At 40.7% G+C, this 144,179-nt stretch overlaps 2 protein-coding genes across 2 annotated transcripts; both read right to left on the minus strand.

Moving 5' to 3' along the window:
• Positions 1-25,493: 25,493 nt before the first annotated feature.
• On the minus strand, positions 25,494-74,367 carry TNIP3 (TNFAIP3 interacting protein 3). Its single transcript, XM_086612293.1, has 12 exons — positions 74,345-74,367; positions 65,038-65,170; positions 56,441-56,527; positions 54,769-54,858; positions 53,596-53,661; positions 52,168-52,299; positions 48,140-48,268; positions 42,529-42,645; positions 39,459-39,584; positions 37,306-37,464; positions 33,896-33,956; positions 25,494-25,525 (listed from the first exon to the last, which is right to left on the minus strand). The coding sequence occupies exons 1-12, from the start codon at positions 74,350-74,352 to the stop codon at positions 25,494-25,496; spliced, it is 1,140 nt and encodes a 379-aa protein (XP_086468419.1). The 5' UTR covers positions 74,353-74,367.
• A 35,641-nt stretch (positions 74,368-110,008) lies between these two features.
• Positions 110,009-125,910, minus strand: QRFPR (pyroglutamylated RFamide peptide receptor). The gene is made up of 6 exons (XM_086612133.1): positions 125,571-125,910; positions 115,710-115,868; positions 115,033-115,094; positions 114,012-114,247; positions 112,377-112,474; positions 110,009-110,412 (listed from the first exon to the last, which is right to left on the minus strand). Exons 1-6 carry the CDS (start codon positions 125,908-125,910, stop codon positions 110,009-110,011), a joined length of 1,299 nt encoding a protein of 432 aa, XP_086468259.1.
• Between the last annotated feature and the right edge of the window lie 18,269 nt (positions 125,911-144,179).

Below are 144,179 nucleotides of genomic sequence, written 5' to 3' on the forward strand. Positions count from 1 at the left end.
GGAAGGACACAGCCCACTGAAAGATGCTCGGTGCAGGATTTGCCTGTAACCTTCTAGTAACTCAGGTGTATTTTTGTCTAACGAAGCAGTTGTGGACTGGGGGCTGAGATCTCCAACTGCTCGCATTGCTGATTACTCGAACGGCATTTAAAACCCACCCTGTAAAACATCTCCCAGAAGATGACCGTGGGTTTGGTGAAGTTATAATACCAGCTATCTCACCCACAAACTGAAAAAGACAATGCTTTGCTTGCTTCTGACGCGTCCCACGCGACCAACGCGCTCCCCAGGGTGCAATCACAGCCATCTACGCAGTCATGAGATTTCCAGTTGGTTCCTGTAACAGCTCTGTGTTAACACTGATATTTCTCCCATTCAGTGGGTGCCCTTGTATGTTGCAAATAAGAAAACTAATTCTGAAAGAACAAACTTCTTTTCAATATTTACTCGCTCTCTCCCTCTTAATTTATTTCCAGCTTTAAGCACGTTCTCCTGGAGTTATGATTTATTACCCTGACCTATTTCCCGATCTAAGGGCAAATACTTCCTCTCCTAATGACATCTTGTTAAAGTTTTCAAACATAACATCTCCTCAGCCTTCAAAGCTCCTTCCATCCATCCATAAGCATTAGCTTATTTGAGTTGTTTTCTCAGGCAGAAACTATCGCTGTTTGATCTAATGAAGATTTTTGTCGTAGAAGAAGCATGTTCTCAGTCGTAATGTAAAACAACGAGTGGGGAATGCAGCTCCCGGACTCTGCTTTTTCTCGAAGGCGATGCTCACTCACTGCACCGCTCGTTATTTAGCAGAGCTCAAGCAGTACTTGAGTACCTTCTCACTGGTCTTACCCAAGATATTCCTTTAACATAATTCTGATTTATTCTGCTTTTGCTCCTGCCCGTACAGTCAGTGACACCAAAATATAGAGCTCAGCAGCATTCAGTATCACACCAGCTTCTCTGTGAGCGAGGTAAACATTAATCTTATGGGCTGCAATACACTCTCCCCCAAGCCTCATATTCCAAACACATATTCCTTCATACATAATTAGCTGAGGTTATCGTCCTCGATGCTGGGCATCCCCACCAGTACATGCACCCTTTTGTAAGGGCTTGCAAACTTGTTTTCTTACATGAAGGAGGCGGCCCTTCCCTCCTTCAGTCAGGTCTACCCTTCTCTACATTTTCTAATCCAACAGAAAAAGAAAGCAAAACCTCTCCTGCTACTTTAACTCTCACGAGCGGTTGAACTGGTAGCCCAGAGCAGCTATATACTCTTCCACGTTAATAACATCAGCCCCTTTGAATGGAATGAAGGAGAAACGCGCAGTTTTCATTAGACTGCCCTTAATGCAGAAAACGTGCATGTTCAGCAAGGTCGAATGGAAACCGCCACCTCTGGTGCGTCCATCGGTACAAATCAGGCAACGTGCCTCCTGCGAAAGCAAGCCAGGGACTGAAAAGATAAATCCTCGCTTAGTAAAACGAAACAAAACCACCTCTAGAAAGACGCAAGACCTTGAAGGAGGACTGAAATAGCCCCTTGAAAATAGTGAAGTAATGGGCTTACAGTTTTATTATTCGTATAAAGTTTAGTGACTTCAAAACGAACGCAAAGCCAAACAAGACTTGTTATCCCACTAAAATCTGTGCTGTAACTGAAGCCAGTACCCAGATGTTCTGTGGTAAAATCTGCCGCTTCGCTGCATAAAAGCACCACATACTCTGACGTACGGTCCTGCCTTGCCTTTATCCATACCTACTTAGATTCTGGATTATTTTTCTAGCAATCTTTTAAACTGCCATGGGAAGCATAAAAGGTGGTCTCCTACAAAACCATTTGGTACCAGCTTGAAACGTAACCGTTTTCAGAAATAAATCAGGATTTCTTTTTAATAAACTGTTTATTACCAGCCTTTTGGAACATAAATTGTAGGAGAAAAAGCAGGGTCTGAGTTTAATAAACATCTCATCCTCATATATATATTAAGGCAGAAGACCCTGGCACGCTTCAGAGTGAAACGTCCAGTGAGCGGGCTCCATCCAGCTCTACCAAAGCTGCGGGACGGGGAGCAGAGGACATTTTCAGAGGACTTCTAAGGTGGACAAAACTTCTGAGGAGGACAAACGACTTGAAGATGCCATTTCTGCCCCTACATGCAGTTTTGGTGGAGGAGTCAGGACACTGAAGGGCAGCCCAGGCTCTCGCCAAGCCGGTCAGGAGCAGCACAGTGCCAAAGGAGGCCCAGGGTTCCAATGAGCGGGTTGTGGCGCAAGCGGAGCCGCGGCACCAACACTGCCTGCGTCGCCGTGTCCCCAGCCCAGCTCATGGAAGGAGGAGGAGAGGCGCGTCGGATGAATGCCGAGGACGCGGTGAAGGCATTCAAGCCGAACGGGGAAGGCAGCACAGGTGTGACATGATTTTGAACAGCTTGCTTGACAGTTTGCACCATATTGTATTTATAAACATTGGGAAAACCTAAATGCTTTTCCTTGGTGTTTCCAAAGGAGTCATCCACAACAAAACAGGCATACAGGACGATCCTACGCAGCTCTGCCTCACCTCTGTGACAACCTTCTTAAAATTAAAAAAAAGGGCCCATATGAATCTCTGTGGGACCAGCATCCCACACGGCATTCAAACTGCGCAGCTGATCACCAAACCCCAAACTCCCCCACGGGGCTGGGGTGTGAGGTAATCCGCTGGCCGATGATGCCAGCGGCACATCACGCATGTGCCACTGCCTGCCAGGTGTGGCTCATGCCAGGGAACAGCCAGCTCCTCTGGCAGGCACTGCGGAGCACAGCATGCCCTTGGGTGGGCACAGGACACATGGGCTGCAACTGTACTCCTCCCACAGCAGAAAAATCAATGGGTTTTCTGTCCGGGGCCATGCAGAAACAAGGACAGTGTGATGCACCCGCAGTCCCCATCACGGAAACATGACAAGGCTGAACGGATTTTTCAGACGTATTATAAAGCTCTTTCAAATTAAGAGAGGCCCGTTATCTGCTGACACAGAAAGTCCACAAGGAACAGGTATCGCTCCCTTCACAGCAGGATGAAACACGGCCACGGGATCCCAAATACAGTGCCCACACGTGATGCACTAACGCACGTTTCTGCTTCATCGCATTTTTAACAGTCAAACTAGAACATAAAAATCTCTCAGTGTTCTATAAAGTCCTCTCCTCCTTCCAATATTAACAAGTTCTAAATTCTAGACATTACTCTAAGTACTCACAGAGATGTTTAGTGGTACTAGAAAGCTGACCTCGGCAGCTCTCCTCTTGCAGGTATGCATTTTGGTACGAGGCAGGAGAGGGAGACCGGGAGGATGAGGCATTCCTGACAAGAAGCAATCCGAAATACCATTCCTAAAATAGCTAAGAATCAGCGAATTTTGAAGTAAGCTGAACAGAATCACAAAGTTTTTCTCCCTGCTCCCTTACAGCACAGCTAAGGGTGCGGATGATGTCTAGCACCCAAGTGGTATTTTCACGAAAACCAGGCTATGGCCCAGCCAGCAGTGTCTTGTCAGGATCACTAGTGTATAAATCACTCGTCGCCAACCACCCAGGGAGGAATTCACCCTCAAATCGCTCTCGTCTCTTCCAGTTTTACACAGATAGAACTCCACCAGCTCAAACAAGCATGAAATCAGTGCATCTAGGCTGGTAGCCCGTCCTAAAACGGTGCTGGATGGGGCTGCCAACGCAGCCTGACTGTGGGATGCTCCAATGGAGACGTGGTGCCACATTTGTGTCACCAAACGTCACTTGGTATCTGCTCACAAACAGCCAGCTGGGCCAGGGAGACCTGTGTATTTACGCTGGGGACCTCGCCTCCCCTCTGAGCTCGCCTCCTGCAGCTCAGTCAAGCCACAAGAACAGTGATACTGTTTAAGCGTTTTAATTAAAGATTGTAACTAGACGCTAACCAGATCCTTTGGTGGGGAAGGAAAGTCCAAGGGACGCTACAAGCTTCTCAACCCGCTCTCTGAAACCAGCCTCGCAGAGGCTGCCTCACTCACAGAGGTGCCCACCGGGATGATTTCCAGAGCAGCACGGTACAGGCAAGATCACGCTCATCCCTGGCATCAAGCTAACCGGCCTCAGGAATCAGGGCACGTTGCCACTCAAATGTTAAATACATCCAGAAGAAAACCGCTCAGAGAAGCACTTTAACTGTGAAGGTTTAAACACATAAAAGTTATCTCTGCAAGCAATTAACCAACGCTTTGCAGCCATTGTCTCTGTGCTGTCGAAATAAAAACACAACCCAAGCTGTACGTTGCATATCTCAGCACTCATATCCCACCGTTGAGTTTTCTGTCTACTTTTTTTGGTAGTCACTTTTCCCGCCCATCCCCCGAAAACAAAGTATGATGCTGGCGAAGACGGAGCCGCTGCCTGCCTGGCACACACCCGCTCAGCGGCAGCGCCCGGCCGCCGGCGGACGAGCCGGGGCTCCCGGTGGCAGCCCAGGCTGCGGAGCACCGGCCGCTGCGGGCTGAAAGGGCGAAAACGGGCGGAGGAGAAACAAACCTCCAAGGGGAAGCGGGGATCCGAGAAAGCGCCCAGGTCCTACCGGCAGCATCCCGCAAAAGGCGCGGCGGAGCGGCGGCGGGACGAGGGGCTCGGCGCTGCAGCTGGAGGGACCGCGCCGGGGTGGCCGCTCGGTGCGGCGCATCCCCCGCCCCGCTTTCGCCGAGGGGTCCCGCAGCCGGGTGGGGGCACCGCGCCCCCCCGCCCGCCCTGGCGGCGATCAGGGGTGGGCGAGGGGCTGCGCGGGCGGCCCCGTTCCCCCGCCCCGGTGCCGGTGGCTTACCTTGCGGCGTCCGGTCCCGTCCCGTCCTGTCCTTCCCGCAGGGAGGTGAAAGGAGGATTTTTTTTTTTTTTTTAGGGGGGCGGGTGTTTACCTAACCCCCCGCTCCAACAGAGACGGGCTGCTGCAAGGGGACTCTGTCACGCACGTCCCTTCGCGCTTTATAGCCCCTTCCCTTCCCCACCCCTCCCCGCGGGGAAAGGAAAAAAAAAAAAAAAAAAGAGGAAAAACAATAAAAACCAGAGAAAAGGAGCCGGGGGCCCCCCCGGGCACCCGCCGTCGCCCGGGGCGAGGGCACGGCCCCCGACTTCGCCTCCCGGGAGGAACCGCGGGGCGGTGGAGCGCCGGCAAAAGTTTGCAGGAGGGGCGCGGAGGGGCGCGCAGCGGCGGCGCGTCTCGCTGCTGCCGCCGGGGCGGGCGGCCAGGGGTGCCCCGCGGGCGCGGCCGCCCCGCCCCGCCACCGCGCCGCTCCGCGGAGGGGCGGGCCCGCGGGGGAACCCCGGGCCCGCGGCCCCGGGGGGGGCCGTCCGTCCCCCGGCAGGGCCGCGCAGGGCCCGCTGCGCTCGGCTCCGCTGCTGCTGCCTTGCGAGCAGCTCCTCAACATCCATCTTGGAAGTGTTATCCTGCCTGGAAGTCGGGCCGGGGTGACTCGGGGGGAGCGGATAGGGTACGCGGTGGGAGAAGAGGGGGCAGCGCTCCCGCTTCTCTTTTTCACGCAGCCGCTGCATGAAGGTGTTGGGGTTGCGGGGATGGTGCGGAAGATCCCAGCAGTTTTGGACGCGGGCGAGATGGTCAAGGACGCGCGCGAAATGGGATTTTTTTAAACCCTTCCGCAATTTAGCAAATAGGTCTGGAAGCTGCGTATGCAGCCTCTCACCTTCTCCCCCGTTACGTTTTGATCAGCTTTGACCCTCGGGGAGCGAGGGACATTTTTCTTACTATTACCTGGGAGCTGCAACGAAAAGGCGGAAAGTATCCTTTGCTATTTAAAAGCAATCCCCCCTCTCTTTTTCTTTTCTTTTTTTTTTTTTTTTTTTTTTGTGTATCAGTCATTAAAACGTCAAGTGCTACATAAGCATTAAACAAGTTACTACCAATAGCAGCTGATGGGTAATTTCCATCAGCTAAGCGATCCTTCCCTGCTACTTCAGCCGATTTGGGGAGCAAAAACAAAATAAAACCTCCTTTTTTTGCGAGGCTGCTGAGCAAACCTGACAGCAAAGCCTCAGCAGAGGGATGCAAATTGTCATGTTCTGAAAGGGTGATGATCAGCTTCACTCTGTGAAGACACAACCCCCAAAAGAGCTCATGTCTTCAGGGACGCGTAGCTGTCCAGACCTCTGCTAATTGCCATTAGTTACTGCCACTTACCTCCCACTCTGTCAACTCACAGAGTAGCAGGGTCACTCGCTGCACACCAGCGAGCGCTCTGACAAGGGTCTGCTCAAAAATGTAAATTCACCAAAAGAAACCCGGGATTAAGAAAGAGAGCCCCATGGGATCCCCCATCCAGTTATCCTTCTGTTTTTCTGTCTCTATTTTTACATATTTCACAACTATATTTATCATTTTCAAAAAGGTTCAAGGGTAGGAGTTTGGGGAAGGGAGGAAAGAAACAGAAGTTTAGAATTAATTTAAGCATGTTTAAGGAGAAACTAAAAATACCTGGTATTTGCACTCAGCATCCCGACTTCTTCCTTTCTAGAGGATTGCTTGCCTCCAACTGCAACACCTCAACAACAACAAAAAAAATCTCAGTAAACTACACGTGCTCCTCTTCTGCTGCAGAAGACACAGAGATTCAATCATCCAAAAAAGGAAGAATCTGACTAAATAAGAAAGCCAAAAATAAGTAAAGAAAACCCAGTGCAATCTCACTAGTTTTTCCCCAAGCCTTTGGAGCGTGCAGGAGCCAGGAGAGAGGGATGTGCTCAGGTGAAGGCAGGCAGCTACCTTCGGGTACAATTCATGGCACAACAGTATTCCGTAGAGCCTGCAAAAATGGCTGGCTCTGGTTTGAGGTCATTAGAGGTAAAATATTGCTACCCAGCCAAAGAGCTCTTGAGACTGTGCGCTTCACACACAAGCAAACCGATTATTTTTAACCCGAGGACAGTTTTAGTGCTATTGTTCTTAGAGGGTATTACTGTTTGTGATTTCAGGAGAAGCAAGATGACATCCCTGGGATATTATTTACTGAGGTATGTGAATACCGACTCCTCTGCGCATAGATAACTCTTTTTTCTTTTTTTGGATGCTTGCAGTTCCACCTCCATCGCGACTGTAAATCTCTGTCGTGATTTAAAGCATAGCACAGAGCAACTCCCAGCCAGAGGAACAGTTAAAACACTTTCAGGACAAGATTCGTCGTTCTCAAAATTTACAAGGTACAAAACCATTAAACACAGATATGGAAAGCGGATTTGGGATTTAAATGCTGAAAATTACATGAATGCCTGGGAGGTGCTAGGGCAGCCAGTTAAACAGAAACTGAACAATGAAAGCCCAAAATATGGAAAATTCTTGTGGGTAGGTGATTCCTTTTAAATCCATTTAACTGTCCCAGGTACTGTGGCAGCACCTAGGAAACTGGTATTGAAATGCTACCCCCTGAATCCAGAGGTGAGTCACGTTTGTACAATCTCTAGAGGAACAGGTCTCAGGCACGGCAGCGTACAACACTCAGGGCGAGAAGTCTTTGTAAAACACCATTCCTTACGCCAGCGTGGCAAAACTGAGAAACTAAAGGGGAAGATCATCAGCAAACTCTAAATGACTTGACTTTGGGCACTCATCTTCTCCTTCCACCCTCTCGAAGGCTTCCAGGGAACTGAGTTTTACCAGCAAAAACGAGCACAAGAATGAATTTCAAGAGGTGCACGCTAAATACTGATGAGAACCAAATTATTCATTTGCATGCAGTAACAATCTTTGGCTGTAGCTGTGCATTATTTACTTGAGGGCTGAAACTGTTTTGACTTCAGTGAGCAAATAAATATCCAAAATTTGGAACATCTGTAATTTGTTCACAAAGGCAACTGTAAACCGTCTGCATAGTGATTGAGCTCTTCACGGTTTCACCACACTGGGAGACCCTATTAGAGTGGATGGAAAGGTGCTACCAGAAAACAAGATGCATCCTATGTGTTATGGAGAAAAAGAAGAGGAAATGTTTAATAAGCTATCCAGTGCATAAATCCGAATAATAAATCTTTCCGAAACAAAAATGGAAATGGGCAATTGGATATCCTAGGAAAAGAGAAAGAGGGATAATTCATCATATAAATAATTCATTGCAAATTTTAGCACCCAGTGCTGCTGTGCATTTGATGTGGAGGACAGATGACACTGTGTGTACTTGCATGTGCGTGTTTAATTGCGTGTATATATAATTTTTTCATCCAATTATGTGGTTCTCATTGTGCTGCAGATCTGAAGATCTGTTATCAGTAATCCATTGACTAAAATTTGTTGCTAGGGAAAAGGTATCATTACCTAGTAACCTCAGAAATTGAGATGCCAAACCAGACTTATCAATCAATTATGCCTCATAGGCCATGATGGGTTTTAGTTATGCAGCATCACACAGTGCTCACGCTCTCAGAAGAGGAATGGGTTGGGCAGCAGGGCCCTCGAGAGGCATCTAGGAAGCATCTGGCTCTGTAGCTGCCGCTGCCTTCCCCAGCAGAGCAACGCATGAATGCCCAGGTGGAGACTGAGCAGCGACAGCGTGCAGGTAAGTGATAACACCAAAAGAATTTGCTGTAAGCCTAGAGACGATGCTCTTACTATCAGCAGAAACACTGCTGTTGCTTACTAGGTTTTGCTTGCCTGAGGCTGAGCCACAGGTTTCATCTGAGCAAGAGGCTGAGCTTTGCTTCTGCCCATTAGGAAGCAAGTGGGTGCTGCTTGAAGCAGAGTGACCTGTCCGTGAGAGGTGACGGTCTTTCAGGGCCAGGCAAAGCACAAGCCTCTGAGAATATCTTGCCCCACCGCGCTGCTGCTTCACCAAGCGCATCCTCGGCAGGCAGCCAGGCAAGGAGCAGTGTGCCCAGCACACTTGCACCAAAAACCCAGGAGCTACTGTGACCAGTGGTGAAAAAGTTAGCTCTGCTGGCTGCCTTTTGCCTCAATTGCGGTTTCTTGTTCTAATAAGAGACATTTTCGCTACCCTATCTTGAGAAAAATCAAAAGCACGTGCAGCCGTTGGCGTGCCGCTTGCCATTTAACTCAATACTTGTCCTGCATCACTTAAAAGTGCTGGCGGGAGAAGGATAAAACAAGACACCTCAACGGCAGAGCGTGGTTAATACAATTTCACAACACCCTGTTACGTGCCCTCTGGCTTTACCCAGCTGCGGTGTAAACTGACGCATTGCCGCTGACCCCAAGAAATTACACATTTGGGCCGCCCTTAACTCATTACTTGCCTATTTTATCCAATTATGGTTTATTTATTAAGCTAATCTTTAAAATCTCTTGGTGTTGACTGTTTTACACCTCCAGTGTGTTCTTTTTAATCCTACTGTTTTATGAACTGATTAACAAGAATTTTTGCTCCAACAGCACAAAAAACCCCCACAAATCTAAAATATGGTCCGAGTAGCCAGCACTGGCATTTCCCATATCGTCACTGGAAAACACCTGCTGTTAGACACTACTGTAGCACTTGTTTTTATTTTGCCAGATTTGAAATAATATTATAAAAGAAGATTAAAGAGGAATGATTTTACTGTAAAATCCAAAATCTGCATGTGAAAAATAATGACGAGCAGAGCTCTCATGCTCCAAGCTTTCTTAATCATAACTTTATTTTACTGAGAAAAGAAAAACGATGCTATTTCACACAATTCAAATAATCTAATTTACTTTCCAGATAAAATTGTTAACAAACCATTGATTTAATCTTGAGTGCCCAATAGACCTCTTAAACTCTGATGCAAAAATATCTATTCCTCTCATTAAAACAAACGAATTTAATAAAGGAGAATGGTATGATAATTAAAATATTATGAAGTATAGGATACTTTGATCTAGAACACTCACCCTTTAATTCTTATGTGACTAGGTGTTCCCACAGACACAGCTCAGACTTGAATTCTTCTTATATTCCTGTCTTCAAAGAATAATTGTTTTAGACATGTCACAGCAAAGTGTTTATTTGAAACACTATTTTTGATCACAGTATCACACACTCACACAATGGAGCAACAAATGATCTCCTTGGCAACAAGAATCAGCTGTTCAAAAATGGTACTTAAAACTAAGCACTAACTTTTTTCTTGCATTTAATGCTTCGTTTGTCCTAAACCTCAGCTGTACATACAGCTTCTGGATGAACATGGACAAACAGGACATTCTGCTCATCATAAAACTTCAGTGCAAAAGTAGTAATTGCAATTTTTAGGGAAAATTTGAGGACTCTAAGTACTTACCTGAAATAAGATTGCAACTTATGTGGCAGAAAACTAGAACCGATTTGAAGAACTGATTTTGGGTTAATCTGATGACACCTGATTGAGAAGGAGTTGCATTCACACAGGACAGACAAGGACAGTCTGTGGTGTCCTAATTCCTTCCAGGTCACTGAAAAATCCATGGCATGAACCTCCTCTTCTCCCTCCTTCCTCAAGGTGAAGACCAGCCTTCAATATCCTCAGCTCCCATTTCAAGACTGAGACTTCTTCCTTTCTGGTTAACCAATGACAAGAAGAAAAAAAATAAAATCACAAACTGTACTGAGCAGAAACTCTCAAATCACTCTCATGACAACGTTTTTCCCTTTGGACTTTCCTAGAAAATCTCAACATGAGTGTAACATGACAATGCTCAGAATTCTTAGCATGTTTGTACATCTACGGCACATAATGTTGCTGTGTGCAGTAGGCATGGTGCTCTCTTGATTGAATAGCCCTGAATAAGCATTGATCTATGTCACTGAGTGTACTTAAATCAGCAGACACCCAGGATTCCTAGGAAATAGGAATATGCAATTTACTTAATAGACAGAAAACACTGAGAAAGAAAGAGCAAAGGGAAATCGCCAGTCATTGACCAGATGACACCACTGCTGGGAGAATCTAACAGCGCTAAGATTTGATTCTCTGTAATTACTGATAAGGACCAAGGAGGAAACGAACTCTTAACTTTTCTCCTCTGGAGAGCCCCAGGTTTCAATTTTATCTATCTTCAAAGTCTGCACTATGGGCTGCAACAATACAAAAAGAGGTTAAATTAAGCATGGTGCAACATCTGGCTACTGTAAAGCTAGAACTACCCACCATACAGCACTTAAAGTATACATACAGCACTTAAAGTATACATCCAGCTACGTTAACTCACGCATGCTCCTTTTTTCATATCCAAATGTACCCAATAGCACCCAGCAACCAGCAGCAATGTCTCGTGTGCTGCCATTCACTTACATAGAGCGGAGCAGAGCTCCAGGTAACAACAGAGCAGGATGGCAAGCTATAAAATGGTTCTTCTAAAGGCATTATTGAAAGGAAGATTGCCCTACATGATTTAGAATAAAAGATCATCTGACTGTTTTTCCTCTCAGAAACCCAGAAATCCCATGGTATGAGGCAGTAGGCCTGCTTCATGCTGTCTGAAACTAGTGGCTGTTCAGTATGAACACATTTTTTGTTTGGTTGGTGGAGCTTAAAACAAATCCGACAGCAAGTGAGTCAAATTCAGCTTTACATTACCCTCAAGATATCCCTGGTGCCATCAGGATGGCTACGTTGCATTACGGAGAATGGAGGTGGGCTGCAATGACTTGACTATCTCACAGAAGGTGAAATTAGTGATATCCATTCATTTTCCTTTCCATGAAAAACGCGGCTTACTACTACCTCGCATTGCAGGGAGCATGGGCCAAATCTCACCATTGCTCGTACCACCCATGTTGAAGATAAGCATAATGTCCTCATAGCCAGAGTGTTTACATTGCTCTGTGATGTATTAGTGTAGTTGTTTGATTACATGGGTAACAAATGTGCTTCTAAAACTGTGTTTTTAAATGCTTTTGAGGCACAAATCTGAGAGGTGACGCGCATACTAAACTAGCATGGTCCCAGTGGCAATGGCGTGTAGCTGGATCTCTGAATTCACGGATTACATCTTTCAAAAAACTTCACAGACTACGACATGCTTAATTCTGATTTCTTTGCCACACTCCAAAGTTTTATTAGCTGTCCTTTAGGTAACCAAGTTTAAGGTTGAATACTTTTCCTTCTCACACCCAAATCATACTTTTTTTTCCTCTAAACCATTAAGTAAGTTTTCTGGCACTTTGATTTTGTAGGTTTAATAGCTAAGGGGTGTAATTATTATAATTAAATACAGGAAGCATACTAAGGGACAGAAAGATTTGAGGGAATGAGCGCTAAAACAGTTCTGCAAAACAAGTTGGCAACAAGAAAATGAAAACATTGATGGAAGCTTCAAGCACTTCTAGCTGAAAAAATTAATTTCCTTTTTCCGCATCTTTAGCATCGAACATTTCCCATTAAAAGCAAGCACTTGAGAGACCAGGCTTGCTCAATTCAGCCCCGTTACATGAAACAATCCAATAAAAACACAGCCTATGTCCTATTTTCTTAGGTTCTGCAGCAGCCTGTCAGAGCTTTATCCCTCAACCAAGAGCTCCATCTGGTGGAATTTCCCAAAACGTGGGAGCATCCATGCAGACCTCCCGGGGCCAAGTTCAGGTACCCCAACGACACATGGGAATTTCTGCCCTCACCTACTTCAGGGGATTGATTTTGGGTCAAACCCACACTTACGAACTCCTCCAACAAGAACCAACAGGGCTGGCCAGCCAGCGTCAGCACTTTGCCGCAGAGTCCATCCTGACTGTGTGTTCAAAGGACAACTAATCGAAAGCTCACCCCGCCTGGTTGTTCAGCTCTTGCAGAGGAAAGTCGTAAACAGATTTGTGTCAGAGAAATCTCTGACTTTCTGTGCTCTGAAAATAACCTATGGAGTTCTCTTAAATGCATTTTCCAGTGTCACTGTCCTTACAACATCCCTGGGCAACCAGTATCACTGTCTTTACAGATGGAGAAAACAAGACACAAGGAGACTAAAAGCCACTTGAGTTTTCTGAAGAGAGGTACCTAACACCTTCTGAGACATCTCTGAGGGTCCTGTTTGGCCATAGCTGCCTGTACTGAAGGACATAAGCCTCCCGTTACCCAGTACTGTATCTGCAGATGTTTTGGATACTCAGTGGCATTTCAGGTGGCACTAGGTGACTGTCTTCAGACAACAAACTGAGCCAGGTGTGACTGGTTTCTAGTCAAACAGCAAACCAGTGACAGGAGCCCTGATCCCTCAGCACCTTCTCCAGCTACCGCACCAGACTGCATTGATAGGAGATAGCACAGCTCAGGAACGACAAAGTTCCCACGTTTGCACTTTAAAATGTTACCATAGTTTTTAATCCTCTCTTATTAAACACCAGATCCTGTTAAAGATGTTCTGTTGAGTCTAAGTAGGACATCTATTTCAAAGATCTATAATTGCTTCCCACCTCAAGTGAATAGATGATAAAGACCAATGCAGAAGATTAAAAGTTAATTGTAATAAATTGCTTCGGCCAGGAAAGCAAAATTTAAAACCACACAAAATCAAAATGATACAGAACATAATTAGGCAAAGCTTAAAAAGCAACATCTTATATAACAGGAGAAATTTGTCTCTGATTAAAGAATGCAGCATGTGGGAACGCACGTAACTTGTTTGCTTTCAGAAGCACTCACGGCGTTGTCTCTTGTAGGAGCCTCCACGAACTGGGCAGGGTAGCGGGATTCACACGGCTCTGTGAACGGCGTGCACATAGCCTGGGGTGTGCGTGTGTAGTCAACAAGCCCAGTTTGTCTGTTTTTTCACAGTATTCATATGTTGTGAGGAGCAAAAGGCACAGCAGAGACGCTTTCTTTTTGCAATTTTCTTGTAGCTAAGCACATTAGAGCTATTCAGAAGAAGTTATTTGTGACTCTTGATAAGCCCAAGGACTGCTTGTTAGAAGATGGGCAATTAACAGAAAAATACAAGAAGAGAACTGCATGATTGTGTGTGGTCCTCAGGAAAGCCCATGGGAGAGCTTGCCTCGAGACATTAAGAAATCTGTGCAGATGAGCTTACTACCAAAGCCGAAAGGGCCAAGGAGGAATTGACGGGATACATTTATTTAATCTTTCCTCTCATTTTTATGACACCAGCCGGAGGAACACAAGTCAACTAAACCAGAAAGTCAGAGTGGAAAGAGCACCCCTGAATTAAGTGGCTGGAAACACATTTGAGGAATTACTGTTCCAAATGGAATTGTTTGCTTAAAGATAATTATTTTTCTCAGCACCAGCTTTAAGGTACAAGCCAATGAAATATTTTTCAACCCACTTCTCCCACCTCTCCACACAGAACCAGCATTTATTGTGCGTAAACGCCATGACTTGCGGTGTCAGAAGGCTCTGAGAAATGTTACTAAGATCACTGCTTAAAAAACTCTTACACTCAATACAAGAAACATGCAGGCAAAAATTTCACAAGCCCCAAGTTTCTTACTGGAATCTACTTTCTCCTGGGGCCCACGAGTAGCTCTTTTTTTTTTCTTCCTCTTTTGCTAAGGTTTCTGGGGATAACCAGAATCCAAACTTGGAAAAGGAGGTCCCTGTGGCAAACATGTACGTGCTGGGAGAGGAAAGCCCTCCATCACACTGTATATGTAGTGTTTGCACAATGCTAACCAGATAACACAGGCAGAGAGGGCAAAGTCATGTGATGCCTTCGTGCACAACCAACAGTTGATGTTACCAGTTGTCTCAAGGACACATCCTGAAAAATAAGGACATCCTCTACCTGGCAATATCCCCAGCCTTGCTGAGAGAACAGGTCTGTCAAGCATTTTAAAACCAAGCAGAAGCCAAATAGGAAATGTACAGCTTTGAAGCTACTCATTTTCCCCAGCACCATCATAATCTTTGAAAGCGGGATAAGATGCAGCACATTTGTTTTCAAATGATATTTTACTCCTGTTAAGAAAGAAACGGGATGATGGAGAACCAAACAGGGAGACAGCATTAGCACCAGCTACAGCTTAGCCACAGCAAGACGATGCCCCTTCAGTAAAGGTCTGGCACAACACAGACAAGCAGCATGCTCAGATGCTGCTTATTATATCTCACTTTTCCAGAGAAGACAGCGTGATTTCTCTGTGAAAGCTTCAAAATGATGATGACCATGTCATGGAAGTAACTCCACAAAAATCCCATTGCCAAATCAAGGCAAGACCAGCATCAAAGCTCTTCAGCTGCACCAACTTCATAACAACATTTCAATTTATTGTCTAGATTAGCTGCCAGCCCATCAACTCATTTATCATGCACTGATTTATAACATTCTCCTGCTTCATGGATAACATTACAGATTTCCTCTGAATTGGCCTAGATCTGGATTACAAATGTTCTACGTTTTACCTACTCATTCCTTCTAGAATCAGTAAAACTACTTCCCAGCGTTGTCACACATGTAGTTGTTTGCAGAATTTTACAATTTCCAAAGCCGAGATGAGTCTGTACAACAATGACTAGATTTTTATACCCTTATTCAAAGTTCCCACTAATGAAAACAGACGGGTTGGAGTCCATCTTCTGAACCCACAATGCATGTGGAATTACATTTCCTGGTCTGTTTTTTACGTATACATACATGAATGTGCAGATATATTACTGACATTTTATGTTCTTATTTTACTGTTCTACTGATGTATAATTTCATCAGTGAATGACTATCAAAAATACAAAAGCCTCAGTTCCCTAAATAGAGGAACGCATCAGGCTTAATTTTATACGTGAGGTTACACTATTTTGGTGTGCACTCCTCTTGTGATACATCTTCAGAGCGCTGAATAAAGACGGAGCTTTCTTTCATGGAAACACTAGTCAACTGAAAACACTGGAAAACCAACCTATCGTGTTACACGAGTGTAGCCTTACGTAACGCTGTCTTGTGTTATACGACTGTAATGGAAATAAAGATTGATCACTCTTACCCACCTATCTGCCTTTCATGGCTTTATCAGACAGGCTCTGAAAGACAACTGCTCCTATACAAAATGAAAAGTACGACACAAAATACTCTTACGAAAACAATACATACATCAGAAAAACGTGTGTAAGGTCTGCAGTATAACCATGCAAGCAGAAGCTGATTGCATGCCTAACTCTGCAAGATTCAGATCACGCCGACTGTAATATCAAGAAAAACATCACACTAATGCCATAATTATCTGAGTGTCCACAGCACATAATATACACATCACATGTTTATTCTTTATGGCCTGCCTTTCTTCTTCAGAAAAATCTCACCAGCTCTGCAACCTGCAGGACCAGGGCTGGGGATCAAACAGGCAGCATGGCCCTGGGTTGCTGAAGCTGGGTCTCCTGGGGACAGGTCTCACCTGGTTGAGGATTCTCTGATGTCTAATAAGCCTAGAGTTCACACTGAGATTTCCTTCAGGTAAGAGGTTTCCCTATCTTCTACCTGCCCACCTCTAGGAAGCTAACTAACCCTTGAGATCTCCTGGCTTTCTGTCAAATTTGACTGAAGCTGACAAACATGACATTTCATAGATGTTACAAAGTCACTGGGAGGACCTGGTGGACATGTGCATGCACTCTTAGGTACATGCATGAAGCCAGCACAGCTTCATGAACACTGCCTGTAGGAAACCAGGCAAAGAGCACGGACCTGTTCTGCCTGCACCCCTTCCCCTCCATGCAAAGGTAAGGTAGGGCTATACCTGTGTTTGGGAAATCCTAAAAATAATCCGCTCTCTGTAATGAAAAGCTTGTGACTTGCACAACGGAAACCAGCTCTGTGAGGCGAGGGAATGGCCTGGGAAGCCTTTAGGGAAGCCGGTTTCTATATTGTACTTTCTCACTACAAAGGAAAGATGTTTAAATTACCAGGAGTGGTTTTTCAGGCTTTGTAAAATCATGTAATTTCAGACAAATCCAGCCTTCCTATTGCCTGCAAGCACAGCTCTGCTGGAGAGGTACTGACCTTCTCCCTCCTGCTGAAACACCACACACCACTGGGCGAAGGAGGCTGAGATGAAAGGTATCCACTGCACATAGCCACTCCAGCAACACCCACAGAGGTGCATCACCAGCCTTTCCGCAGCCTGTGGGCAGAGAGGAGACAGTGGTTTAGCTCTGGAGGCCCCTCATCCCAAAAGGAAAAACAGAAGTGGAACAACAGAATGCTTTTGTGAGCGGGACAGACCGCTTTGGAGCCCAATTAAACTGTTCTAGTAAACTCAAAGTACTCCTATAAAAGAGTAAACAAAAATCAATGGAAACGCATTTTTCTCTCATCAGTGCATAACTAGAAAGCCGATGCTGAGAACGCCAGCACGGGGGCAGGGAGTGGACTCTGCCAGCCCTCAATACAACGCGTCATTAACACAGGCAAAGCTTCTCAGCCTGAGAAGACCTGAAAAATTAAAGCCTGGTGAAGCTTGAACTCCACATTAAAAAGAATCATTTTCTCTTACTACAACGTATGACATACTGACTCTTGTTATGTGGCCAGGTTAAAAGTTTTAGCAATCCTACTAGATTTCTTTCCTAGAGGAAAGAGCATGTATGTTTATACATTTCCCTCTTACACTCAAACCTTCATAACTGAACACTTATTTTCTGTGTGGATAATATAAATATGCAACTACGCACATGAACTAACTGGGATGTGTTCCCGTCTGCACAAATGTCATCACTTGCGTGTGCAATCCTTAAACACCTGGAATAACCTGAGTTATCCACATGCATTTTTCCTATAGAGCAAGGAAAATCCGTGCAGTTTAGCAAAGCCAGAATCAGCCTGGCTCTGCAGAGAGCCTCACCAGGTTTCTGGCGACTTCAGAGGCAGAAAGTCTGCAGAATTTCAGGAACAAATCTGTACAAGTTAAAAGTAGCCTGAAGAATTTAATGGAGATTTAGATACCTGCAACTGAAATGTAATATTTTTTAGGATGATTGACCAAGATGAATGGCATCTGCTTAGTAGTCATGAAACATCATGTCAGTGTTACGCCCGACTAGCATACATAAATCAAGGTGCAATGTCCGTATCATTTTCTTCTCAGATGAAGAAAGGTTTACAGTCTTCATAAGATTAAGTTGTTCTAAAAAAAAAAAAGAAATACTGCTCGTAAACAGTAGCGATATTTACATAAAGAAACTAAACAAAATTGGGTGGAATAGGCTGAATGAATCAGAACAAGAAACTCGTAAGGGATGTTCCTTTCTTATTAATATCGTCCCCCTCCCTGGTACTACTCAGAGGTTTTTTTGTTTGCCTTTCCCACGTCTCTTATCTGTGCTTTCAGATACAGAGAGCCACACATCATGCTACAGCTTGAATGTTTGCATTCAAAGTGAAAACGTCTATTAAGAAGAATTCAATTATTTGGAAAAGTTTCCCAGTGGTACAGCACCACCTTTCTAAGTTCACTTCCAATGGGAATTTTACTTCCCATAAATCTCATTTGACTCATAAAATACAAATAGATGGTTTGCTGTGGCTCCAAAGTAATGGACTTCAGAGGAACTGGCATGAAAAGTGGAGGCTGTCACAAGCATCTGTAGAACAGTAGGAAGTTATGGTAAACTTGTGAATAGTAGCACTGTCTAAGGCTCCCCATGGGAATACTATTAAATTAACAGCACATTCAGATTAATTGCCTTTTTTTTTCTTTTCTTTTCTTTTTTTTTTTTTCAGTTGCCCAACAGGTATCTTGTAATACAGAATTGTAGTTCACAGAGGTCATCCTGTAACACAGTGGGTTTGATTTGGTGGTGAGGTTTTCTGGTTTTGTATCTTTTTCTTAGCTGTGTTTCAAAGTCCTGAGTTACTAATTTATCAGGCAGAAATAAAAAAGCAGCTACAGCTCTCTGACTTCCCTGAGGATTTGGGTGTGGTTGGAAGTCAGATGTCTCTTCAGAAGTCATGAACAGTGAGATATCATCATACACATGCTTTGAATTTTAATTGTCACTATTAAGGATTAGGAACAATCCCTGTGAGCAACCAATTTTGCTGGCATCACTGAGCCAGATTCAAGCTTGCTTTTAGCTAACTGTAATGCAATATTCATGCCTCAAACCTGACTTTAGCTAGTTCCCTTACCTTCTAGAGCAAATATATCACTGGAGGCTCCAAGTCCTTTGTTTGGCATCCCTACCCTCACTAACTCTTGAACACAGGGGAATTATAAGAGGGAATAAAGTAATCTCTCTCTTGCTACTCCCAGTGTAAGACAACATTGTTACACCAGTTCATAAGTGATCAGCTTTTCTCCTGTATGGCCACAATATTCCTTACTAAAAGAAAGCTGAAAAAATATGGGGAGACTGACTGCCCCTCCAAAGCTGTTTTGGTGTCTGAACAGGTCGTTTATGTAGAAAGAATTTTATTTGAAATATCCTGCTCTTTGGTGTTGATGATCGTGTTTTTCTGGTATCATTGCTTCCATTCAGCACAACTAGAATTGTTTCTTCTGACACTTTATTTCTACAGATCCCATGCTGGGTCACCACTAGAAAGGACAGGTTGCAAATTTGGCACTGTGGAGAAAGAGGGAAAAAGAAGAGAAATTACAAAAAGATCAGCCCTTATTTTAATCTTTAAAAAAATGCATCTCTTTCCCAGCTTTTAGCATAGGGAAATAATCTGACTGGTGCTTTATGCTTAGCCTTAAGTACAACTGCTATATTTAGTCAGAGATGGCTGGTTTTGTGAATAACTTGCCAAGGAGCTATGCATGTGCCAGCTCTACAAGGTAATGCCACTGCCTTAAATGGATTAATTTAGGATTTACATGACTGAGAGCTGAGATACAGGATGCCTGAATGCAGGCACAAAATGAAAAGTTCCCAAGAAAATTAAAACATCTCCCTCTTTTCAAATAATTAAACAGAAGAAATCAACTTGATGAAAATACCAACAAAGGAGCTTTATCTTTCATCAAAGCTGTAACTTCTCTCTTAATCAGGTCATACAATACAAACATTAGCAGCACACATCCTGCTTTCACTCCGCAAGATTTCCCTTCTCCAAATCCTTTCCGTTGGCCATGGGAAGAGCCCCAGACCCCCCTTGGTGTGATACCTCCCATTAGACCAACAAACTTGCAATCTACAGTCTCAGTCTTGCAAGATCTTAACTCCTACAGCAATCAATAGATTGTATCAGGAATTGTGCCCCATCATGTACCCTACCTGCCTGCCCTCGTTGCCATCAGCCCTGCTCTCGCCACCACCAGCCCATTTCACAGTCGGAGGCCAGCATGGACCCTTGCTCTCGTGTAAGCAGCCCTCGAACAGGAAGCACCTGGGTGTTCCCCATTTATAGGGCAGGTGGAAGCAAGACTGTTGCTGCCATAAGTAAAAACACAGCATTAGCTAGCATCCTGGCTCCTGGTGGGAAAGTGTTTTATTAATCAAAAAAATACTTTCCACCCTGTGGTGTCTTGCAGACCTTTAAACTTGCATCTGCAAAAATCAGAAATTCTTTTGTCATTCTCACAACAAAGTTAAAATACAGAAACCATTTTTAAATCTTGAGGATTTGTTTTGTTTTGGTTTGGTTTTTTTTAACCAAGAGAGAGAACTTCAACCTGATTAGAAAAACTTTCTAAATTCAGCACAGGGTGGTATGGGCAAGGCATAATTTCCAGCTCATTAGGGTAAGGCTGCGGTCCCAGTCTATCATAGGGGGAAGGAATAGGGGGAGCTGGAGCAGCTGAGCTTTGGTTGACCAAAAGGTATTGTCATACATCAGCTTTTTCTCATTCTATTCTAGACTACAGAAAGGGAGAGGATGATGAAGACCGGAAATTTTGGGCATCTCACAATCCTGATTCCCCCAAAACATGTTGTAATGGAAAATGAAATGGTGATAGAGCAATGACTGGCAGGAGGCTGGGAGTATGATGTGGAGCTAATGAAGTGCAAGTCTTTTAGTGTGAGAAACCAGAGCCAAAGGCTCTAGTGCATTCTTTGATCCACAGCACTCACCCATGCATTTCTAGTTCTACTATTTATATAATTCATTTAATCTCAGAAGAAAATATTTTCATTGTTGATGTGTCCTTACTATAATTCATGAGATTATATATAATAATGTAACACTTTGCATTGCAGTGGATGACACATTAATCCCTCTTATGGGATTGCAGAATGGCATTCCTTGTCAGTGGATCTAGAAGACAAAGCCCTGACCTTCTCCTAGATATTATTAAAAGACATGGTATGCCAGAAGTTGAAAGGCCATTGCAAGTAAAGAACATTTAGAAATCAATTATACAGAGAAGCAGCTGGGAAGTGGGATTACAGGAGAGACTGGAAGGAAGATGGAAGTGTTCCAGTCAGACAGAAGCTGAAGACTCTGCGATAGCAACATCATCTTAGTGCTCTGGAAGGCAAGAGGAGAGATAAGAAACTGGGAGAGCCTGACAAAGTGAAATGTTGTATAGGAGATGAATGAGAGATGAAGGTCCATTATTTGGACGAGAAATCGAATATCGATGCAATAAAAGATAAAAGAAATAGTAAAAGGATTCGAGAAGGAAAGTAATGTGATCCAGGATTTTGCTTGTAACCTATCTAATCACCCCGAGCTGTGCTATCTAGCTTTCCCAGGATAGCGTAGGCATGTAGTTGGGGCACCCAATGTGCTTTGCCTACACAGCATTATCATGAATCCACTTCCTCTTGTATCCAGAGTTTCTGAGGCAATTAAAACAGTTCTCAGCTTTTATTAGCAATTTCAAAGTAACAATTTTTCCTTCCTAAAAAAAACCTAGCCTGAGACTAAGGAGGCATGCTACTTTATCACCAATGAAATCTTCATATCATGTCACATTTTATCTATGTGTAAGAGTAGAAAAAAAACAACATAGAAATAGAATGGAATAAGCATTGGCATGACTGTTACCAATAGCAATCCAGGCCTTCAGAAAAAAAAGACAATTGTAAACCAACATACATTTTTGACAAGGCACAGAGCTTAAAATACCTGGGAAGTAAATTAGCAGTGAATCAAAACAAAATATTCAAGCCAGCAAAATGCTGGTGTTGCATCTGCTAGCTCCACCAAAAAAAAAAAAAAAACACAGAGAAAAAAGGATGGGACAAAAAATCCCTAAAGACCGCAAGCTTTTAAGTACCTCATTTGTGTTAATGACTCCATGAGTTCAAATGTGCTCCTACTTTAATGTTGGATAATTACAGTTATGGTAATCAAAACATCATTTAGTGAATCCAGCATATTGTGTTGAAAATAATGTAAAATAATATTGTAAGCAGATAATTTAACTTGACATATGAAGACTTGTGCTCATTCATAGAAACAAAAATTTCTCCACAACATGTAGTATATAACACTGCAACTAAATGGAAAAAGTTCAGTTTAGAAGAAAAGTCTACAGAAATCCATGCCAAAACATACATAAAGTGCTCTCTAGAATCTGTTATTGAATAAAATTTCACGTGTCTATTAGATGTCATAACTTGCCGTTCAGAATCTGTACAAAAATCTGTCAACACACGTGCTCCTACCAGAAATAAGGCTTTCCAAGGGCTGAATACAACCTACACCTGGACACTCACCATCATTTTAACACACTGAGTGATCAGCTTCATTATGGGTCAGTTCCTTATTGCATATCCTAATGTTTGTCACCTTATAAGCACTTTTTATACAGCAGCTGAGTCCTTATAACAGTCACACAGGGGTATGAGTCAAGCCCTCCAGATACATCTCACCTGGTGCACAGACTAGCCAGCATCAATGTAGGACAAATTGGTCTTTCTGATAGACAAGTGGAAACATCCCCTTAAACTGCTGAAAGGTTTTGACAGAATATCACTTTATGCATGTCTTGTTTCCCCAAGCCACTGTGAAAGAGGAAATCAGGGGGCACAAACCACAGGTGTAACTCAGTGCTGCTATTACAGGTTTGGGTATTCAAATAAGTGCCTGGTCTGATATGAAAAGGTACTCTCTGTGCAATGTGTATAGTAATTCCAATATTCCCAAACCCTGAGCAGTTCATATAAGAAAAGAAAGAAAAAAAGAAAATGCCTTTCACAAACACATTAGTCCTTACTGTGAAATTGGTCCACTCACCACTGATAAACAAAGATATCGGAGAAAGCTAAATAGAAAGAATCAGATGAAAAATTTGGCAGGTGTTTGGAAACTAAAACATGCAATGAAGATTGGGAAATGCCAGACAGTTCTTTAAAAGGCCAAGGGAAGAACTGGGAGTGCTAATACCCAGTTTTGGCAAAGCTCGTGGAAAGAAAAATGCCCGTTATGAGTACTATGGTTGATTTTAACTAAATAACTCACCCCCTCAAACTTGTCTGGGTCACTGCAGAAAGCACATCCTTTGGGGGTGTTTAAGTCTGACAATGCTAATTCAAATAGATGACAGCACCTGCATTTGGGAAACATACATCACTACAAGAAAATCAAGAGGAAAACCAACTGTACAGGCATTTTATATGCATTTTAAAATATACAAATTCTCTGTCACTTAATAGAAGGAATACCCCACAATTAGCATCATTAGGATCTGCGCGAGTCAAGGTTTAGTCTTGTGCCCAAGCCAGCCAAACATTAAAACCCTGTGACTAAACAGAGAAGAAAAAAAAAAAAAAAGCCCTGCAAACTCTATTTTCTTACTGTGAATGGCTTGTGTTGAATCATCCGCTTGGGCCAGATAACGCTTGCACAAGTTGTCAGATAATGAGTTAAGCGCCACAAATGGAAGGCGTAAACCTTGGTGGTTAGTTGGGGAAAACAGTGGAAATGAATGAAACGGGGGTTTGTTGCCTCCCACACTAACCACACAGAAGCTTGTCTGTTCTGAGGATTCACGACATCTTTGAGTGCAGCGTGCTCTGCCCACAGCACTGGTCACCTGCTGAGAGCTCGCATTGAATTAGGTTACATTATAATTGGATTTTTCCGAGGGCACTGCATTAGCATTTTCCATGATCTCACCCTTATTAGCCAAATCACTAATCAGGAGTTGTGCTGTTACATTGCTTGCTGGTTAAACTATCTGCTGCAATAGTGTCTGTAAGCCAGCTCCAAACTCGTGCAGAGATAAAAACTCCTCTCTCTTTAACAGACTCGGGAGTTTATTCTGTAGCTAATGTTGCAGTCGAAGTTCAATTTTCAACAGTTCATGAAAAAAACCAACTTCTCTCCAGTGGCCAGTTCGCCCAGTGCTTTGCTCGTGTTCTTCCTGAGTCCATACTGTAAATCAGGAGCATCGTTTCTTTGGTCAGTGTAGGCAAAATCAGCATCACTGTAAAATATAACAGCAGAAAGATCCTTTCCCATGGACTGTTCCCCATTGTGTCCAAAATCAAATGCTGAACATGTTTAAGCCTGTAAGGCTGTTATTTTAATGCACAGGCCTTTGTATATTGATGGGAATGGAAATACCTGTACGAAAGGCAGAAACGACACATGCAGGCAACCTCCTAACTGATGGCTCTGTCTTCGCACAGCTCAAAAAGCTGTTTGTGTGGGAACTTCAACTCATATTAACTACTTCTGAGCTATAAGGAAAGCACACAGGACATCTCATGCGGTCTTATGCTGCAAAAATCTCAATTCCTTCTTTCAGGTGGGATCCCAGCAGGTTTGGGCACCTGTCTCCCAACAACTGCCCTCTTAAAAGTCTGAAGGGAATAGACAATCTTGCAAGTAGATTATCAAGTAATGTTTGCTGAACATCCATTCACCACAGTTTTCTGAAGAAATTTCATGATCTAAATACAATTTTATTTAAAAAGCCAGGTTTTATTCTCAGGTTAGAGGTTACACAATGATGTTCAGATTCATTACAAGAATAATTGGGAAATATAAAGCCATTTTCACTGAGAAGTTAAACTCATTAAATATTTCTACTAAAATTCTTCTAATACAAATAAGTATACACATAAAAAACTGTGATTACGTTTTTCATGTAATTCTGGAGCCAAAACAAAAGGAGAGCTGGCCTTGGCTCAAAAAGGGGAGTAGGCACCTTCTACCTGACCTGGCATCAGCAGTACCCTGCTTATAACAACACAAATGTGTTAAAACTAGCCAAGTAGATTTCCTTTTTACCAAACAACCAACAAAAAGACTACAGAATTCAAGATGGTATATCAACAAATCATTCCCTAGAATCAAATAAAGAAACTATAATTCTCAAACAAACAAAAATATCACAACACTATTGGGCTTATAAGCTCTTATATTCAAACCAGATGTGATTGTCTCTCAATCTCCAGCAATAGCTGCATTTTTTTTTATAAGACTTTTTAACAGATTCTCATAGGCAGCACAAACGGCATCTTCAGAACAAAGGGCAATAACGCTTCCCAGCAGAGTTTAACTGGATCCTGAGGATAACTAGCCCGTATGATCTGCTTTTCTATTGTCCTCACAGGGATTTCACTAGGCATAAATAACATGCACTGAAGAGATAAGGAGCTAGGGGCAAAAAAAAACCCAGAATGAAACAGAATAATAAAGTTGCAAAATTAGCTTGCAGCTTTTAGTCTACACTTCTCCAGGTCACAGGCTGTCAGCGATGGGCTCCCTTCTCTGAGGATGAATCTGCAAAAGTAAATCAGTACAAATTATTTTGACATTGAAAAATACAACTCACTTATGATCAATATTCCTCTATTTTATAACACATACACCCCCGGAGCCAATACTGTACATCATTACAAGTCTGTATTCAATCCAACACAAATGGCAGTTAAGTGTGAAGAAGCAGAAGAGAGAAGGGATATCATGCAGTGCACTGTCTCTCTCTCTCAACTTTTATCTAGTCCTGATTGTCGATACAGAGCAAACAGTAGGGGCTAATGACCTAAAGCCTCCAAGTAAAAATCTTTCTATACCTCTAAAAAGAACAGCTGACATTCAGCAGTGCTCATAGCTGTACATCAGCATCAGGTGCACCCAAGAGAGTAGGTAAGTATGACAGAGGGAAGAATTAGGTAGTAGTACCTACAGCTAAGTAGGTGTCTGTGGTTTGAAGATGTGTTTGGTAGTAACTCACTCCAGCTAGGAAAACAAAATAAAATTGAAGAAATATACTATTGCCAGTGTAACACATACTTCCTTCCTGAAGTTTCAAAAGATTCTGGAAATGCTGTAACATATCACTAGTAGCACACACACAAGTGCACAGAGTATTTTACTTACAAGAGAAACGTTAGGAGTGAAATATTTCCAGCAGGGTTTTGAATTTGCCTAGGAAAATTGCTCTGCAGCTGCTACACAGCAACCCCACCGTTCACTTCAAACATACAGCGCTGACATCCAAATGTATATGAAACAAAACTTGATCCAAAAGGTCCACATTTTTAGCAAGCAGCACTAGCACGAATCATTGATTTTGGTGACACCTTTTCCTTACAGGTAGTCTCAGAGATAAAATTCACGTTATTTGTTCACGAAACCCAGGGAAAGTGACAATTAGCAGACTGGTTCTTTGTGCAAGAAAGATAAATATAGGTATTTGTGTGTTCATTTCATTTTATGAAGGTAGACCCCTGGTAACAGCAAAGAGGGTGGAATAAAACTTTTCTAACAAGAAATATGATTCCAAGTTTCACATCTAACATCAGCATTCATGTAGCAATATAACGTGAAAGAAAAGAAGAAAAATGAGAGGACTTGGACATTCAGACACCGCAGGCAGCTAGACAGTGCGATGTCCTTCAATTATTTTTGTTCCTTCCCAGTCCTGAGTCCCACTGGAACACACTGAGATCACCCTGCTTGCACCAAGATGCTTTTAGATCCTAAATTTCTTGCCTAGCTGGTGCAAACCAGCAGATACCACAGCACTGCAGGCACGGTGTGCCAGAGAAGAAAGGCAAACGATATAACATGTAGTTCCCAAAAACAAAGAGTGTCTCTCACCTGGGATGGCATTAACCATTCACAAAACCTTCCAGATATTTTGCAGTACAAGCAGGCTTCAGAGCCCAGCACAGAGTACTTCTACTCTTAAAACACATTCAACAGGCGAAGGAAGGTGGACCCCATATAACAAGGGTAGGTAGCACTTGGTGCTCCTTTAACAAGCAAATGCCATGGAATGAATTTTTACATCACTTCCTTAGATGATCAATGGAGAACTAAGGATACTTCCAGGTAGCAGAGAGATGGTTCATCTAGTCACCGAGAAAGAGAATGATTTAATGAAAATAACCATGTCACCTATCACCAGAAGATCACCTTTTGACATCCCCTTTCAGGCAAGTTCCCTTAAATTCCTTGACTCTTCCCTATGTTTCATTCTCAAAGGGAAAAAAATGTCAGCGTGTGTGAAGCCCTTTAAAATCTAACTGGTACTGAACAATAAATCCTGACACATTGCTTCATAGAAGTAAAATTATCAAATCATGCAGCTGTTGAAATTACATACCCTGTTCCTCTTCACATGAGACTTTTCTGCCTGATACTCCGAAAAACTACAACATGCTCTGTGATTTTTAGCTCACGTTGACTTTGAAAAGCAACACCTTTCTAAAAAAGGCCATTTCCCCTGTTCTGGAGTTAGAAATTTAAAGTGTGCTAATGGCTTTTTTTGTTACATTGCAGTAGCAGAAATCAAGTTGTATCAATAAAAATCCTGAAAATAATGACATTTTCATTCCCAGTGAGGGTGGCAAGCCACTAATTAAATGTCTTGACTAGTTGGGAGCACTGATAATTTCTAATGTAATGTACGCACTAAGGACAAGCTAATACCAAAAATGTTTAGAGTCTAGGATTTTTTCCTAGGAAAATTAAAATGTCAGTTAATTAATTTTTTTTCTGTCTACTTTTCATCGAAGACTTTCACAAATCCAATTTTCACTTTTTCATTTCCCCCCCCCTACAGATATCATCATTTTCAGTGGAAAACCCCACACTTCTCCCTCCTCTTCTTCCAAACAGCTGTAATTATAACATTAGCAGCAAAGTAGGTACCTTGAGGGCAAAAATCTGGAAAGCAGCACAGTGCGGAAGGGAACAAGAGATGACATTATAATGAAAGTAAGTGGACATATCATGCTTCTTGGTTAGGGTTTTGTAGGTTGATTTCTGCTTTCCCTAGGCATGGCCATGACGAGGTAGTCATTAGCTGCTCCTGCCTCTCCTGTAAGCCTCCAGAGCTACCCCTTGAACTGAGAGGCAGGTGAAGGGCTACATTTTGGTTTCTCCCTGTGCCTGGCATAACTGGATCCAAAATAAAAATGTACAGTTTATGTCAAAGAAATACGGTAGTTGTATCTGATGTTCTGAACGAGTAAGAGGGTTTCTTAAATACATGTACCAAGAATCTTTCTGCCAAGAAAACAAATACAGTAAGATTAATTTTGGAAGTGAAAAAGGCAATACATGCCAGCAGTTGTGGCATTCAAAAGGGTTCTTGCTCTGAGTAGGCTTTGAGCAATAAACCTCTTTTCCAGAGAATTTTTCATTAAAAAACTGGGTTCAGGGAAAATCTCCAATATCAATCTTTTTTTCAACTGTCTTTTCAGTTTTGCACAGTTGGATAAGGAAGGAAGTCAACATTATTTGCCAAATAAAGTGACATTAAGTACATTTGCTGGAAATCTTTCTGCCTTGCTCCTTAAAAAGAAAAAAACCCCCACAAAACCAAACCAAAACAACACCAAAAAAACCCAAACAAACAAACAAAAAAACCCACAACGAAGAATTAAAAGATCAGAAACTGGTTCCAGGAATGCTGGAGAGCACAGAGAGACTTAGGAGCTAATGTCCCTCCAAAGGCAGTGTTGCTGGTCAAACAAGGCTAAGCTGGAAGAATTTAAGCACAGTGTGGAACCAAGCTTTCCACATACCAAAGTACCTGGGAAGGGACCAGCCCAAGTGTGAGCAGGAAAAGTTATTCTCTTGGAAACACATTGCCAGTGCAGTGTGACATCTCATAATTTTCTCCTTAACCTCTACCTGCCTCCCATCACTTACCTTTCCACATTGCTCTTCTCTCTTTATTATAACCTCCAAGGAAACACCTTAGCTTTTCTGGAAGCCTGACAATTTCTCCTAATCCTGCTTTGCAGATAGGCAGTTGTCCTGTGAGGACTACCTGAGTGGTCTTTCCCTGGCAGCCTGATCTCCATTGTAGGCCACCTAGAGAGCATGGCTGGACACAAGACATTCCTATCAATCTCTGCCCTGCCCACTTTCAGCTGGAGTATTTCATGTTTGGGAAGATGTGGAGAAGAAACACTTATGTTCGCATACAAAGTGAACTCTGGTATGAGTTATCTGAGTTTTTAAGCAGTTTAACAAGAGGTGCGACATGAAACTTTCCAGATATAAATGGGAAGAAAACGCTAGTAAAATCAGACCAATAAACCTGAATAGAAGCCACATCCTCCTATTTGTAAACTGCCTGTTGAATATTTCTGGATTCAGTTTGGATCACAGTGGTGGCGTGGAAAACTAAACTCTTGATGAGATTGCAGCATGAAAGAGGAGGAGGAGAGGAACCAGGTTAAACCCTCACCTTCCTGCGGCCATGCAGACATACGAATGGCAGGCAACTGCATGGCAGTGCAGCCTGGCACGAAAGCCATCCCAAAACACTGGCATGCCTCGAGTACCTATTGCACTGCGAATATGCAAGGGTGTGGCATACATCAACTCGCTAAACGCATCATCAAGGACAACTGTTTTTTCCTATCCTTTTTGAAAAATTATATTTTACCTGGTTAGTAATCCTTCACTGTCCCATGCAAGCCCTGGCAGGTCAAAGTTGTCTCCATGCTTACCAATGGAGAGGCTGCAGTTTTTCACATATGAAGCCTACTAAAACCATTTCTAGAGTTCCAAGCCAGATGGGCCTAAACGGTTTCTTTGCTAACTTTCTCTCTAAAGCCAGAGACAGGCTTTTAAAAACAAGTTGAGTGGCTTTTTTCAGCCAGGGGTATCACCAGCTTCTGGTTAAAGGCAGCAATTCAACAACTCTGAGCAACTGTGGACAAATAAAAATTAAAAATAATGATAAAATAATTTAAATCTTGATTACCAAATCAAAAATATAAAGAAAGGCCAAGTTTTATCCACGGAACCTTTGTCCCTTCCTGCACAACAGAATGTCTACATACAGGCAGCGGTTTTTATTTTACTTATTTAGGCTTATAGAGAAGTAAAAACATTAAGTAAATTTAATCAAACACTCATACCAGGACTGTTAGTTATGTTTGGTCACTTCCACATATCCATACACACACATCCCTACCATCACATTTCCATGCCGTACATGAACCAAGGCAGGGATAAGATGCTCCAGCATGCTGTTGCATCATGCTCCGAACTCTGGTCAAGGGCATGCTGATGTGATTTCATGGCTGAGGACTTGTCTCTCCAAGCCACAGCAGCCAGCCTGTGGCAACTCGGGGAATAACTGTACCTCTCTATAGGACAACTTCAGCCTTAGGTACCAAAAGGGCTACAAGATCCTTCTCTTCATCCAGGTGCTTAACTGATCTGTAGATACTTAGCTGTAAATCAGAGGTAGATCACTAAAACCAACTCCCTATGCTCTTTCAGTAGGATTAAGTTCTTAAATGGTCCCTAGATAATCTAGTTGCAAAATACAGGCACACAGATTACTTAACCAACAAGAAGCATAGGGTAGCTCTGAGGTGTTTTAGTCACAGAACCAAGACTGCTCAGCACATTGCTGAACCTCACTTAACTGACAAATTTCTTGGGAAAGAGGGAGCTGATGCAGCCCTGATGAAGTAACAAGTGGTGTTCACTACTCCAAACTCTGAGCAAACACATAAGGTTTTTGCATAAAGTCATACTTCATAGCTGTAATCTTAGCAGCTCCTCTTAGCTTCACTGTCTTCATAAAGCTAAATCACAGGGATTTCATTCAGATAATTACCAGTGTCTTGCTACTGTGGAACATTTCTTATTCATTCTCATTTTGGAAAGAAAGGCTTAGTGGAAAAAAGAAGAGACAATTTTTTGAGTGATTTTTTTTTTTTCCCCTTCATTTTGCCTCCCTATTCCTCCATCCTTCTTGTATTCTGATGAAGTTATTTCCAGGCTAATTAGAAAGGGCACCAACCAAAAATCACCAGATCCAAAACATCACACTACCATGAAAGTTCAGTGCTGGAGGCAGCATTGCTCCTCAGACTTGTGCATAAGTGATCCTCTGCCAACTACCAAAACATAGATCTGTGGGGAAAATAACAGACTGGAGTAGAAACCTTGGAAAATAGGATCAAATAGGATTAATCAAATTTCTGTAACAGATTTTTTTTTTAATTTAAAAAATATTTTAGCGATTACTCTATTTCTGTAGATACAAGCGAAGAGGTGTTTCTTACAGAGAACAGAAAGACAAACTAGGCCTCACAGAGGCAGCAGTCCTTAAAGATAGCCGTCTTTGAACACAGTAGCAGCTAAGAAAAGTGATGCCAGTCAGAAGAAAAGTACAGATGTGGTTACATGAGAAGCAGAAAACGTGAGATCACAGCTGGTTACAGAAGGATCTGGAGAACCTAAGCCAAATACCAAAGCAAAAGAACTTCCTCCCTCACAAAGCAGGGGAGAGAGGGAGGAAAACACAATCTAGGTACATCTATACAAAACTGCAGAAAAAATTAATAATCCCTCCTTGGTGACAATATGTCTTTGCAGTCCCAATGACATTATAGCAAACTAGTTACAGTTGATGTAGAGACTCTCATAGATTTCAGATATCTTTAAAATAGGCTTTTTTGATAGTATATCATGAAAATATCACTTTCCCAATTCATTTCACTTCTGTTCAGCTCTAAAGTTACAACCTGTGACCTGTACTTTGTAATTCTTCAAGAAAAAATACCCAGTGTCAAAGGAAAATTTGTTCAGTTAAGGAAAACTTAAGGGTTTTCCCTAGAAACATCAATCTACTGAAATAGCATTCCTAAAGGAAACTGTCTCATGCCTAAAAGTTGCTGCACTGCTGTTTTGTTTTTCTAATGAAGCCCTATCTCAGAAGAGATAAGATTTATTGGTCAGTTTATCACCTAATGAGGAAATGGAAGATGAGAAATGAGACTCAGGACAGCTGCTAAGCATACTAGCTCATTTAAACCCACATTGTAATTAGTACAAAATAGAACAAAGAAATTGGAACATCGAGAATACTTTCATCATGTATTCTTGGCGTTTTTATCTTTGAAACCTTTCTCAAAACACTTAAGTGCAGATTTAATATAGGAGACTATATATTATACATAAACACAGGCTAATCCCTTTTAAATGATAATGCAAGTTGGACTTCTCTGTGATCAATGGCTAACAAAATAATCTTTGTTTTATCAGCAAAGATATAAAGAATAAGAGCCCTGAAGATGTTAAAGCAGACATCCTACACAGTGCTATGATGGGATTCATTGAGAATTCCTCTTCATGGAGATTGAAGAAAAAAGGTGAAGGAAAAAGTCTCCGAGTATCCTACTCACTGTCCCATTGAAAAGGAGGTACTTGGATGTTCTGGACAAGGAACAGTAAAAGAACAAGAGAGTAGGGATTTAAAACAAGGTTTTTCAAAAAGCCAGAAGTCAAGTCATATAATCAAGCAGGGTAAAAGAAGAATGCTCTTTCTTTACATCCCCGAAGTGTAACACCCTGGACCACAGCTGCAGTTGGTGGCTGGACTTGTTTCATTCACTGTTATAAACATCCTCCCTGTATTCTCTGGTGCAATAAATCACTTTAAGTGGGAGGAACTACAAAATTAATCTCCTGCCTCTCTTGCAGTTACAGCACTACTTTCCCTATGACCACATCAGAAGTCTCCTAACAGTCACCACGTAATTATGGGAAGCTCATCCCCCATTTCAGCAAGCTATGTTCCCACCCTATCCTCTCTTCTGTGCAAATGTGGGTGATAATGTAATAGTTCCTCTGTAGCCATCATCTTCTTCTAGATGTAACAAAACCAGCTTTTGGTCACGAGTCCCTGCCACCCCATATGGTACCCACTTGCACCATGAAATGGCAGACACATGAAGCACACACGCTCATGCAGTGCACACCAGCAAACTTTGCTGATCCCCCTGCAGCACAGCATGATGTATCATCCATCTGAGACAGTATCTCTACAAAGGGCCACGAGACATGAGAACAGCAAAACACACAACTTCAGGTGCTGAAGTTCTCAACCACTTTTGAGAGAAAAAGGGTGGTTTAGAAGAAGGAAAAGGAGAAGAAGAGAAGATGAAGGAGAAGATCCAGATGGGTGGGTTCCCACCCAGAACAATGTCCCTTCTTCCTTGTGCTCTCTGAAATCCATCTTTGAGTGATCTGAAACAAGTACTTCAAAACACCCAGGAACTTGGCATGATTTCAAATCCAGGTTACAAATATTAAATATCCTCCTGGTTTCCAAAATATAGTTTGTACTGAGACTTTGGCAACTACTTAACTTTGTCCATTGACATGGTTTTATTTTCAGACCTGGCACCTTGAACTATCGGAGCGGATCAAGAATAGCAATTGGCATTTTGCCATTAAGGTGAAACAACATTCTAAAGCCTGTGCTTTGTTACCAAGGGCTTTTAAAATCTGCCCCATCTTGGCCCTCAGGTTCGGCACATCATTAAATTTAGTCTTAGCTGGAGCAACAGAAGCTCTAAGGACAGCTCTGAGGATATCTTTTCTTTAGGACTGTTACTAGGTGTTTAACGAGGCAAATATGTGATCCTGTAATGTGTAATAGAGACATTTTTATGGATTGCAATGAAGCTGAAAGCCATAATGTAGATGGTATCACATTAGAAATCTCACCTGTGTTGCATACACACAATCTCGCCTCTCTGAGGCAAAGCTGTCACATAAGCACTCAACAGATAAACAGGAAAGTTTACTCTATATCCCTCAAAGGTCCCCATTTAAAAAAAAAGTACATTTAAAATATGCTCTGTACAGCTGTTGTCTTACCATTTGACTTGTGTTGCACATCTGGCGGAAACTGGTCGGGAACATACCGCTGATAGTCTGGCTGCACAGAACAATAAAACATTATTACAGAAATATGGACTTCACAGACACTTCAAACAAAAGAATAGTGACATGATAAAAAATGTAATTGTGCTGTGAAGTTTTTTATCGGTTATACAGAAGTAGCTAACAAAAAAAATCTTATCTTTAGCTTTATATTTCCACTGATCAAGTCTTTCAGCTTGCTTCCTTTTTTATGACATGTGGTTTAGATGCTGCACTCATTAGAAATATCGGTGTAAACCTTTCTAGATCCCACAAATCAAAAGAAACATTAACAGAAACAAATCAGATTTTAAAAGGGCCAAGCAATAAAGTGCACCAGAAGATACTAGCAGGCATCACGTTCTCTATACTTAAGAACCCTGGAGAAACCTGGTACACATCGACCTGATAGGTGAAGCTGTTCCCATTTGAATACATGTAACATCTGCAACATGTTTCAGTGTGACAGAAATAATCCATTTAATAAAGTTCTCTCCCCTCCTCCCTTCCCCACAGGTTAGCATTAGTGTTACTATCTTGAAAATACTGTGGGATGGGAAAAATTCCCATCTTTCTTACAAGAGGAAGTATTAGGAAGGTTATGCCTATGTAAACGTAGTTTTCTCCAGGGAAATCCTGGAAGAAAGAAATACTGCATTATACTTTATACCACACACCATGAACAAGTAGCAAATTACCACGAGAGAAAACCACTTTGGGACCAGACATGTCAGTTGAAGCTGTATTAAATTGTCTATCTGGTTTAAGTAGTACATGCAAGCTTGTCAAATTCCAGGTAATTACTGCTTCAAATTAGTTAAACTGGGAAAATGATGCTTGTTTAGCAGAAATTACTCTGACAAAATTCTGAGTGGTCCCAAGGAGACTCTTATCCATTTCAACTTGTAAGGAAGAAATTTCATAGACTTCTAAAGAAGTTTTGCCATCTAAATTAAGATGGCAGGATGAAACTGTAGATACAGAAAACAGATTTAACTTTTACATATGCTGTCATTCATAGTTACATAGCAGTAATCACTGTCATACACTGTCAGGAAAAGAGGAGCTATCTTATTTTCCTTTAAATTATCCCATCCACATGAATCATTAACTAATTCTGTGCTTGTGGGCAAACAAAACAGGCTTTGATACAAAGCAAGATGCTGTTTTGCTTTAAGGACAGGTAGTTTTTCCACTGATGGCTCAAAATGCACTTATTTGCGCTGCTTTTTTGAGTTTCTGTTGAATTCTCTGTTTTCTGATTTACTCTTCTCTGTCATACGTACTTACACTGCAAACTTGAATGAATTTCTGAAACAAGAGGTGCATTTCATGTCAGACTAAAAATGTTTCTACTAACAATGTAAAAGTAACAAAAAGGTGCAAGATATAAAAAGAACAAAAAAGCAAAAGTACAGACTAAACATGCAGGATTACGCACGTTAACTCAGGACACTCATTAAATTCTAACACCTTTCTTCATTGCTAAACAAATTGCTCAGGGAGGTATCAAAAGCTCAGAGCAGAAATGCTGCACTCACACAGAAAGAATTTCAAAGAAAACTCGGAATGAAACTGGGAGTTACAAAGCAATCAGTCAAACTGACCCCGGCACTCCGGCAGGAATGGCAAAGTTGTAAACCCAGTGATCCCTTGCAGAATTAGAAACCCAGATGATGAAAGTTCAGGGAGAAGAGCCAAAATAATGTGGGAGACTGTCCAAATTGCAGTGAAAAACATTCTGCAATACTTCCAACTCTGATAAATAGGCAGATAAGCACACTCCTGAAGCATAGAAATGACTTGTTTGACCACAGCTTGTCTGTTGGATTTCTACAGTCTGAAAGTCTTACATGCGTTTTGCAAAAATTTGGCTATAACTTCTCAAATAATGAGCATCTGTCTATACGTGACAGCTTTACAGCCAGAAACAGATATTGTGTATTTAAAATGACATTCACCAAGTTTAAATACATTCTCACAAGATTTGAATAAGTACAGCCCACTTAGATAACCCAAAGCACTTACAAAACATCATTCTTTGAAGCAGTGTTTTCCTTGCAATAGGTAACTGCCCCTCAAATAACCTGCCCTAGAGCAAAGCTATACTTCTTCATGCTGAGGAAGACAGGATCCTGTTGCATGCCATGAAAAAAAGGCATATTTCCCATTGTGTTAGCCACACTCAGATATAATTTCCACTTCTGCTGATTTTTTTTTTTTTCTGAAAATTGCATTCCTAAAGCATTCACAGCCAGAATGCCTCACCCTCAGTAGAACCTTACTCCTCACATAATTCCATTTTACAGCAGTGTACCAGAGGGAAGATTCTACTGAGTACAAGCAACAGTGTCTGGGATTTGGCCCTCACAGTTTAATAGCAGCATTGTGGATCCTGCCGATAGCCTGCCTGCCCCGGGAGGCGCACAGAGAACCTGGGATTGTGCAGTCTGGCTACAGCAGTATTGCCTGACAGCAGAACGGGTATTTTACCTATGAACACAAAAAGCTGTAAGTGAAGGAGGAAAGTCATTTTCCAAAGATAGAGCCAGAGAAAGAAACACCCAGTGTAAGACACAGAAATAAGACATATTAGTCAAGCTTTCTTAGATTGAATAGAGGGAAGAAACTAGAAAAAATGCTGACCACAGCTACGTTCTCATTTTCGTTACTATCATTTTTGTTGAAGACTCAGATCTGGGCTCCAGAGAACAGGTCCATATTTATGAACTTGGGTAACTGCATAGCTAGAGAAGGCTCTGAATGTGTGTCATAGAAGTGAATCAACCTAAGAGATCAGCAAGAGTCCAATGAACCAACCTTATTTCTTTAATTAAGGAATGACCATCAGTATCACTGAAAACAAATGTATAATAATCCTCTTTTTCTTCTTAGTGCTATTGTAGCTAAATAGTATTTGCCAAAGTAAACTTAAAATATATAAAAATATATACCTAAAGTATATCTCATAAACCACGTATTTAAATTGCTGCAATTTTTCTTCTTTGTGCACAGATTTCTGCTGTTTATGCTTTTATTTGCTCATGGCAGCACTCTGTGCAATTCAGTACCAAAGACACTGGAACAGCAAGGAAGAAAAGAACAGGACTATCAAGATAAAAATCAGCGTTTTGGGGCAGATAGTAAGGGAAGAGAGACTGTACAGAGATCAGGAAGGCTGTTCCAGATCTAGAGCTAGTTCTAAAACCAGTACAAAATCTTGATCTGGAAGCGACAACAAACTGGGAAACAACAGATTTAGTTACTGGTGAGGATAGCACTGTCCTAGCACATTATTCTCCTGGCATCACCATGCTGTGAGAAAACCAGTGCCCTTGTGAAACAGGAGACAGTGGGAACCTTACTGAGTGCTGTTGCTGCTCATGTGCCCTGCGAGATGCTGGATGTACTCGAGGATCTTGATAGTGAAGAACCAATCCACAATTTCCGTAATTAACACATGGTGAGAGGAAGAGGGGAGGTGGGTAGCTGGGCCTCTCAAACTGTACAGGAAGATCTTTTGTCTGTCAAAAAATAAGAAAAGCAAGAAGAAATGCATTAGTAGCAGGATACGGTGACCAACAGAATATTCATGTACAAACTCATCAGTAAAAAGCAAAGGGGAAGAAACCCTCCTCTCTCAGCATAGGTTGCAATGCTGCTCGTTTAGACCTTTCAGACTCTTCATGATTAAAAATACTATTTAAGAAAGCTGACTTGTGTCACAGTAGAGTCTTGACACTTTTTATGTCAGAAAATATTGGTTTCAAGATATGGCAAGTACATTTCTGGATGTTTTCTATATTCAAGAAACGTTTTCATTGCACACAGTAGCTTTCAATAGTTTGAGGCAGAACTACATGGACAAGAAAACTAAGTAATTTTAGTAAAGGACCAAAGTCAATGGCCTTAAGATCCCAGTCTGCCTTTTCTTAGGCCCTCTGTGTCCCGGCAGAGTGGACAGGAATTTGCCTAAGGACAGAGGAAGGAGGAGTAAAAGATGAGTCACAACTAAATAATTTGACTGAAGAAAACAAACTAATAAATATTCTATATGGTTCCTCTCATGTTTAAAATCCTTCATAAGCTCTGTTTAATCAAATCCCAAGGCAGAAAGAGACAAACAAGATGATCTCTAGTGTAAACCATCAATGCAATGCAGGGACAGTCAAGTTGTACGTACACATTACACAGCACTTCTACAGCCCTTTGGGTGTGTTGGACACCTGCAGTGCTGTTGGCATTTCTCCTGGTCCAGAGCAGCTAGGGGGTGAGCAGGAAAGGCCTTTTAGTCCCATCTGTAGTCCCCCTCTCACTGTCACTGCTGTGAGAGGTTCTCACAATGTCCATTGACTGGCTGGGGTTGTGCATGAAATCTAGTCTTTTACAGTCTCTAGACAATGCAAAAATATATAGGAAGAAAGTGTATTTGAGTATTCTCTTCTACAAAAAAAAAATTATTTACCTATTGAACCACCTAGGAGTAGGCTGGTGGGTGAGGGAAATACACCTGAAAATAACTGCATGCAATGCTAACAGATTTGTCCAAGGTCTTTATGCCTGGGATGCCCTGAGCGGCAAATCATGGCATTCCCTCTGGCACTGCTATTTTTACACTTGCATGAAATGCTTCCAAGTACCCATAAAAGTACTGACAAGTCTGGGGCCTCACTGCAGCAGTACCCAGCATCGGCCAGGATGCCCAGTCGGCTCTCCACTCCTGCTGAAGCCAAGGGGAGCGCGGGGTGCTCGACAGCACCTTGCCTCTGATACTCTTACCAGGCCCTACTAGTATTGATGCATGGGTTGGTTGAGAACAAGTCAATATTAAGTTTCTGTTTCACAACAATGTTGGTGAAGGCAATAAATCATCACAGAACATTTTGGTAACTGGCCATTCTTTTAAAACATTGCACAATTTCGTCAGGAAATCCCAAAATTTCATCATTTTTAAAGGGGATTGAGAAAGCTCAGAGTTTTGCATGCCATGATTTTACTATGGCTTCCTGAACATCTATGAACAGAACACTGACAATACTGTGAAGAGATAAAAGGATGTTGCAACAAAAAATTACTGCAGTGACTGCTCAGCTAATCTGGATGGAGACGTTTTTTATTCCCTCAGTGATATTAACATGACTTTTTAATTCCACTGCAGAAGTCAGAAGCTTTACAGAAGCTTTTTATTTCAAAAGTTGGTTTGATGTTACAACTCTTATATCAAATGCCAGTGAAATAATAATGATTTGTTTTTGGTTTCCCCCCTCTCCACTTTAAGATATGTTTGAAGAGTTTTTGCAATAAATACTCCCTTCATCTACTCAATTTGGAAGTCATCTCTAATCATTTCTCATCTTCTTACTGCATTACTTCAGAATGATTTCATCCCAGGTGGTGACCTCATACAAAATCCAATGTCAATTAATGGAAGCCAGAAAGCCTTAGGTTGTGTGGAAAGTGAGAAAATAAAAATAAAATACACATATGCTGGCAATGGTAACTTTATTTTGACTCATACCTGAGAGTTTAGTTTATTCAGTTGAGACTGTAATCTCTCGTTAATTTTCTGCAATGCTTCTTTCTCCTCATTAAGTCTTTCTCTGTCAGATCTCTCCTTTCTGAAGTCTTCTTCATATATTTGTACCTGCAATCATTACAACCAAGTATGCGAATTTCAGCAGAGCCACAATGGAAATTTTCACCCACTTTGTTGTTTGGTTGCTTTTTAAACACTGGCCAAGCAGCTGGGTGCATTCCAAAGGGAACTCTTCTTTCTACAATTGTGCAACCAAAAGTTTCCCTCGTCTTTTTTATGACCAATATGGAATGACAAACAATGGCTATTCTCCAAAGGTACTTGTCAATTGAAACAGTCTACAGCTTCAGTATTCGTACACCCTTGCAATTTGAAAGACTGACTGGTGGATATCATTTTTAAATATTATAAATAAGATAGCCAATACTACAGACACTGATATTTTTAAGGGATAAACAGTAGCAGGACAAATGTTTTTTCCAGTTTACTCTTCATTTATGAGTACTTTTAACTCCCCCTTGTATCTCACATGCAAGCAGTTAGCATCCTGGTGGAAATGGGAGGTGCTGGCATAGCACAAAAAACTGACTTCTAGCATGCAGTCTGATAGAACGTTATCACCTTATCCAACCTAACGATGAGCCACGATCATCAAATAATGTCCTGCCTTTTTATAGCCCACTGAAGACCACTGCCCTTGAGCCTGCTTTGCTTTGTGCCTTTTGGTAGTTGTCTGCAGCTTCACCTTACCCACTGCGCTAGCTGTCTAACCAAGGTATGGCCCAAAGGGCTAATCTGTGCAGAATAAGCGATAGTATTTAGAGCCGTGGTCACATTTTAATGGCCAGAAGACTTGGACTAATCAGGATTGTCAAGGAATTTAGATCTCGGCTGGAGCACTGTGGGAAAAAAAAACCACCAACCTGTAGGAGGCTATTGTACCCCTGATGTTAGAAACTATGTGGAAAAAAATAATTGGCCCGTGTATCTTTTGTCTAATTCATCCTCTCAAGCTGGAGCTCAAAGAACCTGCCCACCCTAGTGCAGAAGCAGAGGTGAATGTTACACACACAATTCAAAACAGAAATACAGAGATTTGACCCTGTTCCTAGAAGATGCCTTTAAAATACTGAAAGATGCAATGGCTTAGCTCTCTATGTCACCAGGAATCGCAGCGCTTCGTCCTGTTAAAAAATATCTGACCACCCCAGGCACAGGCAGTGAGCGCACAGTTTCAGAAGCAAAACAAAAGTCCGTAAATTAATTGGTGTTAAGCTGACTGGCTTAATTCTTCAGCTAACAGGCAGGCATCCACCTGGTAAGAAGCTGGAGGTTGGTGGCATTTCTACTGACAAATAACAGCAAAAGCACGTTAGGGTAGGAAGGAACCACCACCAGAACTTTCAGAAGTCCTTTCATGTCCTCCTGGTTGGTCACTAAAGCCCACTGACAGTCTATTTCCAAAGAACTTGCATGCTGTGGCTCATGCCTTGCCCGTCATACAGATCCAGTTTCCTTTTTGCTGGCAGCAGCACTACGACTTCACAGGAGGACTAAAGAAATGTTAATACCTCAGGGGAAGACAAAATTCAACACAAGGCTCTATAAATTATTTTCACGACTTGCTTGTTGCAGCTAATTTTTGCAAGTTTTTGTTTGGACCCCATGGTCCCCTACTAGATAACACACCCTTCCTGATTAACAGCGTGTGAAAGGAACAAAGGCTTTCTGTGTGGCCGTGTGGAGACTCGGCTCCACAGCCTGTGCCTGGACGAGGCATGCGTGTCCCTGACCCTCCAAAACAGAGGCAAAGCTGTCGCTTGCATAAATCTAGGTCTCTTGTATCCCTCTCCATCTACACACTTCTCAGTATTTCTTCGTTTCTTCTCTCCCTCTCTACTGCTCCCCAGCTGTACAAGCTGCTGAAGCTTCAAAGGATCCACTTTGCCATACGTTCTGTTGCCCTGAGAAAGAGTGGGACACCTCTCAAGGAATGAATGCCTTCATCTCTTCTGTCGTGGCCAGGGATGGGCTGATGACAGCCAAGCTCTAGTGAGACTCTGTCACGTTGCAGTTTGTCCCGAGAGTCCCTCCTCTGTACAGTTGGAGCCTTCTGCTCCATTTTGTGCAGAGGGAAGTCTGGACTCACTATACTGATTTATACAACTAGAAAGACATTCATAAAATGGATACCCCATGAGAATACAAAAAAAAAATTGGTTTACTCTATTTTATTGTGTAGAATGAAATAACTCATTACTGTACAATCAAGTGCAGGGTTTTATTCTCCAGCATGTGGCAAGCATTACATTAGAGAGTAAAATCTGGCTCTGCGTCAAACGTGACAGAAACAAGTATTTTATTCCCATTGAATAAAATTCCCATTCTGATCACATCCATTTGTGTGTCAATAATGTTAACCCTAACACTGTCCAGAATGACAGACCTAACATGTCAAATTATCTGAAAAGTATCATGTTTTTAAACAGATTGTTTCATATGGAAAGAAAAAGAGTGCACAAAGCACTTGAACTGCTCAGAATAAAGATTAAAAAAAAAAATACACTTCTCTATAGTGATTGGTATGCAGGCTACAGATGCAAATGTTTTGCCTCACACTTTGAAAAACTGCAATGCCAACGCTCTAGTTTTCCAAGACTGCGATTCTTAGATAATCCACTGAACTTTCAACTTCTAAGAAAAAAGGAGCAGAAGACACAATCAGTAATTCATGAAGTTTAGCATTCCCTCTGGATGAAATTCAGCCCCCAGCAGAGAGCTGGCAGGACACCTCCAAAAGTCAGGAGAGCCATTCTGCTGCTTTGAATCCTACACAAGTCCTTGCTCCAGTCCTTTGCAAGGACTCAGTTTCACTTTGTGGACACGGCTGTGATGACAGCATCTTAGGAAACACCATTTGAATGGGCTCCGACTAAACTGGTTCTTCCTTTCTAAACTTCTACACACCAAGTCTACCATGCCCAATTCTTGGGAGAGAAAGCAAAATTATGCTATATGAAATCCATCCAGGCTTAATTCCAGCTGTTCTTACCTGCTGCCTGAGAACTTCAAGTTGGGTTTTCATGTCCTCAAGGTTGTTCCTGTCACCCTTCTCTGAAGGAGTCACATGAACAGGTGACTGCTGCTTTTTCAACACATCCAGAAGGGCCTGCAATGTCAGACAGCAAAATTACTAAACAGAGGTTCACTAAATAAAAAAAAAAAAAACACACTTCTTTTAAATTACTAGAATGTTTGTTCTCTAAATAAACAGATTTGAGTGAGTCACAGACTTGCAGGGGTTTTCCCTTCACTTGCAGTTTCTTCAATGATATAGACTGGATATAAACCCATTGAACAACACATATGCATGACTAAGTCCAATTTTTCAAAGTGCCCACACTACATCTATGAATTTGAGACAGTGTCGTTTAGGGAACTGCATTTTTACAACTATAACCAACAACTACCTATGGAAATCACAGCTGCAAATCTCATTCATAAACACTTCCCTGGGCAAGTCAGAACTTGGGAAGACAAAGACAGGTGTCTAAACTCATCTGAGGCCAAAAACAAGCAAACAAAAAAAACCCCAAGAACATGACAGTAACATTCAAAGATGGCCTAAAAATGGGACTACAATGAAGTCCAACTGAAACATTTTTTGCACTAAGAGCACAAATTTCTTCAACTGGAACCAAAGTTAACCCTCTAGTTGAGAGGACGTTATGTAGTCTCTATGGCTTGTCACTAGAGGGAGTTACGAATACACACACTACACTCGTAATGCTCTTACTCTATTTTTCAGTCAAACTCTGCCATAGTTCTTTGCAGCTTCTGTTTATTTTTAACAGTATTACACAGTTCTCCCTTGGACTTGAATGATTTTTAAATCACTCTTACTCCTCTCTGTTTATAACTGCATACTAAATGTATATTTTCTAATTAATTTTTTTTACTCTATCACAAATACTCACCTTTCAGTACTTTTCAATGTCTCTCACCTAAGATATAGACTCAGCTAACTTCATCCATTTTAGAAAGTTCAATTCCTGCTAATGATTCCCAGCTCTCCCTTGTTAGCCACACTCCATTCATGCCATAAGGGAAGGAGGGAAGAAAATTTGGAGTGCGGAGAGGCAGAGGGGGAAGCAGCCAAGTAGGATAATCAGCATCTAAAGTAACCCAAGGATTAGTAGTAATTATCAAAAGGCCAATCAAAATAAACAAATAAAGAAATAAGCACTTTCCACGGAGAGCACATAAAATGAAGACTTTTTATCTGATGGCTACTGTCCCTAAGAATTGTGCAGAAGGGATATTGGTATAGTAGTGGCAAAGTCCGTGTGCCATGTCAATACATAAATAAGGTTGACCATGAACATGGGAGGACGAAGATACAGACACCTTACTGATTAATCCTCCTTTTGCCCCTTCGAGCCACTGCTAATCCCTTTTAGGCTATGACATTGCAGTGCTCTGCACAAACAGTAAAGCGAGTAATAAAAACAAGTTTCACATTGGCACTTGGATTGGGCATGGATCACCAGCAGTTGCCAGAGTCAGTGAAATTTGACAATATCGTGGTACCTATGATACATTCTCCCTGGCTGACTGCAACACAGATTCTTTTCCAGGAGTGTGGTTTGTTAAGCATATTGCTGAGGACAAAGACGTGTGAAACACTCTTTTCTTCCCCCTCAATCTTCCTGACAATCACAGAATCACGAGACTCATTTGAGTGGCAGGGGACCTCTGGAGGTTCAAGCCCTTGCTCAGAGCTGGGCCAGGGAGGTCAGGTTGCTCAAGGCCTGTCAACTGAGAATTAAGCACCTCCAAGGAGGGTGATTTCACAGCCTCTCCATGCAACCTCTTCTAATATTTGACTACCCTCAAAAGAAAGTGCTTCAGATGCCTTAATTCAAAGATAACCGAGTGTCCTGCTTCCTTCACAACATACCACTTTCCCAGTCATCTGCTGCACCCACTTTTTATATGGCTGTCTTCTGTTAAAACTCCTTCACTAGGATGTATCTTACTGATCGTGGCAATCCAGATGTTACCAAACGATAATGCACCTTTTTATTTGAGTGTATTCATAAGCTGTTGACATTTCTCCTAATTCTTGACCAAATGTCACTACTTTGACTATTTTTCTTGCAGCTCACTTCCTAGCATCGTATCATGATATAGAAGTATTAGGTATTTGGGCAATTCTTCAGGGTTTTTTGCTTATTTGTAGGGTTTTTTTTGAGGAGGTTCTACATCTCAGAATTACGGATAAAATAGAAAAATACAGGAAATTTGATCTTCAAAAGGTTAACAGTAGGAAAAACTTAGGAAAAACTAAGGGTTTTTTTAAACTGCATTTGGAAGCAATGCTGTGAGACTTCGTTTTATCATTTCAAATAAAATAAGAAACTGCAGAACAATTAAAGCTGAGTTAGTCTAGGGTCATATTAAACCCAGATCAAAACCTTTGAAGAAAGATTATAAGAGACATACTGACAAGTGCTAGGTACAGAGATAAAAAAGTAAAATTTTGTAATGTTGCTCAATAACAAATTATTGAGACTTATGTCATTATAGAATATTTGGGTTCCCAAGTATAAAATGGAGACCAAACACTACTAAAGGTAATACAGAAAGATATAACTGGAGCGTTTTTCTTTCAAAATTCCCACCATTCTGAACTGACAAAAGCTGGGGCTGTTTTAGAGTCATTTATGGAAGAAATAAAGATATCACCGTTCCACTGGTTTTAGAAAACAACTAAGAAGAAAATGATCATGAGACGCTTGAAATTAAAAGTAAACAAGCTATTTTAAATATGCAACTAGGATTTGTAATTTCAAATCAGTAAATTTGAGAAATGACCAAAAAACTTCTAGGCACATTCTGTAATTGGTCCTGTATGGAATTTTTTCAGATCATTAGGCTGTTTTTACTTTATTAAAACTCAAAGTACAAACAACCCCAACCAAACAAACCACTCCCCTACTCCCCAGAAAACCACATCTCAAGGAAGCTGAAAAAATTGTATGGGACAATGCTTGAGGGGCAGCTAGATTAACAACTTCAATAAGAAAAATTAACATGCCTTTAGGGACTGAAGAAAGGATTTCATCCCAAGAAAAACTACCACTTTTGCTAGCTTTTAGATGAAACTGCAGGGTAAGAGAGACAGTCACACTGAGCTGTATGTTGCAAAAGAAATTAAACTATAAAATATATACATATAAATATAAAATATATTTTTTTCCACTATAAAAATGAGTACAAGAACAAAGGCATTACACAGGAAAGCAAGAATAAAGACAGTATTTTCAATGAGGAGGATAACGTAGAGCACTGTGGCAGTGGCAGGATGTCTAACAGCAAGGACAATGTACCAATGAGAAAGAACTCACAGCTCACTGAGTTAAACTGAGCCTAACTTCATGTGGTTTTAAATAACATTCATTCAGAAGTACTGAGAACTGAAACCTGAAATGGCAAGACAAGCAGCACAGAGGTTTTCTGAAGATTTCAACATCAAAAATGGAACTGTATGACTGAAAAATAACTACCTTGGTTTCCAAAGCTACAAAAAGGATAAGTGGTCCATGCACCTCAAAGCCTCTTAATCTAACCTCAAGAGCATGTTAGGCTTGGGAAGAAATTTTGAAGAGAATTGCTTTACAGACATGAGAAATGGGATTTTAAGTAAAACACACTTTAACCTAATGTCTTTCATAAAAAAATAGATTTTCTTATCAGGGAAAATATATCAGAGCTCATAAGCCTATGTTTAAGTTAAAATTGAGATGGCGCTGCAGCAAAGTTATGAAATAAGTCAGAAATTTGACTTGTACTTGAACTATACGATGAACAAGGAAGCAGCCACAGGAAAGCAAATCATCTTGGGATATAGCATTACAAACTATTATGGCATTGCAACATCACTTTCATGCTGCAGATATCAAAGCAGGATCAGACCAGACTCTATACTTTGGGTACTCTGGATGATTGGATCAAAGTTGGATGAAGCCAAAAGCAAAAAGGTCAATGTACTTAAAGTAAAAAGATTAAGTACTTAGAGACACGTAGTAGTGTCTTCCATAAACTGAGAACTAAGCAGTTGAAAATGATTGAGGTGAAAAAACATGTATATTAGCAGGCGTAGGTGCATTTTAAAAGACTGAGAGGGCTGAGTCAGCTTAGCTAAACTGTACTCTAGTGAAAATACAACTTCTTCTGTAGCTACAGGGAAAGAGCAAGTGCCTCGGAGAGCAATTGTATTTTCACTAGAGGACAGTTCTGCTTCACAGAGAGGACAGATCTGCTCCACACAAGGAGCCAAGCAGATCTGTTCAACATTACTACCAGAAGAACAAATGAGTATCATCTGGCCAGAATAAATTCAGGTCAATCGGAACAGATGAAAGCATCTAATGAAAGAAGAATTCTACAGAAGCACAGTAGAAGGAGCTTCAGTATTTTCAAGGAGAAAGTTGTTTGATTTCAGAAAATTTGTAAGAACTTCAAGTCACTGAACCTGCAATAGCAGGGGACTAGACTTAAAAGGTTACAGAGTGTCCCTTCCAGTCTTACATGCATTTATGACATGAGATTTGAAGGACACGAATACACAGAAAATCAGTGAATTACTTGGGGGAAAGTGTGTTACATGAAAATGATGTTTCAATTAAAAGAACGGTCTATTTACCCACTCGTCTTAGTTCCAACCACACTGTAAGATAAGACAGCAAAAGAAGACATGGAAATAAGCTGTTTTACAAACAAGACCTTGAATGAAAGTTACACTGAGGCTTTGAGCAAGTCCTGTCCATGCATTTCAAAGAGAGTCATAGATCATATGATCTGTCAGATTTTTTAATACGGCAACATTACTTTTTTGCCTTGACTTCTGCACATCATGGCCCCTTGGCTTGTGTATCACTTGAAGTTATACAGCAATGGTTACTGCTGTGCATTTCCTCAGGAAGTGTTTGTGGTTCACCATAAAATACAAAATTGTTAGAAAACACCCACTGTTTTATGTGATCTTCTGATTAAACACAGTTAAATTCTTTACTTTCCCTCAGTTAAAAAAAAAAATCCCATTTAGCTATTTTATGACAATTTCCTCAATGAGATGTATATACACAACACTTACATGTATGAATATATACATACATATATGTATGTATATAAAAAGTAAGACAAGAGCATGTCTTGCAAAGAGAAACTATTATTCTCAAATACAATATATGAAAAACAATAGTTTTTAAACTGTCTGAATTTTTTTTTAATCACAGTGTTTCACTGGCTGCATATGAAAGTGTCTTTGTGACATTTCCCTTTTGTTCTGAGGAGGAAGAATGTAGAAAGAGCTTAGATATGACACACAAAAAGGTTTCACAGGAGAAGCAAAGATTCTCTTAACTTTCCTCTTTATAATGCGACTCTACTACCTGCCATGAACAGCACGCACAGGCGTTAGCTAAAGTAACTTCTTGCTCGTTTCCCCAGCTCCTGAAGGGTGATCATGACTTTGCTATCACGAAGAAGTCGTTCACCCAGGATTGAAAAGATGAGCGTCTGGTAGTGTCACTTCTTGACAACAGACACCCTAGAATTAAAGGAAGAGGTCCTGCTCAGTGGCTCACTCTTGTTCATACCTTATTGAGACGACTTATTTCACACTCATAGTGTTCTTTCTTTCTGACCATTGAGGCATTCTTCTGCTTCAGGAGCTTGTTCTCTTCCTTCATTTGATGGAGAGCTTCACTAAGGGCCTTTGTTTCTTTCTGAGATGTAAAAATACAGAAAGATGCTGCTGAAATACAGATGGAACCATTTTTCAATAAGAATTTTCAGAATATCTGCTGTCTGGCAGATGTGCTGCATTTTTGTTGTCCCCAAAACAGCTGGGAAGGGAGGCAATGGGAAGGCAGATGGTTAGTAACACTCAGATATGATAAAGTCTGTTGAAATTGTTTTGACCACTCATCATATGATGAGACAGAGACAACACACCAGACTAAATCCCAGCTCTCTACAGTCTGCAGTTGCACAAAGGCATGGAAAAGCTGGTAGGTCAAGCAGATCAGTACCGTACAGATGATTATCCCAAAACTGCATTGCTCTTATGTATTCATAGCACAAGGCCAGGGCTAAACACTGGTGGAGTCCCAGCTGTTCCCGGTGTCATACAACATGAAAGACAAAACCAGATCTCAGTATCACATAATCTGAGGGCTTTTTCCACTACACGGGAGATCGCGGCAGGTCTCAGTCCACTCAAGACTTACCAAGATATCAACCAAGGTTTAAAAATCCATTTTCTTTGACCCCACCACAGTTGCGTTGTTGACTTGAGCTCAACCCTTCCTGTTGCCAGGACTGTTCAGGACTGTTGAGCTCAACCCAACACTGTTGCCACCCCAGCAAACTACCAGGAAGATGTCTCTACTTGCAATAGGATTAACACATTAGTCTTTCTGGATGGTGTAACTGGTATTATTAGGACAGATTTGGCAAAGTTTGATTCACTTCTCCTACGGCTTTCAGCAGAGCTATTTTCAATTTACAGTGAAGGGAGCTAAGATCTGAATCAAACCTCGAAGTAAATGGCATTGTGCAAGCTTCTCTCACAGGGTGATGCATTCCTCACTAGTCCACTTTTGCAAGACTGTCTTAGACCAAAGCTGTTTAGACATATGAAACAAAATGGTCCATTCTACAAAAAAAAAAAAAAAAAAAAAAGTGTTTCAACTATTCTTCTGCAGCTGTTTTATGATTAAAAAAATGAGATCAAGCAACCACACGCACAGGACACCACATGAATGCTTTTTTTCCTGTGCAACAGGTATATCTCTGTGCAGCCAGCTACTAGGCATTTACAGTTCGGGCTCATGAGAGCCGTGGTAACTGTGCCACTGAAAAACACCCTTGAGAAACTGTTGCTTATGCATGAGGTAGCCCTATTTTCCTTTGTTCCTAAGTTACTTGGAACATTTCATTCTCTCTGAAAACTGGGAAAGATTAGCAGGCTATCTGTGCAATAAGTATAGGAACTCACTCAGGAGCTAGCTCGAGCTGGCACGTGCACGTATGTTTTAAGATATTAAAGAAAAACAAAACAAAACACTAAAATCCATACAGGCTTTTAGTTATGCTCTTCTCTTCACCTTTGCCATCTTCTTTTCCTAGCTCCTAGCACACATTCTCCTTCTTGGAGGCTGACACCTCCAGGCATACAGCCATTTATAACTAAAGATTTCCATTTTTTTTCAGGTTTTTGAACCATCTGAATTCTTATGTCTTATTGCTTCTCATCCGACACTGAATCTTAGGTGTTATGGCACCTAGACTTTCCAGGTTGGTCTTTGATTCCTGTCTCTGGGTACGGAGTCATGTCCAGGGAGAACAAAAAATAATTCCATCTCCAAAACAGTCAGTTTTTCTTTGTGGGCCATGGAGGACACGGAGACAGATAAAGCTCACATCATCATACTGTGAGAGCCATATTTCCAGGTGCATTGAAAACTAAATAAATTTTAGAAGAGCTCTGTAAGACAGCAGCAGCATGTAATCTTGTCTGAGGGTTGTTTGGTGCTGTTGTTTTTGATGGCTCAGCAGAGCATCCAGAGAACTGCCACTCTGAGTAAACAAATTTAAAATGTATTGTCAGGCTGCTGGACTGGATAAGCGAGTAGAGAACAAACAGCTTATTACTTTGCTCTGGCAATTGCCCTGTACAGCCCATCCCAGCTCTGTGACTACAGAAGGGTAAGCAAAACATTTTAAAAAGAAAGGGTTGTTACCTTTGAAGAAAAGAAATACAATAAATAACTAAATAAATGTATATATATTTACACACACACATAAAAAAACAAATGTAGGTATGAAGAATGTTAGTTGCTGCAGAAAAAAACCAAAACAAACACACACATAAAGCCCTGAAAAATCTTATCTTGGTAGATCTGTCAGCTTGGGCCTCTTCCGCATCTACTGAACTTTAAAGCAACAAGCCTGCTTATATGCTTTCAAGCTGAACTTATCTTTATGCATTTTTCTGATTCATCTCCTAGCACTTCTTTTTTTTGTTTGTTTGTTTTCATCTTGCCCCATGGGCAGCATAGCATAACTTGAGTTGGCACAGCTGCTGACATTGGTGTTACAATCCTTGTTGCTCATACGAAAATCTCTACTTTTAGCAGGTACCTCTGCAAAGGTGTAGCTCTCCTGCATCCCTGCACGACATCCAAAACCTGAAGAAATTCAGAGTAAATAGAAGCAACTACTGGTTGAGTATATAATTTGTAAAGAAACTGCTGATCTAAGGCTGAAGTTCCATGCAGGTTAACCTATCCCCATAAGAGACTTTTGGATTACATTGCCATTTACTCCATTATTCAGGTAAGTAGCAAAAAAAATGGGAGAGTGTACTGCTCATCCTTATCTTTTCAAAAAGGTAGCCAGCGCTATTTTTCACAGCTATCATATTAAAGAGCAGGCAGTAAAAACCTTAGTAAGATGAACTGGAAGATGGATTGTCTTGCATTGAATTCACGCTCGGAGCAAATCTAAGCAGTGATTCAGCAAGTACATAATGACATAATTTGCTTTAAAACATGTAAATGGTCCTATTGGTTGGAAATCAAGCACACATTTAGCTAAAACCATACCGTAATTGATAAGTAAGAAAGACGAATGTTCTGCTTATGAAGATGAAAGCTAAGGGCTTTGCATTTCTTTCCCTGCAGCAGCTAACTTAGATCTTGTCTAAGCCTGGAAGCAGTGCGACTGCCACTTGTTTTCAGCTTTGTTTCACGTCATCAAGTGAATAGAGAAGCCTGACTTCAGCCATCAGAGCACCATCCAGAAACCCTCACAAGAGGTTATGAAGCGTGTGACACCACAAAGCAGAGTGGGAATAGGAAGCACCACTCTATGGTGCTTGTAGAACAGAGCACAAAGTCTCGTGTATACATGGGGCATATATATGCCAGTCACTCAGGCTGGTGGTTTTACGGTGGTGGGAATGCAGCTTAGGGATCTAACTTTAGATGCAAACGCCTACAGGTGCCTAAGGAGTTCTAAGAGAGGTGCCCAACCACGCTCAGGGTGAGGTGAATGTCACTCTAGAGCAGCTGATCAGCCCAGGCACCTGCAGCTCCAATAACTGCACTGACTCCATTGCTAATATTTAGGGAGCAGTGAGATAGCTAGCACACATATAAAAGCCTATATTGTCAATACCAAAACATGGGTGTCTGGAGCTGAATTCATTCCTTCAATGATTTCTTGCCAAGCACTTTGTGTAACATCTGCAATGACGTTCCTATTCCATTTGAAATCACTGTAGCACTTCTGCTCACAAAGAAATTCACCTCGACCTGAACAGCGAGGAAGGAAATCTCTGCAGTATTCATATCAGCCTGCTCTTTACTCCCCCACACACCCCGATGCTGTGCTCTCTGCCAGTTTCTACTGAAATGACTCTCTCTCTCTCGATAGTTCTCTGATCAGACAGAAGATCAGCCACTGCCTTGGGTACAATATTGAAGAGCACTCGACACCACAATCTCATCTCATGGCTGTGCGACAACCCACGCCCTGCCACTTGCAAGACGAGAAAGAGGAAAGGCAAGAGAGCGTTCAACGCTGAGCACAAACGGGGTAACAGAGTGCACCCTCCTACCGTTTCCTGCAACGCCCTCTCTCTGCCCAGGGCCCGTAGCCTCTCATCTTCTGGATGCTGTCGATGTCTCTCTTCCTCCAGCTCACTGACTCTTCTCTCTGACGCATCCAGTTTTGCTTTCATTTCTGCCAGCTGAAAAGCAAGTGAGACCATCATGTGCTGACTGGAGATCCTGAATGGCACAGCACCTCGAAGGTGCCTTCAAATCCTTTCAGCTCTCAGCAGATCAGCGTAAAGGAGTGGATCTGGTTGCATGTAAAGTCCTCAGCCACTAACTTTCTCCTCCCCACCTCTAAGCTCCACTGCTCTGTGTGCAGTGGAGACTCTTAACGATCCTGGGAAAATTCTCTGTTGATGTTAACTCAGTTGGGTCTCGCACTGTTTTGCTGCCAAAGGACAGCTACCATGGGTCTGTCTCTCCTTTTTTTTTTTTTTTTTTTTCCTTTTGCAATTTGGACTCCCTTTGCAGTAGCGCACATCCAAATGATCTAGCCAGAGGCATACAACAGCCCCATATTAAACAAGGAAGAGCCATTTAAATGCCTACTCTCTTTGGGGAAAGACAAAAAAAAAGTCTCAGAAATGATCCAATCTCAGTAAAGCTTATTGGAAAATATTAGAGAGAAAATTTTCCTGATAAGCACACAAGGTCATTCTGCAAACTTCCTTTTCATAGAAGGAAACAGGAGATCAGAAGTGCCAGTCAATGAACCAACTTGGCTTTTGGAATACCAGGCAAAATTGGAAGCAGTCAGCTTCACTAGGCAGCTGATTATAATGCCTGCAGCAAAGATGCCATATAGCTGCAAAAAGGAATGAAAGTTATGCCAATGGGATCTTAACAAAAAAAGAAAATAAAAAGCATTTATTTACAATATTTTTTTTTTTAATTAAAAGCTTTCGTATAGAGCCATTTCTCAAAAGTAAAAAAGTTTCTCTGCTTATAGAAGGCAGCATTCATGGAGCATTTACCTGAGAGCTCCTCCACTGCAGGGAGCCCCAGTGAGCTTCCAGGCTTCACAAGCCAGCAACAAGAGCCGGGACAAAAATCAACAGATATGTGATGATGCGGATCAGTGGCTGGGCACACCAGGCACTGCAGCCTAATTTTCAGTTAATAGTGCTCTGAAGTACGAGCAATTTTTATTACCCTGGGGACACCATGAAGCTCTCTGCTGTCACGTCCACCCTGGTCCCTGCTATTTTAGAGACACTCTGCTTCTCTAGTTATTTTAGATAGATCATATATACATTAGCTTCACTTTCATGTGATGAAGCTTTTTTAATTTATGAGCTAAAGACAAAGCAAACATGATGCCTTTCCCTCCTAAGATACTTACTATAGCTATGGCTGGTTGATACTTAAGCACAGACTTAACTATCAGCAGCCAGCACACATATTCCAATAGTAGTAGTCAATATCATTACCTCTTTTTCATAAAGCTGTTTCATACTTCTAAATTGATTATCCCATTGCTTGTTCACCTCCAGAAGCTGTAATTATCAAGAAGTCATAGTAAATAACTTTTTTCTACATTGTCAATAAATAAAAAATAGACTGGCATTCTAATCCTCCAGCTATGAGTGTTCACAACCCCCTCATTATCTGGACAGCTCATTTCAGGAAAAAAGAGTTTAAGGTTTGGCAAACTTTACAGCCATCTGCCAGTGCTTTGGTATTTCAGTTAAAGCACATGAATGTTCAGGAAGTAACATTCAGGAAACATGCAAATACACAATAAGCTACAGGTGAATCATTTGGAACACTGTACAAATCCCAAGCTACAACGCCTAAATGGCCAAGGACTTTTGTGTTAGTTAAAGTTCCAACTAGAAGGTCTCTGACTTCAAACAAGTGAATTGAAGACTCCTATTTACCACAATTACTACTCAGTGGAAACCCTGCTTGCCTTTCTCAGTACCACTAAGCCAAGCAAGCATACACATGGAAGATGGGAAGATCAGCTAACACCACACATGTAAGTGGTAGGAGTGAAGTCAACATGTGCGCATTTTTATTGGAGAAAGCCAAATAGGTCCCTTTGAAGCATTTTGCTTTGTAGGATATAGGGTCGTTCAGCAAAAGAATAGCTTCCAGTTTGCTGCTACCTGTGACCAAGACACCACTGGTTACTACTCACACTGGTTCCTTGGCCTTTACAATAGTGATCATGAAGAAGGCTTGACCTTTGTACTGTATAAATCTCTGCTCTTCTAGGTTCATAGCCACGTTACAGTAAGTCATCATTTGTTTTTCGGAACAGTTCTCCAAATACCACTCTGTCTAGCTTGGTAGAGAGAAGTAGGACTACAGGAACTAGTTTAAACATAATATTAAGTGCTTGCACACTTCAGGCTGTGAAGAAATGCAAAGCAGAAAGTCTCCACATAGAAATTGCCTCACAAGAATGCAGGATGAGATTCCCACAGAAAAAACATAGGCCTTGCTGGTCTGGCAAGAAAAACCAACTGTAGCATAAACACAGTGTAAGTAACAGCGATAATACATGCAGTGATTTCCTGCCCTGGGCGTATTACTGACATTGTAATGTCTGTCTCAGAGGTTGTATCTGTAAAGGTTAAGAGTAAACTTAAGATTACCTCTCGTCTCTGTCTTTCCAATGAGAGGATCTGTTGTTCCAGAGAATGGGCTGATACAGTCTTCTTTTTGGTCAGTAATATGTGCCTTGACTGAAGAAAAAAAATGTTCAAAAAATTAATGCTTTGGCATCCTCTCTTCAAGTCAAGATTATTGTACAAAACTCCCATCCACCCTGCCATGTGCATGTAAAGAAACTGAAACAGCAACATTTTCTTACGTTGTATTTGTATTTCAGCACCTTTACACCTGCTGACAGCAGATTCTGAAGCATACATCTGATTTAACCCTGCTTGGTCTGTGTTTTAATTGAAGCATTACGTAAATGGACACTGAAATAAACAAACTATCTCTATTTGTACCATCTGAGACATAGAACACACAATAGGATTTTAATTATCTTACAGATGGTAACACAAACAACCAGTACAAACCACAAAAGTTGACCATAGGTTGAAGTGGGTTTAAGTAACTCCCTTCATTTACAAGAACTAGAATAATTAGTAGTATTGCCCCTGGTAAGTGCTTGCAGGCCCAAGGCAATAAACTTTAGCACAATGGGTTCATAATAAGCAATACAGAAAATGAATAAGCCATTCGGAGAAATTAGGAAATCAGTTGGCAATTGTTCTATTTTTTCAAGTGCAGAGTCTTGCCCATGAAGGACAATAGCAGCTAAACCCTCATTTTTATAACGTCAGTGTCAGAGATCATAATTTCCAAGAAGTTTCTATGGATTGTCATGAAATAAACATGCGATCTGTTAGAGAGAGAGATATACATAGATATATATCAAGAGAACTGTACTGGAAAAAAAGATACATGCTCATAAAAATAAAGTACGTTCGGATATCTGGTCAGGGATTTATTTTTTTTCTCCCTAATTTCTCAACCAATATGAGACACTAGAATAGATGTGTGAGCACTTCTGAGGTCTTAAATCTCCTGAAATAAATTTATTTTCTTCAGCTAGAGAATTTAATGCCAAATACCAATAAAGAAGATCAAAGAATAGTTGTTGTGTCTTTTCACAGGCAAAAATTCTGACCACATATTCGCCCCGTGGCCAGTCCCACTGAGCTTTAATGTGGAGCACTTGACTTGCATGCCAGAAAACAATCCCTCTTCCTGTAGAAGTTCATCCGCATGTTTAACTTAAAGTATTTGAAGCAATTATCTGGCAGTCAATGGAGTTATTCACATGCCAAATTGGTTTCAGAATCTGGACCTTAGGCATATATTTAAGTGCATATATGAGTCCAATTAAAGTGAATAGTACAACTCTCTAATCTAACAGCTATATATACACTTGGCACCAACCGGCCCGAATACTGCTCACAGAAGTTGTCAGGTCACTAAAATGAACCACTTCCTACCCTTTGTATAACAACAAATTAAAATGACCACATACTTTCAGGGGAGAAAAAAAAACAACAAACAAACAAAAACCAAACCCTAGGGAAGGCTTTCCTTCTAAGAATGCCATATCCAAAAACGCATCTAACATTTCCTTCTACTATTTAACAGTGTAAATCATTCAGACACATCTACTGGAACACAAAAACGAGCCCATAATTGTCAGACTACAAAGTGACATGCATGATACCTGCACCAGCTCAAGCCGTTCCTGTAAATCAGCCAGCACTTCAGAGGACAGCCAAAACAGTCACTTACTTCTAGTGGGTCTGCTGGGGCTTCCATGTCACTCACACCGGCCCGCGTGCATCCAAGACGGCCTTGAGCATTTGTTTCACTACAGGTCTTTGAAAGAAGAACAGCAATGCAACAGATATTTTATGTTGGCTAAAGGAGGGGGAGAATTGCATTAAGATCCAGAAGATCCACAAGTGCTGCCGAGGTTCAGAAATAAGTGGTGGAATTTTGATTTTAATCTTTTCCTCCTTCCTGGCTGGGGCTTCCCAGAAGGGTTTAAGCACACTGCCTATGACTAATATGCCGGGCAAGGCAGTACTCTGCTTATTGTGCATGTAAGTCGCAATCCACTGGCCAGTTCACCCCCAGAGAGGAAGTTGCATGTATAAGGGAAGGAACAGTATGTTTTTTCAGTAAATAAGAGGACAGGGTTTTCTATCCCTGCTTCCAGTTGTAAAAAATGACTTACGTAAGTATGACAAGTATTAAGTGACACTAAGGCAGTGTGAACTATCATGATACAAAAATTAGTGAGTCGTGCTTACGAAGGAGTAATAGTGAAGTCTGTTAATAGCTATGGGGAAGAGCACACCCATACAAACCCCAAGATGTTTAGGGGAAAATCAGAACTGGAAAATTGATTTACTTTCCCTGAAGAAAAGCTGCACAAAGATGAGGACTAACAGGTGTTATTATTCTTCTCGTAAGGACATCGTATTTGCAGTTCTAGTACTTACCTTACCTAAGCATGGATCTAGCTTCAAGCTACTCAAGTCTTTACTTAAGCATGCAAGGTATCCCACACTTCAAACTTGTGTCTCAGTTTCCCATTTGGAAAAAAAAGGTTAACATTAGCAAGTTACATTCACGGGAAAAATTAACAAAGAAAAGGCTTCCACAGACTTCACATACAAAGTCAGGACACACTAGAAAATTGCAAAGTATTGTCATCTCCAGCCTTGGAATTCTGAATAATGATGGATTTGAGAAGGAAGCATGAAAGAAAAATAATTCTCCTTATCACGGATAGATCCCTGAGTCTGAGTTTTTTTCAGTGAGGTTATAGGTTGTTTATTTGCTTTTCAAGGAATGGAATGAAAGCTAGCCTGTGAAATTTGACATAAAATAATATACATCTGTGGGAGTTCTTTCAATTTCCAAAACAGAATTTAGACAAAGTAAAGTAATCCTGTGAAATGCTCGAATTTAACCGACCCATTCCAGATCTGCGGTGCATAATGTGTGACTAAGCAACTCCTCTTTTGCAAGATACAAAACCCAATTTAGGAGCAAGCTACTATGTTATAATATTTGAATATGAAATATATCCTCCCTATCCTGATGATGTTCTTATTTTTGCCTGGTTTATGGAGCGGCTGAAAAACTCGTGGGGTATAAGGTGAGAAATTAAAAAAAAAAAAGTTATTTTAATAAAGACGTTTGAGATTCTACATAGAAACCATCTTACCCATCAAAAAAAAGAAAAGAATTTCATCTGCACCTATAGCAAAACTAGTCTTTGAGCATATCCCTCCCAGGTACGGCATTGGTTTAAAGAAGAAAGAACTACTCGTTAATAACAGCAATTTCCACAACTGCATTTCTTGACATTTCTGTAGTGATTAACATATTGTAAGAAATACGAGCCAATAACTGTCAGGCAATGAAACAAAGTAAAACTCTGTACTACCAAAGCAAGGTAGAGTGAAACAGGAAGGCCATCCTCTGGGAAACAGACATGCGAGAAGGCCAGCTTCTAAAATGAGTAAACACACTGTGGTACCCGAGTTAAACTGCAAAACCCTCATAGTGAAGAAGGAAAAGGAAGTACCATGCATTTTAAAAACAAGACCAAGTATTATAATATTATTAAAAGTTTATGTAAATCAAAGCTTCCATCTAACGACTTCGAAGCTCTTTGCAAAGGTGGGCAATAAGGTGGGACTTTTTACAAGGGCGTGTAGTGATAGGACAAGGGGCAATGGCTTACACTGAAAGAGGGCAGATTTAGATTAGAGATAAGGAAGAAATTTTTCACTCAGAGGGTGGTGAGGCACTGGAACAGGTTGCCCAGAGAAGTTGTAGATGCCCCATCCCTGGAAGTGTTCAAGGCCAGATTGGATGAGGCTTTGGGCAACCTGGTGCAGTGGAGGGTGTCCCTGCCCATGGCAGGGGGGTTGGAACGAGATGATCTTTGAGGTCCCTTCCAACCCAAACCATTCTATGATTCTAATAACCCTTTTATACACAGAGGGAAACAGACCAAATGAATGCTAAAGTATGAACAGGTCTGCACAAAACAGCAGGAAAGTAAATTTTGAAGGAAACCACTGTCTTAGCAGCGTTGTCCAAAGGCAAGGCAGTGTATTTTTTCTAGGCATTGCACTGTTTGGTAAATGTCTACAGAAAAGCAGAGAAGATACTTGAGGAGAAACTAAGCGTGCCTGTTCTGCACAGTGGGAATGATGTCAGCAGTGCTGAGAGGACATCCATGGGTGCTAACAAAGGTGAGCGCCCCCCAGGAGCTGCCTGAGCCACCCGTGCAGCCATGGACTGAAGTGGCACCTCAGACACGGGCAGCACCCCTGATTACGTAACGTACTGGACATTGCCATGCAAATCAGCATCATCTTTAACATTGCAGTAAAGGGCTTGTGGGGGAAGTCTAGTCACTCTCTTGTCATAGACAATTAAAAATCAGATTTCACTGTGGTGAAATCAGACCTACTTTAGCCACTAACATGCAAAATTAAGACTTGCTAAATGCGATGTAACAGCAGTGACAAACTGGTCAGCAAGTTTTATAAATCCCAATCTAATGCTTGCATGAACCTTAATTTCCCTGATTATTTCATCTCTTCCTCTCTAAATGAGCAAGTCAGTCTGTGTCATGACATTTACCAGTTACACTAAAAAAAAAAAAAAAATCACAAGAAAACAGACTGCAGGGAATAGTCTATGAGTGGAGAAACAGACTTGGCAACCTCTTACAGCAAAACTGCCTCCGACTTCTCCATAAACACATGTAAAACCACACATAGCCTGCAGCGGACGGAGTTGTGGTACTTTTTAAAGCCTCCCTGAAGTTCACAGACATACAGGCCTCTGTCTAGCTGGGGTCCATGGGTCTGCTCTTACAGAGCAAGAGCGTAAGTAACTGTTGTTGTCTTCTCATTCATTTCTCATACCTTACTTCTCCTTCCACTCTCTCTCCAGAAAGTAACTTCCTTCACACATTCCTTCTATCCATCCCAAATGAGGAAACAAAACGTCATTAATCCTGCTGCCGGGCTGTGATGTGTAATTGTAGCATCAACCACCACTGAATAAACTTTTCTGAGCATAGTTCAAGCAAGCATGGAAAACAAAGGAGAGAAATGGAGCCGAGTCTGCTCTCCAGACAGGCAACTGAAGTTCGATAGCTTAAGAAAATAAACTTAATACAACAAGAATGATCACTCTCTGTCTTTGGAGATCTGGTCGGACCTGGCTCCTCCCAGAAGAGTGGTTGATAATTTTTCTCCTATGTGTATTATAAATATGCTTCCTTAATGTCCACATGAGCCTTTCTGTTCCTTGGCTTCCACTGGTCTGTCTCTATTACAGTGACTGAAAAAGCATGATTAAATGTATTAAGAAAATATGATAGCGAGCAAACCCGCACCTGCAAATTTAACTAATAGTCTGAAACCTTCTATAATGTCTGTGAATCATAAAACATTTAAACATTCTGTAATGTCTGTGAATCATAAAACATTTAAACTCTTTTAATGCATGAATTCTTAGTAAGACCTTAATCCATCTTTCTTGTGCTCTTCACACTACTTTTTTCTCCCCATTCATACTCACATACTCAGCCTATGAAGCATTATCCATGGCATTTATGATTTTTGTCCACGCTATAGGCAATGATGACAGAAGAGAACCAGCCACGTATTTTTCTAAGTTTATCAGGCAGCTCCAATATCCTCTTTTATGGCAATCAGTTTGAGCACACTCAGGGAAGAAAGTTTCAGATACTTTGGAGTGTGGCTGCCAGGAACACCTGGCAGGGCGCTGGGAGTCAGAAGCTCCTGTAGAGAGATGCTGTGAGGAACACGAATAAGCCAGTCGGCTGCCAGAGATGGAAAAAGCTTTCCAGGAAATAAATGGGAGCAGGCAGGATTTGCTGCCCCTCAGAAATTCACCAAGTTAACTCACAAGTGGCAATGTGCAATCCTGCCTGCAAAGGCAAAGTGGGCTGAACTTCTTAGAAGCCTTTTATTAATTTCTATTCTACTTCTATTGACATTCTGCAATTTCTAATAGTAGCAGCTTTGAGGTTGGGGGTTTTTCCCCCGTTTAAAAATGAAAATTATTTTAGTTTGTATTGTAGGAAGACCTGACCTTTCTGAGCGTAAAAGCCTTTTAGTCATCTTTGGGGAGCTTGCAATGAGAGAAAAATCAAATCCTAGGAGCTGTGGCCAACACTGATTCCTCTCACAAGCATCAGTGTCACAAGAATACAAAAGTTCTCATTTTTCAGTGTTGGATATTTATTCTGGGAAAGGCTTCTGTTACAGTATTACAAAATCGGCACTCACAAATTAAGATAACAAAAGCCACTTGTCACTTCTGAAAATTCCATCTTTCCAGTAACTGCAGTGAAACCAAGAACCATTAAAGTGCTTGATTCAAGTAAATGGGGATGTTTCCTTGATGATGACAAAATGGTAAAGTAATCTTTTATTTTTCCTTCCTACCCAATCAGGTATCTCCTGTGAGGTTTGTTGGGGTTTGTTTGTTTGTTTATTTATTGTACTGTTCAGTTGCAGAATTGTAGAAGCTAGATTTACCCTGAGATTACTTGGGTTAAAATTTGGTGGCTTCTGGGGAATCTTCTGTTTGCTTACAATTTGGTTAAGCTTTGCTTTTGGCTTTATTCCTGAAGCTCTTATTATGCCAGCAGTGCTTGCTCCCATATCCACTGCAACCCCTTTTCCCACTCTGGTTCATGTGGTGAAATGGTAAAAACTGAGAGATTTTACTTGAAGAATAAAAATCAGCTCTTAAACCAGAAGAACAATCTACCTCTTCCTGTCTAAACCTGATCCATGTGCTATACCCAGAGGAATGTGCTAGAAAGGGATTTTCCCTTAAGTATGTCAGCCTCAACATTTTGGATCATTCAGTTAGGTACTCACTCTGACAGAAAAATATGTGCAGATGCAAACGTGTGCCTTTATATGTGGGAACCGGATACAATTAGAGCAAGATGTGGTTTCAGAGTAAGTAAAACACAGCACGGCCTTCTGTTTCAGGATTTCCTTTACCCACTGTTTTCCATCATCGCCAATGAGACTAACCATAAGGACATGGCTACTCAAGTACCTAAGCATTTGCAAACTCAGGCCTCATGAAGAAAATTCCAGTTTCATGGAACAATAATTGGAAGATGATTTGTAACTGTAGCAAACAAGCTATTTTGAGTTTTACAACATACTTGTTGCAAGTACAGATAGCGCTTAAATGAAAACCTCTTCTTTCTCACTTCACACCCAAAACATGTTAGGTGCTTGAAAGTTTATTAGGTATTTTTTTTTTAACCAATTGACCCCATAAAATAGATTACCTCTGTGAACTTTATACTAACATATCGCTGATTATTTTAGTTGCTGTTCTTCCCTTCCTATTTGATACTTTTATCCGCCTTCACCTCCCCCAGAAAACATCCTTCTTGTGTGTAACATCTTAATGAAGCTCTAAACATACCGAAAACGCTCTGCATGAGTACTTTTTAGTAATAGTTGTATTTTGATGCATAATATTCAGTCTAGCTTATTCCAGTTGAATGCAATCAGTTTTATACTTAAATTTGAAAAAGGAAGCTGCTTTTTTGTGGTAAGAAATATGTTTCTTTATTTCTTACATTAAAATAGCAAATTGCTTCATCCTTTTGGCCTTCAGTTTCCTCCTCTGTAGCAGACAGAACAAGGAACACTGTTCCTTTGAGGTATGTTTTGAGGACAGGCATTTTCAGAGATTATGGCCTCCACAGGACTGGAGCTTGCAACCATTCACATTCACACACACTCCTGCTGCACATCGCAGCAGTAAGTGATGTTAGAGAAGACAGGGGGAATAGATAAGTCAATGTGAGTTAGAAATTATCAATTGTTCTAATCAGTAAAAGACTTCATCATAAGTTTCCCTTTTTCGGTCAATGTCTCTAGCAAAAGTAAATACATTTCATTAAACTAAGAAGAGTTAAATCACTGTAAAATAACGATGCCACACTAAGGTCTCGCCTCTCATTTCAGCTTAACACTTAAAAAAACTCAGATGGTTTGCCCAACTAGACAAGCTACACGTAGGGACATAGGCACTCAAGTCCCTTATCTTACACCAACGAACCATACGTGGCTGTCAGGGACTCGAGTACACCAAAGAGGCTCTAATTACTGTTACCTGCCTGTAAGGATGTTTCTCTGTAATCTCCTCCCTCTTCTCCGTCTCCCAGAGCGGGGAACATAGCATCATAACAAGCTACAATGTAAGTACTACAGATAAAGGAATCACAGGCTGAAGGATGCACTGAGACTAGTCCATTCTGTAGACCTACATTTTCTCTCTCTCAAATATTTGCATTTAAAACCATAATAATAGTATGTATTTCTATGGAAAAGAAGTCCTGGTGAAAGACAGAATTTTTTAAACAGACATTTCCAGATAACAGTCTTGAAAGTGATTCAAGCTCAGAAGAAAATGGCATTTTGCAGTATGCAATTTACACTCTTCACTCCAGAAAAAAAAAGCCGCACAATAGAAATGACTTGCTGGATCTGCCAAATAATTTCCTGATGAATGACCAACACTATAGGGAAGGGTACACTTTTGTTTCATTATTAACTTTTTCCTAATACCTAAATATAGACTTTTCCCCTCATTCTCAGTCTAAATCAGCATTTCATTTCACAAACTGACACTTTCTGTTGTTTTGGGGTTTTTTTTTGTGTAGTTTTTTTGAATACTATTTTATAATCTTTGTAATTGAAAGTATACTAGGTTTGTTAAAAATATTACCTTGTTTTCCAAAACACACAATCCAATACATGTACTCTTAGAATCTTATACTGAGCTTGTTGAAGCTTATCATCACAACTGTCAAGCTGTCACTCACTTGAAGTCCAAGTCAATAACCAGCCAAGTGAAAAGTTGTTTGACTTAAAAAGTATAAATAAAAAACAGGCAGTATATTTCTAGTGCAGAAATATAATTAACTTTCCTCCTTTAACCTATGAAAATCACACACACACATATCTTTCATGGGCAAACAAGTGCTATGAATGCAAAAAGTGCAAAAGCACTACAGATGAAATACTGCCACGGAATTCAGTGAGAAGTGCTGAAGCACTCCATGGAAACAGCTGAGGTGAGCACATCCTTCTTTTTTCCTCCCCACATCCTCCAAATGCATTCCTACATCTCCTTCTGTTGGAGGGAGGCTAACATGGGGGACAAGGTGTTTCCACAGGCCATTTACAGCTTGCTCTTCTGCCCTGTAATTTCATAGCTCAATGCTACTTGATTCTGCACTGACTTCTGTTTCACTGTTGCTTATTCCTCCCCTGGGGCCGGGAATCCCCGTTCCTCCCTGTGGCTTCTCTCTCACTGTTTCTAATCCCACTAGTCTGACTCTGAGACATCTCCTTAGGTTCAGCTCAGCTTCATGCCCCGAGGTCATGAGTCATTTTGGAGATGGCGGTTTACATGTGAAAGGAGCTATGTGTAATTTCAGATTTCATAGAAGAGAGTCATCTCTCCTTTCCCTCCTCATCAATTTCCTGCATCGCACCTCCGGGCACAGCTTTCAGAGGTTTCCTTCCTCTCCACCCTGTAGTGGAGTCACACAGTCAGGTAAATATTGCATCCCTTGCAGGTGGATGGCATTCATGGCTTAATCACTCCTCCACACCTCTCACTCCCCCCTTTCCCAGTTTGCAAAAACCAGGAATTTCCTTTTGTCCTCCTACTGCAAAATAAAAAGCAGCCTGCAATTTCAAGGGAGAGGACGGAAACTGAGAGGGAAACCTAGAACAAGTTTCTGTCATGCTTGTTAACCACTGCTTTACTGCAAGCAAAGATGACCATCTTAGCAGGTGGTTTACAGTTTTCTGTTTTTAATATCACAGAAGTGTGGGTTTGAATCATCATTTTAATTCTTTCTTCCCATTTATCTAAAAGCCTTTCTGATACTCCCAAAGATCTTTGTCCCCCACACCACTGCTCATCCTCAGTTAAATCAGGACTACCAAATGCAACAACCTAAAGAAATGTCAGTGCTCTTGAGTACAAAGTTTTGTGGACGTGTGTTACCCAAAAGGCATAGCTGGCTACAGAGGGTGGCACTTTGGATAATCAGTGGGTTTAGCTGACCTTTCAAAGCACTATAAAACATATCTTCTCACTCAGTCTTCCTCATAACAGAAAATAGCTGCATCAGAACAAAAAAAAGTGTAGCAAGTTCATTGCATCATTTCAGAAATAAAAAAGTTTCATGCATAATCAAGTCACCCAAGGAACATCCCCTGAATGTTCCTTCCTGGCAGATATACATTGCAAAAGCAGACTGCATTTACCTTAAGGGAACATGAAGTTCTCTGAGGGTTTGGACTCTGTTGGGCAACAGGTTCAGGGTCCTCACACGACTGGTAAGTGTTATTCTTCTCTATCAGGTTCCTTATTTCAACATCAAGCTCTTTACTTTCACACCTGCTTAGAAAGAAATAGCAATGTTAAACCTTACACCAAAACATGGAAGTGCAGAGAAGGTACATTTGTGAGCTGTCTTCTGAACGTGACAACACAGACAGCAGAGCCAGTCGTGCACCAAGCTCCTGCTCCCTTCCTTCCTGGTACACAATCAGAGAGCATTAAAGCAGTGTCACGCAGGCAATGTCTAAGTGCTTTGTGGCAGAAATTAATTTAAAATATTTAAACAAGTTGTCTTTATGATTTTTACTACCTTATGTCTACAAAATCCAAGTAGCCCTTTTGGGGATTATATGAAGACTGTCATTGTCCTCAACCCTACCCATCCACCAGCAGTTTCAAGAATTTTATATTCGACTTTAACAAAATGCAATCAAAATGGTTAAACTGGTTCTGAACTCCAAAACTAGGTGCTCAGTTGACAAAGTGTTTTGATGGCACATTTTGTTTCTGAAATGCTTTGTAATAGATACCTGACATGCATTTTCAAATTTCTTTCCCTGAAAGTTCTTTTTAAAAACATTCGTATCCTGTAAAAATTGCTGTGTTGTGAACTCTATTGTGAACACTAAAATGATATCTGTTTGACCGGAGAATCCTTTTCCTTCAGTCTCTCTGCTAAGGACACACAGAACTTACGTGCACTTAAGGGCTTGCTCCACACTCACAGAACTAACCAGTAATTAGGGCTGATTGACTTGATACACCACAGTGATGGAATGTGACTTTCAGGGAATGGACCAAGGTATAAATAAAACAAACCTTAAAAAGCCTTAGACCCAACCTGAGTTTTCAACAAATACTCATGTCTTTTGCAAGCTCATACCTTCATTGGCTAATAAGCTTAAATCAACTCTAAATATCAGTAATGCATGGCCAGAAAGCAAACTGCAAGGTTCAAAAGTATTACCAACCTGTTATAGCAAGATTACTTCTTGATTTGGGCAGAAAATACGAAATTCTTCATTTGAACTACCAGAAAAACTGAAAGCAGTAAGAATTTATCAGTTATTGCAGTTTAGACAGGCAATCCACAGGGATCGCACCGCAGGTTCTGAGGAAATTCTTGAAGGGCAATTGATAAAACTATCCAATAAACAAACCCATCTATCCTAATCATAACGGTAAATAAGTGCAGTGAATTTCATGCTGATAGCATGAAATGATTAACTTACAGTATTTACAACACAGAGACTACAACAGAAAAGTATTTTCATCAAGCATGAATGCCAAATCATTTGCAAAGGTACTAAAATAAAATACCAACAGTAGAAAACACGGACAAGTAAAACTCAAGAGCTTTTTTTTGACTTGCTGCCTAGTAGTTGGACAAGCTGGAATTTAACAGCAGTTTCAAGAGCTGTCATGAAGGCTGCTTGCACCAAAAAAAAAGTTTCACAGCAGAAACAAGATATCTGAAGTGTTTCGAGAGCTAGACCTATGGCACAGAAAAACATAACTTTTACACAAAGAACCAAGACCAGGATTTTTAAAGCTGGAAGGTCCTGAAGCACTAGAACACATCACATGATTTTTCTTCTCTGCAGAAAGATATTTCTTCATATTAACATTTTGCTTTTTTTTTTTGTTTAATAACCAATATAGCAATTAGTGTGAATTCAAAGAAACAGAGTACCCAACGGTTTTGTCATCTCTTTTACCACTTTAACTGGCCATAATTCCCTCATAAGGACACGATGATTAAGAGAAAGACCTTTTCAACGTGTATTTTCGTGAACCTCACTGCGGTGCAGCAGGTTGCAGCTGCTCTGAATGCTCATGGCAGTTTTCAAAGCCTCAGCTGTGCGTGGGTGGCAGGTGAGCCCCAGCAGCACAGGCACTGCATAGCAGCTCACGAAGAAAACCCCAGAAGGAAAACAACCAAACTTGCAAAAGAAATCCAGCCCTTTTCTGCCTCGCTAAACATTGCAAAATCTCGGATAGACCAGTGCGAGTGGTAATTTTTATTTTTAAGCAATTCTGTGCTAAGGTTCCCAGACAATAAATTCCCAGGCAGCAGCATGACCGAGCACTCTGCTTATAGCCTTCATGTTTAATCAGCTACATAATGCAAACTTCGCAACGTAAGTGCCAACACCTCTTTTCTCTGAAGCGCACTTCCACGGAAAACAGTGTCTGCAGCTCATTTGGACTCCCGTGCCTGACTCAGCCTGAGACTGCCTTGTGCAACAGAATTGGATGTGTGCTGTGCAGAGCACCCAGTGCTTTTGAGGATGCTCAGAAGAAATGAAAAGCCACAGCAGGGAAGCAGTCATTCATGGCGCAGTTTTAGGAAAGGTGCGTCAAGTTATATTTACACAGTAAGGGAGAAATTATTCCTGCATCCTCCTTAGAGCCCCTAGAAATGTGGCAAAAGGAAAGGAGATGTTAAGTAAAGTGTGGTGAAACGTTACTGAGCAGTACTGAGGGATTTTGGACAGAGCTGCTAAAACCACAGGCCAATATTTTCAGACTGAGCTTTCCAATCTTCAGGTTTTATATCTGTGCTTAGGCAACCAAGCGAAGTAGGCTAGTTGCTCTCCTCTTTCCTTGTTCCACATGCCTCCTGTGTGAGATCAGTAGAGGAAAGAGCTTACCGTGTAGCTGAGAGAAAAAACTCTGGCCTACAAGTGGCTTACTGGTAAAGAAAGGGCATTTTGCTCGTTGCCCAGGGTTGCAGTCACACATCCTGCTCCAGCTGCAGCAAAGCCAGCCAGAGTTTAACTCCTCTACAGCCCCAGCCACTTTCCACCTTCTCTGCCTCTCTACTGCAAACTACCATCCCCAACTGCCAGCATAACCCACTCACCCGGCTCGGTCAAAGTAGTCACGGTTTCTTAAACTGTTTTAAGTCAAATAAAGCAGCTTAGGCTGAAACAACTGTTCAAAATAAAGGAACAATGTCTAGGTGCAGAGACAGATAGCAATCTCCAGCAAGAGCACAGCAGCAAGTATTTAGGCAGGCTGCACTCATCTCTGCTGCTGGTTCAGCCACAGTGAGAGGAGATGTGTGACCACAGCCTCCTCAGATCAGAGTGTGAATCAAGCTGGGAAATACCCCATAAAGATGGTGGGTTGGCTTTAAATACTTCTTTTCAGCCAGGACGTGTTCATTCCTCTGCTCAGTTCCCTGCAGTTTGTCTGACCCTGTGGCTGTAAATGATGTTCACCTCTGGCTGCTCCCACCCTGTCTCTCTGCATTCTCCTTTCTGGGCTTCGGAGTACCTGGGCAAGAGTAAGAACCAGCTGTGCAGGGGTAAAGAAAGGGAACTGCAAAAGACTCAAATCCCTTCAAATTGATTGCTGCGCTGTAATATCTGTGTGTTTTGACACCATCATAAAAGTCAGAATTACTTCATTGACTGGATTTCTCAGTGCATTTGGTTTTCCCTCAGTTTTTAGACTAAGGTGTTCTGACCAGAAACTATTATTTTGTTTATCTGTATTTTAATATCAGCTCCTTTGATAACTGGAAGGATATATTTATTGTGATGTAAAACATTGATCATCGCTCGTTTTTTAGTCCAGACAATCAGAGCACACGGATATGCTTGAATACATCTTCAAGACACTGGCTATCAGGAGCTACCCCAGAACAAGGAAGTTCTTGATGATTACCCGAGCTTCCCCTGGTGAGCTCTAGAGGGCATTTAGCTTCTGCAGAAAGCAATTTTTTCAAAGCTGCTTTTGGTTTTGTGAAGCTCAGAGGTACGTTTCAGCACCATTAATACCCTGACTGCTCTACGCTGTTGCCAACATTTTGTAAAATTAGGTATTTCAGTTTTTAATAATTGAGTTACGCGAACAGGCAATCTGTTCAGGGAAAAAAAAAAAACAACAAAAATAAAATCCATTCCAATTCAGGAGATATAGTTTTTTATGTTTTATAAAAATCTATATTAAAAGCATTTTCATGTGGTCAAATGAGACAGTATAGCCCTGCCACATGCAAAAGCTTTCTAAAGTATATAAAGATACAAAACCCACACAACTCAACCTACTTACACAGCATGCTTTGATTAATGTAGAAGCCAATAAAAGATTAGAATATTAACTCCATGTTTTAAACTTTGACCTAGTTGCTAAATTTTCTTTCTTTTTAGACATTTCACATGGAAGAACCACCTACAGATGTAAGGAAGGAAGCTGGTCTCCCTGCATAAGTTTTAGCAGCTTGCAGGAAAAGGAGAGAGACCAACCTTACTCATAATTTCCATGTCATACCTGAAAAGTAGTAGCCAATATCTTCCTAGCCATGTCCTCCAAGAATAAGAAATTAGGTCTGTTCTCTTGGTTTACAAGTTGCCATATCCATGCAGGACTTCACTGCTAGAGACTAACTGCACCACATACAAGATATTGTTACTTCTCCCATGTATGCACATAGCTGCCTTTAAAATGCTTTTCACTCTTTGCTCTATGGTACATCTTTGGATCGTTTCAATTTCTAGGCTCTATCAGCTTTTTGTAATTAATTATTTATAAATGGTTGCATACTTTTTACAGCAATTCAGTTTTTCAGCCGGGAGCCAGAACAAAAATCGTGCCCAGCACATGCTTTGTATGTTAATGAGACTCAAATTCCTACACAGATCAATGCCATCCAGCTAAATAAACCAGGATGGTCTGTCTGTCCTCACAGGGTTAAGTAATGAAGTGCTGGTTGTACATGCACAGGTGATTTTATTAAATTATGCATTTGCCGTAGCAAAACCTCTATTTGGCTCAAAACTATCACTAAAGACAGAATATGATGGCATCAAGGAGGAAGTGCGAGGTGTGACACCAGTGGCTTCCGATAGTGTCAAGGGTACTCCTGGCAGGTCAGCTTTTCCTGGTCAGGAGAAGAAATGGAAGACAGAACAACTCCCACTAATACACGCTTCCATAACGGAGTAGCAACCAGTTCAGCTCCTGATGGCCTGCCCCATGCTCTTTTGATAAGCCACATGATTTGGGCTTGTAGCAGCATGGATCGATGGCCAAGAAATACATGCTTATCAAATAGCCAGGTACAAGCCCCATGCAGAGTCCCAGCTCCGCAGCTGGTACCATTTGTGAGCTCTTGGCTCTCCCTGGTTTTCACTGGAATCTGGCATCATTACTTACTAATCGCAGTTATGTGGCAACAACGGACTTACCTACAACATGTCCCAAGGCATTTAATGTAAAATACTAATACTGAAAGCACATAACTCTATTTGAAATAATAATAATTTCAAGGCTGGTGTTCTGGGGTCATTCTCCTGTGATTGGTGAAAGCACAAACACACACCATAAACAATTGTGAAAAAAGGTTTTAAGCCAGGATTTACAGCCAGACGCCAACACCACGGAGTCATATTTTGACGGGAAATGAATCCAGAATCTAGAGGTTAAACACATGGTTCATCCTCTTGGGTGGGCATTTAGGACACAGGATTCTTGCTCGGCTAAGCCTAAGGAGTAGATCCATGGAAAGAAATAAATTTCTGTGTTTGAATTATGCAGGATGAACTGGTTCAGTAAAGTAAAAAATGTGGCAAATTGCGAGGCAAACCGTTTCAGCTAATATTTCCCCTGCTTATGAAAATGCACTTCATTTTAGAAAAAGCCTTTAGAATATGGGAGAGAATGAGACCTGGATTACAGAATATTTAATCTAATTCGTACTAGAAATAGATTTAAAATACCAATAAAATTAGGCATGTAATTCTTTAAAATTACAGTTTATCTGTAGAACTAGCCTATTCTTTTATGTTCCATATGCTTTTACAGTATTTTTGGTGTCTTTGAATTCAGTTTTGTAGAATTCTTAGATTTTTTTTCCATGTAAATACATTGGGATTTTTATATTAAAATCTTAACCAGTTAAGACTAAATGACAAAGACATTCTGGTCCAACAGCAATGGAAAGAACAAAATTTTGCCACGAAAAAAGACTTCTGTTACAGAAAAAAATTTTTGCAGCCTCATGAGCTCTTACAAGTTTAGTAGATTCTGAGCTGATAGGGAACAGTCACACTGTGGTGCAGCTCCCTAAGGATCAGTGGTGTTATTCCAGTACTCAACATCCAGCGAGTAAATCTCCACTCAGAGTTTAGGCTTGCGAATTTGAGTCAGATCTCTTAAATTGAGCTCCATTAGTTCTACATTCCACCTCACTTGTACTACTATAAAAAACAGTTTATTGGGCATAAGGCATACTGTGCTGGTACAAACACAAAAAGAACACCTGCCTCTCACAATTATGAGGATATACTTAAAAACAAAGTTTTCAAAAAAAGGCAACGCATCATTTCATATTATTTCAAACAATTTTTTAACTCAAGTTTCACCAAAAAAAAATTCACCCAGTATTTCAAAAGCATAGCTAGAAAGTCAGCCACCAGCAGCACCTGAGATCCACCTGGCAGAAGAACTGCATTGTCTTCGGAATGAGATGTCCTAGATGTGGCAAAAAAAGCGCTGGCACTGTTACTTGAGAGCTAAGTGTGAGATGAGAAACAATCTCACTCCAGTCCCAAGAAGAGAGCCCCATAAAGCAAGATGTATGATAGAGGTTAAAACATGTACGTGCTCCAACTACAGCAGAGAAACCACTTAAACTTTTGCTCAAATCTGATGTAGCCAAAACATCTGCCTATCACCCCATAAACGTCCCTACACTTCTGTTCCCTTTACGACAAAGGAATGGAGCTTTTAAGGCACATTTAATAGCCAGCAGCTGTTTGGCTGTCAAATGCCACATCTGGAGAAGCTGTGTGCTGTTAATGTGAACAGAAACAATTATTCTTTAATAGTTTTGCTTAATTTTAAGAATTACACAAATCACAACAACAAAAGAGGTGCATGTTCTTAATGGAAACACATCTGGTTTCTCTGAAAAGAAGCCAAAACAAAAAAGGCTCAGTGATTAGCTGAAGCTGCACCTCTAATCTGTCTCATCTCAGTGAAGAGAGAAGCGAAGCTACTGATCTACAGGCACTTAGTGTCTCCCAGACTTTGACTATTCCCCTCAACAAACATGCAAGAAGATGATGGCTAGCTGGCTCGTGTTAAACAACATGTTACTTATCACACAGCACTGTCTCCTCTGTGCCTTGAGGTTCCTGTCCTTTGGGACTGGGTTTCAATGTTGCCACCTCACTTCTGTACCCTATACAGCCTGTACATCAGGAAAATAGCATCATTCCCTTTTCACTTTAATCTTCTTTGTATCACCAAGAGCATGTTCCTGATAGACAGCATTTGGGCTGAGTTCAAACCTCTGGAAAGCCAACTGAATTATTTTCACTAACTTTCTTGAGCCATGAGTAACTTACAGATGACCGCCTCTCTGCAGAAGCAGTAATTGGAGCACTGTCACCCAGACTCCTCATCCAGGACTCCTGTAGCTGCTGTGTGGATCAGTAGTGGAAAAGGAATTGAAGTTTTGCCATGAAAATCAACCAAACGGAAAGCTCAGCCAAGCAGAACCACCAAGTAGCATGTGCTTTCTGAGTAGATGAATTACCCCACTGAAATGCACACATGCAGAAAGCTGGTGGGAGATGGCAGGAAAACGTTGAAAGAACTGAAACTTACGGGTTAAAAAACAAGAACTGAGACAAATCTAGATGTTTTCAAGTGCTTGCTCTTTTTCTGTGAAGACCAGTAGCTAGATTGCACCCCTTTTAAGACATTCTCCTAGGTTCAGTAGGTGCCCTTCTGAAACGGCCCTGTCTGGACTGACTGCTTGCCCCACAGATACAGCTTGACTGGCTGCTCACTCCACAGATACCTGTTTGAGCATCATGAGTCTATTTCAATCTCACATGCACTCACTTCTGTGGAAAGCTGTGATCCTGACACAATTACACAGTTGACGTTTTTAACTGATACTGTACACCACTATTCTTTCTTTTCCTGAATCAGGTATCACCACAAACAGAACAAGACCTACACGCAGCCCATTTTGCCTCCTAGTTCAGCCTTGGCCAGGGCATGGATGTGTCACCAACACCTTATTGACCTGGGCTTACAGTTGGGCTGCACCCTAGTCCGTGATTCATTTGGGTCAGTGTCTCCCACATAGACATGAGATGTTTTCAGTGATCTACTATCAGCACAAGCAGAACAAACAAATGAACACCATTTGGAAATGCAGGCAGGAAATTTGACATACAGCAGCTGATAAAGGACAGCCAGTTCTTTAAAGTCAAGCCAACTTCTTGTCTGTGGTAGCTGTTAGGCAGCCAAGTTGAAAGGCCGAGGAAGCTTGTTGCATGGCTGTCTGCATCACGAGTCCAGGGCTTGAACTGCCAGCGACTGACACACGGTTTCACCACGGATGCCATCACCAGACAGGAACCTGTTGCCTCCTTCCCTTCACAGAGACAAGTTGGAGTCAAACTACACTGACAGCAGCTCACAATGACTTGAATATTTGGGAAATCCCAGTCCACAAAGGATTTCAAATTCTGTTATTTCACAATAAACTAACCTGGGAAAAAAAATATTTCTAACCTACCTTTAATCATTCTCAGCTACCTCAAATTTTGTTGGTTTTTTTGGTTTGTTTGTTTGTTTGTTTTGCCAGGGGTTATCTTGCTGAATACAGCAATATTCACTTCAGTATTCAGCACTATTAATTTTCTCAAAGCTCCTTATTATTCACTGACAGTCTCAGAAAGGCATTGCCACCATCACAGCCTCATTAGCGGCTGTAGCCATAACGTGACCTCTTTATCTATATCCTGCAGTACAACCTCTTTTACTGCTGTTTGCAGCAGAACTAATATTAGATGGTGAAGAAGCAGGTGCCCAAAAAGGCTGTGAAATCTCCGTATTTGGAGATACTTGAAACTCACCTAGACAAGCCCTGAGTAACCTGACCTAACTAGCCTTGCTTTGAGCAGGGAGTGGGTCCAGATGGCCTCCAGAGGTCTCTTCCAACCTACGCTATTCTCTATGATTTTGGTCTTCTCAGTGCAGACAATTTCCATGTCTCACTTATTTAAACAGAAATGATACAGATCTCCACAGCACAGATTAAAACAGGAACAAAAATGCATTAACCTAGGTCTCTGGAAGATAAATTGATTGACATATGCACAAAACACTCAACTATGTATTTCCAACAATGTAATGTAAATCACTTTCTAAAAATAAAAACAAAATAAGTTTTCCACATAAAATTAAGACAGTTAATACCTTTCCATCTCAACACACTGATGAGGGCACAGTTCTAGACAATCCTCTGCATCTTTATTCTTCCTTTTGAGTTGCTCACAGTGAATCTATTAGAAACAGGAAAAAAAAATCAGACTTTTTGATGAAATAAAAAGATTAACAACCTAGAAAGAAAAAATTAACTACAGTTACAGTGAGAAGAGATAACCATGTCTTGGCCGCATTTCTGTTTTCATCTTCATATACCATAAGTGGTTGACAAGCAAGCCAGGAATCTGCTTCGTCATTCCCAGCACCATCCTCTCTTAAGTCTACCACTCTGTCAGGGATAGTTCGCAAGGGTAGGAACAGTAGCACTCTCTGGCTGTGGTGGCAAGAATCCACCCAAGATGCAACGCTGTCAACAGTCACAGGAACATCGGAAGCATTGCAAAAAGAGCTTTTATTACTCATCCTAAAAGAATCAACTATCTTAAATAGTCTAGAGTTCAAGCATGTTCTCATATTGACCAGAAAATTCCTATGCTTCATAGAAGCGTCCAGCAAAACTACTGCTCCAAATTTAAGAGAATTTGAGTAAAGAGTTTGATGTAGATCACCGGGAGAGAAAAGAAAAGGAGCTGTGTGTAAATTATTGTGCACAAGTGTGTTGTTCAAGAACTATACAAGCTCTTAACGAGCTTCCCTCTTGTCAGGGCCACTCACTGTCCAGCACTGCATTTCCAAAGAGAACGGAGAGAAGAAATAAAACCACCCATCCCAGAGAACAGGACACACATCGAGATAACAGTAAGCAGTCCACATTTAGCTATTCCCTTTTGGATTAAAACTCCAAACAGGGGAAAAAGCAAGCCATTTTAATTTTATGAGGTACCACCACCTCTCCATCACAAGTGGGAGAACAGATGGTACAAAGAGTGAGCCAACATCACCTCATCCAGAGGAGTCTTTCTGCTCCCGCGCTGCAGGCTGGTAACAGCCCCGGGTATGTTTCTACAGCTTATGTAGGACATCTCTAGTTCATCAGAAAACGAGTCCAGAAGTCTTATTCTTCTCTTTAGATCAAAATGACAAACAATAGCACAATAATAGTTGCTGGAATTAAAAAACTGGTATGTTTCGTAACACCTATCGTAAGGACAGCAACATGACCACCGAAATAAAGTGGGGAGCCATCAAAAGCAAAACCTGCTATTTATAAGTAAAGTAAGTTTTCAATTACAAGTCACCCTCTTTATTGTTAACATCGACTTAATGTTAAACCACAGCTGAACGTTTTATAGAAACTATGCTGCTTCATCTATGTGCGGAGCAGAAACTCAAAATGAAAAGCTGCCAGGAGAAGATCTGAGGTGTTTGGCATCCCTCCCCTCTTAAATTCCCATTCCTGCAGGCATTTCACACATTTTAAATGCATCTGGTAATCACTAATTACAAGGATCCTATTAAGAAAAAAATGTCAATTCAGTTTCATGTGAAATTTGATTCCAGCTTGTCTGAGTTGTATGAGTGTCTGTTTAATCATAACAAAAACATGTTGAAGTATGGGAGCTGTATTCATTAGATTTCAATGGGAGCTGTAGACACTGGGTACTAATGAGAATTAAGCCTTATTTTGGAGTGCCTAAACTTGGCTTTTAGGTGTCTAACTTAAAAATATAAAATTTGAAAAACGTTGACCTAGAATGAACACTCCCTATTGCCACCGAAACAACAAAAAATAAAACAAAATGACTACATGAAACCGGACCATACTTGCCTGAATTAAAACAAACAAACACAAACCCAAAAAACCAACCTAACACAATTCAGACTGCTACCCCATCTCTAATTCATCCCACTGGTCTTAGAATTTCAGCAGTCTCAGATGCATTTACCAAGTTGCACGCAGTATCACAGCCCATGTGCTGAAAAACAGGCCACGTTAAAGGGGTACAGGTTAGATGTTACTGGAAAGAAGATACCAATGTTGGTAAAATTCATGCAAGAAGCAAAGAAAGTTCTGAAAAAAATGAGAAGAAAAAAAGCAGTGAAGAACATAGAAAAAGGTATTTATTTATTAGACATGTCACTTCCTGGTTCTGCAACAACAGGATGACGAGCCAGATTCAGGGGCCTGGAGGGAAGGGGTGCTGCACACTCCCTGCTGGGGACTGCTCTGGGATCGCACAGTGGGTGCGTCGGGTTTTCCGTGGCCCTGCTCTGTCAAGCCAGGGAAAGGCACAGAAAGGAGCTGTTAAAGCTGAAAATTCCCAAATCACTGAGTGGCCCAGCTGTACACCCAGCCAGCATAAATAACCAAGTTCTCCAGAAGTCCTGCTGCTAACATCTGCTGGGGTGGGGGGGTCCCCTCCCTGGTGGCTCAAAAAGGTCCGTTGTACGTACCTCCTGACTCTTAGTCATATGCAGATTTTGCAGCCTGTGCCTCGGTGCTGGGCACCTTGATTTAATGCATGTCCATAGGAGCCAGCCCAGCTGTCAGAAGCCATTTTGTTATCACAGCATGGGAGTACATCCACCCTCTTCTATCCAGTCCAAGATATGGGAAAAAGTAGTAAAAAGTTATCTGCCATGATAGCTGGCACGATCCACCCAGCCGAGCACACCGAGCTAAGCGGAATTGCCACCTGCTTTGATTTGCCTCCACTGTTTCCCAAACTACTGACGTGCAAGGGTCAGTTGATGCAGAGTAACAGCTTTGCTATTCATTTTGTATGGGTTTTTTGGTAAAGCATGTCAGTTCTGAAAGGCTTTTTTTTATTTATTACTCTTAAAAACAAATTATCTTTTTTATTCTTCACAACAAAAATTTACCGCAATGAGTCTGACCCGTGTTGGCAGCACAAGTTGTGCTTCATCTAAATCTACAGTTATGAATCTGAAGGAGAGAGATGCAACTAGGTTATTGTACCATGTGCAAGTGTTTGCTATTAAAACAAACATAAGTTTTTACAACTATAATACGCAAGTTAATGCTGTAGGTTTTTATTAGATCAGACGAATTGAAACCAAGATGGATAAAATTGAGCTACTTCAAAGAATTAAGGCTCTGTAAAAAATAGGGGGTTATAATGGTCATATAAAGGATTGCTCAGAATTACATAAATTTTCTGCTTTCTGTCAAGGCTTTTAAGAACAGCAACACCCTGAAGTAAAACAAGATCAGTTTTGCTCACGGATTTATGAGGTTTCACAATAATTTAAAATGTTTGGTACAAAGCATGCAAAATTTCCTCGATGCTCACTCACCGAATTTATCAGTGCTCCAAGTCCTAAGTACTTCTTAGATATAACAAAATAGGCCAAAAAAGCACTTTTTGGTTGGAGTATTAATTTGCATTAAGAACAAGTTTTCCACATCCAAAACCCACATTGTTCAAGAATAGCAACAAGACTCATTACTTTTATTAAAATCTTAATTATAAAAGCGATCACAAGCATTAATCAAGCTGGAGTTTCAAAACGTTATCCAAAATGCATTTCACAAACATCTGGATTGTAAACGTTAAATCCTGCACTGCTCTTGCCCCATTCTTTCTTCTTTCAAGTCTAGTTCTAGCTTGAGGGCATCCTATTTTCCCAAGCCTTTGCTAATTTTCCCCAAACTCACTCTGTAACTCACTTGTTCTTCAGTTGTACCAAAACCGTATTTTGTGGGAATGCAATGTAAAATGAATGTCAGAAATGAGCCAGCCTAAAAAAAAGGCAAAGAAGGGAAAGGAGATTTTTGGTTTGTTTTTCCTGCCTCGACTGGCTCAGTGATTATATTTTACAGATCACCACCACAAACAGACATACTGTCACAGTGGAGGGAGCAGAACACAGATAAATCAAAGTACATATTAGCAAGTTATACATAAGGAATAAACCCATCAACAAGTTACAAAAATAGGTATCACTGAAAGGGTATTGTGAAATATCCAGAGCCTGTCACAGTCAGGCCCAGTCAACTTACCTCATTTAAGCATTACCCATATTGCAAAATAGCTCCGAAACAGAGTGGAACATATACAACCATAAATGCTGTTGATAAACAAGCCAGCAGGCTACACACTATCTGTGTGTGGCTGTTACGTAGGAGGAGTGGGAGGGAGAAATGGATTATTACTGTAAATGTGATCAAAATGGAAGAACAACTGAAGAAATAAAAAAGCATTTGACGAAAGAGATCCTAAGCAACACTCACTGAAACTGATCTAAAACAGTACTAAAGCTTTCAAAATTTTTTTTGAAAAAATTCTGTTTGACATCTCTGAAGATGTCAAACATAGTATTTCTGTGATCTCCTCCTACCTAGATATTCCCAGGTTGGGCACAGTGCACCCAGCCTTGAACATGCCATTGCATTACAGGTCCTTCTGCTTTTGCATCCAACACTCTGCTGAAAATGCAGCTTCAGTCATGTAAACACAGCACAAGAAAAAGTCACAGATAAACACACCATGATCTGCCAGTTCTCTCCTCCCCCTGTTATTTCCTGATAAAGTGCTGAAACTTCAATATTAGACAGTTTCTAACCAACATTTAAAATATGAAGCTTGATTTTGCCAAAAATAGAGTAGTTACGTTCATCAGTTCTGACTTGCCCGGTTTGGTTCAGACAAAATGAAACTGGTACCTGCCCCGTGTGATACAGGAAGATGTAATGCCAAATACTTAAAAGCTGATCTCATCATTGAGAGCAATTCTCCTTGGTTAGAGCAACAGTAGATTCAGAACAGCAATCATCCCAGAGAACTTCATTCACAGATGCCCTCCCACGAAGCTGTGATATCCACAACTTGATAAGCAGTCTATTTACGTTTCTTGAGACAATCTCAAACTATCCAACAACTGAAGTAAATTCAAACCCAAAACAACAGAAACCCCTTGAAGTGCACCAGATGAAGGAACAAGCCACTTAAAGGCTGAACACGCTGCTTCTACCCATAACTGAACGCTTGGCTTTTGGCATAGAGCAGATGGGTCTCCGGAGAGGCTCTGCGCTGTGGGTTCTTTGGCTCCAGTCCAGGAAAGGAAAACGTGCAGCGTAATCTCTGCATTTGCTTGTCGTACTGGATGTCACAGAGTGACTTTGCACAGACAGACAGTGCCTGCTGTGCAGCTCTTTGGTCCTACGAGCCCTGGCCCTTCACCACTGGGTGGGTACAAATGCTTCCATTGACACACACAAACTAGTTTAAGTGGTGGGTACAAAACACTGTTTTAAATAACATGACTTTTTAAAAAATCAATATAGCGCTTTTTTTTCTTAAATTAAAACAGAGAGAAAATCAAGTTTCCAGCATATTTCTCTCTTTGGAAATCAGTCCATTTAACAATTTCTAAACATCTTTGGATTGAAGATCTCAAGAACTACATTTGAAAGTGAGAAAATTATGCCCCAACAAGTATAAATCCCTTGTTCAAGTAGAAATCAGTGGCACAAACATTACCAAAAAGTATCCGCAGTCATGCCCAGGGCTCAGGTGACTGAGATTTCTGCATTTGAGCTTAACATGTAAGTCACTCCATCCAGGCACCTGCACAGATGAGTTTAAAGCACACAAACTAATTTGAAACGCTATGAAACCTAAGTTGAGTGTCAAAAACATCATGACTACACTTCCAACATGCAAAAGAGTCACATAAGAAGTGACCAGAGGAAGTAATAAATATCAAGCCATCAAAGCCACACAAAGCATACCTCAAAACACTCTCAGCAGTTGTCTGGATTGCTGTAGTCACCCTCTCTCTCTCCCATCATCGGAAGTCATAAAAAAAAAAAGAAAATACTAACCTCTAATTATTATAAGGTTATGAGCTCAGGAGCTGGGAGAATTTAAGCCTTTATGTTTTGGGGAGGTTTACAACATGTTAAGAAGTTGCTAGAAGATGTATGATGACAACCAAAGATGTCACCTAAAGAAAATCACAACATTTTCCTGTTTGGAAATGAGTTTTAACTTTCAAGTTATTTGAGCCCCTCTGATATTTAAACGTAGCTTGTAACCAATTTTCAGATATGGCACGTAGACTCCTCATTTTTGATGCATTTAGAAGAGTGTTAGGTTTCGCTGAAGCCAATTAGTGCACGCAGGTCTGGGGGCATAGCCAATGACACTGAACATACCTACTGCAATTTCTGTGAAAGCAAATTGTTGTAAATAGAATACAAATTAGTTCCAAAAAAGTAGAAATATTTTGATAAAATAAACCCCTCAACAACAAATACCTTTGTTTAAAATTAATTTATCAAGTAATCACAGATTTGTCAAATATACACAAGTCTGCCAATTATACAGATCTTCAGAAAAACACTTGCAAACTAGGCATATTTCATGGAATAGCACTGCATGAGCCTTTCCAGTGGTATTTTCTCATGATCCGTATCCAACTTCAATTAGCACAACAAATTATTTAGAGGTGGGCAAGATGGGAAGGAAATACTTAGGTATTTGTTAAATGTCAGCTTTAAATTATGCAGTAAAAAAAAAAAAAAAGGCTCTCTATTCTTATTATTCACTGCCAAAGTATGGCCAGGAAACTTTCCAAGAGACACAACACAGAAGTTAAAAGGAAAAATGCTGTAGGATAAGAGCAAGATTAGTAACTCTGATATTCATTGATAGTGCCCAAGATGGTTCTTCTGAACAATTTTTAATGGAGATCTCACTATAGGGAAACTGTGATGTTGTGATAGGAAAGATAAATGAGCAATTTTCTTGTGCAATCCAAGCCAAGAGAGAAAAGATTTAGGATCTACTAACTCCAATGACTTTGGAATAGAGTCTCTGCAGTATAAAGAGGTAGGACAGTAACAGAAAGGAGATCACTCCAAGTACAGGGCCCACGTGGCTGGGAAGGAAGCCAGGCTGTGAGAAAAGAATTCAAGATAGAGACAGATCTAGCTACTAAAAGTTGTGCAACTGCAAGAATAGAAGTTTAACAGTGAGAAGGTAAGAAGGATCTGAAGGGGGTCTACGAGAAAGCTGGAGAGGGACTTTTTACAAGGGTACATAGTGATAGGACAAGGGGCAATGGATTTAAACTGAAAGAGGATAGATTTCGATTAGAGATAAGGAAGAAATTTTTCACTCAGAGGGTGGTGAGGCACTGGAACAGGTTGCCCAGAGCAGCTGTGGCTGCCCCATCCCTGGAAGTGTTCAAGGCCAGGCTGGATGAGGCTTTGAGCAACCTGGTGTAGTGGAGGGTTTCCCTGCCCATGGCAGGGGGGTTGGAACAAGATTATCTTTGAGGTCCCTTCCAACCCAAACCATTCTATGATTCTATGATTTAGATGAGGAATGCAGCTCTGTTTTATCTAAATTTCATGCTCTCCAGCCAAGCTTCAAGTCTCAGGACAAAAAAGAGAAAGAAGAGCCCATAGAAAGGTATGAACAATCTAACAATCCAGTTGCAAAAAAACCTTGGCATTCCTTGGCTGGCAGGAACAGCAGTCCTAACCTAAGCAACTCAGAAATGCATGTTGCTTTCCACATGTTCTGCCCACACTTCTGGAAAGGCAGTATGGCTGCTGCTAGAAATTAGGACTCTGCCAGCAGCATATCGTGGTGTACTAAGCATCCAGAAGCAAGTCAAGGGAAGATGACCCTTTAAGCAGTTCTTAAAGAAGCTCGGGGCTTCTAAATGATTTGCTGAGAGCATTTTGTAATCCTCACAGGTGTACTGACAACTTTTGCTTCATTTTGAGATGGGGGAGATAGAGCGATCCAGAGTTCCTACAGCTACCCTAGCACAACGGGTACGTGTGCCCTCTGGCAGCAAACAAAGCTGGTTCTGAAAACACAAGGGTTGCTTCTCACTACGATGGATAGAAGTACTGCAGCTTATGTTTTTATCAGAGTAGTAATTAAAACGAGAGGAAAAGCACACGTTTGTTTTCTTCTCCCTGTACACAAACCTCATCTCACTAGTCCTCATAACTCACCTCATTTATACTTCATAATCTGAAATGTACCACTTGAAATCCATAATACTGTGGCACCAAGTATTCCTTACTCAGGGCTGGAATGCATCAAAACTTTTTCTGAGACACAGCATTAATGCCAATTTACAGAAACAAGGCAAGCAAAATACCACCTAGCCCAGAGTCCTAGCCTACCCTCAAACGCTACAAGGATTACAGAAAACAATTTGTAGCAGATGTAGATAAAGCCAAGGGAATCCTGTGATTGCTCCAGCCACAGTCAGTAGCACAAGGAAAATCTCAAACTCTACAGAGCAGGAAAAACTTCCAAAGGTCTTGGCAGAAGCATTATACAAGGAAGGAATGGGGTCCACACCAGTACAGGTGCACTGAATCTTTGTATCACTCGATTTACCCCAAAATAATTATCTGACATAGCTTTAGTGCTCTACATGGCAATAATCCTTCACTATTTCTGTATCTTTCATTGTCTTCTGAGCTTTGTGCAAGAAAAAAAAAGTAAAGGAGCTCTGCTACAGCTATTCTATATAAAAATTATGAAAAAAATTAAGAAGTCATTTAGGAGAGGAAAAAATTAAAATATCAGGGTTTGGATTTCAGGTCTCTTTGGTAGATGACAAGAGACAAGAGGCACATGACCTCATCCTGAGGCTAGGCAGAGACCCACTGAGAGAAGCTTCAAATTAACACAGAAGTTACTCACCATATTTAGGGCAGGTGTTCGTCGCCGTGCTGCTAGGTTAGGACATACTAGTCTCAATAAAGGCTCTCTGAATCAAATGAGAACTAAGTGGTTTGGAGGCAAAAATATATATCTCTCTCTCAAGGTTTAACTTACACTCCAGGGTTAGGGAAACCCCTTTCTTAAAGTCATTCTAACGTTGAGAGCATATTCATCTCTCTCAAACAAACACAGCCCACACAGATCTACTTGAAAGCACTGCTTGTAAGAGACCACAGAGGATTCCCTCTCGTTCTTCAGATTACCATGGAACAGTGACACAATGGTACGCCCACGCACCAGCAAAAGCTGCTCTGCAGGAAAAGCGGCGGTCAAGCATGGTGGAAAAGTTGCATCAACTCAAAAAGTATAGAACACAAATATTAATCTAGAAGTAGAATAATTTACTGTAAGGGGCAGATAGGTCAGGGACCCATTTCTAGGAATGTGTTTTGATAAGAATTTACTCTAAAGGTTTTCCTCCAGAACCAGCGCTTAGCTCAACTGGCTACAGTCTCCTCATCAGAAGTGACATTCAGCTCTGTCCTCAAACAGAAACGCTGCGTTACCGTATCTGATTTTCTCTCTGATGAAGAGGGCGTATAGAGGTGGAGACGGAAGAAACGTCTTCCCTTCACCCAGACAAGTGATGCAGCATTTTCAAGAGTATACTATTCATTTCAGGCTACAGTCCACTGCACACAGGAGTTGAATAATCAAGTTTCACAGATGATAAAAATTAACATTGTCACACTTATCTAGAAATGAAAGATTCATGACAGGTACGTTCAGAATTTGCCTCCAAGCCTGATTCTTGTAGCAGTTTCGGTTTTGATGACAACAAAACCTGTGTGTGCAGTTTTGCACCAAGGAGTAGAAACCATCCTGACATTTTTAGGATATTCCTGACGCCTTCTAGGTTGGAAATATTAGTGATGTAACTGCCCTGAGAGCATTTTCATCCTCCTAGCAGAAATACCACAGCTGCTCGTTAGAGCAAGGTGGACCTTTTTCTGTCAAACCATTTACACTCTGCTCTTCACATGCACACAGACAGTAATCATTTGTAAATTCATGTTCAATTCACTGCAGTTTTGTTGAAACAAAACTATCTGGAGGCATTTGCAACTATAGCAGAGGAAACAATAGGGCAGAGTCAGGATGTGAGAGACCAAGGTTCAGCTCTTTCCCTTGCCTTTCACTGGAGAGAGTTTAACTGTGTGTGTACCTCCTGGATAAATGTTTTAACCGCTGGAGTTGCAGGGTGATTTCTCCAGTCATTTGCAAAAATAGTCTTCCACTACATATGAAGTATTTACTGTTACTTCATTGGAGAAAATGTTAATGACTTTTGTTTGATGGTTCAGACATTTACTAACAGAGTTAAGATTTATTGTCTGCATGGTTAAAATAAAAATAAAATAATAATAATATACAACAGCACCAACATCTTCCACTTTTCAGAACAGCATCCTATTCACTCAGCTCCACATCAGTCACTCTCTTACCCTGATCTCTAGTTTAATTTTATATAAGCATTTATAAAAAGCAGAACAGCCTCCACAGGGAAGGTTTGAAAGCAACCCACCAGCAAACCTCAGTGGCAAACTACTAGAGCACTGTCTCAGGAGGTGAGTGGCATGTACTCAAACCCTTCCAAGCAGCAAAAGAAATCGAAGCCAAGAGATACACCTCTGAGGGGAAATGCTTTTTTCACTGGATGACTGAGTAACGAGGGACTAGCATTACTTCTTCCTCAGCAATGCATTCACACAGAGTATAGTGAGTTTAGCCTGTTATGTTTTTGGCTTTCACTGCACTCAAACACAGCTTTCGACTCTGGACTGACCAACGTGCTTCATCTCTATGGGACTGGAAATAGTTCGGAGGGCGGTGGTTGTCATTTTGTTATCATCTGTCAGCTCAGCAACAATGACGGGACTAAATTAAAACCTTCTGTGTGTGCTATTCCTGGGTTAAATATCTGTCACCTGTTCAACTGCACCACTGTGATTTCTGCCAGGGAGGCCAGGAATAATCAGATTTCTCCTCATTCAGGACCAGGCAAAGCCAGGACTGTTAAGCCTTTAAGGTCAGGTGCCTTCTTATCTGGAAGGTTGCATGCCATCCCATGAATTAAGTGACCAAAGATGGCAATTTATTCTGGGAAGCATTCCCTGAACAAAATGCAAAATGCTTACAAACATTTTAACTGGAGTCGTTCTGAGCCACACACATTTACTGTCGTGCTGGGCTCTCAACAGCCGTGTCCAAAGCACACGCGAGGAGGGATGTGCTGTTCTGCCCGCTGCAGCATCAGCCGCCTTCTGCAGAGACTAACAGGGAACAGCACCCTTGCTGCTTCCAGAGAAGAGGAGAGGAGAGGAAAACATGGACTCTTCCTTTCCTGTCAACACCAGCTTAACAATCATCTTGACTCAAACGATTATACTGTTTCATTTTTAACTCTTGTAAATGTTAGTGATATGAAAGTAATGACATTTTCATCACAGCAAAGCAGGCACAACAAAATGTTTTGTGGAGGCAGAAAAAAGGAGTGAATGGAAAAACTGAAGGGGGAACCCTTTCTTTTAACCTCCAATGGAAAATTGTGGGGGTACAGCAGAAATCACACATGCATCTTTTTACCTGACCTCCCCACTGTACCCATTCAAAAAAGGAAAACCCCTTTGGCTACACCATACATAACTGAATAATAAAAATTTCATTGCTTCTTATGCACACTCGAGCCACTTATCTAGAGAAAGTCCAGATTGGATGGCTGCCATTCAAATTATTTTATTGTCCACTGAAGAACTGTTTGCTTAGGGGCTTTCCATAGGGGGAAAATAAGGAAATGAGAGAAAATTTAATATAATGCAAAGACAGCAGCTTAAAGTACCAGATCCTAGGTGACTTGTAAAGGACTTAATTGCCATGCAAGTATTATTCAGGAGAGGAAAGACCACTACAAGGAAGAAAAGAGACTGGAAAAAAAGCAATTTTGAAAGTGCTCAAAACAGTCTGGGACTCCAGTATTCTGGACAGGAAGCTGAAGACAGATTTGCTGTCCAGGGAGCTGGAGATTTAGTTTTAAGTTTATACTTTGATACCACACTTAGGGCATTCGGAACTCATTCTGCCGAAACAAGGCAGCCTGCTGTTCTTGACGTGAGCATTACTCGTTGGCTGTTTACAGCTGTCCTCCTCTTTTTTTGGTGCAGGAATGAGAACTGCTCCCACGTCCTTATGTTTTTGTCAAGTTAAAACACTCTCTTCTGCTTCACTCAGCAACAGGGTGGCTGCTATCCTCTTTTTTATTTATATATTTCTTAGACAGGTTCACATGCCTCAGATCAAGAAATAGCAACATGAGATAGTCGGTCACAGCTGTCATGTTTTTGAGATAAACTAAACAGCTAATAGTGTGGGTACCTCTTAGCCACACTTCATACAGAACTGAAATGCTTTTTTATGCCCACAGAAGTGACTTTCCCAGGGAGGAAGATGCTGCTATACCGTTCTACCCTAAATGTCAGTGAACCGCTTTGATTTTAGTTTGCAGTCAAACAGTTTTTGCCTGATATGTACTAAAAGTCAAGGCACTTTCCACTCATTTTGTTCCTGCTCCCTGTGTGGCTTAGTGCTCAGCCACAAATGAAAGACCACCCACAACAAATTCTCCTTTCTTTATGGAAGTATTGGAAACATCACAGCTCCTTTATGAGGTCTTAGATGACAATACAATCAATTCTTTATCATTACTCAAATACATTCTTATGCTATTTCACTGGATTTTCTTGAAGATGTTCATGAAGTTGATACGATAACCAGCATGAAAACGGGCTTTACAGCAGGCCAGCAGCAAGTTCCAGCAGAACATCACTTTCAGCACATTTGTCAATTCCACAAACTTTAAAGACACAGCTTAGTGTCAAAGAAATTTGACTACAAACCTTTTTTCTGGCCAATAAGGCCATCTTGTTCTCCAGCTGGCTGTCCACCCACTGGTTTCTACCACTACTTTTTTCTACTGAAATATTGCAGTGTTTAAATTCTGGTTCAAACTGGAATTAAAACTAATTTTAGGCAATGTCTGAATCCTCCATGAAAGGGATTTCTTTTTCTGCATAAGCTTCAGAAAGATTTCTTTCCTATCCATACATAGTTTAACCTGCTTGCCAATTAACAAGGCAGAAAAGTCAGCCCTGAGGCCATACTAAGTTTCCTACTCTACATCAGTGAAATTTTACAGCCACATCTAGTAGTTTGACAGAAACATGACCTTTACCTCACGGAGAAAGGGTTTTTTTGGATGACGCAAAGTATTTTCACCCAGATTCAGGGACTCCCGAAAAATGCAAGTTGCAGACACTTCTCTGCCTTTGCTGTTTCTTGGTTGAGCTACAACAAGACCAGGCAAGGGGTCTGGAGGACTTACATACCTCATACTACTTAAAACAGTACAGAGAATTTTCTCAATGAGATAATCTACCACAAAACTAAGTTCCTGGTGCCTGATTTTCTTCAAAGCAGCAAGAGAGTACAGTGAGTTACTATGTTCACCTGGATACCTCCAAAGAAAGGGACAGGATAGACTGCAAGATGTTCAAAGCTAAGTTCAAAATCATGGAAAGAACGAAGGATTATCACAAACCCCACTGCTGCCCACCCTAAGTGTAAGGCACACACTCTTGACACTAACCTGTCTTCCTAAGATAGACCGTACAAAAATATGTGTTTCAAAATATGTCAAAAACTTTACAAAAACCGGTCACTCTCTCCACTACATCTGCTTGTTCCTCTCTACAGAGCTCTGTGGAATTCCAGCACAGCAGATGTTTTGGTCACATTAACTAAAGAACCATTGGAAATTGATGATTATGGTAGGGAAACGCTAGACTGCTACTGAATAAGGTAATACCCAATATAAAAGGGTATTGTACAGAAAAGCTGCTACCTTGAACGGTAAGCCTCGCCTGCCTTTGCCAGCCACCACCACTATTACGGGCTGTAAATTCTCAACTGATCACACGAGCTACAAGAGTCTGGGTTAAAAGTGAGAGCAAAAAGGAAGTAAGGCCTGATGCATCCAGTGAGAGCCAGTGTTTGCTGTCAGCACAGGTGGCTGGCTAGAGCAAGATGCCTTTGCCTGGGTTTGCAGCTGACCAAGGGCAAAGAGGGAAAGTGAAGGCATCTCATAGGAGGTATCCTGGTTGTTGCTGGACAAGAAGAAAGGCACTTGGGAGGAGAGGAGGGCGGTGAGGGGTGACACGTCTACCGCGTTTCAGATGAGAATTGTACTTTCTCAGCTTCCCTGGAGGATCTGATGACCTTTTCAGAACCGCTAATATTCATCATAACACCGAAGCAGAAGTTCCCCCTTCCTCCATAAAGCATATGAATCTATTTTTCCCTTTTTGTGAAATCAAGAATAATATCTGCTACAACTTTGCTATATGGTTGTGCAAGACATATGTGTGTGGTAAAGCTAATAAAAGCTAGTAACCACATTAGAGAGAGAGCTCTTTCGTTGTTAGAAGCCAGATCCAAGTATTTCTAATGCAGTTCTCCATCACATAAGCATGCAGACACACACACACAAAAATCTATAAAGGCAAACATTCCTATATATTGTCCTACAAGAAAACTGCCTTAGAGCTGTTTCCTGTTACCAAAAAAACAGACTATAAAAATGAAGAAAGATCTTGGGCTGCTATTTCTACCTCATATGACCTTAATTTTATGGAAACTGTACCCTTGTGTTATTCAGATTTTACTCATAAAACATAGACAGAGGCAGTGTATAGGCATAGGGGAACAATCAAGCAAAATGTAAAAATTCTTTGAACAGTAAAGAAAGATGTTGTTAAAATGATTAATTTTTATAAATGATGTAAGGAAAAGTCATTTGCTGTAGCAGAGATAAGGTCCGCTTTTTTTTCTTTCTTCTCAGCTTTTTTTCCTTAGGAGGAAAAAAAATAAAGAAAAAGACAAGTGCTTGGAGCACTAGGATGCTGTAGCAGACATAGTTCTACTTCCCTTATGTACTTTCCCAGCAATTACAACCTAGAAAAAAGGTTAAGTACTGAAGATTATTCTATAAAGTGGGGGATATATAAAGGGAGATATATCTACCTATTAATTATACCCTTACTCTAAACTTTTGCAGTACCTCTCTCTGCATCCTACTTTAAAGGAAGCCTTAAACCACAGCAGAGAGACAGTGAGTCTGATAAATATCCTATTGCTACCTGTGAGTCTTCCCAATGTTTACAAGCATTCAAGTTTAGTTCAATCTAATTGCTAAAAAAACATATTCAGCATTTGCAAACCACAGATGGACATTGAAAAGCAACTGAATATATGCGAGAGAATTATTCAGACAAGACATTTTACCACAAGAGAAAAATAGTAATGGTCATAGATGAGAAAAGAAAATATTTGACTATTAGTAGTTCACAGCCTAATCAATGCACCAAGGTGACCTTAATTGGCTATGTAGAGATCTCACTACATACACGGGGTGCTACTTTTGTATTTTCTAAAGAATAAGTGGAATCTTTTCCCTTTTCTGAAGTGACAAAAGCACTCAGGTCCAAATTTTCCAAACCAGCCAGACCCCATGCTACGCACCTGAACACCATATGGGACTCTCAAAAGTGCACTCAACTGGTCAGCTCCCAGCAACCACATTTTATCCAGGCTTGAGTCCGAGACAGACCACAAATGCAGATTTCTGACCCAGCTCCCATGAACAGCGAGCCTGGGCCACCACGCTTCCTGCTCACACAAACATCTGTTCTGCAGCCAGGCCTCTGGACCCTGGAGACATGGACAAATCACTCCATCCACACCTGGCTTTGACCCTCAGACCCATGTGGGTGTTGCACTGTGATGGGGCTTAACAGTTTCTGCTCAGCATTATGTGAGACAAGCCTGTGCTGCTGTACCCTGAGACACCCTCACTTGCATGGGGTAATGAGGGCCTGAGCAACCTGATCTAGTTGGAGATATCCCTGTTCCTTGCAGAGGGGTTGGACTAGATGACCTTTGAAGGTCCCTTCCAGCCCTAACCATTCTATGATTCTATGATTCTATGCGGAAGCCTCGCTTTACTCACCAGTGACCTTCACTGGAGATGCCTCACCTGCACTAGCCAAGCTGGTGTCAGCTTCCAGACCCAGAGTGTCTCCACAGAGACCCACCTGAATGTCTCTGAACCACACTGCCCCGTTCACAGTATAAGCTGTCCTTCAGGGCAGCCCAACTCCTTTGGTTCTGTCACCCTAAGAGGATGGCAACTAGGCAAAACAGGCATTTTAGGGCATCGCTATGAGATTCTGAGTCTTCAGCACATAAATACCTTTCAAGAAAGGTAAACCCAAAGGCATGTTGGGGGTTGAGGGACAGAGCTGTCTTTGCTCTCATTCATCAGCACAGACACTCCCCATGCTGTTAGGAAACGACTGCCTCCTGAGGTCACTGCTTCAGAGCAAAGCTCCTTAAAAGTATTCTTCCTAAGGAAATCCCCTCACCTTCAGTGAAGAGTATTTTTTTAAGTGTTCTTTCTCTTAAAGCATTAGTCAAAGGCTATGGGAAATTGTACATCTTTGTGGCTTTTATTAACTTATTTCCTTTACAGCAATATGCTGTAAAACCAGTAGTGAGACTTTCTTTAAACTCGACTGTTACTGTGGGGCCTTCAGGAACCTCATGGTCCTTTTCAGTGCTCAATAACCACCATATATCAACACATAACCACCACCTTCCATATCTTAATATTGAAGACATTGATACAATTTGCTTTTAAGTGGTGCTTTTTGTGGCATTTTTTTTGCTTGCCTAGAGTAAAACTGGAATTGCTGAGTTCTGTTTAAATGACAGATAAAACCACAAAGGGACAAGGAAAAAAAAATTACCAGGAGGACTTTCTGAGTCCAAAAGTAGCAGAGAACAAGTCATCTCACCTAGTGCTGAGCGCAGAGGTAGCCGTCACTGGCAGAATGGGGGAGTCTGGGTTACAGCCTGTAGAAGCTCTCAGGTAAACTCTGAAAATAAGGAAGAAAATCCAGAGCTGAAGGTGAAAGGTGGAGCAAAGTAAGTGTTCAGAGAATACACTCGGATTGTCTGTTTATCTCTGTGGACATGAGAAGGCAGGACCGAAGTCTGCAAACTGAAGTTTCCATCGCCTTTGCGCACATACAGGCACACACAGAGATTTGAAATGAGATCAAAATTTCAGCATGACAGAGTTGCAGCAGTTACTGCACATAAAAGAAAGCAATAGACAATGGTTTCAGAAGACTGCATGCAGCTTAAAGCAACGGGCTAAACCAACAGTAATATAGATATGAGGAGAGTCAGATTTATAATTAAAGAAGGAAATTCAAAGCAATCTTCCATGCCCGAAAGAAACTTTTTTAAAGCAATTCAATTTTGAACCCATAATGAACATACTTGCACACACACAAAAAGGCCAAACCAGACTGTGCTTCTTGCTGAACAAGTCTTAACATTCATTACTGGGGACACACAAACTATTATGGTTTGGGGTTGTTTGGTTTGGTTTTTTGTACAGGATTTCAGAGATATATAACTGCTGAACAATATTTTCAGTTTGAGATTCGTTTTGATCTATTAAATTCTAAGCTGCTCTCTTCTTACTGGAATTGCCATTAATCCCCAATTTAATAAACAATACTAGCAACAACATTGCTTGCTTACCCTACAACTCCCCCAAACCTTTCTCTGTTCTAAACTACAACCTACACAATGGAACAGGATTATATTTTAGCAATAATATGATTTTATAGTTGGAATCCCCTTCAGTTTGAAGCAAACAGCAGCAGTGACTCATTACAAGGCATTTAAAGAAGGGGATTTCCTACTGAAGTAAAACACCAATGAACATTACAGAAAACAAAAATCAGCTAAGACGACAGCGAAGAGGGAGCCCAAGGATCCACTAGGGAGGCAATACGATTACAGAATAAAAGCAATGGCTTTTATTTCAGCTAGAGATGCAGGATCCAAACTGGATTTGTTATTCTAAAACCGAAACTAGAAGACATGCTGAGATGTGAGCCTTCGCTCCGAAACCCAGCTGAGCCAACGCAAGGCTGCTTTCATCAGAGAGCAGCGGTTTCGTAGTTTTCACTTCATCCTAGATTCTGGCAGAGCCAGAACCATCATACACATCGCCTACAATATCAAGTCTGACACAGAACGAGGCTTCAGTTTAACTCTTGCACAAGACAATAGAGAAACATGTCATCAAGCAGCAAGCCATTACCCAGTACCTGGGCTCATTCCGTGAGTCAGAGCGGAGCAGTCGACTGCTTTCAGTAAGTATGAAGGTCATTTTTGCAATTACTGTTTCTAGTAAAGATAAACTCCCACGCACAGTGAAAGCAGGAGGATGGTTACAAACTACGTGGGATGTTTCATACGTAGGCTGTACAAACTGGGGACGCCTTCTGCCTTGAATACAAACGCCGGCAACTAGGATTTTTAGTAACTGGGTGACTGCCCAGTGTGTGAGGTTCTCACAGAGCACCGGTGCACCAGTACGTTTGCAGTGGCATGACGTTATTGGGGGAAGATCAGCAGGCAGAGGATAAAACCGAGGGTTGTTCTGCCACTGAACCACAGTGCTGCCTCACCAACTCACACCATCTCTCTACTTCCGTCCAGCAGGCACAAGAAAATTGCACAGCTTAATGTTCCTGCTGCACTCAGTCCTCCAACATAAAATACTATTGCTGACTGACTATAGTTGTGTTTAGGTATCATATTTGTACTGAGTTTAGCTACATGAGTTGCACTACTTCCCTACAGAGAGATGGAAACAGGAGGCAATACTAGGAAGTCAATCTGTCTTCGGCCTCTGCCATCTACCTATGCTGTTAGCACAAAAACAAAACACCGTGAAATCGAGCAACAATTCAAACGGCAGGCACAGAAAGTGAGAGGTGAGCTGACAGTGCGAATATATGTTCATTAAAAGGAAAGCAATATGAGGGGTATCAAACAGCTTCACTTCTCCACAGCAGCTGCTGTAGGAGAACTGGCCAACACTTCCATCAACTTACTTGTGAAATCTTCATGTAAGTTAGAAGAGGTCAAACTCACCCCTTTGTAAAACTGTTATTCTTTCATAGCAGAGTTTTGTGGATGGCTTTTTAACAGAATGTGTCCTCTGGGTTTACTACTAGATTCAGGTATTAGAGACCCCTTTTCATTTTTCTCAGGCTCAGATAGCCCAATGTTTGCATCTAGAGGAAAAACATGGAAACAAAGAAAACAATCAAGGGAATCAAGGGCATTGATTAAAGGACTAATCACACAGCTCCACAGAAGCAGAGAGGCCTGTTGTAGCTAAGGAAGGGAGGGAGAGAATGCCAGAGGCACAAGGCATGCAAGGGAGGGAAAGGCTGCGTGTTTGGACAAAGCGTAAAAAAAAAGAATCAGTACAGCTATGCTATGCTGGAAAAGAATCTACGGCATTTTCCTGAAGTCTCTGATTCTTCTTTCTCAGTCAGTAAAGCATCAAACTAAGTTTACATTCATTGTATTTATATGCAGGCAGATAAAATATTCTGCTAGGCAAGAAAGAAACAGTAAATCTTTTTCAAATCTCTTTTCATTCTTCTTTTCCAATCTCTCTTCTTCAAGCTATTTATCTTGCTACATCTCCGCCATTATAGTCTGCTCACCTGTAGGCCCAGCAATAAAGCTGATTGAAAATTTTCTAAAAACTGGTCTGTTTAAAAACGATAATTCATTAAAACCACAACCCCTCTGCAGAAACTCACTAATTACAACAGAAGTCTTATTAAGTGTAGAATTAATTTTCTGGTGAAGATGAAAAGGAGACAAAAACTGAGCCAAAGAGAAGGAGTAGGATATACAACCAGTGGCAATATAACCAGAAGCCATGAATTCCTACCCATGCCATTCATCAGGGTGTCTCTCAGCAAAAGCTGGTAATCAAACCAGAAAACTGAATTGACTGAATACCAGACATGCATTCACTAGAAGGAGCATGAGAGTGTGTTTCTGTTTAACATCTAAATATAAAATACACCATTTGCTATAGAATCAATATCATTGTACCCCTTGCATTTTTAGTTCAGTTACACTAATTACTCCAATGATGTCATATTGATTCAAGACTTTAAAAGGAATTCTGTTATTCTTCACTTCCTTTATTGTGCCATTTTTCTCATGTCCTCATTTAGCATCACCAGCAGGCATTTAAAAGACATTTTTTTGTGTACTTAGCATGTAAACAATTAACTGGAGGTATTTATCAGGTTGACATTTATGTTTTCAGGGTTTGCAGTGGTTTTCAGAGCTGTACTGAAGAAAACATCTAAGTTATCCTCAAAGCACCACAAGAAAATTCATTATGAAAGATACTTCCTTCACAGAAAATGTTAGCATTTATTAAGGAGGTAATATGTTAAAATAACCTCAGTGAGACCACTTCATGTCGGCCTTGAAGGAATCACATCACTATTTTTTGCATGATATCAACTATGAGCCAGACACTGAGTTTTCCATCAGCCAACTCAAACGCATTTTACATAATGAAGCTAAGTCTTGCTATGCCAAAGGAGAGGCCAACACAATGTGAAGAAAAAAGAATACCACAAAACTTAGTATCAAATTAGCCAGAAACAACAGCTTAGAGCAGAAAATACTCTCTATATAAAAGAAAAAGCATATGAAGCAGAAATTTGGAAGGCACGTTCAGTGAAACCACAGTATTTATCTTATTATTTTATTACTACAATTAATCTCATTCTTTACTAACAGTTTTTTATTTTAAAGTTAATTTTTGTTTTAAAGAAGAGCTTATAATAGATGTTTTCTTGTTGTATGCAGGTATGCCACATGCACACAGGATTCTGCTATTTCTGGGGTGCAACAGACCTGGCTCAGCAAAACATTTCTTTTCCCAAACATTAGCCTGCAAAAGAAGTAACAACTGGTTTTACCACTCATCTTGTTCTCTTCGCTGCCCAGGTTTGCCTCATCAGCTGTGTGCGCTTGGATTTTGAGGACCTTTGGGAATGATCTTCTCCAGCTCTCTTCTCCTACCCTGCGTCTGTCCTGCACCTCAGTTCAGTGCTTTCAGGACCACTCTGTAGAGGTCAAGTTCACTATGACCCTCACCGGAGCACAAATGAGCATCTAACTGCTATCTACCGTATCACTCATGCCCTGCAGAGGAAAAGGGCAACTTTCAACCTACGGCCCTCTTAGGGATTTAAGACTACTGCTAGTCCTCAAAATCTAGGAAGAACTTCAGTGGCACATAGCCAGTGAAGATGAAACTGTGATAGTCATGATTTTTAAAGCTGCTGAGCTACTAGATTTCATAGCTGAAGAAATGAAGTTACTCTTCCTTGTTGCAGTAGAAAACAAGGAAATAAAGTCGAAGCAGCATGCTAGAGCGCATTGAACAGTCAAATATGTCTTGATCTGCTTTTTTTTTTGAGTGCTGGTCTATATTGTGTTTAATGTTTCAAAGAAAAAAATAAGCTGCAGTGTCAGTTTTAAGTCCACAGGACCCACTTATTTCAGATTAATTACATCTGTTGCTCTTCACTGAGAATATCATTAGAAGATCAATCTAATTTGAAGTTCTGTTGAATTAGTAGCTGGGTCTGCACTGCAAAGTTGCATCAAATGACTTATTCCTTTCAACTTGGCAGGGGGAGGTGGGGAGAAGGGGGCAAGTCTCTGTCAAAAATCAAAAGCCAGGAGGCTGTTTAAGGAGTTTCCACTTTCACTGCTGTTTGTGAAAGATCTGTTAACGCTTTTGGTACTTTTTCAGTTCCAGCGAGCAGATCTGGGGGTTTGATTGTACAACCAAAGAATTCAGCAAGAACAGTAATTCTCTTTGGCTGTTCTATAAAGAGTACTGTAAATGCTATCAGTCTAAGACCCAGGGAAAGAGTTAATCTAATTAAAATCTTAGCAGCCTAACTAAAACACAAGTTATTATTATTAGTCCATTTACACTTGATGGTTGATAATACCGTTAAGATTTACATATACAAACTTCCAAGCACCTACTCTCTTTTTCCCCCAGCGTTATACTCTCTCTTTCAGTGTCCCTCTGGGTTCTGAAGGCAACAGTACCCATCATCTTCACGCCAAAACACCAAGGAGTTATGGCAGCTTACCACCAACATCCCAAGTTCTCCACTGGGAGGAGTTCATCACCCGTGTTAGAGGTCCCTCTGGGCAACGATTATGTTTTCTTGACACAGACTGCTCTCTCACACTCAGCTACCAGTTTTAAGTTTCAAATCCCAACACAGTCTACCCCAGCCCCAATTAACATAAAGGATTACTATTTCTGAAATGATTACATCTAGGTTCTCAGATATTTATATAAATAGATCTACAGAGCAAAACTGAAATAAGTCAGAAATAAACCATTTCCTAGTTATTAAGCAACATTCACAGGAAAAGCTAGCTAAAGGCCAGGCAAGCCCTGAGACCCTCTGTTGTCAGGCCCCAGTACAACGCCCAGAGCCTTCTACTAACAGCAGAAGTCCCCATTTACCAGACCACAGAGCCTCCATCCGATGCCTCTGTAGCAACAACAAAACACTGCTTACAAGGCAACGCACCCAGCATGCCCAGGGAGCATGCCAACCTGCCAAGCCTGTTGAAAGGCCCAAGTACAAGATCAGACAATTCAAGAGAGGAGCAAGTCACTAGATGCCACAGACACTGTCAGTGCATAAAGAATTGCACAATCCTGACTAGCACCTGAGGAAACTCAAATCCATTTCTGCACTTTAGGAATAAACAGGAACTTTTTGATCTAAGTAATATTATATGCTAAGGAAATGGAGAAATCACTTTGATGATGTTTATGGTAACGGAGAAATCATTTGACGATGTTTAAGGATGTCTTGAGGAGGTAGCATCAGTCTTTAAACTGAACTGGTTAAAAAATAAATAAGCAACATGCAAATATTTCAGCTTTGTTTTCATCCAAAGGCAAGTTTGTATGTCTGCCTCCTTCCAGCATTCTAATTTAAAAGGTAAAGTGAGACTTTATGCTGGAGTTAGAGCATAAATTATTCCAAGAGACAACAGTAGAGAACAACAATGAAATCTGTGAGATTAGGACAAACAGTCTAATAATTTTTGCTTGCAATGCATAAAGAAATGGTACTACTATAGCAATGAAAATTCTAAGAATTGCTAGATTTCTGTTTAGATCAGTTGTTGAACTCTTTATTAAAAGGAGTTAAAGTTTGCTTCACCCGTTCTGAAATCTCAATTTTAAACCTGAAGATTTGACTCAAAGTAGTAATTCCAGAAACTGCATTGAAGGAAAATCCAACAGTCACCATAAAATCTGACAATGAAAGTGTCATCTTTCAGTTCTCTGCTGTCCTTAGTTGCCAAATAGCATTTTTGATGGTGTATTTTCATCCTGTCTACTAACTACGAGTTACAAAAACAATCCTGAAACACTTTAGATGGGTACAGAACTTTAACTGTATCCCACATAGAGTATTTGGGCAACTTTTTGCCGAACAAGCCTTTCAGTTTCTTTCTTCCTCAAAAAGGGAGTTAAGATGATTCTGTGTAACATCCCACAAGGTGTCACTAGAGATACACCCACCAAAATCCCATCTTTGCTGCCCCTTCATATGAAGCGTGTTACAAGGCAGCTTTGAAAACATGAAAAAGGAGAGTAAAGTCTGGCTAGAGGCATGCTTATTTGTGCAGCGCTAACCTTTAATTCGTGGCTTAATGAGCACTAGGCAATAATTTGAACTATGAATGAACAAAGTACATAGACGATGGGAAACGCAAGTCAATTTTAGGCATCAATTTTTAATGAACTGGCTCAAAAAATTTGCAGCAGGTTTTACATTTTACACAGTGGGAGTCAGCCAAAGATGCACTGCCTGCCTTTTCAGACTCCTAATATAGAAAGAGGAACAAAAAAAAAAAAAAATCAACCATCAGTGCTGCCTCAGTTCCACACTAATATCAGGGAAAATATTTTGTCTCATTTTATTCTCATTGCTCAGTTTTATACCCATCTTTTCCCAATCGCTGAAAAGCTACACAGATGTTTTGCAAATAGCTGTTATCATCAGATATGATGCCATGATAGTGTCCTCATTAACAGTTATGGCTTAAGGCCCTTTCTGTTGAACACAGTAAAAACAAAGTAGGAATTCAAAACTACTGTGTTGGATAAAAAAATTATTCCTCCTTCCACCTGCCCCTATATCTCCCCCTTTCTTAGAAAAAAAAAAAAAAAGATAATCACATCTCACTTGAAATAAGGGTTAATTAACATCTGAAAAACATCTTTGACACAAAGCTTTCAAGTAGAAATTACATTTCAATGCCTGATTTTTCCTATCCTCTGGAAAATACAGACCATTTACAGCTTTAGTAGATGACATATTTACTCTCAGATGAGCAGTGTAGAGGCGTATCACTGACCTAGCACTCACCTGCTCCAAAAAGACTCAAGTATACCAGGCGTAGTGATTTACATTGCTTATTGCCTAGCAGCCTAACGCACTGTGCTTAATTGCTGCAGAAATTAGTCAGCTCACCCCACCCCTGTGCTACATGTCACCTTCCAAAGAACGGCTCGCACAATGCAAGCATCCAAGTCCTACGTGCCCATGCTGTGATCCATAGGATTGACTTGAGTTTTTTAGCTTTTAGGGACTGTTCCTTATTTCTTTGATAGAATCCCTTAAATGATCACTTCTCCTTTATCTCATTCTTCAAAAGAAGTAGGAAGGCAGAGACAATCCATCAAATCTTTGCGAAGCAATAGTAGGCAACATAACTCATAGCAAACCTTGTCCTCACTACACAATCCAGCCTGGACTAAGCGACTCAAACAAGAATGAAACCTCATAGGGGACTTTTGGCCATTTTGTCATCACAAAATCACATTAAACTGCACACCTAAAATAAGAATTAGGGCTGTGGATTCACACTTCAGGCTCAAGTCTAATAAAAAGTTGTATGCTGTCCTTACAGATCTTGAAATAAAAGACTGTGCAAGGAAAACATCTCTAAAGGATCATATCTGAACAGCCAATTTTGCCCTCTACTGGGACTCATACAGCTTATGGCAATGGTTCAGCAAGTATTTTGTGCAAGGAAGAGCTTGAAAAAACAGCAGAAGGTAAGGTCTTTGTGGCATGTCTAAATGCTTCTGGGTAGGAAACTTATCAAAGCTTCCCAGAAACATCATGCTCAACGATGAAGACTTGAGAGGGGCGTCCTGGGGAAAAGTGACTGAGCAGCTGTGTGGGTGAGTAGCTGCTGACCACCCACAAAAGGCTTCCAACCATATGATAGATCTAGAAGTGCTACATGCTGCCTTTATGCTTAGGACAATGACTGAATAAAAAATTGGGAGGAAAGCTCCTAGAGCTTCCCATGACTATTTTTGAGACTGAAGAGACTTTCCAAACAGGAGAAAAGAGTTCAGATTAGCCAAGAAAAAACTTCTGAGCACTCCTGCAGGGAGGCTGCTCTCTCTCTATGGGTGGTTCCAGTCAAAGAAACCACCATGCTGGCTGACACCCAGTCCCACGCACATGGTCAAAGATAAAAAAATTAAAAAAAAATAATAAATCTGCATTTATGCATAGCCTTTAATATCAAATGCCATTAGAAGTTTTACATAGAAAGGACTGCTGCTCATTATAATAGGGAGAAAAAAAATCAAATTTAAAACACGTCTACTTAAATTGGGACTATAGCTGTAACTAGCTTATATATGGGAAATATGAGGGCTTGGTGTGCCATCTTTCTTACAGGCCAAATACCAGCTTTATGGGATAAAAAAGTTTAGGATATATAATTTATACACACACAACAGAATAATATAGACACTATTAAATAAAAACTACAGCACACATATCATATTGGGTCCATTTACTCAGCATACAGTTCATTCAAAACATGACTATGGTCTCAGGTGGAGTTTAAGTGTTTTATCTGATTGATTTGTACATCATAGCAGTAGTAACAGCCTACAACACGTCCAAATAAAATCTCTAAGAGACAATTATTTTACATTTCCTAGAATAAACACCTAAGTTATTCTGCATGGATGAGTAAAAATGAGATTATTTAGCATAAGGCTTCATGTATTTCATGCAGAGGTAGCTTCTCAATAGCTCAGGGTCATCGGTCAGACATAAATGAACCAGATACCAACAACTGCAGCTGCAGCACAGCCTCTAGGGACACAAGCTCCAGGGACATTTGTGATCTCTAAAACATATGAAAAAACACGAAGTAGTAAGATGGCTACTGCAGAAGCAAGAACCTTGACTGGAACAAGCAACTGTGACAAACTGAAGTATCATTGCTTTCCAAGAGCATCCGACCCAAATTTGTACCAAGACAAACTAGTAGGACTATAGCTTCCTTTACTTCTGGGCGGTGTTTTGGATCCTCTTTATAGCTGATGAATGAATTAATGGCTTTCTTGATATTTTTCTCTTTAATCTCAAAACTGCCTAAGTTGACTTTGGAGAGGAAAATACTAAATGTTAAAAAAAGTAACATTTCTTTAATAAGTTCCTAAAAAAAACCCCACCAAAACAACAGCGTTTGCCTTGTTTTTCATGCCATTATCAACTATTTCCATTCAAAACAGCTGATTATTATAAACTCAGTAAGTTCCTTTGCCTCTTTAGGCTACTTCGCAAACAAAACAAAGTGCTTTTGTGGTTATGTCCTCCTGTGCTCCTCCCCTCTCATCAGTAAAGTGGTTTTATTTCACTTCAGACTTAATAAACATACATCAATGACTCTTTGAAGAACTTTGTCATTTCATGAGCATGGTGCAAATTATGACAAAGACTTCCTACTTTTTCTCATGGTTTGCATACTGTGGATAGCCAGGATTCTAATCTTCCATTTACACTCTTAACAGGTTCCAATAATAGTTTGTCCATTTGCCCGAGTATTTGCGGAGCTTTAACTTCTATCACTTTAGGCAAGACTTGAATTTTACAGCTGATCTTGACAAGCAGCTAAATTTGTTTCCCTACACAAGGGTATTTTTTGATTTTTAATTTTAATAGCAATGTTTCCCCACTCCCTTTGAGATTTTAGACGCTTTTTTGTGTAACATGTTTTAATGAATATCTATGGAAACTGTAACAAAAACAGATCACTTTTTGAGACTCTTTACATTTGTAAGTGCACCATTTCAGAACTAAGCTTTCTCCTCATTGCTAATAAATAACTCTTTATTCCCCCCCCTCCATTTCCCCTTTGGCTTCCCCTCACTATATCACAAGATTTAGGAAGCAGGACGTCTACAGCTATGGGCCTTTTGCTACACTCCAGGGAGTCTGGAAATGAGTTGTCTGAAGCATTTCAGAAAGCCTTGATCTCTATTTTTTTGTAGATCCATTCACTAATTTATGTTTCAAGTGCTCAATTTCAAAAACAAGACAAACATACCTAGGTATGGTATTTGTTGTTTTGGAAAACAGAAGTTTTCCAAAGCAAAGGGGATGACTTTCAGATGTTCCTCTCAGAAAGGAAAACTTAAAACATCTCAGGTAAGACTCAAAAAAAACCAATAAAATAAACTTCTGTTGGATTGTTTATACCCTTGATCCTTGGTCACTTATTAGCTCTAACTCCTTACCTCAGGTTTTTGCCCTCCCACTGTTTCAGGCCATGGCTAAGCCCACAGGACTTCATACTGCACTCTCCCTCATATTGGAGCAGACCCATCCCCTTAGCTGCAGTGACATCCTCTTTCCGCAGGGAAAAACATCATTTTAAAGTTCCAAGAGTGCTTTCAGATGTTGAAGCTTACAAAATCAGAAAAGTGTAGGCTTTGAAGTTCAGTATCCTCCAAAATACATCATGGCTACAGTGGCCTTGTTAGGAGTATCACAAAGTATCACAGAAACCCCAAAGATGAAAATAAAGAAATCCTTTAAGAAATTCCTTGTCGCATGCAGCTCTCACTGGGAACTGAAATAAGAGACCCAGTCTTTACTAGCACTGTCAGTGCAAAAGAGCTGCATAACCTATGTGTTTCAAAAGCACCATTGCACAAAGAAAAAAAAATTAAATCCAACACCTCTCTCCATGTTTCTTCCTAATACTAATTCCAGGGAGAGGGGTGATCTGTGAAATTCTTACCAAATCCTACCATTAAATACATCATTGCAAAAGCTTGCAGGATAACAGTTCTCTTAGGAGTAAGGAGACTGGAAAAGCAAGCCCAAGGCGGCTTTTCTTGTGCAGCAACGCTGCCATCTACAGCCGGAGCGAGGCTGCAACACAACCGTACTGAGTCGCAGTAGGCAAAAGAGATTTTTCAGATATTTTTGCCACAAATCTGCTCTTCAGAATTCAAACCTGACTGAGGACGAAGCTTTAATATGGTACTTCGTAGGCTATATTTTAATGCTTTACCCATGGAGATGCTACGTATTTTCTAGCTATTCGTTCTCAGATTGTGGGGTCTTTAAGACCCTTCAGCCAAGACCAAACCTAGTAACAGCTAAGGCGGGTGCTTAGCAGATGTGCCTATGGAAACCACGTTAGAGGCAAGAGGTGAGAAGCAGAAGAGCGTTCTGTTGTCACACACACAAGACACTACACAGAGCATATTTTACAAACTCCCAGAAGAAAGTTACTGGACCTTTTTATAAGCCATAGTTCAGCTGTCAACTGTACAATCAAGACGGACATCCACACTTGTTATTTGAAGAAGGAAGAATCAACTCCTAGTGCAGCTGGCACATCATGGAGAAGCCTTACTTCCTAGGAATTACAAACACGTGAAGCCAAAGAAACAGAACATGTAAAAAGAAATATGTCAATAAGTAGCATTAGAAATAGAATGTCAATAGAAATATATAAAGTCAAATTCAGAAATAACAATACAGATCACACACACGCTACCAGGAAGAGATCATTAATAAAAACCTACAAGCTTGAGCTGATGCAAGTTATGTTTTCTTCACATACTCAGTGAGCCAGATGGAAAGGCAGAAAACATCTCTAGTTTACACCAATGATGTCAAGCGGAGCTGATCTATTTTACCACAAAGGCCTTAACAACTCTACCAGTGCTGCCTGGCTCGGCCCACATCATGCATCACTGAACATCTCTCCACACTGCCCCATCTCCCCACCTTCACTGTCATGGCAGCTGCACCCAGGCCTGAGGCCAAGTGTCTGCCTGACAGCTGCACACATTCCTCTTAGCGGATTCTCCAGCTCCTCTAATACATGCAAACCTTCTGTTAGGTAAGTGCAGGTGATTCAATAATTGCAAGTTTTCTTAACACATGCAAGCCAAATGTAACCATTACAGAGGGCTTGTTTGGGCTTGTTTTCCCAAGGGTGCAGGCAGCCTGACGAAGGACTGGAAATGCAGTTCATACATGTGACAGTCAGCCTTGATGAAACACAAATTCTAGAACACAGGACTGTTACACTTCATCATCAAAATTCATTGCCTGTTTATTCTAATCTGTATAAAAGAGATAAGGGGGTCACAAGGAACTCAAGGAATTGCTTCAGGGAGAGCTATAGAGCTGGTGAAAAAAGGGTAGAGACTGAGTGAAAACGTAAAACAAACTGATGAGGTGAGAAAAGGAGTGAGGCAAAAGGCATAAGTTAAATCTCAACTTTCAGTGAACAAAGCTGATTGTTAGGAAAAAGTGATCTTTACCAATAGGTAACTGCAGAGTTCGGTGACTCTATGAAAGCACAAGGTTCCCAGGGATGTCACTGGAACAATTGTAGAGTACAGAAAGTAGCCCTCAGACAAATTGAGAAGTATAATTCAGCCTCTTCACTGAGCGAATCCAACACAGTGCAGTTCGCAGCTTTCTCGCCCTTCGCAGCAGAATCAGGACATAAGGGAAAGACACTAAAATGAAGATTAAGCAATCCATAAGCTTGTTAAAGCTGATTTGTAGAGCACATCTTTCATAGAACAACAGAGTTTATTTTGTTCTTGGTTTGTTTTTTTAATTTACTACCCAATTCTGTGTTATCTGCTCAGATATTTCATTATGGGTACATGTTCCCATGCAAAGAGACTACCTCCATCTCAATCTCAACTCAGTACGTATTCATTAGGACATTTATCTTATCGCCTCCTCCACCTACCTTGAAATAAAATCTGCTCCACAACAAAAAGCATATAAGCTCCAACCTGACCAGTAACCTTGACAGTATTCATACTGTCAGCTTTTCATCACACCTTTGTTGAATGCTTTCCTTCAGACTGTGCTGCAAATAGTAGTCATTCAGGTTTGGTTTAAGCTGGAGTTTCTGTTATTTGTAAACTCTACTTCTTGCTCTGAAATCAGCAGGAATTTTGGTCCTGACTTTGTCTGCCAGCAAGGGCTTAGTTGTCTGGATATTGGTAAGCAGAGGCATAAATTTGCAAAGTCTTTCTGTAAAAATTTAAGAAACTTTCAGGCTCCTGTCTCACTCTCTCAAACTTGACCTCTGAAGCAAACACTTTTTATGATAATCACTGCAATGAGGACTTAGATCAGTAAATTCTGGGAAATATGAGCAAAGTAAAAAATATCTTCAACATTCATAATGAAGAGTCTCACTGCAGTGTGACCAGGACCAACTTTGCTAGATGGACTTACAGCTTCAGGGAGTCCCTCAGAAAGAGTCCCAAATGAGTACAGTCTAAAAAGGTAATTAATAAGCAAGTTACATTAAAAAAAAAATAAATCTCTTGACCTTTTTCTTTTACAAACAGATTTATTTTCCCTAAAAATATTTGTATTGTAACTCTTCCCTATTTGTGAATATTCACAAATAGTGGTGTTTGTAGTAGTATTCTCAAGTAGTATTACTACTGTTGTAACTTCATCAGCTAATATCTGCCTGCAAAAAGACCGGCTTGCACAACATCAAGAAAGAAACCACTCAAACTCTTCTCCCCCTCCAGTGGGATGGATGCATAAGTCAATGCACTTCTGCTTTATTTACTCAGTCAAGAATTCATTCATCAGCACTGGAAAACACAGTTCAATCTTGTGGAATTTTTGCTTGAACACACTGTTGAACCAGGAAGTTAAATTAAAACAGTGCACCTGTGATACTACTGGAAAACTATGTCTGATTCTGCAACAGTTGTATGTACATACCTTAGAATGTTTATCAAGGTGGCGTAAATGCAAGTAGCAACCACAGCTATTCAGATGAGAAAATGACTTAAAAACCAGATACAACTGCACTGAAAAAGTCTGAAATCCTTTTCATATATTTCTAAGACATAACAAGAGAATTCTGGACACCTTGCCTTAAGTTTTAAATTACTTAATTAAGCCTTTGTTCAGGGATAGGGGAGAAAGATGTTCTAAATAAGAAACTGAATGTGATTAAAGCTCTAAGTTTAAGATGTAGGAAAAATAATCTCCAGTTTATCAAGAGGCATGAAAGTAAACCTTTACATTCACACATCCTCAATTCCGTACAAGGAGACAGTTGAGCATCCAAAGGCACTTGTATTCTGGCAGCTTTGACTCTTCCCAGACTTTCACCCTATGCATTTAGATGCTGTCCCATTCCCAAAACTGTTCTCTAGTTTCTAAACTTTCCCAGCTTTTGTAACACTCAGATCTTCCCTAATCTATATAAAAATATAGCTTGCCATGATTACCCTTCCTATCCCACCTCTCCCAAATCCTTTCATCTACTTACTCTTTTTTTTTTTTTCTTTCTGGGCAATAATAATCTAGTCCTCATCTTCAGAGCTCTTTCTGTTATTTCTCTTCTCTCTCAGGTGTCCCTTCCCCTCTACTGGATCACTTGTTTTAATAGCTTCTGCCATACTCAAAGACTCTGCAAGCAGTGAAAACAACCATTACATATTAGCTAATCATGTAATCAGCATATAGTCAGGACACTGCCAAGCTGAGAATTTATATACTTACCCCCTTGATGTAGGCACATCACACATCTCTGCTGGCTTGGCAATCCTGAGACACATGGAGCAAGGCTGCCTCTCATTATTCCTCAGAACGGGCTGATATTCAGTATTTTTTAATTGCTATCTTCTAACTCTCCAAAAAATATTTGCCCTCATGCCTCAATTTGAACTTTTCTCATCTCCATGAGTCGTCATTACTATCTTAGAAAAATAATAATAATAATAAAAAAAACTGTAATTGTTTTATTACCTGGCTTTATGACATGTACTCTCAGCTCAACAAGTTTTCCAGCAAAGTTAAGCAAGAGACTTGCATATGTGCTTCATAACTGAGCCTTGAACAGCTGAGCCCTGGACAAGGTTTATACCTATTTACGTGTGCTTTTCAACAGCCCATCCCTGCTTTGCTCGTGTCGTCAGCCTTCAAGGATTTGTGCACCTTTCCCTCCAACATCTCTTTAACATTCAGGGCATGCTCCCTTTCAAATCCTTACCACCACTACCATTCCCTCCAAAATAGACCACTTCTTGTGGGTAGATTGTTTAATGCCTGCATAGCATCGTGTTAGCCCACAATCGCATACAGTCTCCTCAGTAAAAGCATAGCTCCCTGTCTACTTGTCACAAAGTATTACAGCCTAGTAAGGCTTAAAACCATACCGACAAACGAATCCATCTGACGTCCTCTGAAACTAATTCTCCCTAAAATAATAATAGAATAATAATAATAATAGAAATCTCACTTAATATTTATCCTTTTTTTTATCCTCTCCCAAAGAATGTGAATTCTGTAGCAGATGAGCTGTTACAAACAGTTATGGAAAGGGTTCACTCTCCTACTCACTATTTTCCTTGTTTATATTCTCTGATTTCAGTTGAGCAAGATCACATTTGACACTTTTTCCTGGTCCATTCAAATTTCCAGAGTCTCTCTTCAGTTGAATGTGTCCTTTCAGGCTCCTGTCCTCATCCACATGCCAGTTCCTGCATCATCTCGTCGTAACTTTAAGGCTTAGCCTCTTACAGCTGAGAATAAAACAGATTTCTCTTTAATCTGATCAAAGTCAAAGAAATTTTAAGTGATTTGTACCTAAAATATTAGAAAAACTTTTTTGAGGAAGCATTTTTCCTCAAAGAACACAACAGTTTTGATAAATATTCTCAGTTTAAGGCAATGAGCATAGTTATCTTCTCTGTTCTCCAGTAAAATCATTAGCCAGAAATTTTTCTGATCAGATTCACTGTGTGCTGTGTTAACATAAGAAAGGAATAAGCAGGCAAGCTGGGCTGTTCTTTCCACAGCAGTGCTGGCTTTCCTGGGTTTGAAGTACTCAGTTCCGGCCTCACAGGCAGAAACACACGATATGAGCCACTGGAAGAGACAGGCTACTAGCCTGGACTGACAACTGACCCGATTCAAAAGAACAATTTGGTTTTGTTAAATCTAAGCTGAAGCTCTGACATAATAAAAAAAAAAAACACCACACAAAAAAAAACAAACCATGGGCAAAATCTTGGTTCTGCTTAAGTCAATAATGGCTTTTCTATTTCCTGCAGCTAGGACTTCTCACAAGATTATCTGGCTCTGAGAAAACTGTTACGTCAAAAATGCACAAATAGTATAGTTACTATTAAGGACGGTACAAGAACCATCTTTAGTGGTTTGGTTTATATTTAATCTAGCTGTAGCCACACATATCTGTGCTGAAATATTCAACACTTTTCTCCTACCAAGTGACTGGAAGTTTTTTCCCCTCTCTCACCTTATTCTGTGAAGTCCTTTAAATCACATCTCTCCAGATTACAGTAACAGCTGGGACCTGTAAAAGGACTGGAATTTAATCACTAAACCAGAACATATAAGCTTATACGAATCTTTAAACAAAGAGAGACTCAAAGAATGGAGTTTATAGCAGATGCTCCCAGTGCAAAACAGCACCAGCAATGCCAAAAAGGAATTTTAATGAAAAAAAAATACAATACTGTAACAGTTACTCATTAACATAACATTTTATGAGACAATAGAACAAACAGAAAAGACGAAACAAAAATAGAAAATATTTTGAAGATTTTGTTAAATACTTGATAAAATGTGTCATTGAAATTAGTGCAAATAAATAAAAAGCTTAAAATATTTTTTTTCAGTTATAGAATCTGTCAAAACACATAGTTCTCATCATCAGTCAGATAAACTTTACACCAGCTGAGGAAAACTATGATGATAAACCACCATTAGCCCCTACTCTCCAGGGCAGAAAACTTCGACTGAAAGACTCCTGTCTACAAAGACAAGCTAAGACAGAAGTGGTCTTCAAAGGAAGTCACAGTTGTGATTGCAGGCAAAAATTGTTGCTATTCCTTACAGCATTATTCAAAGCTAATGCACAGGGCCATGCCTGCATCACTGCCTAAAGCAGAACCTGACCTCACTCGTGCTGTTTTACCTAGACATAGCTCTCCAAAATTGTTATTTCATCTAATACATAAGCTTATTTAAATAGGAGTACTCTTAATTCCTGGCTGTCAGGAATCTTCCCCTGTTGTTGCATGGGAGTATAAAATACACACTATAAATAATATATATGTAAATAAAGAGCATGTCACAAACCAGCTTCAGAATGCCTTATCCAATGGAAATTTGTAAACATTACAGAAGGACCAGATTACTTCCTATACAAGGATAATTTTGAGTAAGTTTTCATTTACAATGAAATGTAAAGTAGCAATATAAAAAAATTTTACATTTACTGCCAGGGGAGTAAGTCCCATGGTCTCTTAGGTGAGGCAAGGGATGACAGAAGAAAGCATTGACATTTCACAGGCTATTAAAGGATACAACTTAACCTCAGCGGAGTTGCAAATTGTGTATTTCAAAGCCTCGTTTATGCGATCAGATCTCAGTGTGCCATTCTAGATCACATTCTTCCCCCTAGTCCCACACTTGTAAGCATTCTTTCACAATTTTTCAGTTTGACCCACTGAGACCATAAAGAATTTACATAGATTTCAGTCTCGGAATTTACTGTGAAGCCTAAAAATAACAGAATATTGGCCCTGTTCTTAGACAGTGATTAATGCACTTTTAAGATGAGGGAAGAGAGAAACACGTGTGTATGTCTTCAGAGAAGCGTCTGGTCAAAAGACCACAATAGTCAATTGAAAGTCTTCTGTAGAGTCCCAACAGGCTCTGGATCCAGCCCTTATATCCCTCCAGAAAATGGCAACACCACATAAGTCACATATCCAAGCATGACTGTGAGCTAAACTCAGTGTTCACTCTATAAATCTCACCTCCAGCATCTGCACTCTCTTGTACAGCACTTTTTCAACTTCTACATTTTTCAGCAGAGCAATGCAGTTTACAGGGCAGTACACTGCCATCTAAACGTGTAGCCAAGAATTAACCTGTAAAAACAGCACATTAATTATGCATGCATTGTTAATTTCTAACACGCTTCCTGTTAACAAAACCTGAACATGCATACAATGTTTGAATCTTAGTCTCTTCAGAGCCAAATTCTGGCTGGCTCTTTCACACACATTTTTTCCAAAATACAATTGCATCTCAGTCTGCATTTTTCCTGAACTCAGATCTGAAGCTCCTCTGTCCTTAGAGCTACAAAGAGCAGATCTTACAATGTTAGACCCATGTTAGATTTCTAAGTCGTCCAAAAAAAGTGTGCACTCTCTCCATAGTTCCTGTCTTCTGGCAGGTCCAGCAGGGTGCCAGCATCCAGACACAGAACAATCAGAGCAAGTAATAGTTGTTTGGTTTACTTAAAGCAGAGGGCAAACAAGCCCTAAATTAGCTTAGGAAGAAAAATGTTTTTTTTTTCCCCTCCCTGGAAATCATACAGTAATACTGTTTCCCAAAGTTTTATTCCTCATCCTTATAAAATATAGTACATTTTATGAACAATTATCTCAACATGATAATAATCCACAAAATATTCTTCCCCTCACTTCAGCATGCAAAGGAGAAAACTACTTTAAATGGCTTATTCAAAGTTACCATGTAAAGAGAATGCTTCTTCCATTCTCAAAACCTTTGTGATGCTACTGTCCATTTCCCCATGCAGAATGCACAGTAAGCTCAGAGCTGAATAAGGCGAGGTGCCTTTTCAAATGCCTTTTTGAAGCTGGCTGATCACAGAACTTGACTTCAATGTTGCCATCGCTGAATGCCTCCCTCCTGGCTTCGTCCGAGTCAGTGGGATCTCTTTGAGAAACATTTGCCTTTTGCTGCCTCATGGAAATCCCTGAGTTCCCAAGCTGCCTGGTCGGTGATGCGTTTTCTTTGACAACGCAGAAGCAGAGCGCAGACAAAAAGTTTTTCTTGAAGTTTTCATTCATGAAAGCATACACAATAGGGTTGCAAATAGAATTGAAGAATCCTATAATCTGGACGATTGCGAAGATCATTTTGACCGTCACATCATCATACTCCTTTTCAAAATTACCTGGAAAGGAAAGAGGAAATATGCTGTAAGCACCGAATAGCATAAATGCCTACTACTTAGCCTATTTATTATATCCAGTCTGGCATTAGAAGCTTTTATTTAAAAAAATCAACAAAATACCTTGCTGGAGGTTCTTAATATTAGCAATAGGGTTTCATCAGCAAGGAAAGATCAAGACCTACCTCATAGCCCTGCTTTGTGTATATGAAAATAAGGACAGAGTCATTCCAAAGAGGCAATTTATGAGCCAAAAAGCTCACCTAATGGCCGAGCAATAGAAAACATCCAGTCTGTTAAGTATAGGCCTTGTTTATTCAAGTTGTTCTTCTGGCTCTAAGTCTGTGTCCATATCAAATGTGTAAGTACTTTAACACCAGTCCCTGTCTTGTCACTGACCACACGCAGCTTCTTTCTCTGTGCTGACCCAGATCAGCTCATTGAGGCAAAAAAATGCATCTTCTTGGTCACATCTCTCACTTTTTAATCATTGTGATCACAGAGAACTCTGAATTCCTTGAACTCAAAAATACTCAGTGACCGAGCTCTGGATACGTACTACAAAGGTTTATATGGCAAGGAAAATAAAGTCTTAGCAGCACCTGAAATAATTCCAGAAATTAGCAACGAAAAGAGAGTAAACAGTTCATGGAGTGTTATGGGCAATCTTAATATGGGACAATCCAGACAATTTTAATAGTTACAGCTTCTGTGCTTCTGCTTCTCCCCAGGCATAAATATCATTTGGTTCAGCCAACTCGCTGCAGGACTACTGATTTATCTGCTACAATCTTATTTGTGATAGCAGACAAAGAAACAGTTGCTGCCTTTGGCAAGTAGAGGACAACTGCTACTGAAAAATTCCTCTTGTTCCTACATGTAGCCTGCTGTATAGTCCCATATACTATCGCAGTACCTATGCAGGAGATGGGAGATGAACAGACCCCAGAGAATAGGCCAAAGAGCAAAAAGCCAAGATAACAAGCATTGAGGACATTTCCAAGCCAGTATCCAGTCAAGACCACTGAAAAAGTTCAACTGGATTTGTTGGGTTTTATCACTATCATGTCCAGTATTTATATTTACACTATGCCTACCTAGTTAAAGCCAGGACAAGCAAAGGGATTAATATTTCATAACAGTTTAATTCAAAGCATAACGACAACTTAAGTGGATGCAAATAGAAGTCTTCACACATTAAATTAAAATTAAATTTGAATTAGAAAATTACTTGTTCAAGACATTTTTATACTTGGAGATAACTTTCACCTTCCAGCCAGGTACTTTTGACCTTTCAGCAAAATTGGGTAGCATGACAGACAGAGGAAAAAAAACAAGAAGCTACAGAGATATGCTCACCATTCCTAATAGTTGAGTCTTGCTTTTTCTTGAGTCTTGTAAGGCCTAACAAACCTTTTCAGGACTGGATTATGTGCTGTACAAATTCAGAAGCAATTATAATCTTATTTCTAAAGAGCTTATATTCTAAAAGAGCTGGTAGAGGGTTTGGGTTCTCTCCCACTCACCTTGCAACAACATTCAACAGGGTTTGCAGCAAGACACAAAAAATTATCTTTTTTATTTTTTTTTTACTTCACACTGCAGAGAAGTTGAGATGTGGCTGACACATGAGTTTCTCTCACATGTAAGATATCTCCTAACCACTACATTAAAGATCCTTTCCAACCTAAATGACTCTATGACAACAGATTTTTTGAAACATGCTCATTTTCCATAAGCACTGCAGATCTGTCTATCACTCATGGACTTCAGAGTAATTCATCTGTTGTTGGCTATATATCTCTATTACAAGACAGTGATCCAGGATTTATAAGAACAACATTAAGCACTGATAGCAGAAGGTGTTCTGTAGCTGAATGCTGCAGCAGTACCAGCTTTTCACAACCTGTAGTTTCATTATGAAAAAAAAAAGAAAGGCTTTATGGTATGACACACAACATACTCACTGTATTCTATCATCATGTGAATCACATGGAAAGGGGCCCAACAGACTGCAAAGAGAAACACCACTGTCACCATCATAACAATTGCTCGCTTCTTCTTCCTGAAATTGCATCAAGATATTCCATACTGAATCACTAAGAATTGACTGTAGGTAGATCAGTCTCTTCAAGTTAAATCTGTAAATGCGTTGTAATGGTTGCAGATGGAAATAAAACCCCGGAAGAATGCTCAGAAGTACACAACTCCCTTTGAAACGAAAAACGCAGCATCATATAAATGTAGTACATTAATTAATATCTTTCATTTCTCTCGTTTGGGAAAGCAATGCACTTTGCAGCAGCAAGCAGTGACATTAGCGTAGCTTGCACGGCATTTTCACTCTATTCAAGCAGATGCAATTCCAATAGGAAGAGATGGAGGGGAAAAAAAACTACATAAAATTCCATTAATAGCCAAAAAAAACCCCACGAGTCCCTTCCTAGATCTGGGAGCTGACCATACCTGCAGCATGTGATTACATAGAGAACTTGGCAGAGAGTAAGTGAAATTACACCCACAACATTCAAACTTTGCTGATAGATGAAGTGCTGGAATAAGAGCAAGAAACACACTCCCTGCCTCCACTGTAATATCTCCCAAACTCAAGATACATACAACTTTATCATCATCCCCAAATTGATATATAATTCATCTAACTACATTCATAGATCCCAAGATGGATCTTTCACTTAAGCTAAAGCAGCAGCACTTCGCTGGTAGCAGTTACAGGATCTTCTTCCCACTGTGTGAAAATAAGCTGAAGGGCAGCCCGAAGATTTCATGTCACTGCACGTCACCTTAAGTCCTGTGAGACAGCACCCCCTTTCAATTTTGATGTGCAAGGGTCCACTTCCTTAGGCACTTTGTTAGACAAGTATCTAAGGAATCGACTATCTTTAAGCTGCTTGTCTGTATTCTCACAGTCAATACTTAAGGTGATCCTCTCCTCAATGAGCAGAACTTAGAGGCTTCTAGCACATCAGGCAGCAGATCAATTCGCCAAATGAAAGGAAAAAAATGAGGAAATATTAAGCGTAGCCCATATTTAGTGCTAAGTGGCAAAGTTGATAATTATTGATTTTCATAACTTTTCAGATAGAGCATTACCATCTGGATAGTCTCACACAAACACATCTGAGAACACTCAAGTTAAACTGGTTTTAAATTTTTTCCCCCGTATGCTAATTTAACTTATAACAGGATCATAAAGCAGTGTTCAGAGTCTCAGAATTACATAAAGAACTTCCCACAGAACATATAGAAATAACATAGCAGCATTTGCCCCTAGTCATCTTCTAACTCATGGCCTACATCATTTAAAAACTAGCATTTCACAATGTATAATATGAGATTTATTGAAAGGGCTTTATTTCCCAGGTGTGGCTACACTATACTTTGAAAACTATCTGTTTAAGTTGCCTTAAATTGAGTATCTCGGTGTTAAATAACTAGCTAGCTTTAACAATCTGGTCCACACTTGCAGACTTCCCAATGGATAAGGAAAGATACTTTTTTTTTTTGCGTTGGTATTGAAAAACTGTCAGAGGAAAAAAAACTTTCTAGAAGTCAAAATTCCAACTGTATTTTACTTTACAAACCTTGATATTTTAGACATTTCACTCCCATGAATGGTTTGAAGAACTGAAGCGTCTCCCACTCGTTTCTTAATCCAGAGTTCATAGCCAATTTTAGTGTACAAAAAAAGCATCAACATCAGTGGAAGAAGGAAGAGTATAACAAGAATAAAGGTCGCATATATCTTCTCATAAATCGGACTGGCCCATTCTTCCAAGCAACAAACATACACTTTTTCATACAGAAAATCATATTTAACCTGTAACAAGCGTAAAGGAGATGAGTCACTACGGTGTTTACTCCAAGTGTAAAACCCAAGCACATTCAAATATTCCCCATTCTTAATACAACAACCAAAATTCAACAGAGAGATTTTTCAAAGTGACAAAATTCTTCCAAGCACTTTTCCACCATAAGTGTTGCGTTGATCCAAGTTGACCAAGAGAGGTCAGGGGTCTCCTCCTCAAAACTGTTTTGTTTTTTTTAAACAAGAATTTTCAAAGGAGACCTTGGCTATGCATTTTGCAAATAAAGATGGGTGTATAAAAACTTCACATGCTAGTCACTTAAAAAAAAAAAAAAGAAAGATTTGTTAACATTCAGACTCACAAGCAGCAGATTCTGTCAAGCCTTTTTCTTGCCCCCCTCCAAAAGCACACAGCAACTCCTTAAACTATTATGCACAGCTCTTCCAAATCTCAGGGAACGCTGTCATTCTGAAACAACAACCTAAGCCCTACACTGCTGTATGCCAGTGTATGCCTATAAACCAACAGGAAGCAGCAGTGGAAGTCATAGATATAATTACTGCTCTTTGACATAATTGGAGAGGGTAGACATGACTAGTCCCTGCTGGTAGTCCTCCTTCCAGTGCATGCAAGTCCCAATCCTTAGCCTTTCTCATGCTGGCACACAGAATAAAAGCTCCACTTCTCTTATCCCACTGTCGCTTGTTAGGAGTTGATTCAATTTTATTCCTAAAGATACAAAAAGATCCAGCAAGGACTACGTTTAAAATGTAAATTCTTATTTCGCCTAACATACCTCAAGCCGCTGCACATGCCACATAGGTGACCCAACAATAACTGCCAGCAACCAGACCATGCCTGTAAAATACATTTTTTAAAGTACATTAAAATACTTTTTTTTAAAATACTTTTTATAACAAGCAGCATAAGTTTTGGTATGAACAGTTTGACAGCTTCATATTTAAAAAGTCAGGCAGAGTAGACAATTTAAATAAAGAACAAAGTTTTCTATATGAGGCATACATCAGTCAACATTCATATCAATAACAGCATGCTCTTTTTTTAAATTAGTTCTCTTTCTCTCAAGCTACCTTCATTTATTGGTATTCAAGTATAAAGGCAACTTAATTTACATGAGCAGCCCTATGTATGTTCTCTTTGTGCTACAATGGAAGGATCGTTTACAGCTGTGACACTGCTTTAGTAATTGTACATTTTGAACCTTTATTAAAAAAAAAAAAGCCTTCCAAAGCTTCATCAGAGTCTTGTTTAAGTTCATTGTCAGGGTTATGGCTAGTAATTACCATACATATAGGCACTGTCCTTGAGCTATTTTATAAACATTACTAAGCTTACAATTAATCCTGCCTCTGAATCACTGGTGCCTTCTCTGTTCTGTCATGTCATCTACACCAGCTACCCTGAAGATTATTTCTCTATACACACGATTATTGGAGATGCCTAAAGTCTTACCAAGCATTGTGAAAGCTCTTTTATTGGTGTACTGCCATTTCATTTTTAGTGGATGCACAATTCCCTGGTGTCTTTCCACAGCAATGCAGGTCATGGTAAGAATCTCGGTTACAATAGCAGTGGATTGAACAAATGGTACCATCTTGCAAGCAAAGGCACCTGCAATAGTCAGAAAGTAAGATATGCAACTGTTGCAGTTCATGAAAAAGCTATTAATACTAGACTTCATCACTAAAGTGTTATTGTGCAAAAAGAACAGGCTAATATTCTTAGATTTATTTTAACAGCTAAACTGGTAAGTCTCCTATTTAAGCTATTCGTCAAATGTAGCTTTCAATAGTCTTTCTTCCGTTGTGCACACTACATCTGCAAAACCAAGACTTCCAAGGACATATTTGCTTGTTCTGTATCAGTCTGAGACTTACTACTTATTCCTATTTCAGTTTTGACCAAGTCTTTCCACATGTGTTTTCAAATGTGCCAAGTTACAGGGATATTTATTATCTTTTATCTTGGCAGATTACTCTCCAGTTTTATGAAGGTCTTGCTGTAACCTGTGTAAAAGTTTACCTTTTCTGCTGTTGCAAATACATTCCTTCTGCTCATTTAAATTCCACTCTATTTGTATACTTTGGCACTTAATACATCGTTCTGCCAAGCAATATATATAGGAATCCTCTAAGACGCATAACATAAGAGGATAAATTCAACCTCTTCCTCATCTTTCCATTCTCCAAGTCTCTGTCTTTCCTGATTAACACATTATATTAATTACACCATACGAATTAAATGCAATTTCCTGCCTGCATTTTCACAGCTGTGTAGGTTCCTGTTGTATTTATGCACAGCCAGCACAGCTCTTCAGATTTCATTGCTGCTATAGCTTCCCAAAAGCACATATTCTATTCTTCACATATTAGTCATTCTCCATGACTCACTCTCAAGCCCCAACCATCTTTACACCAGTTTCTAAGTATTCTTTCTCAAAAATCTTACATTAACACCTTTCCCAACTTACTTCCCTTTTACTCATTTTCTGACCATGAGGTAATTTTCTATGTCCACATTCTCACAGTTCTCTGACATTCTAACAGTTCAGTACCAGCTATTCATTTCAGCAACAGCTGCAGTTATTTCCCTTACTTGATCATTAATTATACTTTACCTAGATATAATCCATAAAAACTCAAAATAGCCAAAGGAATATCTGATCCAACTTGAAGTCAAGCTTTAAAATGCTACAGACACCTTAAGCAATAAAAGCATAGAAAACAAAGAAAACAAACAGGAAACTATCAAAACTTAATCCTGCCCTCCCTGAAGGGAACAAGGAACAGGGAAACTTCTGTCTGCTAGGCCAGGCTAAAAGCCACTGTAGCTTACAAGAAGGAACTGATTTGCTACTGGTCTTCTCAATTCTAGCTACTCAAAAGACTACTTTTTCTGTGGCTCCAGGAAGGAAAGGGGACGGCAAGGGTCAAAGGATGGAAGTCAAGTACCCTTCAAGTATATATTCAACACTAGCAACACCATCAATGTGCATGCAGATCCATCTTAAAACAGAATAAAAACACACTTTGAATAGTTCAAAGGAAATATTTCCTTTGAATATAGCTATTTAGAACACGGTTTGGAGATAACATCATTTAACAGCTAGTACTGTTCAAGTCTTCTTTCCATTCATTAACATGACTGCTAGATATTTTAGTTAATTTGTATCAGGTACTATTGTCCTTGTAATGATACACTCAGCTATAATAAATCAACACTGGATTAAGAATACAATGAAGTTCTGTATCTCCCAACCAGACTGAAAATAAGGATGGATTTGCTTTATGTATTCATGATAAAGGCACTTCAATGGCTTTATTTCATTATTTATTTCTTTGTACATATATTCTTCGAAATATCATTTCAGATCCTAGCTAAAGAGGACAATTAGTGAAAGAATAACACACAAAAGTGAAAAACAAAAGCCCACTCCAGTGAGTTTCAGTCAAGATTATTTAAATCTCACTCCTTATGGTGGTTTTGGAGCCATTAAGCTAATCAGCACTTAGATGAAGGAAGCATTTGCCAAAGAAATAAATCACTTCATTGTAATGGTGAAAGGAAGGGAATGTGAAGTGTTTCCTGGCTCTACACACACTGAAATAAAGCTGAAAAGCAAAGAGGGTTTAAGACAAATTTTTAGAAACCATGTTTAAAAGTTCTCTTGCGACAGACCAATCATCAACAGAAACCTACAGCTGCTGTCAAGAAAACAACCACCCAAATAGTAATAATCAGATTAGAAGAGCTGAGTAGCCTGTGATACGGAAGAAAACAATGAGAGGTATTTGTCTTTCAAAGGTGAGAATTAAAAAGCAGGGAAATACACACTCTTCTTCAAACCTACGAGTAAAAACGAGGTAAGAAAGGATGAGATCTACTTGCTTCAAATAAATCTGACTGACACGCCAAGTAGAACAGTACATTCACTGCCTACAGGTAACTGCTGAAAACAATGCTGTCCTCCGGCACTTCAGGTACACTGCAACTTCCATCCAACAAATTCATGCTAGTTGGTCAATGACAACCATATAATAAATTACATTAGAAAATACTGATTGATTAAGTTTCCCTAAGGGAAAAAACTTCATACATTCATACATTTAAAACACCTTCTTATTATCAAAAAGTAGTCTCCTACCTTGTAAAAGAATCATATTTCATTAAACAGACAGCTCACATTTTAATCATTAACTGGCAAAACGCAACCCCTTTCTAGAAAAATAGCTATGAAGCACAGATGCCAAACAACACTAAAATTTAAATAATGTTTCTTAGCTGGTGATTTAAATCATTAATTACTAAAGCCACCTTCAGTGTCAAGTGAAAGAATTTAAGAGAAGCTTGATCATTCACTTTTTTCCCCAAGCTGACCATCTTGTTCCGTTATTCACTAATTCTTTATCTTAAATTCCTACAGCCTTCAAATCACTGAAAACAAATCAAAATCATTATTTGCCTCTTCTTTCAATGAAGAGAAGTGCAATAAAAGCAGGAAATAAAGCAGGCAAGAAAAAAACAGTTCCAGAAGGATGTGACAGCTACAGTCCACCTGACACATCCTCGCACTCCCAGTCCTAGTCACTCACTCTCAGAAGACAAATCTTTCAGAACATAATTTTGCTTCAGTTCTTTTGCAAGTCATTAAGTAGTTTTGGGCATCTAATATGCCTAAATCAGAAAGAAGCTCATTAATATTTTTTGAATAACTTCTAAAGGCTGTTTTAAAATATTTTTTTCTTGGAAAAACTTGCTGAAAAAGTATTTCCTTTCTTGCCTGCTCATTTTCCACTTACACCCCCTCAATACAGAAATGTGTGACTTTCTGGAATATTTTCTAATACTTCTTCACCTAATATTTTAAATATATATCAAAACTTTTAACTTGTACAAGGTAAGGCTTTCAGTAAACACTTCCAATAGATTGTTAGTGAACACAGCGCTGTAACATTTAATACTGACCATTTCCAACTGGGAAAGAAAATCATTTGCAGAGGAATACTGTGAATGAAAACAACTAATTGCTGCTCCTTTTCAAGAAGCTAACAGGTTCCCAAGAGTACTCCTTATGCACTGCTAAAAACTACATAGATTATTCATGCAATGCTTAGTTTTCCCCAACGATGACAGGTTCAGAAGGCTGCAAATTTAAACCGCATTCCCTTAAATAATTCTTCAGGCCTTCATTATCAGATATTGTGCCTGTAACCATGATTTAGTCATTTCATCACCCATTTGAAAGATGAGTTTTATTTATCTTTTTATTATGGTAACAAAAGCTAAATCCTGAAACCATTCTCTGATAAAAGTTAAATTGTTCCTTCCTCTGCCAAAATGTTGTTGATCAAAAGCACTTGCACTAAAACCTCTATCAGGGCTTGCAAACCAGTTCTCACCAGCTCACTTGAGGCAAGCGACATAAGTTTTCTCATATTTCGTAGCTTCAGGGCAGGAAACAAGTCATTCATCATCATACAGATGATATCCTTAACCGTCTTTCATACCTGGGCAATGCAGTGTTTTATATGGCTTCTTGGGCACAGAGGCATTCTGCATCCTTACCAGTTTACCACCTGCAAAGCACAAGTCTCTCACATTACCTACAGAGGACAAAGAATATTATACATACACCTGCCCAGGAAAAGGCACGTGTAGCACTCGATGGTTAACCTGTGGCAGTTTTAGTCTGTTTACAGTCAGCTACAGCAGCCAAGATAAAACAGTATGGCATGAGCCCATGCGATCTGATCATGCACCTCGAATAGGAGAAGGTGCCTCTGCTCACGGCAGGGCAGTTGGAACTAGACCATCTTCAAGGTCCCTTCCAACCCAAACCATTCTATGATTCTATTACTAGCCTGTAGTTTATTTACCAATGCAATATGGAGTGCACACCATTCCCTCTATGCTGCAATTTGGAAGTGCGGACCATACACTTTGGGCTAGCTGACCAAGGTATTCGACACTCTCCACCCTCCTTCCCCCTCCCCTCCAAGGCTACGTGCATCTTCTCCGCCTGTGGGTTTACAAAGCCTCTGAAATGGGCACCACAGTCTTCAGGTAAACTTGGATCAGCAGCTTATTTCAAATTACAGCGACTGGTAAAACCAAATGCAAACATGCAGGTATGCAGGACAGCTGTGCAGCAAAGCACTGCTACTAGAACACAAAACAATGCACTCAACTACTGTCTGCAATCGTGGCACAAACAACAAGTAGTACAGGTGTGGGTTTTTTTTGGGCAGAGATACAGGTTAAAGATCCAGATGTCATCTCAAGAGAGAGACTTCCTAGCAGGGAGCAAAACAGGACATGGCAAACACATACCAGATTCACTCAATGTGAGGCAGAGAATCCCAGGTGCTTCTACCAAGAAAAAGGACATAAAAACCTGCACACTCACATGCAACACTAACCAATCTATCTGCATCCTAAAACTTGCTTTATTTCTTTGCCTGATTAATGCAACAGCAAGTATTTCACATCATTGTGTTTAATATTTACACTAATTAATGATATACACAACTTGCAATACAAAATTCCTCATGCTGAATATGAGTAGAATAAGTTTCCTTTAAGCAGCAGTTTGCTGCTTTTAAGCTAAACACCCTGCCAATATATTATACAGATAAAAAACCTAATCCTATTATTTCCTTTACTGAGGCATTCACTGTATAACCCTTTCTCAAACCATCTTCATACAGATTTTTTACTCCTGCCTCTACTCATAAGTAAATATCCCAAAAATACACAATAGCAGGGCATGAAGCATGAAGGATAATGCAAGATTTCAGCAATACAGATTGAACTACAAAAATCACCCTGCTCTTACTGGAAGCACATCAATCCAAGATATAACCTCTCACATTGCAGGAGGCAAACGAAGAGTGTTCTTGTGTCCTTGACCTGATTTACAGCAAGTCTAGACAACTTAAATTGGAAAGTTAGAAAAAAGCTTAACAACAGGAGATTCAAATAACCGTATCTCTCACATTCAGCTTTACTGTTTAGTATTAACCCTAATAGCGCATCAGCAGTTTTAGAGTATTTGGAAACTCTTCAGTATCAAAGAAAATTCCAGAAGCGAGTCAGAGTAATGTAGTTTGTAACATCTCACTGAAGAACTTCAAGGTATCTAAGAATATCAGCCACAAAAGGCTCAGTGATTTCTATTGCTAAGATTTAGTTTTAATCCCTCAGAAAGGAATGTTTACGCATTCTCATACAGGAAAGTTGTATATAAGATAACACGCTGCTTGACACAAGATATTTGGTAAAGAACAGAAAGCATCCCTAATACTCAACTGGGTAAAAGATGCCACTTGGTTTTCAACCAAGCCTTTAGAGAAGAGTAAACTGCCATGTCAAGGAGCATCAGATATGGCAGCAATGTTCAGAAGACCCATTCCTCTCTCAAGCAGCAGCTGGAGGCCAGACAAGATAGAGGAGGGCATCTCAAATGCTGCTGTGTACAGTAGTGCCCCAGATGACTCACTACTCTAAGTGACAGTAAAAGCCACTCTCTGACGCTTGTCTGGAGAACATAGAGTCTAACTGATAAGATGCAAAATTCACAAGAAAGATGTAGCAGAGTGCTAGGTCTACTGTAACCTCAGGTTTTGCCCTTATCTTTTGCCAGGGCTATTATATTACACAACATTAAAAGTAATTTTCCAGTGGCTCCAGGCACTTCTGCAAAGATAATGCTGTTAATCAGCTAACCAGGCAGGGTCAGAAAATAAAGTGACTCTTGTAATATCTGGCCCAGAGACAAAAGCCCAAACTTATCTTTAAGAGTGCTGCCATCAGTACCACAGTGAGACCGCTACTGTTGCCTCCCGCCGGCAATCACGAAAGCAAATCCTCAACTGTGTCAGTTTGCACCGAGACTACTTTTGCTGTATGCATCAACTTACCCCTTACTCAAGTTCCCATTTTATCTTCCTCTTAAAATGGATCGTATCAATACGATGCCAGTGATCATTTATGCCAATGCCTCAATTTTCATTTTCTTCCACAGTATATTCCACATTACAGAGGGATTAGCTCGCAGGATTTTTATTAGAAGTTCCCTTATTAAATTACAACCATTTTAGCTGCAAGTATAAATTCAGAAAATAAACCATATACTGTTGCTATTACAGTCTCGCACAGCTATACAGATTCTTAACAGATCAAAAGTGAGATCAGTTCACCTATTTTGGTCAATATGGTGCTGGTTCCAGTTGCTGCTTATGTAGAGCTAGCAGGTCTGTGTTAATGCTGCACAATCACCAGGAAAACCGAGACACCTATCAGTTTCCTGAAACTACAGTTGCTAAATTGTAGGTGAAGTTAAGATGTAATAAAGAATATACTGTGGGAAAAGTCATGCCAGTGTTTAAGGTTTTCCCATGTCTGTCAGAAGTTCTGGTAAGTGTACTGCAGTGAACCTGAGAAATCATCAGTTTCTAAAGAATTTCGACAAACACGATCTACTAGCGGAGCCACTTTACCATCCACAATTTGAATAACTTTACATCACCAGCTACCAACATTCTCCTTGGAGACTTATTGTAAACTATCCACATCTGGATACCTTTGGGCTGAAAGTGTTTCACCCTTCACTTTCGAAGGATCAAAATGGAAGTCAGTCCTTTCTGATAGCATCCCATAATGTCTTAAAAGATAGCAGCTACTCTGAAACTGTGGCTGTTCTTATGTTTGCATGTTCTGCCTCTGCAGCCTAGAGTGTTTGCAGTTTTCCCTTCACAAACACATACGTACAAGCATGGAAATAAAGAACCAGTTCTAAATCAAAGTCAAGTACAAAACATACCCTTCTCAGTTCACAACATCTAGTACGGATGCTCGTTTTAGGCGTGCAAGTGCAAATACATCAAGACAGAGAGTGACTAAATGCTCAGAAACCCAAAGATATTTCTAACATCAAGTGTTCCAGGATGCACCACTTTTCCCAGCAGGGATATATTACACAGTCAAATCACCTTTTGCTTAACAGATATGGAGCTTGCACTACTCAGAGATGTAGCATTAAGGTGGATGAGAATAAGCTTTTTCAGACTGCAAAATGAAAGGCAAAAGAAAAATTAAACCAGTAAAGCTAGTAAGAAAAGACTCCTCCCAGACTGGCAGGCTCTGATTTGATTACAGTACAACTGTAATCACCATTCATGCTTCTCAGTGTAAGCCTCAGGGAATCAGATACCCTTGGGACATCATCAGTTTACATCTGATTTGTTTCCCTGAATTTTACTTCACACCCTCTGTCCCCAAAACTGAAGAGTGACACCCATCAATTACGTTACTTATTATGTCCTCCCAACACAGTGTTAAAGCTAATTATCTTACCAGGGCCATAAAGGCTGCTATCAAAGTCAACGGGACCTATGGATCTACTTGTGCTGAAGATGCTCTAGCACAGCAAAGAGAGCAGACAAAAAGTACATTAAAACCCACAGAATAGTACGCTTTAAAGCAACTACGTTGTACGTTTTACACTCACTACTTGCAGATTTTTGTCAAGCATCCCAAGGAACAGAAGGCAGATGGAAACATACATACTTTCCCCATACTGTTCCACACGCCTGTGCCATATCTGCTGTAATTCACCTCAGGTGGAGGCTTCATCTGACCCAACTTTTAGTTGATTCTGGTCAGATGTGTGGTCAAGCTGACAGACCAGGGTCTTCCTAATGAGTGAGAAGAATCACACCTCTTATCTTTAGGAACAGCTATTCAATTCAGTCCTTCCCCCTTTATGAGAGACCTCTTGATGCCACCAGTAACTTTCTGCTGTATTCTTCTTTTGGGAAGGGGAACTGGAACTACAATTGTCAAAAGGAAGGCACAGCAGTATAGCTATCAATTTATTCCATTATTTTTGTTTACACATCCTTATTAGTTTTGGGGTTCAACATCTGTGCTGTCTTAAAATAGTAGATACCTGTACCCCCAAAGACAGCTCATAAAATAATAAAACAGTTGTCTGTACTATCACTGGCCCCAGAAATTGTCTATTTATCACTTCTCCCAGAAACTTCCTGTTTTTCAGACAAAAATAAAGCTATTTTTTCACTGGGTTAGGTATCTGTCTGCTTTTCGAGTATCCTCTCACTTGTCAATTTTTGGCCTGCATTGAAACATAACTGCATCAACTTTATGAACGTTTTTTCATATTGAAACATTCTGAAAAAATATGTCAATTTCTGGTTGTAGAAGATATTGTCTGCTACTTGCTGCAAAACCATCTCAAAATTTTATTTTTCCACTTTTAAAACTCTGGTTTAAGACCAAGAAAAAGAAGATAAACACCATTTGCGGTGTTACTTCACCTTTGTCTTTTTGTTACTTTACTTTGGAACCGGGAAGCACATTAAGAAAAACAAACTTCTTTCTAGGCATCAGGGAGGCCTTGCCCAAAGGTCCTTCATATCAATAGGAATATAACATAATTCCCAAGATAAAGTATATCTTGAAAACAGACCATCATTTCAACATAAATTCTGCATGTTCTCTCACTCCTCTGTTCCTCCAAGGACACTTTTTTTTTTCCTCACAAACGGTTAAGGAAGCCTGACTCTGAGCCGACAGCTGTCAGAGGCACTTAAGCTGAATAAAGACTGATGTTTCACTTGCCAGACAGATTTCACTACTTTGAGAAAAAAACAAAACAAAAAAAAAAAAAGAGAAAATACCGCAAGACTACCTCATCAGCACCACACAACATACAGTTCCTCACACACACCCCGCAACTTTTAACGAGTACAAGCACGGAAGCGCTTCACATAACCTGAGGGAGCGGTGTAGCCATGATTTAACCCTGCGGAAAAGCAGCCGACGGCAGCCCGAGGTTACCGAACCACACACCTGGAGACACCGCCCCGGTCCGGCCAGGAAAGACCCCGAACGCCTGACGGCGGCCCGCGGCTCCGGGGAGAGGCGGCGTTCCAAGTTTTCCCCGAAGAGCTCCAGCCCCGTGAGGGAGCACGAGCTCCGGGCGGTGCGCGGGAACGACGCTGCCCTCAGGGCGGACGGCAGCCCCCTCACGGCGGGCCGCCCGCGCGCCGCCACCTCAACCGCCGAGGCTGCGCGGGGCTCGCCGCAGGGACACCCCGCGCCCCTCGGGGTTCCTCACAGAGGGCGGGAGGGAGACGGATCTCTCGCCGACGGGAGGAGGGTTGTCTCAGCGGCGGCACTGCCTCACCGCTGCGCTTCATTGTCCCCCATACCCACACACCCCCCGCCTCCCTCCGGCGGCCGCCGAGCCCGTAACGGCTCGGGACTGCCCGCCCCGGCCCCGGCACCCACCGCCGAGCCAGTTGGAGGAGATGTTCTGCAGCATGGTGAAGGGGATGCAGAAGAAGGCGATGAGGAGGTCGCTGAGCGCCAGGGAGCAGATAAAGATGTTGGTGACGGTCCGCATGGCTTTGCTGCGAGTCACCACGTAGAGCACCAGGCAGTTACCGAAGAGTGCCAGGGCGAAAATGAGCACGCAGATGAGGACGAAGGCCACCTTGGTGCGCCCTGGCAGCTCCGGGACGTACACCAGCGGCTGCAGCCCGTACAGGGCGATGAACTGCTCCCGCGTCACGTTGTTGTCCCGCAGGAGCTGCGCGAACTGCTCCGGGGTGATGTTCAGGGACTGCATGGTGCCGGCCCCCCCCACTCCCTCCTCGGCCCCCTCAGCGCCCGCGCCCCGCCATCGCCGGTTCGCCGCCCCTCTGGCGCTCAACCGGGGAGACGCAGCCGTCGCTGGACCGAACACGGCACGCGGAAAAGCGGCCGGGGCGCGGAGGACGGGGCAGGCACAGCGTTACCCGCTCCGCCCGGCTGCAAACTTCGAGCTGGCGGCACCGCCCGCAGCCTCCGCCGTGGTGCCCGGGGCGGCGACCAATCAGCACGCGACGTGGGCCCACCCCGGTCCCGCCCTTGCGGAGCGGGACGGCGGAGGGCGCGCGCGCCGCCCCGCGCGGCCCTGCCCCGCCATGGCAGCCCCGCACAGCCCCACCGGAGCACCTCACCCAAGTGCCCAAGGTGGGAGCTGAAAGTACCAAACCAACATCCCCTCCCGTTTGGATCAGGCCGAGAGGGAAATTAAAGAGATGGCGTAGCAGGTACCTGGCCTTGTGCGTGAGGAGAGGCTCTGCCGCCCGAAGCAGGTCACGCTGCTGCTGGTCCGTGCCCAGCCCACACGAGGGAATATTATCCGCTCTTCCAGCCCTCTCTGCACCAGTGCCGCTGCAGGCCCTCGGCTGGTGATGAGCCAAAGCTGAAACTGAAAAGTAATTTTTCAAACTTTTGGCCATTGAGCTCACTGAGATCCCAGGAGATTCTCCTGAAGATTCCTTTCCCAGGCAGATGTTCACCAGCAGTACAACCACTCTTGCCGGAGGAGGCTCGATAGACTCCCCCCTCACTCCACCAAGCTGGCTAGGCTGCTTAGGTGAGGTTATGTGGGCTACTGAGGTGGGCTTAGCCAACTGGCTGCAACAGCAGCCAAGAGAATGCCACTGCAGTTTAAATGTGGATAATGGGAGTTACAGTGTAACAGAGGGGTGAAGTTGAAAATATCAGAATAAACAGTCTAGCAAAAGCTGTTTATTTATTAGATATTACATTGCTGGCTTGCCAAGGAAAATTGGAGAGGGAAGAGTTCACCACCAAGTCATTCTCAGCAAAAAGAATGCTCTCAACAAGACCAAAGATACTTTTGTCGTCTTCGAAAGAAAGTGTTTGTGTTAAGTGGAAGTCAATGGAGAGAAGTTCCCATGCCTGTGCTGTTATGTACATATTCCAATCTGCACAAGTCAGTCCTCTGAACACCGACAATCCTCTTCTAAGATACAGCTCCATGGCAAAGAATTTTCTTTATTATCCCATCGTGAAAGGGCTCCGTCACCCTTCCTTGGTGCATTATGGCCCTGCGTTTTCCTGTTGAGACCAATGTGATCAGGCTCCCTTTCTGACAGGCTTTCTAAAATTTGTTCTGGAAGGCAAATGCTCATCAGACTGACTTAGTTCCTGACACTGACAGCCTTTTTCACCTTTTCTTAGGCCTGCCTCATTGGCTAGAAAAGCTCACTCTTTTAGTCTTATAATGATGGAGCTGAGCTTATGCTCCATGGCACCAACAGACTCCTTTTGGGTTCAATTTTCCCAGCACCTTGCCTTGGACTTTACACTAACTATACCAGGCGTAGCCTAATGCCACCTTCATGTACTCTGTTCACACATCCTTTCCTATACCTCTTTTTCCTTTCCTTTTTCCTCTTCCCCCCCCTTGTGTTAATAACAGAAACCTCATTTAGAAACATTTCTATTAACAAACTAGATGCATTTCAGCAGATTTCATTCCTATTATAAATAAAGAAGGGCCAAACATGGAGAAGGCTGGTCTGTCTTTGTCATCGTGGACTGCAGTGTTGTGCTATTCATTGCAAAAGCATCCAAGCCTACCAGGAACTTAAACAAACAGGAATAAGCTCTCACCTAAGTACTGCAAATAATCAGGGTTTATGGTTAACATGGACATTTGTTTTGCATCTATCTTTATTTTATTACTGTGATTTCTCATTACAAGTAATGAAACAGCATTTAAAATGAAAAACGTCTTCACAGCTAATCTACATAATACAAACAAATCTTGAAGCTGTAGGCTGTGGAAGTGTGCCATGACATCTGCTGCAGATTTAGCTGGTTTTTGCACGCAAAGAAAGGCATGATGCAGGTGATTTTACAGATAACATTTGTCTCGAATATTTACCCACATGGAGAAGATAAATGTAGGATTTACAGAAACTTTTATTCTCTATGAGCGTTATCGATCCTCTTGGCTGAAGCAGTAACAGCATGGACATCACACAAGGGACAGGGCAAATCACTAGTAATCGTATTACCCAGCTCCTTGACCTGAATACAATTGTATTTGGAGTTAAAAGGGTTGAGTTACAAAAGGTGACTTCGTCTAAAACCTGCTGAAATTACTGAAATGACTTCTCTGCTTCCCTGGCTACAAATGATTGGTAGGTAAGGGAAAATGTTGCTTACTTTTCAGGGCAGGCAACTGTGTTCTGCCTTATCCTGCAGCTACCGCTGGCTCCTGCTGCTTCCTGCAGTCCGCAAAGCAAAGCACTATGGGGCTGCTCTGGCTCTCCCCGCTGTCATTCAGCTCTTCAGTAAAATGACCCATCTTGTAAATACATTTTCTCTAAACAGGAAAGAGGGTGTGATGTGTAGGAAGGCAGTCCTGTCTTCGTTCTTAACAGAAAAGGTATAAAACAGCCTTTTGAAACAAACAGGTTTCTTTTTCCTTAATTGACTTTCTTACTTCATAGATTTGAGCAACTTCACTGCCGCCTCACTTGCCAAAATATATATACACGTCTTGTATTCTCCTGCATTACTTTTTTTTCAATTTTTAATGATGATTTTCCATACCTTTTATCATCTACCTCCAAATACACCTCTGTCTCAGTTTATAGAGTTTTGATATTTACACATCCATGGGACATAGGTCATGCCGTTACATAATCTCTGTAATACCTAACAAAACAATCTCTCTTCTAAATTTGGGAAGCTGTAGTTTGCTGTAAAATAAACACTATTATTAGCCTGTACACATCTTTATAGATAATAATAAATTACAAGGCACTTCTCTGTTCCTCTAATTATTATTTGTGAAATTGATGTGTTTACAAATATAAAGCAAGGCTTGAAAAAACCAAAATATTCTAACAAATAATTGACTACAGAAACAGTGCATCTTTCCTTATTCTTAACTGAAAAAGTTAAGCCTCCTACTAATTAAATGGCTAGAAATATTTTACTTCTGTATCTAGAATCCCTTGCAACTTGAACACAGATCAAGTCTTGGGTTTGCCAGTAATTTTACTTGGACTTCAAAGAAATTGTATATTCTTTTGTCACAAACCTACAGACTGAAAAGTGGTGAAATGTGTGTTGTACCAGGACGCACTCTGTCAAAAACACTCATTTCTTCACGCCACTGTAGGCACATTTTTTTTGACCTAGATGATTTATCAATCAGTATGACACTTTCTTCTTTTTCAAAAAGGACAGTCAATTTCCTGCAGCCTGAAAAACACTGCCGATCAGTTTGTGCACAGGTGGTAGGTAACCTTTTCTCTTGCAAAGCCAAAAGAAGCTATAATTGCACTGTTAGTTTCCCTTTTAAGAGCAAGCAATACTATCTGTGTATGGCTGCTGTGAAAAAAAGCCAACCACAAAGAATGTGCACACAGTTTTGCACAGCTTTCGTAAACTGAGCGTGAAGTTCATCAAAACTGTGAACAGTGCACACTTTGAACACAGAAAAAACAAATACTTGTTCTGTAATCCTAAACCAGAAAATTTAAAACAAACTTTTTTCCTTCTAAATCTCAGCCCAGTACGCTGCTTTGGCAGATCTGTGGCTACTGGAATATTGTGATAGCAAAAAATGTCAATTTTTTTTATTACATTTAAGTAATGGTATACTTCTTAAAGTAAATACAGGTGTTCTCTGAAAACAGTGTACAGTTTCTGGGTAAGAGACTTAAAAAAAACCCAATAAACAGTTAAAATTATCAACTACATACCCAGTATTAGTTCCTGCCTTACTTAGGTCACCTGGATATTTACAACTCTAAAAATACAATAATTGGATCAGTGCATAGATTCCATTTATATAGGTTTGACACCTTCACTTCATTCAGGGCGATAAGCTGGGAACCTACAGCTTCCATATAAGATAAATTCCCACCATACTGACAGCATGTATGCAGCCCTTCCTATCCAGAAAATGTGCATGAATTACTAAAAACAATTGCAAGACTAAATATGACAGCAGCTTACGTTGCCAGAGATGCTCCTCAGAAACAGATCACCTTGAACACATCTTGCCAGAACTGGTTGGTCTCTGTGCAAGACCACCGGCCAAGGCAGCCAGACTTGTGCCAGTTTACACAAGCTGAAATTTGGCTTTCCTGTGACAGGATCCCTCCCTAGCTTCCTGAGCAGCACCAGCCACCAGCTTGCAAGCCTCAAGGGGCTGATCAGTGCTAAGCCTGCTGGTGTAGGTTGTAGGATCGATATGCTAATTGATCTGAAATGTTTCTCGTGACAGTTTGGCGTGGAGGCTGTACTTGAGCCTGCTCAGGGTCTGGCAAGAGAAAAGATACAAGAGGAAACAACTGGCCACGTTTAAATTGTTAACCTCACAGCCCAGCCAGGTGCAGTCCCTGCTTTTGGCTGCTTAATAATTCTGCTGCATTCACCTCCAAGAGCAGTATCCTTCCGTACAAGAACTTGAATGTAGCAAACCTCTGCTGCAAAAGTCCACATATAAAAATTATATAAACATACTTTTCCAGACAGAGATAGAAGAACATGGGAGATAAGATATCTTCAATGCTTTCGAGAAAGTGAGAGGAATTATCACCACCAGGAAAGATGAAGACAGAACAGACATGGGAAAGAGGACACTACCATGAATTACCACTATCATGCATCCTGGAAGCATTAACTCCTCACATTTTCTCTTGTCAGCTGGTCTATCAAGGTAGAAGCAGGAACAACTCCTAGAGCATCATGTTTGCATAATTGTAATAAAAGTTTCCAATTTTCTCCTAGTTTACTGAATCAAATTTAGCTATTCGGGAAAGATAATTAAATCTACTGCAAGAGCAAAGGAAGTTTAGAAAGGCTACCTTACTTTTTTTAAAAGAGATATTTATTCATGGCTCTAACAGCTAAAACAGTAGGAGGAAGAAAGCTGAAGAGTAAACACAGGAACATCTTTTACGGAAGAAGAATGTCATTAAAAGCAGGTCTCAGGTCATCACATGGCAATACTTAAAAAAAAAAAATCCAGAATACATATAAAATGGGAATTTGCTACTTCTAGGAAGCACGTGTCAAGGAAATTGCACTCTGAGAAATAGTTTTTCTCAGGGGGCAAGTCTAGTGAAGCTTAAAAAAGGGGAAGGCCCACAGAACCATTTATATGATGGAGGGGAGCGAGGCCCTGGGACCGAAACTTTGTACCACCAGTCAGCGCTGCCCCGAACCGCTGGGGAGAGGCAACACATCTGCTGTAAAAGAACAGCTCCTGCAATAAAGCATGGAAGTTTCTCAAGGCAGGCTGCTCCTTGAAGGAGCTTTGAGATTCTTGAAATAAACTGCTAATTTTTTGTTCTCTTTACACCAAAGGGGAAAAAAAAATAGGCAATTTTACTCTCAAAAGAAAACAGAGGTAGTATGAAGACTTCAGAGTAATGTTCCCTAACTTTTAAGGATTTAACAACACATTCACTTTTTATTTTCTTCTCCAATATGGATAATCTGTTATGAATCTGATGTATCACATATTTTATTTCTTCATGTAAAATTAGCCTGCTACCTGTTCTACACAGAAATGCCTCCTTTTTGCAGGCTGCTTATTTTTCAACAAGACAATTTTTTATTCATAACTGACTTAAGGGTACAATAATCACATAAATTATCTATACCTCATCTAAAACATAAATGCACTCCGTCCCTTCCAATTTAATCTGATAGCCACAATAAATTTATAATCTGTTTTCCTCAAATATTTATACCAAAACAGGTAAATTTATGACATATGAGAAAGTAGTAGCTGTCAAGATAGTTTAATACTTTTTCAATGAAACTATTGAAGCGTGAGTTATAAGAAAACAATGAAAGATTTAATCTCTGTCAGTTTGTGGATCTACCTAATGCACTAGCACTATAGTAAGGTTCATTATTGTTCCAGCAATATTACTGCATTTTTCAGAAATGATTAGTGCATTTTTCAGAATGATTAGTGTGTGTAGGTGGAAGGGTTGTGTCACAGTTACCTCCACTTTGAGGAGTGGAAAAAAGCACTTGGAAGCACAGAGGTGGGTTGCTCTAGGAAATGCCTGTGACTGGCAGGGGGAAGAAAAAGTCTCAAGACAGAGATATTTCTTAATTCACCCTGAGTTATGTTCTTCTGCTCTGGAAACAGGGGAGTTTTGCCAGGAATTTCTGTCTGATGATTGAATCCATCACTAGCTAAGGCACAAGAGGCAGACCCATATGCAGAGAGCATCACTGACACAGCAATCTGTCACGGGTACTCTTGTCTCACATTTTGACAAGTCTTCAAAGTATCAGACTGGTTTATTGGCAAGGACTGCTGGATGCCAACACCAAGCTGGACAGGAACAGATAAGGTTCCCATCTCCCTAGAGGGGCACACCTCAGCCACAGACTACACAGGTAGTTTCAGTGCAGCCACATGAATATTAGCCATGGAAAGAATATGCAAACCTGAAATATCTGCAAAGACAGACCCCAAATATTCAGAAAGCTTTCACCTTTATCAAATTAATAAACAAATAACAGCCTGTCCTATATCTCAAAAAAAAAAAATCATATAAAAAGGGGAAAAAAACCCCAACACAGATGAAAACAAACCAGTAAAAACATATAACAAAAGAAAAGGTAGAAAATCATACCAGTGTCTCCAATAAGCTTCAGTGTACCATCTACTTATCTATAACCAAACAAACAGGTATAAAGAAGTTTAAAACTTAATATATCACCAGAAAAAAATCCCCCACTACAGACTATGTGGTTTCTTGTGGTTTCTTTGTTTCCAGTTTCCTTTTCCTTGAATTTATTTCATTTCAAGAGCAGTTCCTCTATTGCAGCAGAAGTATGTGACAGAAAAAGGCATCTCTGAGTATATCTGCATCTCATCAGCCGTATCTAGCTGGACTTAAGTCGCTTGCCTTTCATGTTTATCTCTCAGAAAAACACCAACCCTTTCTAACAATGCACTAATACTTGCATTGGTGAGCAGAGTTCTTCCTACGCCTGAAATGTCACTGGGCTTTTTATGAAGTCAGATTTACTCCTCAGAAGTGTGGCTCTAGAATGGCTAATTAATTCCCTTTCTGACTAATTTCACTCTTTAACTCTGCACAGTGACAGGTTATAAAGCCATCTTAAACACTGTCCGTGAGGTCACAGTGATCTAATTCACCCAGCGCTTGCGATGTTACAGAAAGGCTGCCGAGCTCAGATGCCCGCCCTCTGGGGCACTTGTTAGTGAGAACTGTTCCCAGACAGAAATGTGACCATCCGTGCTTTTGACAGCATTTATTTCTGATCCTCCACATGAAGGGGACACTGGTAGCATGTGAATACTCGAGGTCAGTGACCGTGGGGTAAAGAACAGCGGAGTAAATACTGTCCATTGCCGCAGAATTGCAACCAACTGGGTAACTGCCAACTCCTGCAGTAACGTCACCTACTTCAGTGAGCTCACCACTTGCAGGAAAGACTCTTCTTTCCTGAACAATGCTTTTATTTTAACACCGAGCTCCATTCATTTTGAACTAGATGCCATCCTCCTTACTGCTGAGTTGAAGGACTACTGCTTTTATTTCTGTCTGAGATTTGTAGCAGCTGACAGAGAGACTCTTTTAAGGGTAGTTTTCATCTTTAAGGGTAGTTTTCATCAGATATTTCTCAAAATTTCAGTCACGAAGGCACAATTATTTCTGATCTGTTACAAGACATGGGATTGTCTTCCCATGACAATCTAGTGTCTCTTTTTCTTAAAATGAAAGACAAGTTAATAAGGCTACCCTGCTTTAAATTTATAGCCACCTCTCCATATTTGAAGTTGTCATCAGTAGTGTGTTAGGAAATTTTTTCAATTGCTGGAAATACTCCTAGGTTTTTTTGCAAAATTTCTCATTACTGAGCATTACTACAGAAGTCTGTCTCAAAACAACCCTCTGGCAGCAACAGCTTTGATGATAACTTCATGCTATCACCCACAATTCAAATCAGCCCATAAAAAGAAGTGATCCCTCTCCAACAGGCACACTATGAGATTATCATGGCATTCAACAGCTACTCAATCTGAAGGGGCACGTTTTATTTTCTTCCAGGAAAACCTGAAAAAAGTGAAACTGCAATAAGCTGTGAAGACATTGTACCCTTTCAGTTCTTAGACAGAAACGCAGCAACACTTTTCTTTTGCCCTGTCTGGTGCAACAGAGGACTTCCTTGGCTTAGAGCTACTACCTTTTCCCGCACAGGTGCCGCTGTGCCCTATACAGGAGATTGCTTATGATTCCCTGGCAACCTGCTCTTTAAATTTCCTTCCTTGCCATTGATTCTAAAGGAGCACGAGTGTTGCACGTACTCACTCCCCACCTTCAGCAGCTACAAGGTCTCCCAGATCATCTTCGTTTCCTTTACTGAGGGCTGACGTAATTCAGTTACCTCATGATTGCCTTCAGCAATGAGCACATGCAGACAGTGACCATGCAGCCTCTGCTCCCTCATGCAGAGTACAAGATCTTTACCTTAAAAAAAAAACCTCCAAGATGTCTTTTATTGTAAAAAATGGTTTATATATTTTTAAGCTTCCCATACTTTGAAACAATCCACCCATCCATACTCCAGTTCATGTAAACAACCCATGTATAACTTATTGAATTCTCAGAGAAACTAACAGGAAAATAACTGTCCAAATTTGCATTATATTTAACTTGAAAGTACTTATTTCTCCTTTTGCTAGAACGAATTTCTTCATACTGTTATTTTTAAGACTGCCAATGATAGTTTTTTTCTTGCTGATAATCTTTATTTTTCTTTATAGCATGAAAATTTTAAATACTCCTATGATTTCAGAAACTTTTCTGTCTTTAGAGTCTATGTAAAGAAACTCACTCCCTACTCTTTATAAAATAACATGCCATTTGTAAAATATAGTTAGTTCACAGGTAGTTAGTTCACAGGCCTAGAAAGCAGTATCCCTTTTTGTATATTGATAGATGGTGACCATAAGAGTATGTGATGCCAATTAGTCGCTTGGCTTTGGCAAAGACAACAACTACACATATCAGAAAGCAGGGAAACTCACCAGGAGCACACAACATAGTACAAAATACAAGACCCTTTTCTGCCTCTGCATGGCACGCAAAGCGCTTTCAGGGGATGTACAACTCACCAGGACATTTCTCTCCCAATTATCTACTGCCTCTGATGTAATGGCGCTCAGCAGAGATCTTGAGAGTGAGAAGACCGAAGCTCACCTGCAGGATGTTCTCCAGGAGAGCCCCAGAAACATGGGGAACACTCCCCCTCACCTGAAATAATCCTGCAGGTTACTTTCCAGAAACACCACCAGCCTCTGGCCAGGGTTCTCAGAAAAGGCTGAACACGTGTTCCTGGGCAGCTTTGGAAATTAAAGGCCCATCTGCTGGGCTAAATCACTGTTTTCACTGGTGCTGGCTGGAAGAGTTTATTTATTGGTACATTTGTCTTTGCACTGCTGGGCAGCAATTGCAAATCTAATTACTGCCAAAGAGGCTCTCGGGGCTTCTGCACAGGTGTTTTGCTTAATATTAAATCTAAATAAAAACCACACTGGCAGGGACCAGTTAATAACAATTTGTGACATGAGTGCTCTCAAGGAGAAAAGCCACAGCTTTCAACCACCTCTCCTCTTCAACCTCTTGCTATTTAATTCTTCAGGCAGTACCACTATGCAAATCAGCAATTATCATCACGCCATTTATAGGTAAGAGTTTTCACAGTTGCCAAGCGAGCGTACTCAAGTGGGACTTTCCTTCTCTATCACTGCTGGCAACAAAGACCCAATTGATTTGTGAAGCTTTATCTCAACGGGGCAGCTTTATTCATTTTCTTCGACTCGTGTTCTCAGTGACATCTATATAGTCCCACAGATGCAACTGTCAGAGATTAATAAATAATTCCATTGCAAAAGTGCATGAAGGGATTGAAACTAAGCCAAAGTGCTTCCAAAAGCAATTTAAAATGTATTTGCTACTCTACAAGCCACGCTTTTTTGGTAAATACACAAAGGTACACACTGACTGAGAAGTTGCCCTTTTAAGCATATTGTGGTGTTTCACAGTAACACCATCAGCGTAAAGGCCTTGTAGTCTTGAAATAGGTAAAAAAAAGTTTCAAGTTTTTCCCAGAGTTTGACTCCAAAATTGTGAAGAGCACAGCTGTGACCAATACAAAAAAAAATATCATAGAAGGTTTTGACACTCACTGTACTTCATTCCTTCTGTGTGTACTTTCACCCGTGCTTCAAGATTTGCTATTAAATCTCTGTGTAGGTTAGGGGTGTCTGAAATGAACCATTAGCTCATTTATTGTCAGCTGTGTTTCTCTAGCTCTCACAGCAATTTATATCATCTGATCAGAAAGTTATGCCGAGAGAGTCATTTAATTAGTTTTTCAAGTTTTTTCCATTTCTGGGAAATATAACGTAAAAGACAGCAGAAGAATAAAAACATACAACAGTTTCTTTTGCTGACTTTGAGAGGGTTTTTGCTTAATTTTTAGCTTCCTCAGAGTCTTGGATATCATTTGCATATTTTAGATCAGCCAGCGATACTCCCCTTCCGCTCCATCATCGACTGCTTTGCACTGCATGGGCTGTTCAGAGGAACTGGAATAACCCTGCGAACAGCCTCCTGTCGCTGCTGCCTTCTACAAGCCAGATAATATTTTCTATTCCTGACCCTGTCAAAAGCAAAACCTAGAAGCCGACCTGCGAAATAGACTTCCTGGCTGTTCTTCGCCCGTGCCCATTACCCTATGGAAGCGTGATGCAATCGTAGAGCTTCACGAACTAGAACACATGAAACCAACCCACAAACTCCCTCTAGGACAGTTGTAAAGTTTATTGTCTCTAACTCGGGTGCTGCCCTGAGCCATATCAGCTCCAGCAAGCGAAGGGAAGGGCAGGCAACGTCTAACATCCAGCAGTGCCCCGAGTTTCAGCATGCTGAGTTGCCAATGTAATTAAAGCTAACTGTTTCAGCGGGTAGTTAACACCAGCGCTGAGATAGTGACAGTGTGACATACAGGAGACAAGAGACTTTGCCTGCTGGCTGTGGAGGTGTAGTATCATCTCCCAGGACAGAAATAAAGGAATCAATCAGATATAGCTGCATTTTCTAACAGGCGTGTTCACATGGCACCACAGGAAACATTAAGACTTCACCAACTAAACTAACCCAAGCAAAGGGAGATACATATATTTGTGTCATGGTAGATCTGACCTTGTACTTTAGCTGCTGCTTCAGTCATCGATTTTTCTTCTTCTAACCATGGCAAACTAAGATCTGATTTATTATCAAATTAATCCAAAAGAAAACTTAAGGTTCTTATGACACTTAGTACTTTCCAGTACTTGAAAGTCTCGACACCGTCTTTCAGTCATTGATTCTTTTTTCCCCCCAGATATTTTTCTTGTTAGAGATGTACAGTTCACTGCACATTCTCCTAAATGCCAGGAACAAAATTCTCCATAGACTTAGTAGACTTTTCCCTTCATGTGCTCACAAGCACATGAGCAACCTGATCTAGTTGGAGATATCCCTGTTCCTTGCAGGGGGGTTGGACTAGATGACCTTTGAAGGTCCCTTCCAGCCCTAACGATTCTATGATTCTATGATTCTATGATTTTTCCTCCAGGTGATTAATAATACGCCTTTAAAACATTTCAAGCAAGCATCTTTTCTTCAGTTTCACACCTCACTCCAGAAATCTAGCCTAGTGTTTCATATGCCATTCCCAGTGAGCTCCAAGAAGAAGCTGTAAACCACCTTGTGTTATAGCTGACCCAGACCTTGTTTATTCTCCCGGTCCAAGGTTCAACCTACAGCAGCTGACTCCAGTAAATACGCAGTTATATAAAATCCACAGGACTATTAATAGCATTTCTCTATATTAATAAAACAAGGCTCCAAAACTGCTCTCTTTGCTTAGCAGTATGTTACCGTCCCAAATTTCATGTTCTAACGTGTAGTATGCATACAGACTTGCAGGGTAAGGGTAATGGCCATGCAGCTCTCTATTAAGCTCATTAAAGGAAGCAAGGTAAGTGATTTCATGATGTTATGAAAGTTTTAGTAAAAAGAAGAAAGCTAAAAAATGTGTTCTGCATGAAATTGTAAGATGTTGTGAATGACAAGTTCTTGTAATTGAAAACGGGATAGCAGAACAGTGGCAGACTGGCTATAAATTTAAAGTGTAGTCCCAGGGATTTCAGAACATAATTAAATGAAAAATTATATGTCAGTAACTTCTCAATATTTATCTCCTTCAATTCGTGTGTTTCTCTGAGTAGAATTTTGTTCTGCTTGGTTATGCCACATGGGTTTGAATTTTAAAGATATCAGTAATTTTTCCATCCATCCAATAACTGAACAAAACTAATCAAGAGTAAGACACAGGAAGTTAATTAGAAGGCAGAGATTGTTTTTAGTCTTACTTGTATTTTACATATTACAACTCAAGACAATTAAAATTCATTACGCAAGAACAACAAAGCAGGTGAACTGGACTTGATCTTCGTGAAAGACATGTGGAAGCCTTTACACCTGACAGAATCCTATTACATTTCCCAGTAAAAGAAAAGCAAGCAAGGCTTTAAAAGACTAACTAAGAGGAATCAAACGTTCCCGTGTGCCAACACACCCTTGATGCTTTGGTTTATCAGTCGTAACGCTCTTCAGCCGCTGTCACACGCCCTCACCACTGAACACCACGCAGCCCGCTCGCACAGCTGGCGTGGCCACTCCTGCTGTAGCCAGTGCCTCTTACAACCCGCTGGTGCCCAAGCCCGGCTGCTCACCATCGGTTTCTACCTCGACAGAGTTAATTCTAATCATTCAAAAGGCAGGTGGTACGATTCACAGGTAATAATACACAACAGCCAGTAAGAGATTTGATTACATTCACTTCCGATGCTGCTACCCATGAGGATCTAAAGCCAGCGGAAATATAAGGAGTGCAGGGTCCTATGTGCAATATCCACATCCTGGAATAAGAATCCATGCAGATTCTTCAGAGGAGCACAATTGTTTAAGTCTACAGTCATTTGCAGGACTAATTTCTCTGGAAGCATTCTAACAAAAACACCTTTCTGTGAATATGGCAAATTCTGGCAGATTGATTTGATGCGGGAAAGGAAACTCAGGACGAGATCACCCCAGCTATTAAATAATGAGCCGACCACAACAACGATGTTATGGGCTTTTCCGTCAACCTGCCTTGCTTTTCTTGTGCATGTAAAGCTGAGACAAGGACCCGTTGTGGTCAAACACAAAATAGTTCAAACCTCTAAACAGGGGAGGAGATAAACTCTAGAAAGACTGGCTGAGCATCTAGATACCTCTTTATGCTCTAACAAACACAGTGCAAGCTTTGCAAAGACTTTCCCCAAACAGATTGGGCTAAAGATAACATTGGTCTGTCTGCTTTCAAGCTGGTCACAAAAACCTTTGCTGTGGGATAGTTCTATATTGTCAGAGAAGAGAAACACACGTTAAAGACACAGAGACATTCTCAGAAGGTGTTTGGTGCCACCAATAAGCATCACAACAATATTTGCAAGACAAAAACATACTCTCAACCCTCAGTTCACTGTGACTTATTCCCAGTTCTTACATGACCACATGAAGGAATACAACCTGATAATAAAGTTTTTTGGTAACTTGTAAGAGACATTGGATCGTCTGACCAGTTATTTCCATTATCTCTTGTACAGGTCATGCTTATGGGGTTTTTTAAAGAGTATATCAGCAAATACATTAGTGATGGAAAAGGCTAATTAAGTTAGCCCAAAGGATTATTTGCAATTACTTGCAGCGCATGGAGAAATCCATTTAACCATTCCAGATGAAACACAAAATTAGAGTTTCAACTAAAATTTGATCTAGAAAATTAAATGAGACATTTCCCCCCATACTTAAAAAATAGTAATGAATCAACAGCTTTATTTTACAAATTTAATGAAATCTATTCTGTTAAAAAATATTCTGAAAAAAATCTCTTTTAAAACTTAGAAGTTGCCAGAAGCAAGGCTCTTTAGGGTCAAAAGTCCAAGAAAAATACAAATTAAAAATAACTTTTGAAAGATGGTTTCTCATCTATCTTTCAAAATCTCACCTGGAACACAGCTTTACACAACAGAAGATTCTAGAATCTGAGAAGCAGTCTGAGGACTCCTTCTAGACTCTGCTTTTCCCAGTAATGTACAATGAATATTGCCTCCAGTAGAAATAATTCTAAGAGCATCAGAAGTGTGCATAAACTATTTATATCAAACTAAAACATGAGCTCGAAAACATTTTTTAAAAAGTTTATGGCAATAATGTATGTTCTGTAGCTGAGCTGATGTAATGAAAATGATGTAAAGGAAATCAATTGCAATACAGAGATTAGCCAGTTCAGATTTAAAATGCCTTAAGTTTCTCAATACCATTTAAGAAAAGCATTGAATAGATTATACAGCAATGTATAAACTAGAATTAATTTCACTGAATATTTATCCAAAATTGGCATAAGGATGATCAGAATGAGGACAGAAGTTTGTACTAAAAGTGCAACTGATGCTGTCAGTGACTGTGCTGTTAACAGTTTCCATCTCAGTAAAGAGCATTTAGCCCTTGGCACATTCATTGGCTTCCTCCAACAGCTGCTTCTCACCCCAGCTGTAACACGGGCAAGTGGCTTTTTAAGAGGATTCAGAGATGTTTTTACTGTCTATGACTTTTAATTGATTGAACATGGCTAACATGCAAGGACAGATACATTTTGTGAAAAAAATTGTAAAAAAAGAATACTGGAGCAGAATAAGTGTACATGGCGCTGGGGGCATAAGGCTCCACAGCAGAAATTTCAGGCCTCTTCCAAGCCCTATTTCCAGCGTCGGTTCTACCCTGCTTGCAGCAAGGACATTGCTCTGCCTGCACAGATACTGCATTGGCAGAGATGCCCACTGATGTGGGTGTGGTCTTCACTTCCAGAGAGCAACAATTCTCTTTGCACTTCCATCCAATCTGCACCTTCCTGGCCCCACATGTTACTCCCGTGCTGCCAATAGTCACCAGGGGACAGGGCACCTGTCTGTCTCTTTGTATTTCTGATAAAATACATAGCTGTTGAGTTGCCAAAATGAAAGTGTAACTGTCTGGGTCAACACCAAAATGAACCTTGTAAAGAGCATGGACTGGCTGCTGACAGAAATCCAGCTACCAAAAGCAGTTTTCAAAGAATAAATGGGTAATTCCTTTCCGTTATTACAGGCTATTTCTGCTTTCACTGAAGTTGTGGAGGATTGGCCCATAACAGCTAAGGGAGCGGAGAACTATGTGAGTGTTTTAAAAATTGCATCTACAAGATTAAAAAAAAAAAAGAAAAAACCAAACAAACAAAAAAACCCTAACACAAACCACCCCAAAACTTTATTCAAACCCTAGAAGCTTAGTATTGTTTGTAGGCTGACAATAAAGGATAATTTAGGCTGCCCAGGGAGGTGGTTGAGTCCCCATCCCTGGATGTGTTTAAGAATAGGGTGGATGATCTACTTGAGGATATGGTTTAATGGGGATTAGGGATGGTTGGACTCGATGATCTACAAGGTCTTTTCCAACCTAGAAATCTATGAATCTATGAATTTTTCTAATTCCCACAACAGAAGCCAAAAGCGAGAAACAAATCCATTGTGTACATGTGCCTATGATGTCAAAAGTGAGATCATCAGCTGCTCACTGCACAAGCAGACAAATGCTGCATGTGGTACAGCAGCCCCTCGTCAAGGGAAACACATTGAGGCAGCAGACCCACAGCTTGATTTTCTGTAGGAACCTGGCTGCAAAACATACATTGTATTTCTACCAGTGAGTACATACATCGACCGTCAACACCACACAAAAATCCTGCTTTCCTAGACCTACTTTGCGGATTTTTTTCTAAATTTAAATTCATGTTCCTTTGCATCATTTACTTATATTTTCTATTTCTACTAATCCTATTATTTCAGTTTTGTAACCACAAGAAGGAAAAATTTAGTTCTGCTTCAGTCAGAAAAAAAACGGCCAGACATTCTGAGCTGTGCAAGTGGATCCAAATGAAGGTGTAAGGGATGGAACTACGCAAAGCCCTTGCACAGTCGTTCGGCGTCACTAAAGCCTTCTGGAGAACAGTTCATTCTAAAGAGTAAAGAGCTCATTACAATCTGCCATACAATTTGGCAGTGATCTACAGCTAGATCTTTCTGTTTGAAGAAACAGCACTGAACTGGAGCTGAGAGACTGTTCTGTTCACATCTCTGTTTTCTTGGACACAATTCTCTTCCTGCCTTATTTCCAAACATGGTTGTCAAAAATTATTTTAGTGCTTTACATGTATGTGATTGTCAGGAGACAAAGCTTTATACTTTTTAATAACCATTTCAGACATCTTTGCCCAGAGAAAACTGGAGTGCAAATAATCACCACTCACCACATCTTCATCTATTTTTCCTTAATACTCTGAAGGATCCTATGTTTGAAATTTCAGGAAATTATATAAATTAACTATTACACAAAAAGCACTAGTAGCTTATTTAAGTTACTTTAATCCGGATTCCATCCTTAATACGTAACCCACACAGGGATTCCATTCTATTGCTATAAAAGGAGCTGAACTTGTCTTTTTGAATCGGCCTGATTCAGTCAGTTTTATCTTTTTCCTGCTTGTGAGTTACCCTGACGTTGCCATACAACGAAACACAAGAGGAGCATGAAGTAGCACAGTGTGAGTAGCAAGAGTTTGGTCAGTCACGTTACCTCTGAGGGAATCAGGAGATCATCCCAAAATTAATTTCAGTAATACTTTTGCAGTAAGTCAGGTAGGAATTCTGTATAAAATGCATGAAGTTACTTAAAACTTTCTTTACAAAGTTCTCCTAAATTATCTGCTTACAGAATTGTCCTAGTTACCCTTCAGCTAGATGTGCATTCACCATATTGAGGGGATTTTAGAGGTGATTTTTTTGTGTGTGCTTTGGTGGGAGGGCTGCACTCAGGGTTTGGTAGGTTCTTTTACTGATGAGGTTCCTTTCAGAGACAGCTTCAGTACTTTCCTATTCACAAATAAATTTTTACTATTGGCTGGTATCCTGGGCCTGCACTGGGCTATGAGTAGATGCTGTGTACTGTTGAGAAACTAGGAACACTTCTCTTTGAAAATAAAACCTCATTTCACTGCTTCTTCTGCTATGCTGTATTTTAGAAATAGCTTTTTTAAGTGTCAGCCAGGAAATTACAAAGCCACTCCATCATCATGAGAGACAATTTCAGCTCACTTTGTCTGGAACTGCAGACGCCAGCCCTGACAGTAGCTGGTTTTACTGCTCCCACAGTGAAAGCCTGAAAGCAGGATAGCAAATTCCCAGTGTTATAGCACAAGAAAATCGCATTGGCAGAACTCAAATGCGTGGCATTCCTACCAGCTATGCACAGAGGCAGACAATAGGCATATTTATTGGCCTTCTGGGACAAAAAGCAACTCTTAATACATATTTTCTAGTTTCATTCTCCTCACTCAAAAGAATATATTACCATATCCAATATCTAACGTATTTTTCAATAGAAAGTTGAAGCGAGATTAGCCCAACTGTACTTGAACAGTACTGAAAGCTATTTTCAGTTTTAAACTGCAGAGAGTGTCGGTTGAAATCCCAGCTAAGATCCTACATTTTGACAGTTACACTGCATCTAGACACAGCTCTCACCCACAGCTTCATTTTAGGAACTGTTAGGCCTTAAATCTTACTTGCTTCCCAAGACCGGGGCCTACCCAGGCCATTCATCAAAATGCCATGTTTACCAGTACAGAACTCACACAAGATGTTGTTCTTCGCCTGCTGAAGCTGCTAAGCACAGTACTATGCCAGCATTAACAATGACGGAGTAAAGGTATTTTCTCATCGCTGCTATGACTCTCAAGTAATTGGGGAAGCTGTGATAAGGTAGGGAGATGAGGTGTTTCAAACAACTTTAAAAATGTCTCTGAGGAAAAGAAATTTATTCATGTTAAAGT

The sequence above is a fragment of the Tauraco erythrolophus genome, chromosome 5 (assembly GCF_009769465.1).
Source record: "Tauraco erythrolophus isolate bTauEry1 chromosome 5, bTauEry1.pri, whole genome shotgun sequence".
Taxonomy (NCBI): Eukaryota; Metazoa; Chordata; class Aves; order Musophagiformes; family Musophagidae; genus Tauraco; species Tauraco erythrolophus.

What these genes read in the sequence shown, in the direction of transcription:
- TNIP3 (XM_086612293.1), bottom strand. An exon ending in CCCCAGCAGACCCACTAGAA is followed by an intron (nt 54,859 to 56,440) that starts GTAAGTGACTGT and finishes TTTTTTCTTCAG; the next exon opens with TCAAGGCACATATTACTGAC. An exon ending in AACAGCTTTATGAAAAAGAG is followed by an intron (nt 52,300 to 53,595) that starts GTAATGATATTG and finishes CTTGCTTTTCAG; the next exon opens with CTGGCAGAAATGAAAGCAAA.
- QRFPR (XM_086612133.1), bottom strand. Translation starts at nt 125,910, where the DNA reads ATGCAGTCCCTGAACATCACCCCGGAGCAGTTCGCGCAGCTCCTGCGG. An exon ending in AAGAGCTTTCACAATGCTTG is followed by an intron (nt 115,095 to 115,709) that starts GTAAGACTTTAG and finishes TGTATTTTACAG; the next exon opens with GCATGGTCTGGTTGCTGGCA. An exon ending in GAAATGTCTAAAATATCAAG is followed by an intron (nt 112,475 to 114,011) that starts GTTTGTAAAGTA and finishes ATGCAATTTCAG; the next exon opens with GAAGAAGAAGCGAGCAATTG.